Here is a 108,451-nt window from a genome sequence, read left to right as displayed (position 1 = left end):
GGAATAACCCGGCCTGCTTGGAGGAGAGGGGAAGGGCGGGCACACGGGACCTGCTATGGGGCTTCGATTTGGGGGAGAGGGGCCATTTTTCTAATTTAACTCCAGGGGACATGAAGCGGTGGTGGGTGCTGAGGTGGCGTCACGGGGCAGCTGTCGCCTTTCACGGTGTGGCAGCAGCATTGCCCCGGCCCCTCCGCGGGAGTGTGCTGCCGGGGAACTCGCTCCCCACCTGCTTGCGGTTGAGCAGGAAGTGAAGCCGAGCAGGGCACGGTACGGCCACAGCCCCTGCCCAGCAGCCTACGGCCGGCCCGCTCCCGCCGGCCCTCAGGCAGCGGTGCCCGGCCCGCTGCAGGGGGGAGGGGGTTGGGAGGTGAACGGGCGGGTGAGAATGGGCGCGAGCCGCCATCTTAACTGTGGGCATTCCTCAGCGCGGCTGGGGGGCGCCATGTCTGCTGAGGGCGGCTGCCGCAGCCGCGCCGCCGGGGAAAGGGCTGCCCGTCCGCCCGCCACCGCGGCCGGCAGGGCCCGCCCGGCGCTGCGCCCGGCTGCCGCGGGTTGCTGCGGGGACGCGGCGCTGCAGGTGGGCTCCGAGGCCGCGCTCTCGCTCTCCGCGAGGGCGGGTGAGGCTGAGTGGGGGCGACGGGAGCCGGCGGGCGGGTAGCGCGGCGGGGCGCGATCCGCGGCTGAGGGGAGCCGCTGCTGAGTGCTTCCTCTATGAGCCGCCTCTCCTAACCCTCGCGGAGGGGAGAGCGTAGCTGCCGTTTGAAATAACAACGTGAAAGGCCTCGCTTACGGGATCCTCGGTAGTAATCGAGACGTTTCTGACCCACCTCGGGCTGAAACGCCCAAGCGGCACGGGCTGAGTCTTCATCTGGTGCGTTCCCGCTGCCACCCTGGCAAGCGGGCCCCGAGAGCAAGAGCCGCTCCTGAGGCTGCGGGAATGCGAGGGACCGGGCTGTCAGCAGTGCAGGACGATGGAGACTGGCTAAAGGGTTTGCGTGTAGGATGGGGGGAAGGCTGTTGGATTTTGTTCTTCACAGCCTCCAAAAATAGCTGGCCCTGAGAAACTGTTTTCACGTGGAGAGTTTCCTCTGCGAGGTGCCCTAGATTTCGGTGGGAGATGAGGCTGCTTCTCCTTTGCCTTTTTCTGGAAGCAAAAATGTGTTTGCCATCACCAAAGATGTGTAGCAGCAGTCCTCTTGCTCACAGGAGGCTGTGAGCAGTAACAACAAACTGTTGACTGCCAGGTTTGAATGCCTTGTTCTCCTGTATAAAGTACAGAGTTTTGCAAGAGGTCAGAGGTTTGAAATCCAGGCAGTAGGGCTGGTTAAGCTGTTAGGTCAGGTCAGTCACTTTTCTTCATTGCTCATTATATTACTGCACACAACACAGCTACCCATCCAGTTAGCAGGATCAAGGGTTACCCAGGTGCTTATTTCTGTGTAACTTGTAACATCACCAGAGAGAGTTCATGCTAAATACTAACGTGGGCTGGAAGGGGCCTTCAGAGGCCACCTGGCCCAGCCCCCTGCTTAAAGCAGGGCTGACTTCAAAGTTGCACCAAGTTGCCTGGGGCCTCCTCCAGTTCAGACTTGTATTAGGAGCGCCTTCCCCTGAGTACTCAGCTTCCTGAAAGATAAAATGGTTGCAGTCGAACCGACTGTATCTGTTAAGTAACTTGCAGGTCTCTCTCCATGTAGAAGGGAGCACGTGCTAAAGACTCATCTTTGAAAAACAGGCTAATTACAAGAAACCTGCGTGTACGGCTGAAAGCCTTGGGAGGAATTTGACAGGATGAAGCCTGTCATTGTAGTACATGGTGGAGCTGGCCGGATCTTCAAAGAACGAGAAGAGGGAAGTCGTACTGGTGTTGTCAGAGCTGCGCTGCGAGGTTATGGTATCCTGAAGCAGGGAGGCAGTGCCTTAGATGCAGTTGAGGAGGCAGTACGATCAATGGAAGATGATCCTCATTTTAATGCAGGTAATTTTTCAAGAATTAAGTCGATTTAGAATCATCACATATATCAGGTGTTTTGCCCTGATGCTTCTGAAAATGCTGGCTTGCATTTTCTTTGAATTAGGCACATTGCAGTGGAGTAAATACTGGTATCACCAAACAGTTTATTTCTCTGTATAATAAAATAGCATGATATGTGCCATAGTTTCTTGTGAGCGCACTTAAGCAGATGAATTACTCTTTTCTCATTTTTCAGTGTTTTATACCTGCCATTTCATTCTTGTGGTGCCATATTACTTTTCTGTAAATCTTTTTCTGTTACTGTGCTGTGTATTCAGTTTTAAGACATGGACTCCTTAATGGAGTGTATGTTAATGTTTATGTTTAAGGCACTTGAATATGGCTTTCATCAATGTTTAAGCCTTAATGCTTGACCTTTACCTATTGCCAGAGGAATACTGTTTTAGGTGTTTTTATCTTAATGCTGGGAATTAGTGCTTTTGTAAACAATATTACACAAGTAATGCAGTAATGGTATAAGAGTCATGAATTTATACAGTAAGGGTCCATAACCATTAACAATTAATGTTAATTAATGTTAATATCAATAGTGGGATATTTTTCTCCCCTTGGTATGACCTCAGATTTATTATTTTGATGATTTTCAGTGAAAACATTTCCCCACCCTCATCAAGGTATGTCAGGAATGAACATGGAAAGAAAGACCTGTGTTCAGTGTTTTAGATAACAGAGCTATTAGTTATGTGCACACTTAGTTTGCAGAGATTTCTCTTGTTCCTTCTCACCTTGTAATTGAGAGCAGGGGAGAGTTTTTTTACTTTGTGTGAAAGTTGCAGTGTTTTGCTACTGACTTGGGTTGAACATTCTGATTTTTAGAGGAATCAAGCTGAACTCATGAAGCAGACTTAAGAGGTGTGGTGTGGACTATTATATAATTAACATCAGGGTGGCATCTCTCATTTTACTTTTACTTAACTGGACTTGAACCTTAAGCCCTTGTTCAGGTTTGACTGTGCTGATCTAAATGGCAGGTAGTCTGGTAATCACTTATAGATACATCTAATTGTGTTAGCACTCATTAGATACAGCTGCTCTCAGTAGCTGGCGAAAATGAGCTGAAAGTGATGTGAAGAGGGCCCTGATTGGAGTGGCTGTTTAAAACTCACTGTGTGGTATTTACATTTGTAAAAGAAAAATCAGTTTTACTGTAATATTTTCTAGAAAAACACAGACATTGCTAAGAGACAACAATAAAGGTTGGGAAGAATGGGCATAATGATGAAGTTGTGTCCTTTTTTGAATGATAGGGTTTAGCCATGCTGTGTAGATGCATCTTGATGTAGGCTTGGTGGAGGGGCTCAGAAGCTATATTGTTGTCTAAAACTACCATTTTAGTGCAGCACAATGAAGTCGTCAAGTTCTGCTTATGATGAGGAAGTGGCCTTGGTTATATTTCCTTCATGTGATCTCTTTGACTAGCAGTATTAACCAGCTTGGTGTGAATATTCCAGGTATAAGAACTGTCATTATAGTGATCTTTGCACACTCTTTCCTCCTCAGCCTTTGCAGGACAGAGGACAGATCTCAGTACCCCTCCTGTGATTTGGCTAATGTCAGACACATTTGTTATTTGTGTCCCCTTAGATTTCCTGTCTTCTGTTGTGTCTCTGTTTTTTTTCCCTGCCCTTTGCTTCACAAGTGAGCCAGACCTTTTTCCTTTTCTTTTTTTTTTTTTTTCTTTTTTTTCCTCAGTGCTGCTGCCAATGGATACCATGGCAGGTAGTCCCTACCCATCGTGCTGGAAGGCAGGTGAAAAGGCAGTCTGTAACCACAGAAGGAAGGATTCATCCAACCTCAGATAACCTGACGTTTAGTATCTAGCCTTGCCATGGTGTTCAGACTTTCAGAGTGGTCAGTGGGATGAGAAAGGGTACATACAGCTCTCTTAGGCAAGTAGGATGAATTGCTCTTAGAGGGCACCTGTCTCTCTTCACCAACTGTAAAAGGAGGCTTTTATAGGAAGCTGCCTTTGATTAGAGGAACTGTCCGCAACTGTTTTCTGCTCAGGAAATTTTAGGAAATCCTAAAATGTATCCCATGAGAGGAGTCCAGTAGACATAGGATATTATTAATGCAGTGATGAAGAGGGCTGATAGAGCTTTCCCTGGAACCATGGTTCTGGTCACTGATACCTGAGAAGGGGGTACCCTAGTTCTAGTGGGAATTTTGTGATCATGGTTAGAGAGTCTGCCTTGTCAAGGGAAGCTAAAAGAGTATGGCAGGGTTTATCTAAGAAAACAAAAAAAGACTTACTCCTTGCACCAGCATAAAGGAGAAGCTGGAAGAATGATGTTAACACGGGTGGCACAAGTTACCTGTAAGCTCTTTACAAATTAACATGTTGTGAATGATGCAGCACTGAACTCTGGAACAGTTTATGCAGTGGGAGAGGGGCAAGAAATAACTTTTTGGGGGCGAGTTTGTGTGTGATGGGGAGTTTTGGAGATTACAGGAGAGGGAGGATTACAGCATTTTGTTGCCTCCAGTAACAGGGGATTTAACTTCATATATTCAGGTCTGAAGTATATTGGTATAAAGGTCTTATGTCAACAATTGTTAACAGTAGCTTCTGACTTGCTTTTAATGTTGGTTTAAGAGAAATAAAAAAACTGTTTTAGCTCTGTACAATGTTCAAGTCTTTCCACCTGAACTACTGTGTAAGTCTGCCATGTTCTGGTTTTTTTTTACCTTTAGGTTTAGTCTTCATCCTTATTAGCAAGGCTTGTACACTTGATGACTTACAATTGATTATTCCCCTGTGATACCAAATGAGACAATGCCAATAGGCTTTTTTAAAAAATGCCAATAACTGTATCTCATTAATTTTCAATTGGGTTAGTGGTAGCACCAATAATTATAGAAGAAAGTAACTACTTGGCGTTTCATTACTTCTATTTTTTTTAAATTCCTTCATCTACTGTTTTTATTTGGTAATGAAGAACTTGTTTTTTCAAGCTTTTGTTACAATAGTGAGCGGGCATTTAGTCTGCTCCACCAGTTTTGGCAGTTTCTTGGAATGCTGTGTGATGTTAATCTGTTGATAGGATTGAACACTATACTGTTTTGTTGGGTTATGTTGTAAATTCCTTTGGATGAACTGTAAAGGTAAAATAGTTTTATGTGCACTTGAAGTGCTCTGGGGGATAAAGAATTCTGTTCATGACTGTTTGTTGTTTTAACTTTCATACCTAGTATGTCATTGTGGATGGGATTGGAAGTGTGTTTTTCATCTTGTAAAAATAAAAATTTTAAAGTAGATGTTGTACCCTGTGAGACTTCTGGTAATGTTTGGATTTTGTGGTTATATTCACCTGTGTTTCTGCTGTTTTGTTTGTATTCAGGAGACACTTTCTATAACTCAAACTGGGAAGGAGAAAGTTTGCTTGATGAGATCTAATAATTGAATCACGTGATGGTTAGCTCTTAATGACCCCCCTTCCTCCCTGATTTTTTTTTTTTTTTTTTTTTTTTTTGTCTTTAGGCTGTGGATCTGTTCTAAATGAAAAAGGTGAAGTAGAAATGGATGCCATTATTATGGATGGAAAAAATTTAGACTCTGGAGCAGTATCTGCAGTTAAATGTATAGCAAACCCAATAAAACTTGCTCGACTTGTCATGGAAAAGGTATGCTCAGTATGTACTTGAGTATAAAGCTTTTTTTCCCTTGGAACTTCATCCAGTATATTGATACACCTCAATAATGATGTTTGTGTAATATTTTAAAGCAGGAAAGAAGGGAGAAATGGATGGTAGTGTTTGGTAACTGTGGTCATGACCATGAAGAACTTTTGTTTTAAGTCTTTTTTGAGAGATATTTATTAAAAATAGCAATCTAAGGAAGCATAAGTTCTACCATGCAATTGGAAGCTCAAGGAGCAATCTACCTGTACGTGTTGATTTCCTGTAGCTCTACAGCCGGTGTTCAAGATTTTAGGGTTTTTTTTTCTTCACTTGTTTTTTAAAGAGCTTTTATGCTGTCACTGAGGCTTCTGCTTGATCTTGCAAGATTGAAGATGGATAATATACTGTTGCCTTTGCGATGACACGGAACTGAATTAAATGACCCAATAACGTTATTTGGCCATGTAACACAGTCTTACATTGTTCTAGGTGGCCTCCTCTGTTGTGACCTAATGAGATGGTAGCCTTAGTGCGAAGTTGTGGTCTTCCAGCAGTGGAAGGTAACATTAGCACTATGTGATGGTTACAGATTTTCCAAGAGAATCAAACTTGCCAGGGCAGCAAAATGGTTATTACTTGACCTTCTATGTCAAATCGATCCCATGTTCCTCCACGAGGAAGTCCCTCTAATATCTGCCACAGCAAAATTCTCTTGTTTTTCAGAAATGGTGCAACTGGTATGGTTCAGGATGGAGTAAATCACTTGTGATGTGTGTATCAATTTTACCATTACTAGACTGTGACGGTGATCAAAAAGTTCGTACTGTCTTTGGAGTTTACATTTTTCATCCTGGTAGTACAGCTGCCCCATTGTTGAAAAGGGTTCATATTTGCAAAAACACTTACTAAGAGGATTTATGTTTCTTTAACCTCTCAAAATGACTTTTAAGGAAACAAAATCTCTTTTGGCTCTCTATAAAGATGATTGAAATGTAATTTGTCCTCAGTAGCCTCCAAAGAAGACAGGAATTAGTTTTGGCCTTAATTGGAGTTACAGTTCTGCTTTTAAAATAAGAACTCTTCACGAAAGTCTTCAGTGTATATCTCCTAGCAAACAATGTTAAAACATGACAAATAAGCTTTTTGTTCCTTCATGTGGGTTTTCTTCTGTCATTTGTCTAGAACAAATATATAACTATAGCTGGTAGACAGCTTCACAAGACCAAATTCTTCAAAATCTGAGAATGTAGGTGGAGGGTTGGGGGAGAGATGTCTTCTAGCATGTTGGGGGAAAATGTTGTATTTTATTTTATTTATTTCCATAGATAACTTCTTTTTAATGCCTATTGCTCAGTTCATATTTTCTTTTGTTGTTGTCTTCTCTATGACAAAATCCTACTTAAGTCAACAAGAATATAGTCAAAACAACACTTGTTTTTTGAGAACATAACTTTCCAAAGTGTTTTTTAAAAAAACCCAAACAAAAAACTGTCGTCTTTGTCTGTCTTGTCTGTTACAAGATCTTTCTCATCTGTTACAAGGTCTTATCATTCTGTGGTGCTTCTGGTGCTCAAAAATATTGAGGCTAAATTTGAAAGGAAATTGTAAAATTCAATCGTACAGGACCAAGTATAATGGTGTAGTCCTAAAAACATGAACTTTTGTGGTAAAGTGTATTACTCTTTGCTCAGATGCAAAAAAAAAATTCTGTGTAGATGACAAAGTTGAACTGTAAGTCTTGGCCTGGATTGTTTGATATATCTTGAGGTGAGTTTCTACTGCTTCTCCATCCAGGTATTATAAATGGGAATACCAACTGGTGTTCCTCTTCTGTTCGTCTTAGACAGGAATTTTGGGACACCAACCCAGGCTGTGTCTCAGTACATTTCAGAATGTATTTTGTTTTGGTTTACTGTGCATAATTAAAAAAAATTTTAACTCAGTGACCCATGGGTAATAAGAATGTAGTTTTCCTGGGCTTCTAAGCATGTTAGGATGCTTATTGCCCAGTGCTTTTGAGATGCCTCACTGCCTTAAGGAATTTTGTAATATGCAGCTCCCAAAACCAAGCAAACAAACCAAAAATACCCTCCCCAACCGCTTGTAACTTTCTGTATTTCCAGTACTGTTATGGAACAATATGGGCTCCATCTGGTGGCCAGAGTAGCTCTTCTAGATTGTTGCTGCGCACATTTGTCCTGTGTGCTGTCACATTCTTACTGAGTTCAAACATGTCCAGATTCATGAAGAAAGGAGGGCACCAGAATAATTTCCATTCATGATTTACTATGCTATTGAACACGATAGCCTCTAGAGATAGAAGGCTTTTAATGCGTTAACTAATTCAACAAATCCTTGAGAAAGCAGTTAAATTCCTGTTGAATTATTCCTGTTTGTAGTGAACAAAAATAGACTAATACATTGAAATGGCGTGGTTTGTTTTTTTTTTTTTTTTTTCCAAATGGGGCATGTACATCCCCCTCAGCTCTAGCACTTCATTAGATGGGCGTCTCGTGAATATCAGAGCACTGATTCATTGGCATACGTCAACTATGTGTGTGTTTTCCCCTACTGTATCATTCAGCCCTTCACATTACGCAAAGGAAAATTTAGCTTAGGACATAGACTTCTCAAGGCAAAGGTGCAACTTCTTGCTGTGCTCTGCGCACTGCCGGGATTGTAAAATAAAGCACAGTGATGGTCTGAATTTCAGGCCAGCTGCAGAAATTCGGAGGATATTCTCTTCCCAGTTTCCCATGAAATTAACTAAACTTGCCAACATTTGTTGTTTGTTAATAAGATCTCTGGAACCCTTTTTTTCTTTTTTTTTTTTTTTTGGTCCTTTGGATTACTTTGTATAAATGTGTCCCAGAAAAATTAGGCACTTAAAGTTAGCAAACATATTCATGAAACTGTAGAAGAAGAATGAGACAGAAAAATATGCTTTTGGGTTGTTTGGCAGTGTTCTACCAGCTCTTTTGATCAGCAAGTTATATTAAAGAGAAAACCAAATTAAATTCTCCTTAAGGTACCTTCTTTTCAGTGAGGACTACAAAAAAAAAACCCCAACCCAAACAAACAAAAAAAACCCCTATCATAGAAGCTTATTTTAATATATGCAAGTATTTCTTGTGTGTGCAGCTCAGGAAGGTGGGTATGTTATCAGAATCTGCATATGGGAGGGAACCATTTGGAAAAGTTTTAAGAAATAACTTCCATTTTTAACAATAAAACTTTGATTTTTTTTTTTTAAACTTATTTAAATGATGATATAGAGTCTTCTTCTGAAACAGATAAATCAAAATAGAAGTTCAATGTATTTCCTAAAAAAAAATCCAAAACAAACACCCCCCACCCCCTCAAAAAACAAACCCAAAACCAAACCCATCCCAAAAACCAAACCCAATTTGAATTATTGGATCGTGTGCTTCTGGTGGCTTAGTGGCAGAGGGGGGCAGTATTGCACAAAGAAGTTGGCTTTCAAGTTGAAGAACAGCAGCTTTGTTAGCAATGGGTAGGTCTTTTATTGTCTGGTAACATCACTCAGCATGTAAGCCTATTCTCTAATCTTTGACATATACAGAGTACTTCTTCCTTGTAACCTTTATTCTTGCTTCCTAAAGCAATACTTTCAGGAATTAAGGACTTAATTTGTCAATAAAAAGGCATTTAAATTTTCAAAAATGTTTGAAGCCACAACATCAGGAATGTTTCTAAAGTGTGGTCACATTTCCCACTTCTGTAATGATTTGAAGGGGTTAGTGCAGAGGCTCTAATAGGCTTAAGCAGAGATCAGTGTCCGTGGTTTGGGAAGAGGTTCGTCTGGAATCCTTTAAAACAATGCAGTGCTATGGGTTGGTCATGGTAGTGATTGCTTGTCATTGCTTTAGAAATCAACAGAAGTTGATGGTCTGCAGCATCTTAAACGTCTGAAGTTTTGACACTGTAAATGTCCTGTGGAATGCAGCATGACACAGAAATACCCAACCTCTGGTGTCCTCGCTTCAGGCTGAGAGCTGAGTGTGTGCCACTTCAGGGCCCTGCAAAGGCTCTGCAGGTCTGCTGCCTCCAGCATCACCTGGTTCTGCTTTCTGGACCTCAGCTGTACCCATATGCTGTGCTGCTGCATGGACGTAAAAGCTTGCTTGAAGTTAGGTACTGTGTTCTGAAATGACTCCATACTGTATAGTCAGACCACGGCTCCTCCAAAAACTTCCTGTGCTCTGATGAGCAATTAACAGCTGTGTAGTGGTCCAAGAAGTTGATGCCTATTTTTGGACACAGATTTTAGAAAAAAAAAAAATTATTTTAGAACTCCTACTAAGGTATAAGGATTAATGAAACAAATTTACCTGGCAAGTTTCTCTAAAATATGAATTAACCAAGCTGTACAGACTTTGAAGCATGGATTTAACTAAGGTTCTTGACTTAAAATCTGGTAAAATCTGGTTAAAGTGCTGTACTAAATAGAGGAATCAAAGTAGAGCTGGAAATGTTGTTAGAAGAGAACAAATGTTTTTTTGTCAAACCTGTTAGGTCAGTATTATGTTCTTAAATTTGGAATTCTGGGTCTGTAAGTGTAGCAGCTAGTTGAACGAAATACTTAAAATGGTTCAGCTGATGTTAAGAAACATTTTAGTGTATGATATTTACATTTTTTGGTTATTTTACTCTTATGAGGTGTAATACATTCAAAGAGAACAGGAATTTATTTATTCTTTCTGAGTAAAATCTTTCTAGATCTCTTAGTGAACTGGACAAAACAGTTCAGTGATGATTTGGTGATTGACTAGAAACCGTACGAAGAAGTTGCATGCAAATTAGCAAAAGAGCAAATTTACCAATTTTTCTTCTCCCATTATAATAAGTATTAAATACGCAAATGCAGTTGTTTTCTGCTACTGATGAAGGTTTCGTAGATTCATAGAATACCGGCTTGGAAAGGACCTCAAGAATCATCTGATCCAACCTTTCTTGGCAAAAGTTTGTGTTTTGGAGAGCTGAAAATTGTTTCAGCTAGTGAAAGAGAGGGATATAGGCATAGAAATCTAGAAAGTCTAAAAATAAAATTTGAAATTTTCTTTGTGAGGATACTTCTAAAAATAGTGATTATACAAAACTACTCAGTACAAGGCAAAACAAGAATTGTCAATGAATCTCTTGTCTGTCTTCTGCAGACGAAGCACATGCTGCTGACTGACCGTGGTGCACACCTGTTTGCTCAGGCCATGGGTATTCCTGAGACTCCAGGGGAGAAACTCATAACCGAGAGATCCCGGGAGAGATGGAAGAACAACCTTGAGCCAGATTCCAACCCTCAAGAGTTTCAGAAGTAGGGTTTTTGTAAAATATTTTTTCTTTTTAAATTCAGGTAATTTAATTTGTGCTATCAGTTCAAACAAAAAAACCCTGAAACCACAAAGCTTGAAGACCTGTATTCAGACTTGAGAATACTTCAGTTCTGGGTGTTGCATGGTTTGATACAGTCTTCACAGTATGCCCTTAGTGAAGGTAATGAAAAAAATCAAGCTTTTGATTTTTCAAAATCAAGTAAGTGACTAGAACAAATTTGGGCAAATTTGATGCTTAAGAAGATTGTCGGTCGCTTTGACATAGCATAGATTTTGTGACATTAATGGAGGGCAAAGTTAGAACTTGTTATTGCTCTTAAAATCACCAGTTATAGAAGTGCATAGAGCAGCTTTAACAAACAGCAGGCATCACTTTGTAGAGTTCTCTTTTGTGGAGAACTGTGATCTCCAGTCCACATTTTAAAACAAGTCTGTGGAAAAAAAGTAAAATTAATAAAGCTGATCTTGGTTAAGTAGATGATTGGATTTGTCCTTAAACTGGATTAGGTAATTAAATCAGATTTTGACCAGTAACTCCTTCTGAGTGCTGATTGTGACTGTTGGTTATTGTAGACAGGAATGAAAAAAAGAAGTTCAGTGTAGTGGTAGGTGTGAAAAGAGATGCTGCTGAACGGTGTTGCACAACAGCAAAACAAAAGTCACTTGAAAAATAAGGAAGTCTCATACAAAGTAGAGAGGGTGGTGGGGTGGACAGGAAAGGAAGGAAAATCCTCAGGTGTCAAAAATGGGTTTTATGCCTGTGAGGCATAAATACTAAATTGTTTTGAGCTTCCATTTGTACATCAGTGGTTGTGGCATAGGAAAACACTGTATTTATTATGTTACATAAATGCTGTATTACATGTTGTTCATCTGTTCTGTGAAATGGTAGTAATGAGAGAAGCAGAGCTTAAGAATTTGTAGGTCAGAAGAAGGAAATTTCTTCTGTGGACATGTTAATTAAAGTCCATGAGGCTATAAACTACAAGCTATATGTTACTTTCAGTAAATTGCTAGAAGGAAAAATAAATTCATGAGGCAAGTGTAAATATGGTCTTGTAAACAAAGTGAAGTTGTTTCTTGACCATAAGGTCTGAGCTGTAGTTCATCTTGTATCCATAGAAGCTTTCTTTTGATCCATGGTCTATCCAAGAACTGTGTGGTATTATAATTCATTATGAAGAATTTTGAGGATGTCATAGCCCCTACTGCCAATTGTCTCCTGAATATGTAAGTTGGAATGGCGTGGCATCTGAATCTCCATTCATTCTTTATAACTGCTTAATTATTTTTTTTTTCTTATAACGGTGTTAAGCATCTTCAATTTCAGCATTGTCTTGTTCTGGAATATCTGATAATAGAAGGCTTGTGTATTTCTGAAGGGCTCAAAACTTTTTCTTGTCTTGGCCACACTGTTCTTTTTCTGACAACCAGTGCCCAAAACGTCAGCACAAATTCACAAAGTTGAAAACAGGTCTTTTTTTATGCAAGCTCATTTGTTCCTGTATCACATGTGGAATGTTCTTTTTCCCTGTTATGTCCACAGTGATTATGCAGAAACTTGCCTGAGGCGAGCAGACAGAAGGTGAAGTAGCATTAGTCAGAGGCAACGTAATACCAGATCATACTGGGAATTTGAAGGTTGGCGTGTACTTTACTTCCAGTCCTCTGGTCCTAGCAATGTTGGAAACCTTGGGGGTTCACAGCTTTCCAAGGAAAGTTTGGTGTCTCCAGAAGAGAGATGGTTCTCTTCTGCCAGTTAGAAGCCTGCATTCGTTTGTGCTAAAAGCTTATGATTCCGTTGCACGTACATGACATCTTGTACAGCTTTTGCTGAGAATAATGTGTGGTTTGTTTTCAGTCTCTCACTCCAAAGATTCTGACCATACCTTTGCCAAGAATTGCTAGAGATTACCTGAGAACCCCACTGAAAGGGAGTTGAGTCTGGCCATAAGGTAGCAGACAGGCTACTAGCCCCTCTGAATCATGGTGCAAGAGTAACTCGAGGAGGTATTAATTAACAAGGACCCTGACAGCAGTCGACAGAAAACCCTACTACTGATGAAGGCCTAAGAGATGAAATAGCAGATGTCTTATTAATTGAATGGGGATAGAATAAGTACATGTAACTTCACAGGTACTGAATAATGGAAGATTTAAACAAAAGGGAATGGACAGATCTAAGTGATCTGTGCTGTATCACAGTATATGCAGTACATAAGAATAATTATTGATTGTATAAAATCATTACTACCAATAGCATCCTCTGGTATACTGCAGGTACTTGTTGAGGTTCTTGCTACTGTCACTAACTAACAATAGAGGGATGATTATAATATGATGTCTCTACTTAGACAGTTTTGCCTGCCTTGGTAATGTTTCTGAGTCAACTAGCTATGCGACAGATTGTTTATATCTTCTTTGATTTTGTTCTGAAGATGAACAAAGAAAACATGTGACACTGAAGCAATAAAAAAGTTTAAAGGGACAGTAAGAAATAAGAGTGTAGTTGTCTATTTGCTCCACTGCAGATAAGGTATGTTGGACACATTCACTTTGTTATTTACCGCCGCTTGAGCTCTTGTACCAAAACAGATAGCTGCTGCATATGTGATCTGTGTACTTTCATTATTCTCGCAGTTGTTTACGGTAAATACGTACCTAGGAAAATGTCCATCTGGATACACCTTTCTTAATTTCTCAGGAGTATCTAACTTTAGTTTTGAAGGGTGCCACATGAGTGTGCAATTTATTAATATTCTTTTCAGCAAATCATTTGTAACAGATGGATGGGTGGGAAGCCCATCTGCACCATCATATCAGTTTGAGATGAGGTCCGTCTCCACATAAATGTCAGAGCAGTTTGTAAGGCCTGTGATTCATCAGTCAACTTTGAATTACTGTGAATGAAGTGCAGGGACTGACAGTATGATATTTTATATAAGCAGGAGGGAACAGGAAGTTGGTTCTCTGAGAAACTGACTGTGGGTTTCATGGTACGCTAGGACTTTGTCTGACTTCATTAGGTCAGATTTTGTGGGACTATAGAGAGACCCTCACCAGTGCCCAGGCAACTTCCAAAGGTGTTCCCGTTCCAGTCACCTGTTAGGCAGTGAATCCCTGAAGGATTGTTACAAGTTCTCTTCTTGTATGGAGGGATTTAGATTTTTTTGGTACACCTCTCCTGGCCAGATACTGTTTTATGTTCCTACATGAATTGCCAAGATTGGTATATGTGGACCCTCAGACTGTTGCTTCTCAGTGCAGCAACTCTTACAGTAAGTTACAATAGACTTTTTTTCCTCTTAGATGAATACTCATGTTTATTTTAAGCAGCCTATTATATATGACTTTTCTGTGCTGAAGAAGTAAAGCAGTACTTGAGACTTCTATTTTCTTCAGTGCATGAAGATTTTTAAGCTGATGTGTGGTTTCAACAGATGCTACTGGCCAAGTGATTTAAACCTCAAGATTGCATAGCTACAGAGTACAAAGGCGAAATATGTATTAATAATGCGTTATGACAATACTAGTTGAAAGGCATAAAATAACTTTTTTTTTTGTGGCACTCAAACATTTAGAGGAATAAGAAGAGGAAAGAGGAGGAACAGGAAGGAAATGATTCAGTGCATGCATAACATTACCGTCCTTTTCTGTATTCACTCATTTACGTGCATTGCCATTAATTCCAGTTAACCTCCTGTTGAGACAATGGAGACAATTCTTGCATCTTTGAGTTGCTGTTTAGGGGATAGTTGTTGTGTCAGGTATGTCACACCCAAAAATCCACGCCAGAATTATGATGGCTAGAAATATTTCCGCCCTGTGTTCTTTTGTTTTGTGGGGTTTTTTTCTTCTCCAAGTCAAAGCTTCCATGCTATGGAAGTAAACAGGTCGGGGGGGAGATAAAAAAAAAATATTGCATGTTTTCTACGCTAAAGCTGTGAGAATTGTTGTCTGTTGCTTGTTATCTTTGTAATGAGAAGCATGGTGAAAAATAGCTTTATGATGAGCAGTAATTTTTTTTTTTTATTTTGTAGTAATCTTTTTTTAAAGCTACCTGGAAAATAAATGCAACATGCTTTGGCAGGTATGCTTTAATTCAAGCTAATTTTGTGAACTGTTTTTCTTGGCAGAGACCTTGGAACAGTCGGTGCTGTTGCTATAGACAGTGAAGGAAATGTAGCTTGTGCAACATCCACTGGAGGACTCTCTAATAAACTGACAGGCCGTGTTGGTGACACAGCATGCATAGGTATGGGGTGTGGGGTCTTGCCTCATTTTTTGAAGGTGTCTCATTTAAAGAAAGAAAAAAAAAAAAAGTATTACACATTCTTCTTTTCATTACTGAAATGAAACATGAATTCTGGTACATCTGAAATGGAGGTCTAACATTCAAATGTGCAAAAGTTCAAGCTCCTTAACACAACATGGAGATTGCAGGTAAGGATTGATAGAACAGGTGTAGTGCTGTGATTATTATCATCATCCAACACTTTCCTGTCTGGAGAATGGGGATGGAAAATTCTTTTTTCTGTCCTTTCCTGAATGCTAACATTTTTTTTTTTGTTTCCATTCTGTTCATTCCAGTAAAGCTCTCCTTTTGTACATCTATGCATACAGCTGTGTCAAAAAATGTAGCCTGTTCCATATGAAGGTGCTGCTGTCTTGATACTTAAGGAAGAAAGTGTAATTGTAATTACTGTTCGTTATATCAGTGAGCCAGAGTTGTAAAATGACTGGCAACTTTGAGTAAATTCCTGTTCTTAGAGAGTCCTGATAAGACTGCTCAGAGCCTAATAGATGCGGTGTGGAATAAAGGAAATATTTTAAGAGATCTCTTATCCAAGTATAAAGAGACACTTGAAATCCTTTTCCCAGACCTCTTAATCTTGTGGGACAGACTTGCCATTTGATTGCTTCAGGGTTCTACCATACAGTTGGGATTTGGAAAATAATTATTTTTAGTAAAACATGTTCCAAACTCAAATAGCACTGCTGTTGGCAGTACACAATTATTATAAAACTAATATGAACTTTTTCTCACACCCTAAATTGCTAATATTTTGGTACCCTCTGCATTTTGACTGATTTTCAGCTTCGTTTCTGACTGCAGCCTTCTGACTGCAAATGCCCTTCTCTTATGTAGGTCATGTTCAGGTTTCCTATAGTATGGGACATAGGTCTGTGAAGGACAAGTGAAACTGGGCACTGCTGAGCCTATTCACTTGCAACTGTTGCTCTTACTAGACACCTCTGGGCTTGGATACAGAAATGCTAGCTGTCCTTTTAAATATTAGAGCCTTTTGAAAAGGGGCTTTGACAGACTGATTATGGCAGTGTTTTTCCACATGTAAATTGGGGTCCATTGAAAGGGTCTGATTTGACCAAGAAAGTACAGCAGGGAATAAACTTTCATTGCTCTTCTATGCCTCCTTACCCTCCCCTAGTACCTTGTTTATAATGCTGTGGTACGTTCCTCCCCAGCTCCTGGGAAATATTTTTCTTAGGAGATGTGCTAGAAACATGGGTGTTGAGCAAGCAGAAGCTTGGTGGAGAACAGGGTGTGGAATGTGCCAACAAAACAAGGACGGGAAGGAAAAAAAAAAGGGGGGGGGGGATGGGAAGTTCAACAGAAGAAACACTCTGCTTGTGGTGAAGACTTGAAAGATTGTTCAGGGGTGCTTCGTGATGCTTCACTAGAGCCCAGGCTCTTCACGTCTCTTACCCGCTTTTGCTCTTGCGGATAACTTCCCCTCAGACTTTGGTCAATTTACCAATGTCTTCACAAGATCTTCTTTCGTATCTTCTCAATTGGTAATGTGTGACCTGGCATTCTGCATCCCATTGCTGTCTTGCTGATTCTCAATATACTGTCTCCTGCTGTTCTGGAAAATATTTTTGCCCATTCCTGTGAAGTGTTGGCCTACTTCTGCTTCTTGTACCACAAGCAGATCACTAGTCTTCTAGCTCTCTCAGCGTGGCGACTGACTTCATCCAGCTGTTGTTGATCTCTTCCATATATTTTACTTTTCAAACTGAGGCAGACATGAGAAAGAAGTTTGTTACTAACACTTTGCTTCTAGAAGTGCATGGAACTGCTGGACCTCTAGGAAGAAATGTTCAGTACCTATTTTAAACAATGCAGATCTTGTAAATTGTTTTATAGAGTATTGCCCTTTTTTCCCCCCCCCCCGCCCCCTCTGGAAAGGAAGCGGAGGTTATGCTGATAACCATTCTGGTGCCACTTCAACCACAGGACATGGGGAGAGCATTATGAAGGTGGTCTTAGCCCGACTGATCCTCTACCACATGGAGCAAGGTATATTCCAAACTTCTGTAAACTGGAATAATGAGGATAGGAAATGTTGCTTAATGACAGGTTTCAATTTATGTACTGTCATCCTAGAACAGTAGTCAGAAGAGTTGCTACCAGGGGTATGTGGATGGGTCACTTCTCTTTAAAAACAAAACAAAGTACTGAAGTATTAATAAAGCTAAAATAGCCTTAAGTGGACAGAAATATTTGCGCTGCTTGATGTTTAATCATGCTTTAGATCAATATACATTGAAAGACATTATTGTCTACTTTGTTTAACTGAAGTTCTCTTTAATAGTTTTTTCCCAATCTGAAACTAAAATTCTGTGAACAAAGACATAGAAAAGAAGTAAAAGCAAGATATATTTAAGGAAGCAGTAGGGGAGGACTAGAGATGGATAATCAGAGCTGTAATGAGAAAGCATGGGATATCACTTTTCCGATAAACTGTAAAGGTCTTTATTTTAACAACTCTGATTATAGCAACAGAAATACTTTTAAGATATTTTAACTATGATTTACATTTTCATTTTGTTTTGGAAAATACACTAAACTGACTGGGTGGCTATGTGGTAAACAGCTGGCAATATGTCTTATGTGACTGTAATATAATCTGACTGTGGGATGACCCTTTGGAGCTTTACCTTCATGAGTTACTGTCATCTAAACCCTTGATGATATTACAGCCTGTAAACATAGCCAGACAACATACTTGTATTGCATGAGTTGAAGAACCATTAATATAGATATCACCATTATTTTTAGAAAGCTGTAGCTTTTGGGCAGTACAGTGTAACTTGTTCAGTTGATCTCAAAACTGGAAATAGTTGGAAAACTTTCAATTTACATTTTTCATTGGAGAAGCAGCAAGTAGAGAAACAAGTAACAGCTGAGAATATTTTTGTTATGCTTTATAGAGCTGTTTGCATGTAATGGATGTATTTCTCTGTAAATCTCTTGGCTAATGTCATAGTTTCAGCATAAAATACAACCTACAGATTATTTCCCAAAGATCTAACACATTATGATCTCCCCTTACTCTCTATATTATGTCCCTAGCTATTCAATTTGTGAATGGCCTTCTAAGCTCTATTTAGTTTAAACTGCAAACCAGTTTGTCCTCTGTCTTGAAGTTAACTGCATTGCAAAACCTATGCATTGATAGCAGTTATCTGGCTTGTGATAAATCAGTATGAAAGGCAAATGAGGCTCAAATTATAAAGTTTTTTAAAAAAAAAAGGAAAAAAGAAAATGAACCCACATGTGTGCCCGTTTAATTGGTTTGCACTTGTTCACCCTGCCCATGCTTGCTCTACCTTCATTCATCCTGCCCAGAAGTATAATTCATCTGCCAGGAAAATACGTCAGCAATAGACTTTTTTTCCCTGCTATGTTTCCATGAAGGTGCTGAAAACAAACCCTCAAGTTATTGTAACTTTCTGAGTCCTTGAACAGTCAGTTGAAGTTGGTCTTTCATAATTCTGTTCAGCTATTCAGTAATTCATATAGTAAATATCTTTTGGACCAATGCTGCAAAATTTACTTTTGTATTTCAGGAGTGAATTGCTTTGCCAGTCTTAACAGCTGTTAGAATCTCTGTCTTATGGTGGCAGCTGTTGTCTTGATGAAAAATCAAACAGTGAAATACTGACCCTTTGAAGTCAATGCCACTGACTTGAATAGTCACAGTGTCACCCGTAACGTCAGAGAAAGGAACTTTATCCTGTCAGTCACCAGTGCTGTGAATAATTCTGACTCTGTTGGTTTTGTTTGGTTTTAACTCAAAATTTGCAGTGAAGGCATGAAGGTCAGTTTTTGTTCTGCAGCCTAAGCTGCATAACATTACTGGTGGTATATATCTTGGAACAATTAGGCTGAGCCAACTGCATTCCTGAATATATATTCAAACTTGTAGTGAATGAATATTCTGTGGCTATTAACAGGCCTGCGTGTATGATGTACAAATGAACATTGATTTATTTAGAAAATATTCCTGTTAGTATGAAGTGGAAAGAAATGATAAAGTTGCTTTGCTGGTCCTTTCTCTGATGTCTAGTACATTGAGTCCTCATCTTGCCTGATACTTTCAGAAGTTTCAGGAAGAGTAATGCTGATGTCTGCTTTTGATAAATTATGACAATGGGAAGTATGTGCTTTGAGCTCCATTGCAGCCCATGGACTTGGAACGTAGGTGATGACTGAAATTTTTTATTGTTTTGATGTGTGGTGGGGTTTTTTTTTCAAATTGTAAGTGCTTCAGACCTAGCTTGTGACAAACCTTTGATGGAAAGCTTGCAGGCTGGCATTTTTCCCTTCAAACTGTGGCATAAGAAATGTTGTGTCTTGAACATAGAGTTGATGAGTTAGTCTGTATCAAATACTGAAAATTAATTACAATCTGAAGCTATTTAAATCCTGTCTTTGTAGTAGCACCATACCATAGCAGCTATTAGCAACTGTCCAGAGCCTTCCTATAAACGGTTCGTTTGCCACACTGGAAATTTCTTGTCAATTTAATTGAGGGAGGAATTAGATTTGGCTGGCTCCATGAGGAGGGGTGAAACTTGAAGGGAATTTTAAGACTTATTTTAAGACAGATACCATGAAGTTGTCATGTTCTTCTTTTCAGGAATGTCACCAGAGATGGCTGCTGACACTTCATTAGACTACATGAAGACACGAGTTGGGGGCTTGGGGGGTGTCATTGTTGTTGACAATTCAGGAGAGTGGGCAGCAAGGTTCTCCACCAAGCAGATGTCCTGGGCTACTGTAAAGGATGACCAGGTGCATTATGGGATTTATGCTGGGGAAAGGCATACAAAATCTGTTGATGAAGCACTTGCATCTGAAGGTGAGGGATTCTGAGAATGAAGAAACATCGACAGAGGAAGGATGAAGATCAGATCTTGCTGGAGGACAGTTGATTCATCTTTCTGAAAGATCTGTACTTTTGATTGGTTCACAGGCATTACCTCTAAATGAGTCAAAAAAATCTGGACATAGTTCTTCAGTGGTCATGGATATATGTATAGTGTTTATTAATATCTTTGGAAAGTTGGGAGATCCTCCTTTTCTAGATAAGAAGGAGAATGGTTAGTAGGCTTCTTGGTTAGCATGCCTTAATTCTCCATTAAAGGGAGCCTGAGTTTCAGTGTTAGAGGAACTAGTTTCCATGCCCATTCTCAGAGGTTGCTGCCAGGGTGATTTGAGAGATTAATACCTATTAATTAAAAACTGAATTTTTAATATTGCTTTGCTCTCCAGAGTCTTTTGAGCAGTCACCCCATGATAATAAAGTGCTAACTGTCAGTGAAATACCACCAAACAGCAGTGAAGAGTTAAGACTACATTGTCACAGGCTTGAGGTAACTGTCAGGGGAAATAATAATGAAGTAAAGAAATTAGCTTTTCTCCAGAGAACGGGAAATGTGATGCTTGCTAAGGAGTCCTATTTTATTCTATTCTCTGGCATCAGACCTACTATTAAAAAACAGACCCCACAACAAAGTAGGCTACAATATTTCGAAGTATATGTGGATAGTTAACAGGAAAGATACTACTGTATCTGGGATGGTAATAAAGAAGGTCATGATTTCAATAAATAAGACCAGCAATCTTTACTACTCAAATACGAAAGTGATAGGCACCTTTTAAGTCTAAACATGAGACAGATGATGATTAACTGGAAAAATAATTATCTAAAATCCAAGTGATAAAAGCAAGCTGTACTATGATAAGCTTCTTGTGTGAAGTCTGAAATGTTTTCTGGAGAGGCTTTCCTTTTAAAAAAGAATTGATGTTTTGCATTACCTCTTAATACAGTATCTTCGTTAAGATTTAGTATTTTTAAAAGAAAGAGCAAAATTTCTTTTTCCTGTTTTCTGACTTCACTACCCGTTGGGTTTTTTTTGTGTGTGTGTTAAAACTGTGTAATAATTTTCTGGATTTTAGCTGGTGACTAGGTTTTCTCCGCGGACAGATTTGTACAGTATAATTGCATGTCATCATACTGTGGAATGTTCACTTTACAAGATAACCCAAATAAACATAGCAAAAATCTTAAATCATAGTTTGAAGCTACTCATGCCTGTGTCCCAACTACAATAAGCCATGTTATTTAGTTGGCTCATACAGAATGGTAAGGTTGCCAAGGCTGTCTAACCAGCTCTCTACTTTGAGCCATGGTTATTAGATGTTGCAGGTGACTGGACATGGACAGTGATGGTTCAGGAGTAGATGTCTCATGTAAAACATAACCATCGAGTACTTGTGAACTTTGTTCCACAGATGGTCATGTAGAAAATGGCTACTATCTGTTCATGAAACAATAATAGTATTTAAGATGTACTCATCTGTAGAGAGAAGTGGTCACCTTCCAAGTAAAAACTAATTCATTTCCCCTTCTGTGCATGAGATAGCAATCTTACAGGGCTAGACTGTTGTCTGGGAAAAAAAAGCAGTATTGTCTTGGCTTCAGTTCCAGAATATCAAGGCATTCAGATTTTTGTGGTCAAGGATCTGCTTTGTTTACCTCACCTGTACCCTAGTGCAAGATCAAATTCAGGACAAGCAATAGAAAATACAGCCTCCACGAGTTTTACCAAATTTTGCTTTGCAGCATTGTTTTCATGAAATTGCTCAATTTTTTTAAAAAATGAAAATCAAACTTGAAGGATGTTTTTTTAGGACTAAGTGGTGATACATAGGCATGGATGTAGGCTGTACACAAGAGAAGAAGAATACAAGTATCTTGTCTTACTCCTGCTTTATCAGATTAAAGGCTCTGTAGAGGGCATGTTGCTAGTAACCATTCCTTTGCTTGAAGTAGCTGTAGGGAGGAGCATTTAATCCACTGTTACAGCAACACCTGGTGTATCATCTTTGTCAACCTCTGGTTTTGTTAAATTTTCTGAGTAGATGCAAGCCTGTTCTGGTCACAGTACAAGTTGACCAAAACCCAAGTGATGGTTAGTGTAGCATCACACATAAGCTCATATACCCTCTGGGTGGTTTATTGGCTAGGGTTTGGCACGACGCTAACCTGGACAGTTGGCTTTTGGTTAGCTTCAAACAGGTCCACATCTGCCCAGAAGGTATCAGCAGCCACAGCAGCAGCAGCACAGATATGATCTCAGGGCTGTCAGAAGGAATAATAAATTGTTACTGTGGTTAATTCACTTCAGCTGTTCTCAGGAATATGATGTAATAAATTGCTGGCACTTAACAAAGAACATTATCCTATGTAGGTTTTCCTGTCGCTCATCACTAGACTAGCTGGGCACCTTGCATTAAGCAGTGTGACTGCCATCTGGTCTGTATGATTGGTTCTCTCACCTGCTCTTTGGTAGAGTGCTCTATATTCCTTTCTTGTGAAAATATATCTGGTTTTCAAAAATGTGCATGTGCTGTTACACCTTTTCAGTTCACATGGGGCTGGGAATGAGGAACTGTGCCTTGCATGTGGATTGGTAATGTTTGATAACCCTTAGGCTGGAATCTGCTCCACAGTTGAAATGATGGCAGCTCAGGCAAAGCACTGGTACCAGTGCTCAGGCCTATGTGCTTTTCTTCCAGCCAGCCAGCTCCTTGGAAACGTATGTGATTTCCCCACCTAAGCTGGACAGCAGGTAGACCTCTTCTAGGACAGTGTTCCCCTTTATCATAGCAAGGGGGATGATAGCAGATGGTCAGGGATAGGGTAGACCTAACTTAGAGCTGGGGATGAAACCGTTGTTTTCCTTTCTCTTTTTACACTTTCAGTCATGTTCTTCACCTGGTACAGGATGAGACTGATTCTGGCAATGTAAGAAGTTGCTGGTTTTGCACAGGGCTTCCTAATTTTTTAATATGCTTACATGTCCCCTGACCTTTGTGAACATTGAGAAACTACCCTTTATAAGGGCTTTAACATTTAACAGCTTTTATAAATGTAGTTGAAAGATGCTAAACTTAAAGGGGATTCCAACAGCAGGATGGGAAGTTGTGTGCCACCGCCATGCACTTGCAGCTGGATATGAGCCTCTAATCCAAATGGTTGTGACCTGGATATCAAAGAAGGAAAATTAGAGGCCTGCTGCCAAGAAACTGAGTGTCCTTGGCATGTAGCAAAGCAGCTACAGAGTTTTAATTACCTAATTAAAGTGTGGCATCCCATTATTTTATATGATTTAGAAAGGCAGTTGTGGATGTTGTCCTGTTTCTTTCTCACTACTCTGTAGAAAGGGTCCCTGACCCAAGCAGGTAGCCACAATGGGCATACATATCAAAGCCAAGATGCTAACAAAAACAGCAGAGTAGTGATCGTTGACTTTGCTCATGTATTGTTAGTTCTGTGCGGGTTTTCTTTCTTAATCTTTGCAAGTTATAAGTAATTAAAAATTATTGTGTAGGACATCAGTGTTTGGAAATTTGGGTTTATTTTTGTCAGTGTTTTACTTTGTCCTGCATTTTAGCTCCATGTCTCTGGGGTGGTTTTCATTGACTTTCAAATCTACCTTGGCAAAGTTTAATGACACTCACTGTTTTGCTTGTTTCTCTTCTGGTCTGCTTTTTCTTTGATATGCTCTGATAAATATTTGTTGTGGAATAGATTTCAATCTTGGTTACATCAGTATAAATGAAAAGTACTGTCACTGAAGTCTGTGATTACACTAGAGGAAGTGAAATCAGACGTGGGCTCACCTGTCCAAAGCCGGTAGCTCAGTGAGTATTGGAACAGCCTTTGCTAATGAGGGAGAGAATAGAGAGGACGGAGAGCCTGCTGCAGAGAGTCACTGTGTGAGACAGGACTCTGGTCTCCAGCAGTGTCAGGGTGAAGATGATGCCCAGGGAAATATGCACACTGGGAAATAAGTGTCAAATGATTCACATGAAAGAATCTTTAAGATCACATGCATAGGGTGAGCAAAAAGTCATTTTTAGGCATGTAAACCACAAAAAAGGAGAATCTCGTTTTCCTTTCGACTGCACTCCTTACACTCAGTTTATTGGGGGCACATAGATACCCCACAACCTTTGTGTAAATGAGCTTTGCCAGACCTGGTCACATGTGCTTTAACTTCAATTATTATTAACATTCTTGCCTTTTGACCTTTAAAATTCTCCTTGGTTGGAGTGAGACTCATTTTCTCGCGGTTCCTCCCTAAGTCCTTTTCCGCTGAGGACAGGATGGGTTACCGTGCGGTCTGCGTGGGCTTTAGCTCTGCAGCCCTGCACTTTTGACCCTTTACTGCTAGGGCTTTACTACAACTTAAGCTATGTAAATGCATGGTAGCGTGCAGCTTATTAAATACTGAGCTGCTTCCAGACTTAATGACTCTGCCTAGTCCTGCCTGCTTAGTGACATAGCAGGCTGCATGCTTAGCAACCCAGGCTGCAGTGAGTGCATCACCCTGGTGCACCACTTTCCTTACTGCCTCCCCACTGAAAATAGTGAATATTTCCAGCTTTTTCCAATGGTATGCAAAACGTCATCTGGGTTTGGGTGTAGCTACCACCTGCTAGCCACAGCCTGTGCTAACAACTGTATTAGAACAGCACCACGAAGGCAGACTAATGCAGGAGATAAAACCTAGGGCTGTTAGAGGTGCTGGACTCATTTCTACAAGTACTAATGATTGTAAAATATACATACCGGTTAATGTAGATCCTATTGTTTTAGCAGTTGCTTTTTCTTATCAATTACTAAATGTCCACTCATAAGTAGTTTCTAGAATAATTAACAAACTGCTTCTCTTTTGGGCTGGAAAAGTGCACAATCTGATGGGACATGAGTACTCTCATCCTTTGTACTTGAAACTCATTGGCTCAATGGAAGAGGGATGCAGCTAGTATTTCTCTCATATATTCTAGAAGATAATGTGTGGTGGTGTTGGTTGATTTTTTTTGCTTGTTTGTTTGTTTTGCTAGTTTTGTTTTTTAAAAGCTGAAAAGGGTTATTGTGGCTTCACTAAGGAGTTTTTACCTATCATTGTCTCCCCTCAGGTAACCATTCTAAGATCCTTGGGAATGACTGCAGCTCAGCTAAGCCTCTACTAAGATAATCACTCAGAAATTATGATACTGGGGAGAATGAGTGGAACATGAAACCTGGCATATTTTTGAGTATTTTAAGCCAGAAGGAATCACAATTATTTAGTCTTACTTCCTAAATAAACAGGCCATGGGTCCTTCTCTCTGTTATTTCTGCATTAAGCAAATAACTTCTGCTGAAATATGGTCTATTCCTGCCATAGACAGAATGAAAATGACACTATCTGTGAGAAAACACCCAAACCATGTGTTCTGTTTTAACACATTTAAGAAAAAAAAAAAAGATGAAAAAAAAAGACAATATCATGGCAGATACCCTGGTGGCTTCTGTGCTGGCACCAGACTGTGCTTGAAGTCTCCATGGGTTGAGGGCATCTGCTAGAAAATAGACCTGAAATTTCAGATCTATAGATACATGGTATGTATTTTCCTGGAGACAAACCTCCAGAAGTCCTGCATATAATGGTAATATTTATATAACAATTCAGGTCTTCAGAGAAGTATACAGAAGCTGTGAACTGATCTGCGCAGCTCTTCAATGGAGTTTATTATGTTTGAACTGTTTTATCTCTGGCGAGCATGCAGGGAGATTAAACAACTACTCTGGAGCCACTAAATGCATCTGAGGCAGGGCCAAGATTAGAATATTGATTTCTGTGTGCTGCAGTCCCAGGCTCAGTTCACTATGTTATGTTGTTTCTACAGATAACGTTTAGACAAATAGATCTTGACATATCAAAAGCTCAGTAGCCTCTCAGTAAATTGAGCAGGGCTTTAGCTGTTCAATTCCTGTGATTCGTGCGTGCCTCATGCTTGGTCTTGGTAATCTCCGTAGCTATTGTATACTTAGTGAAACTCACTTGTATCCTGAAGCATACTAGACTTTTTTTTTTTTTTCTCTTAGAGTAGGAATAAGCCTAATTATGATACATTTTCTTCTTGTCAGTTTGAGATCTGCAAATACGTTACTTCAAAGAAATTCTGCTTCAATCCTCTTTAAGGATCTTTCTGGTGGAGATTCTTAGTCCTAACCAATGGCAGCTTGTTGCTCTTCCTAATTTCTTGTTTGAGTAAGAGGTCAGAAAAAATGGGAAAAGTCCCACAGACCCGAGGTTCAAATGCAAGTGTTTTTAATGAAATCACCATATATCACCTGAGGATACTCGGTCTCTGATATCCAAATCCCAAAGAAAAGGCAAGTAGGTACTTGAAAGATGAAGTAAAATCTACACAGAGAATAATTCAGGTATATTAGTATTAGAAAACTTGTCTCCCAATATTTACGGTGGTGTAAGAATATCGCCATTGCTACAACCCAGGAAGCCTCTGAACCACCTGAGCTTGCTGAGATGTAGACCAGAACCTTTTCTCCACATTTCTGAACTCCAGGTATCTCATCTGCAGCTAACAAAGGACCCTGCTTACGGAGCCTACTTGAAGTTTGGCAGTCCTACAAAAGCTGTACTGGTGTTTCGAACACATCAAGTTATCTAACAGCCTTCTCCACCCTTCTTTGTTACTTGATGCAGTAGCACGATGTCATTTGTCAGACCGCCAAAACTAGAGACATGCTGAATATGTGAATACCAAGGAAGTGGTTTCCTTAGCAATAACAGGCATGTGAAAGTCAAAACTTCCTTTCCTCCTCATGTGACCTTTTTCAAAGCAATTCAGCCTGGGGACAATAGGAGTGAATTCCAAGCACCCGCAGTGTTCCTGTGCCGCCGGGCAAGGATCTGCCAAACGGCCAACTTATCTTACTTTTTTATTAATGTAAAATTGTATTTCTCTCTAGGTGTTCTCCACTAGGGATTTGGTGAGTTTATGTGTACAGCATAGTGTTTCCTGAAAGCAAAATTGCCTAACACAGTAGAAACAAATACACAGAAGATAAATAATTTTCTTGCTAAGTAATTTTCTTGCCATTGTGGACCAAAATTTTTGTTATGCATAAAATCCAAAGTCCTTTCTGTCAAGAGGAAATAAGGACATGAAAACTCTTTCAGCTTGTTTTAATAGCTGGACCTCCCTGATGACATTTTGCCCGTTTCATATAAGGTGAAAATGCCTAAAAAAGTTCATCTCACCCATCCTGCGCACAAGCGCGGTATCAGTCCTCTGTTGCTATTCTAACCCTGAATATTTGGTACAGCCTTTCCTCATTCCTAAGGAGACAGCAGTGATAGCCAGAAGTATTTACACAAAGCTGCATGTCCAAGAATCTTAAAGTATTTTCTAAAAGCAGCTACTAAATTTAAACCTGAGCTTCCTATGTAGTTAGTGAACTATTCTCCCCCTTCTCCTCACTGGGGAGGTGATACAGCAGGTAATTGCCAAAAGGGCAGAGAAAATTCCTGTTGGAGCTGGAAATGGTCGTTCAGCATCCTTTCTATATTGCAATGTGAGAGAGACAGGCTTGGATTTCAGAAACTCAAGGAAAGTTCTGGTGTTGCAGTTCTCCCTGGCTTCCGTGTTTCTGGGCCACCTGTACACAGTCCCTTGCTAGCTGCCTTGCTGCCCACCAGTGGGGCCTGCATTCAGGTCTCTGGTAATTAACAGAGAAGGGATTCTCCAGTTCTCAGGGGCCATAGATCATCATCTTGCTTTTAGTTACACATGCTGTGGTTTGCTTGGGTTTTTCCCCCCAGTTTCAGCATTTAGTTTTAAATTCTAAAGGACCAGAAGTTTTCAGAAATGAACAATGTAATGTGGACAGCTGAGTCTGGAGCTGGTCCCGCCAGACAGGAGAAGAAATTTGACAGGAGACAGTTCCTCTGCAGCTTTCTGTGAATCTGGGTAAGGGATGTGGCATGGATTTGGAGCCTTAATGTCTGGAGGAAAATAGGCAAGCCATCTGCTCCCGCAGGCACTGGTGCATCGGTGCTTTGTGCCAGTTACACCAAGGCAAAACTTATTATCTAGCCAAGCATTCATGTCCAACAGAGTGTGCAAGTACCTGCGGTGAGTTGTATGAAATCCCAGTCCACTCTTGGCAAAATGTCATACCAAACACACTCATGTTTAATGCGAAGAGCTGTGCAGTTGCTGTGCAATATTCCTGTGGTTTCTGAAGGTGGACTATCATGAAGATGCTCAAGGAAGGATGCGGATGGGCTGTTCTTGGAGTGGAAAGCTTGGTACGTGGCAGGAGTCTGCCACTGATTCAGTGCCCCAAGGGGGTGACATTCAAACCAATTTCTCATTGCACCCTCAAAGCCAAAAGGTAGATGTGACCAGAAATAAGGACAGCTGAAGTAAAACAGGCACAACTGTAGTGAACAATTGCAATGAGTCTTTCCAGATATGAGACATCTGCCCCACACAGGGAATGAGGAGCGGGAGAACCAGGACCATGCTTCCTGTGTGAGAGTGAGAGAGCAGCAGCTGCGTCACGTCTGCAGCGGCACCACCGCAGCGTGGAGGTCAACTTTCTGCTGTCAGGATGCTTAGCAAGTGATGCCATAAGCCCGAAGTACCACATTACATAATCTGTGTGAAGTAGTTACAGACTTGGAACAGCAGCAGAGCTGAAACCAAAGACAACCAAGAGCTCCTAGACAGTGCCTTGGCGTAAGAAATAAGGACTCAGAAAAAGTTCTCTGCATTTTTTCTAGTGTGGTGGCAGAAAAGGATCACAAAAAGATGTAGGAGCAGCCCAGAAAATGCTCTCTAGCAGAGGAAAGGTGGCAGTGGGCTGCCCGCAGTAACTATGAAGGCTGAGTCAAAGACAAGCTAGGCACTACCCTGGCACTGCATTAATACCCAGTAAACTACTGCAGTACCAAACAGTGCTGATTTTATTTTATTATATGTCAGTGCCTGAATGAGTAATTCAGGATATATTCAACTATCTCCATGATGCTGCTCTGTGTGCAGCACTTTCCAATCCCCGTCACACATGGGACTTATGGGAGACTGGAAAGGCACTGGGAGATGCTGAGATGGAGGTGGGCAAGGTGAGGGTGTGTTGGTGACAGGGTTCCCAGGAGCCGTAGGAGGACATGGGGCGTGGGGAGGGTGCTCCCCTTCCAGCAAGGTCAGAGCAGTGTAGAGGTCCCTCTAGCACCCAGCCTGCTCAACACTGGAGGACGTCTCTGTGGCTAGGCTGGGGATTTAGGGAGGTACAGCGAGGGGAAAAAGCAGCTCTGACCAACACTCTGGCTCCCTCAGAGGCTGCCAACCCACCACCATCCATGTGTCTTGATGTCAGCACATGAAGCATTCAAGTGCATTTCAGAGGCTAGGGGTCTGCAGTGCACTGGCCATTAGGACCAACTCCCAGTGCGGAGGCAGCGCTGCGCACTAACAACCCCAGATTCCAGGAGAAAGCACGGACTGGTGCAAAACACAACAGCAGCAAAAAAAAAAAAAGTGAAAGACAAGAGGGGTGTGCCTGGGGCTTGGAGTCTTGGAGAAGCAGAGGTGGCAAGGGAGACTGGCACCAAGCTGCCTACCTGTGGCTACAGTGTTAACTGCTGTGGCACAGGGAATTATTTGCCTGTCAAGGACTAATTTGAACATACAGGTTCAGTGCATTGTAATTATCCAAGACAGAGCAGACTGCAAGATGTGTGTTACATGTTGTGGGACTAGGCACTATTTCCAACGATCCCATAGAAGTGTCATAGGATGATACTATCAGCTACATGTTACTAATTAAAATTCCGTTTTCCTTAGTTCATATTAAGACAGGCTTTATTTCTCTTTATGTGTCATTTAGCTGAATAAGCCTATTTGAAAAATTACTTGACAAATGTTTAAGCAAAGATTCTAAGTATATGTTCTTTTTGGAGAAAATCTGGCCAAGTATCTTTTGATCTGTTACTTCATAGGAGAGAGAATACAGTCAGGATATGCCAGCTCCTACTCCACAGTACTGTTATTTTTTTCCCTTAGTTCTTGCATGTTTCAGTTTTACAATTGCTCCCATGGGTCATAATAAACCAAGATATAAAGAAAATATATTCAGTGTATTTTGAAAAATAACAAGCTGTATCCTTTACAGGAAATGTGGGTTGAGGCGTACTACACAAACTCTTGTCATGTCCTTTAATCTCATTTAACAGGGACTAGTTCAGCCATGCTGGTTTCTTCAGAGCACGTGCTGATAGAATTTCATTAATAAATCAGATTTCAGATTCTGTGACTGCTAGAAAATGTTCAACAGGAAAGTCACTTTGACAGAGCTTCTTTCCAACATATTATCCATCTGCTGAAAGATCCCCCAATGAATCCAATATTTGTCTCAAGCACTGAGGAGAGCAATGACCTAATATAAACAGCACTGCCTGGCAGTCAGAGCTTGTCATTGTTAAGTTACTGTCACAGCAGCTCATTCCCAACCTTGCTGAATAAACACAGGTATTAAACCATTCAGCTGATGGAAAAAATGCAGATTCCATTCAAATCTATGTACTATGATGTTTCTAGACTTTACTTTTTGAATAGTGTGTTTTAAAAAACTCTGGCTTCTGGAAGATGGGAGTGCAAGCTATACGCCTTAGAACAGAAATTTTTCAGCTATTCCAGCACAACAATGCTGTCAGTTTAGTGCATTTTTGAAACCTGCTATGAAATGACTATGAAAGTAATGCAAATCAAGCAAATTGTTCTGGATCTGGAAGAGCTGCTCCAGGTGAGACACCCAGCAAAAGGAAATGTTCAGTGACTGAGAACGACGGCAAGATGCAGAGATGAAGGTAGGATGCAGAGACAAGGGTGGGATGTGAAGACGAGGGTGGGATGCAAAGATGAGGGTGGGATAAGAGCCTGAGCAGATACGTGGCTCAGGTGAAAGAGGTCTTTCACCAAACACCGGTTGCGTCCTTCCTCTGAGCACAGACACACAACCTTGCATCTTCACAATGGGTCTCTAGGGCCTTTAGTGTCTGAGACCCATCAGATACTTACCACATTGACTAAATAAAAAAGCATCTCTACAGGAAAGCAACAGTGTGCTCCAGAACTTTCCTGATGACTAACTCGAAAACATGCAATTGCCCATAAAGTGGATTTTCTGTTGTGGACAGCTGAAGGACACAAAGAAATTCAGCATCTCTGTTATTGCAACTACTGAGACCTGAAAAACAGGTTCATCACCAGTTCTACAGGTGTAAAGGGAGGATATGGATCTCGTATCTTTGGTTTCACTTGTTCTTGGTGCTCATCACTTGATAGGCAGATTTGTTCTCGTTTCTGGTTCATTCTTCCTTTGTTCTGATCTGTCTCACAGGCAGTGTTTGGCAAGATCACCTGCCTCTCCAGCACCATTTTGCATTGGTAGATCTCCAAGAACTTTACAAAATGAAAAGAAATGGAAGGAATGAGGCAGATTAAGGGCAGTTAGCAGGGGCGGGTGGGTAGAGAAGCGCTGTGGATCAATGGGTCATCCTCGAAAGGAGCAGGTGGAAGAGCTGTCATGTGAAAACACAGTGTGGCAATTCCTGGAGTGATGCCCAAGCTCCCTGAATCCTCTGTGGCTGCCACTACCACTGAAAACCGCCGAGCAGACCTGTTCCTGTGCTGGTCCACTGACAGAGAATAAGCTACTGCTACAAACAAACACACACTGCTTCAAGTAGCTGTGATTTCTATGGGGAATCTCAACATTTCAACCTCAATGTGCCAAGATCATACAGATATCATGATGATGCTTTGGGGTTTTCCTCTTCCAATTTTAAAAGAAAATTACTTGTAAAAGCTACATTAAAAGAAAGCCATAAAATCAAGCACTCACATGTTATTAAATGTAAGAATTACAGTTATGCTCTTTAATTCAACTCTGTTTTGTCCCTGCATAATACAATCTTTAATTACACTCCATCAGCTAAAATTGTAAGAAAAATGCTACTGCTTACTTTTACTGGTAATTTACTATAGAAAGCAATACGCTAAACATGAACGACATGCTCAGTGATTTAATATTACCAGAGTAATAATGTGATAAAATATTGTTACTTGTTTACTCCTCATACTATACTTACTATACAAATGTTTTAGTGACAGCATGGAAAGCCTGGAGCTTGAAAGTATCTTTTGGCAAAAAAAAAATACTTTTAGTTGATGAGAAAAGTTATCTCAGAAAAAAGCAAAGGATGTGGACTAATTACTTTGCTTTCTTGTCCCAGATAGCCAGGTAGAGGAGCTCTACAAAATTCATGTGATAAACGTGAACTGAGCAGCTTGTCTTGAAAAACAGAATTGTCAGTTTGTTCTGTTTGATGGCACCTCCAAAACATACACAGGGCCCTGATCCTTAAGAGCTCATGCACAGCGCGTCTGTTAACGTTACACACATTTACCATCACAAGACTCCAAAAATGAGGAAATTCCACTTACTGCAATACAGTATTTCATGCTCTCCCCTCTTTTGTTTCTGTATTCACCTCTACTCCAAATCTTAATTTGTTAGGAAATTATACATTTAATATTTTCAGGTCTATTCCTGGTAGAAGGTGCAGAGAGCTACAGACATCTACTGTTCTCTTACAATATTACAAATATAACTTTTTTTAAATTTAAATAAATATGTAAGATCTTGTCCCAGGAGAACTGCTGTCTGTGTCTTCAAAGACGTTTACTAGAAATATTTCTAGTTATAACCTAATTGTTTGCCTCTGAACATTAGATTTTTTTGCTTTTTACTAATATCAAGTGGTACAAACTAAATTGTCCTGTTGCCTTTAGCAAGACAAGGAGAAAATTCCTCTGATACCAGAATGGCAAAACCGTGCCCTTCGTTCTTTAAACAATGATTCAAAGTCACATTGCCCTTATTGTTGGCCTTCAGTACTAAAGATTTTCCTCATGCCTGGCTTCACTTTGACTTCATGGCTAAGGTTTCAGCTAATGATGCTATCAGACAATAGCAGAATGTAATTCAAAACAACTACTGGAAAAATCTCTATCCTCTTCCAAAGCTGCCAGGTTAGGAGAAAAGAAGAGCTGTAATAACTACCATGAAGCAAACACAAGTATCGAAGCTATCAGGCCTATATCTGTACATCGATTTGCTCACTACGCATTTAGGGTTTTGTTGTTTCAAATATAAGTTGGAAATGGTTTGATAACATGGCCTGAAAACAGACAGAGCTCCTGCATATTTTGAGAATTGGCTGTGGTCTTTTTTTTTTTTTTTTTAATTTTTTCAACCACAGCATTTCTCTGGAATTAACTGTTGCACTGTCCAGTGAAGCTCAGCAGAGATAGCAAGTATGTGCCGTCACGGTCAATACATCGTATGTAGTAATTTTGTTAGGGAGCTCAGATCTTTTTTGTTAGCATATACTTCTTTTGCTATGCTGTACAAAGTTAAATTATAGTATTAATAATTACGGAGAGAGAAGAGGGTAACTAGTAATACTGGGCATATTATGGGCATCCCTGGGAGGCACTAAATTGAACCATATCAGTCAAGAAGAATATTTTGTTATAGTTGATATCTGAAGCCTAAAAGTCACTTTTGATTAAATTGTAAAATAGCATTTTCTAAGATGTGTTAATTTTACTTTGAAGTCCAGAGTAGCAAAAATGCAAGACAATATTCCGGTTACTCTGATCATCTGTTTTGAAGGTTAAACGCTACATACCACTCTCTAACTGCAACTCACTGTGTGTATGGTAGAAGTACCAAATCAGACATCTGCTGCCGTCCTCTTTACCAGTGAGACCACTTTAAAAAGCTGTCTGCTGTGCTTTCAAAGAAACCCATCACTGTGTTCCAGCACTGAGGACAATAGTAGAGGGCAAAGATGTAACCTCTCTTGCCCAAATATTATATATTCACGTTACATCTCCTGCAGATCAGAAACCATCATTACAATGAAGAAGAAAACAAATTTTGGAACAGTGCATTTTTCTGAATTATTGTTTCAATCAGAAAAGAAGTGGCAGAACTGCCCAATCTTAGTATTATTCATTAAACAGGTTCATTATGGTTGTATCTATCAGCCAACCCACATCAGATCCTCTTGTGCTAGACATTATAAAACCAACAGCTGTTCTGAAAGTTGGACTATGCAGAAAATCATTTTGTACTGCTGAAATGTGTCGCTTGGAGGAGTGCCTAACTTTGTAACTTTTTTAGTACAAACATTTTTGGAGTAAGGAAAATGGCGTAATATTAATTTCACCCTAAAGCTCAGACTATATAGGCTATGCTACTCAGAAACAGAACATCAGCCAGAACATGTTGCTTGTTCGTGACTGGAAAGAGCCAGAGAAGAGGCAGAGACAAGCAGTCACAGCTGCAAGGGAAGGGTGGAAAATGCTGCCTGAGAGAAACACAAGGAATCTTTCTTTCTGGCAGAAAACAGACTAGAAGAAAACTACGAGTACTGAATAAATATCAAAGAAGGTATGTTCTTCCACAAGGAAGCAGAACTTTGTCAGTGCCACTCCCAACTCTACCCTTGACTTGGTTTTCTGGCAGAAATAATCTGTGAGGCCATGAGTATTGGCTCAGAAGGGATTTGAGCCACATTTCTTAAGTTTAGATCAGAAGAGGCAAGAAGATATCACTGCTTTTGCCCTTAATGTTGCAGTGTGTTTGTCCTTCATTAAAAACTAAAAATGACTGTGCTTTTTCTTCCCTCCAGCCTCCCACACAGCAGCTCTGCTGCAAATCAGATGCCATGCAGGGTAGGTACCTCTTCTTTCCAAATGTCTTGTTTAATCTTCTCCTTCCCTTCTGTTCAGCTTGTCTTATGGTACAACAAACCCTGGGCTTTGTCCACCAGTCTGTGTGTATACACTAAGTCCACAACCTTGTTTGTAGTTCTGATGACCTCTGGGGAGAATATATCAACACTTTTTCATCTCACTACAGCAGTGAAAGTGAGTTCAACACAGTTGTTTTGTCTCTGAGCAATGGATCTGATGATGAAGTTATCTTGGTAATTAAAAGAACCCATACAACCCCCCCCCCCCCCCCCCCCCAAGGACTCTTGAATGGGTTCTCTATTAATCACTACAAGGACACCATTGACCTACTGTGTTTGTAAGAAACATGCCCTTAACAAAGTAGATACAATTTTTTTCTAACTCAGAGAACATTTCATTTGGCAGAGTCTATTAGCTTTCTGTCACAGATATTACAGTAATAAACTGTGACTGAAAAAAGTTAGTAAATATAACCCCACACATCTTAAATATATGATTGATCTTTCTATCATAGAATCTTAAAATGGTTTGGGTTGGAAGGGACCTTAAAGATCATCTAGTTCCCATGGGCAGGGACACCTTCCCCTAGACCAGGTTGCTCAAAGTCCCGTCCAACCTGGCCTTGAACGGTTCCAGGGAGGGGGCAGCCACAGCTTCTCTGGGAAACCTGTGCCAGTGTCTCACCACCCTCACAGTGATGAATTTCTTCCTTATATCTAATCTAAATCTACACTCCCTGATAAAGAGTCCCTCCTCATTTTTCCTGTAGGCCCCCTTTAAGTACTGGAAGGACACCATAAGGTCTCCCCGGAGCCTTCTCTTCTCCAGGCTGAACAACCCCAACTCTCTCAGCCTGTTCTCATACGGGAGGTGCTCCAGCCCCCTGATCGTCTTCATGGCCTCCTCTGGACCTGCTTGAGCACCACATGCTTACCAAGCTATTTTAAGTGTAAACCAGTAATGTTCAGCTCTTCCAGCAAGACTGGGCTAACACAGTCTTCGGATGGATCCATCTGGGTGTTAAAGACTGCTGAGAGCTCACCAGAGCTAACGCCAGTTACCACACGTCAGCTGAGCAGCAGTGCCCATCCCTGCTCTTAGCCCACAGCAAAGGTGAGATGCAATGCTAACATAAACCTCTTCCCCTGTGAAAACAGCTTAGGAAATGTTTTCCTCACATTTGAAACAGATTATGAGCAGGAACATGGTTGATTACTATGGCTCAATCAGAGGCAACTCATAAAGGCTTTGCAAATCACCTATGTATCTGCTGTGATCAACGGACATCTTATTTTACTCATGCATGGGGAAGCTGGACATGGCTATTGCAGGAGGGATTTCTCGAGTATGGATCTGAGTGACTCCAACATTTTTGCTCTGCTCTAATGCTGAGATTTGGTTGAATTCTTAGATAACTATTCCATGTATAAATACTAGATGTCATTGTTCCTTCAGCATCTCTTACACCTTGTCCAATTTGAGCTGTAGGTTGTTGGGGGCACGACTGTCTTTGGGAAGATGTTTGTACCACAATGGCATGCCCGGGTCCTGTCCCTGGACTTGTGCCAGCTGTGACAGAAATACAAGTCTTACAGACAGTAATAATGCCTGAACTTCTGGGCTAAAACCCCCAGACACCAGAAAGGTACCAAGTCAGCTCAGTAGGTCAGATCTTAATTGAGAAACAGAAATACAGCAAAAAAATGCAAACTAAGGCTACATTTTGAGATACACAGGAGAGGATGCTGGCACCAATGTGCTTATGCACTGATACTCAGCTCTCAAGAAAAAAGGCTGAGAAAGAAGGACCTCCATGCCACATATGGGAAAAAATCCAAGTTCAGCCAAATCTGCTTTTGTTAATTGTAATATTGATGACTCCCCAATAGCCAGAAGATGCAGTGTATGGCATTCAAGCTGGAATGAGCCTCTATTATTCTTATATTTATGGCATGGGACTCATACTATGATAATCCTCATCAAAGGGCAAGACTCTCAGATGTTCTCCCCAGACAGGAGGAAGCCCACATGGGGTAGCTACCAGCGCACTCCTACTGCCAGTGTTCAAACTCAGAGCAAGCAACTGCAGACTACTTGTCTGCCACCATTAGTCACTAAGGATTGAGAGCAAATGTATAAGGACAATTTAATGAAACAGGTGGAATTAAGTGGAGAGGATAAAACGCAATAGGCTTTGCCAAACATAAATTTTGCAAGGCAAACCCAGTGCCCTCTGTGAGAAGTGAGGTTCCTGAATAAGGAGAAGGCAGAAGAAGATCCAGCATCACTAGACCTCGGTCAGCATTTGGTACACGGAAAGCTGTTACAGGGGTTGGTGAGGTGCTGCAGGGCAGGTAAGAAACGAGCTCAAGGGAGATGCCATGGCGGGAACGCTTCCCCACAGAAGGAAGCTCCAGAAGGATCAGGCATTACACCTATCTAAAGTCTAACAGGTTCATCCACAATCTTGGCGCTAAATTATGGGGCGTACTGGTGAAATTTCCTGATGGCAGGGCTGGGAGGGACAGCTAGGAGAAAGAAGGATCAGGATAGCCTGAAAAAAGATTTGCCTGAACTTGAGGACTGGAGTAACACAATGCAAGTTCAAGCAGCAAGCAACAGGGTTATGTATTTTGAGATTAAACAATAAATACACCTGGTTTTGGGGTGTGTAACTGTGACTTACTGGGTAGGACTGGAGTATACTTGTGGGTCACTGAATGCGCATCACATAGCCATGGGAAAGGCAATGAGACCCCAAGATGGTGGCTTCCATCTCTGAATTTTTTCTTCAGCTCATTCCTTGTGTAAAGGACCTCGTGTTTCTTACACTCCAAAACTGACGGAAGGACTAATCAGCCGATGCTTTTGTCCACGTCAGAGACAACAATCAGAGACAACGCTTCTCAGGCTGCTCGGGTCTCTACCATCTGCTCGGGTGTCTCTGGACCCCAGGCAGGATATCACTCTGATTTTTCGCAAGTCCTTTTCACCTTCTACCTCTTTCACCTCACCAAAAAGTACCTGGGGAGGCAAGCGAGGTAGGGCTGCCGTGCCAGGGTGCTGACGGGGGCCAGCAGGCCCCGCGGGCCTGGCCGCTCACCGCCCGGCCATGCCGCCGAGGGGACACCGGCCACGGCGCGGCGCGGGCCGGCAGGGCCTGGCAGGGACGTGCCGCTGCGGTGCCCGGCTCCTTCTCGCTCCGCACGCCGGAACTCTGCGAGCCGGCGCCGCCTCTCCCAGCGCCGGAGCCCCGCGCCGGCCCCGCAGCAGCGTCGCTGACCCCGCGGGCGCTACCGGCCGGCGGCCGCCCCGGCCGTGCGCGCCGCACGGGGGGAGGCGGGCCTGCCCGCCGCTCCCCGCCCCATTGGCTCACCCTGGGGGACTCTCCGAGCTCCCCGGCGCCTCATTGGCCGGGGCTGCCCCTTTCCCCCTGAGCTAATTGGCGGAGCGGGACGGGATCCCCTCCGGCGGGGGGGGCGCTGCTCGGGCGCCGGGCGGGGGCGACCGGTCGGTCACCTGCGGCCGGGGCGGCCCCGCTGCTCCGGCCCCGCCGCGGCGGGGCGGGGCGGGGGGGGGCGCTGGCGGGGGGGGGGGCGGTGCCGCGGGGCCCGCGGTCGTCAGGGGGAACGGCTGGGGAAAGCCGGAGAAACAAAGAACATGGCGAGGGGAGGAGGAGCCTGCGCCCCCTCCCCCGCCGGGAAGGGCGCTCCGGGGGCGGACAATGCCCAGCCCGGCCCGCCCCGGCCCCGGCGGCGCCTGGGGGCGGCTCGCCTCCCCCCGCCCCCTTTCCCCGCCCCCGTAGCAGGACCCGGCGGGGGACTGGGCCCGGCCCCCGCCCCGCGGGACGGGACGGGACGGGCTGGAGGCGGCGGCCGGGAGCGGGCCCGTTGCTGCCGCAAGTTTCGCCCGGAGTGGGAAAGTTGGGCGCGGCGCCGCGGCCCAGCGGGACCCGGCCAGGTAAGGAGCGGGCGCGGCGGCCGGCGGGCCCTGGGGCAGGGCCCCCGTCTGTGGCCGGGGGGGCGCGGGCGGGCCGGGGCACCTGCGGGAGCCGGGCCGGGCTGCCCGCTCCGCCCGCCGCTGCCAGGCGGCTCCCGTGGGCCGGCCGGGCGCCGGCCGGGGCCGCAGGTGCGGCGGCACGGGCGGGACGGAGTCGTGGCAGTGGCTGAGCGGGCGGCCGTGCCCGGCGGGCCGCGGGGAGCCGGGTGGGGGTCAGGCAGCCCCCGCGCCTGGGAACTTCGCAGAAACTTTGAGCGTCGCCCGCCCTGGCCTCTGCCTGTGGGGGAGCTGCCGCCGTGCCGCTGCCCGGGGGCACCTGGCTCGAAACCCGGCGGGGACTGTCGTCCGGCTGCCGGTGCCGGTACGGGCACCTCCTGAAACACCCTTCCTCACATCACCTGGAGTTACACACCTACCTGTGGAGGGGTGCTGGGGGCGCTGCCCTTGCGGAAGGAAAACTCTCCAGCCCGTTTTCTTCTTGCAGCTGCAAGAGTGCGAGTCTCAGCTGGTTCTTCTCAACTCTCAAATTATTCTTTAGTTCTGCTCATGTCAAAATGATTATAGTAGTGTTGTGAGGCCTTGGTCAGGATTTTGATCCTTTCACTTAGTACCGAGATGAAGAGTTGTTTGGTTGTTTTTTGTTGGGTTTTTTTTTTTTGAACTAACGATTTCAGCATCCAGTTTGAGAGGTGATTTAAATGGATCTGTACTGAGTGTTCAGCTTTTCAGCGTTAGTTTTGAGATGTCTTGAGCTAGTTACCTGAAATTCGGATTTCCAGAAATGTTTAGAAGTGAAAAGATATATTGCTGGGCTGGCTAAAATCATGATTAATGTGTTCATAATTAATTCTGTTACAGTCCCCCCTCCCCTTCCCTCCTCCAGATTTACATCCAGGCAGCTCAGCTGCATTTCAAAAGCCTGTTCTCATTTTCATGTAGTAAATTATTAGACTTTCAAACTGTTCTTTCCTCTTTTCTTCTCCCTTCACTCTCACCCTGATCAGTTGAAATGAAATTTTGGGGAGAAAGAGAGGAGTGTCTGCATGTACTTCGTTAGACACAAGTAATAAAGACAGCTTAGTGATAGGAAAGCCAGGAGCATAAATAGCCATTATTTTCCATCAAAGGTTAATTAGTTATCATCTTTATATCTGCACATGTAAGTATAGGATGGGTAGAATTTTAAGGTGAAAGTGGCACAGCAGCTTTGGAAGGTACTGTTACACATTGCCCCAACTTAAGAAGAATATCTCTTTAAAATGTGTTGACATTTAATTGACCTTTGAAAGTTCATTCTGTTAATCATACTCAAAGCGCTAAAGCTATGGTTGACTGATCTGGTGTTCGTACATTCAGCCGTGCTCAGCATATAAATTCTGCAGCATAATTGCTACTTATTGAGCAAGAGTTTCTTTTCTTCTCTGAAAATGAGAAAGTTTTGCTTCGCCTCCGGCTGGGTGCTACAAGTAGAGTTGTGAATCCAAATGCTTTCCTGCCATCAGTTGTTGTGGCGGGTGTGGCCTCCAGCCAGGCAAGAAATTCCTTTGCTGAAACTGTGTTTTTCTCCTTCCTGAGGCCGCACATAGGGCAAGGTAACCTTGAAGGTTACTTCTGTGTCTACTGCGAGTCAAAACACAATGGCTCACTTTTGTTTTTTCTTTTAAGCTCTTCTAAACTCCAGCTGTTTGGATGGAGAAGGATGAATTTAAATAGGTTGATTGAAGAAAAATAACAACGTCCCCCCAGAAAAACTTGGCTCTTAAAGTCAAACCTAATAACACCTGTGTTAAAACACATACTACCTGCTTTATGGCTGTTGTCCATAGCTTTGTTGTAACCAAAACTCTGAGAATGGAAACGTTATGTATGAGGTTGCTATCGAAAGATCTGGGTAAAGATTAATTTCTACTATGTTCACTTTCTGAAGGATAGATTTCCTGGTGAGGTTAATATCGCCAGCAGTATTTTTCATGTGTTGAGACCTTGTGTCATAGGTTGAATTTGTAAGTATGTCTGTTTCCTTGTGAGAAGTGAAGGAAATACTAAATGTTAAATGCAGTGTCTGTGATTCCTAATAGATCATTAGCTCTTTGCCGTTACCATTGAAAACTAATTAATAGCTCTTACTCTTAATTAAAAATTTACTTATAAACTTAGAGCCCTGGCAGTGCTGCTGTACATTCCGAAGCTATTTTCTCAGTGCTGCTTTTGTAGCTAAAATCCCCTTCCCTAACTGTGAAGTCAGATGTGGTGCTCAAGCTGCGTTTGCAGACAAGTAACTGTCCTGCCACTCTATAGGGTTAGGAGCTATTAAACCCTGGGGGGGTGTTATCCGAGGGGGTGTTTTCATCAGGGCTGTGTCCACCAACGTGCAAGTGCTTTGAATGCTAAAAAGAGATCCTGTGGTTGAGTTTTGTTTATTTTAGTACAATAGATACAAGTGCTGCATGTGATTTGTTTCACTGAGTCTTTAGAAAGCTGAGTGAAGAAGTGTCTGTACTTTCTGTACAGTTGACAGAAGGATGAGGCAAAAAATCCAAAGTAACTTTAAGGGTTGGAGCATGCAAATGCCTGACCTGTGGCTGCTCTGATGCCCAGTAGCCCAGAATTGGCACCTGCTCCATCAGTATGACCTGCAGGGAAAGGCCATGCAAGGTGCCCTCCAGCCACCTCGGAGGACAATGAGCAGAGTGCCTCAGTGACCAGCGGGACATGTAGAGAGAGATCTGCCATGCAGGTCAGCTTTTATAGATGCTTAGGTCTTGGGGCTAGCTGGGTGAAGGTGTTGATCCATTTGTGTTATTTGCAGTTGCAAACACTGTCCTGGAATCAGATGTCTGAGCAGGGCCCACTTTTCCAAAGGGGTCATCTTGCTGATTTATTTGGAGGAGTGATATGAACGTGTTGCTCTCCTGGGTGGCAGGAGCTCCTGGGCTGAGCCTGTCCTGTTGAAATTGCTGGACAAAGCATGATGGTATGACCACAAGGACACAGGCATTCAGCTGGGGTAACAAAAGCTAAGTTTTGGTTTGTGGCTGAGACAGACCTAGAGGGGATTGAAACATGAACGCTTCTTGTCCTAGTGTCTGTATTGTACAAAATGGTTTCTGGTGGGGCTGGTCCATTCCCAAACTCCTGATTTTATTGTTGGGATAAAGGACAGATCTGGAAGTTGCACTTTTTGGAAAGCACCTTCCTGAGTTTTGGCATTTGAGGTGTGACAGGGCGAGCAGGCGATCTGAGAACTGTGAGGAGGTTTGGATGTGCGGTACTAGTTCAAGCAATGTTACGAAGGCTTCCATATTGGTACACGTACAAACTGGCAGTAAGTTGTGTGCTTGAAGGGTAGCAGCAGCTGAGCATGGATGTTTAAAGTTTTATTCGTATCTAAAACTCCATCAGGCACCTAAACCCTTGAGGGTTAAGAGGGAAAGCCTTATGAAGGTGATGGTTGATGTTCTTTGTATCTGCATTCCTAGATTACTCTGAGGAGGATAATGCGAAGCCATTCACTGGAGATTATGGCATTGCATGAAAGGAATGTAGCATTGAGCCATAAATTAACAGAAACAGGAAAAACTCATTCTCTACTCCCGTTTGTTAATCCAGCTGTTTGCATATAGAACCCTTTGCACCAAGAACTTGTGCTGCATAAATGTACCTTTTGTAGTAACAGAACTTAGTGCAGCAAGTACATTTTGCAAAGAAAAGTTTCCCCTTTTCTTTTGAATTCAGGTGTGTAGAAAAGAAGTTATGCATTATTCTCTAAGACTATTTTTGCCTGTAACACTTCATGTTGAATAAAACAGGACGATAGTGTGGTCTTGATCAGCATTAGTCCAACAGATGCCTTTCCTCTGTAACCATTTGAAATTTAAAAGAAGCATAAGTTGGAGTGCAAATGTAGATGGGTTTAGTTGCATTTTAACATACTCACCGGTCAAGGTGAGCCCAAGCCATCCTAATGTGACATGCTTGACATAATCCAAAGGGGATTAGTTATTAATACATCTAAAAAATAAAGTCCTTGCTTCAGTGTTTTTCTTCAATGACACATGTTCAAAATTAAAGCTTTTGTAGCAGGTTGATTATAAACTTTCTATGTGTCTAAGCAACTGAGAGCTGTTCTTGGAGCTGTCGAGATATGTTCTAATAGCTCTAATTTGTAGGTGACTACGAAAGCTATATTTATCCACTGGGGATTTTTCTCTGGTAATAAATATCAAGAAAGTTTTTTGGATAGGAAACCATTTCGCTGGTGTCCTGTCCCCTTTTCTGTTCTTTATCTGTAACTTCTGGGCAATTATTCCTGCCCATCGGGAGCAATATTCAGTTACATCACTTGTTTGCATCTGTAGAAGGTTGTGTGGGAGTAGCACTTAGGGTAGCTCTTTGATTTATACTGGAAATTTTGGGGTGAAAGTGGGGAAGGAGTATAATTTTGAGATCCCAATGCCTGAAGCTAGCAGTAGAGTTTCTTCTGTCCTTGTGCCCTCTTCTTACGTGCCCCCCATCCCTGGTCCCTCACATGCAGCTCTGGTCAGTCTAATGTTTTCTCCTCTCTTCTTAGGACTGAATAGTTTATCTTTTTAACTTGATGGATGTTTGTTCCATGTGCATATTAGTCTCTTGTAGCTTCTGCTTCTGGAAAGCTGGGAGGAAAGACCTTTTCACGCTGATGAGAATACAGGTTAAGAGAAATTTGAAAGTATAACATTAACAGGATTCAGGTTCGTGGCCCTGTCAGTATGATGTCAGCATTTTATCCGATAGGTCAGAGTATTTAATTACAAACTGTGGGAACAAGCAAGTGTTTAACTACCTTGAAGCTGATGTTCAGCCTCCTTCTGTTCCCTCAGGCTATAAGCCTGGTTTGATTATACCCAGGGAAAGGGAAGGCTGTTGGAAATAAATGAAGAATGGGACTTGAGTAGGTGTATTGCTCCAGTCTGTATGTGTGCAAAGGTTAATGCATTTGCTGCACAAGAAACTCTAAGTTTTGTTCCTTAAATGTTGCTTTTATATTTTACTTGCGTAGTGCTATGATAAACAAGCATTTTCTGAATTACTTTAGCATGCGATGTTGTTAAAGTTGCTTTCTGCACACTTACTGGATGTGTTGCTTAACACAGTATCCCAGAAGTTCTCTCGCACCTAGCACTGATTTCTGGTAATGTTCAGGTACCTTCGGGACAAGAGTAATAAATGCATTGCACAACCTCATAGGTAAAATGTGTAAGCTGAAGCCTTGCAGACTCTTCTGCAGTGTCTGGAGCCATTGCAGTTCACTATGGAACACATTAAGAAGAAATAGTCTTGTGGTCAGAGACTGTAATTGTTTTGATCTACTGGAGATGAAGGACAAACATTATGATTGTGCTAATTATTCTGAGAGTCTTTATGTCCAGTTGTGTGTTTGAGTTCTGTACAAGGGAAGGGGTAACAGGGAGAGGAAAAAGCCCTTCCCTGTATTTGCAAGGAAGTTGGGATGGGTGCTGTGTCCTGCCTATGTGCAACCAGAGCTGATTCCTGCATTAATTTCCTGACCCTGAAATCGGAAATATGAGGGTAAACTTGCAGCATGTGAGGTGTGGGTCACTGGACCAACACAAGGATCAGAGTTCAAGTCCCTGCTTTTCTTCAAGAGTACAGGAGGGTATAAAATACATTCCCCAGAGATGTGACTTCAGAGCAAATTACATGTCCTGTATAAAGGACATAAGAAACCTAAGTTAGAAGACAGTTTGCAAAATACAGGACAAGAGTCTAGAAATTCTTGGAGGATGTTGGGGCAGAGTTTTGTGTTTGAAGATAGTTCTGGTCAGCCCAAACATACATTCCTTTCTGTGTGCAGGGATCTCAGATATGGATCACCCACTGCCTGTAGTGTGTCCCCTGTGCCAGAGGCTTGTTCTCACTGCAGCTGTATTTTGCTTCCCTTTGAATATGGACAATGAGGTTGTGTAAGTTGTGTACTATAGGCAGTTTGTTCACCCTGTTAAATCTGAGTAAATGTTCTTTGCTAAGCTTGGGTAATGCTTCTCCCAAATAACCATGAGAAGAAGTTATTGCCATTGGGGGCTGTTTCCTTGTTCACTCTTTATTCTTGTGCTGACCTAGTCAATGGTCTTTGTATTTCTCTGAAATAGAAAACCAGTGACTTAAGCATTCTGCATTGGGAAGTGACACAGCGATACATGCTTATGAACAGCTTCAGGCCAGTCACCTACTGCGTTCCATGGTGGAACAGCAACCGGCATGGCACTCAGCTCTGCCAACAAGTAGAGTAATGCTCTGAACCACCTGGGCGTCAGCTGATACAAAAGGACAGTTGAGCCTATTGCACCTTTCTTTCTGTCCAGTGCTTAAGGTTTGTGGGCTTCATAGTGATGCCCTTGTGACACTGAACTGTAGAGTAGTAAACCACACTGTACTGATCACTGATTCTATAGCAAAGCACTGATATCCCTCTTTAGCCTTCACTTGTTGCTGGAGCTAGTTGATAGACAGAGAAGATGTGTTTATCAAAGGCATCCTCATTTCACGTGGTCACATACAGAACTGGTTCAAGTACCTTCAAAAGGTGTCAGGAGTGCAAATCAATAAATAATCTATTCTGAGTATATACATTTCAGTTAATAAGCCCTGCATTTCTTTTGCTTTTGTCATGTGCTCATAACTATCGTGTGTATTCTTCTCCTTCTGCAGATTGGTTTACTTTAGTTCCCCTTATTGTGTTGTTTCCACGCCCTTTTCTTCTCAATCTCTATTTCTTTGGTTTTCTCCTAATAATCTAGTTCTCTCTTGGGTGTCTGTCCATCTGTCTATTTGCATGGAGGTTCTGTATGTCCCTTTTCCTCCAGAGTGATTGCATGAATAAATTCCTTCTCTGTCTTAAAGGCTCAACTAGGAGGACTCTGAGGATTTTGCTTTTCTGAAGTGATGCTCAACCTCAGATTTATTGTATCATTGGTTTTGGTTGTGTAATTTGTATATTTCTTAAGATAATAAATAAAAGAAGTCATTATGCCTATTTCTGGTGGGAAATTTAACTGTTTCAGTATAGGTTCTTATGCTGCCTTAACAGTTAACCTTTATCTCGTCTAATTGAGACAGCTGCATTCAGGAGTAACCTGTGACTTTAAACACATTCAAAGTTTTAAACGACTATACCAGAAAAGAACACAGTTTTAATAATGGTTGTTAAAAGCTATCTGACTTCTTGAAGACAGTCCTAATAATGAGACCTGTGTGATCTGAACTACTGAACTTGTGGAATTACAATAACTTCTGTTCATGTGTGTGATACAGATTCCTGGAAATCTGAGGAGCAGTCTTCAGCGGCCGAAGAATGCAATTCTCCCCGGACGTGTGTGTATGTCTCATGAAGGGGACTGAAGTAGGATCAGCTGGTATCCAGGAAGTAAGTTCTTGGATTTTTTTCTCCAGATACATTTCTACTGAGGTGCACCATAGTATTCATTCACCTGGATGGATTAAAAACTGATTAAAATCCCCAATGATTAGACACTGGGGAGAGACTTTTGGGAAGAGGCTCAAGAAAATGCAGTATATGTTGTTCATACTTTTATCAGTAGTTTTGACATCTTGTTCCCAGACGTTTGGATGTTCTGTCTCTTATTTGGTGCATAATTTCAACTGTTTGTCTGCAACTGCCTGCTCAGCGCAGGGGGAGCCTGCTTCTTCAGGCATTTTAGAGTGAGTTCAAGTGCAGTTGGGAGAATTGGGTTCATTGGCAACAGTTGGAGATACTCATGCTGTATCATAACAGCTGTGAACTTGAGTTCATATAAGTAATGTGTGCTTAACCTTCCTGTGCTGTCAGTGACAGGAAGAGGAGGAATAATGTTTTCCCATATTTAATGATGATCTTAAGTTTTTTGACAAGCACATTTGAAAATGTATATTACAAAGCAACTTAGGAAACAGTTGTCACAAGTTAAGTTTTTCAAGTTCTGTGCAGTCTTGAATTTCCATTTTTATCTGTTGATATTGCAGTGTTATTGTAATATGATTAAAAACTAATTTACTTGTTTGAGGTTGCATATCATCTCATCTGTATGGAAGGTGATGGGAAATGTAGAGGCCCAGTTTTCAAATTTTGATTTAGTTGCTTTTTTTGTGTGGTGTTTTTTTGTTTTCTCTATCACCAATAATGCAGTCATCTGGCTTGGAAATTTCAGGAGAGTAAGAGAAAAACATTTTAGTTTTTTAATTTTTGTTTTTAACTGAACAGCGCTTAAGCGTCATCAGTTTGCACCTTTCTCCTTCTGTGACATGAACTGTAAATTCATGAAGACATTGAAAAGTTAGAACATGGTTCCTTTTTCCTTACCTGTATTTGTTCAAAACCTTATCAAGATCAGCATGTATCAAGCCCTGTTGATTAATATTCACGTCTTGGACACTTTGTGCCTAAACACCTCCATAAGAATACTGTACAAATTAAAAACCAGAGCAGTAAAAATAACTGATGGCATTCTTTTGCCTAGCAGTCCACAGTGTGTGATAAAATGCCTCACAGTTTTAGATTGACCTTGCCTTGACTTTTGTACAGATATAATCTGTTTGATGTCTTTTAAAAGCGGAAGGGAAGACATACATGGAGTAGAATTGCACATTGTTGCTGACATAATGTCCTTCATCTAATTAATTCAAAGTAGTAGGATTTTATAGTTTCCCTACTTTTTCCCCCTTTAATTTGCAGATATTAGGCTGGTACATTTACAAATGAAAGGCTAAGCTCTGCTTCATGACTAGCTGTAATTAAGCTGAAATCTTATATTTCTGCAATCGGTGAATGGCATCCAAGGATTTTTTTTTTGGTAACTTTTTTTTATTGCCTTGCAAGGTGACTATTTGTGTTTTTCTCAGCTGACTTGTGATAAGCAAGGTGGAACTTGTCAGAAGAGGAACTCTCTTTTTCAACAGTATTGTTATAGGAAATCTGTTTTCTTACGCTCCTGTCCTTTGGTAGACCTCATGTAGGGATGTCAGTACCTCCTTGTGTTGGCAGCTTTGTGAAGTTGGGGACCTTACTGAGAGTTTCATAGCTTGTCATGGTAGCTCTCTTAAGGAGAGTGCGAGTAGATCCCGTGGCTGTGGCATGGTATATAGATGCCAAGTGCTAGGAATTTCGGGAATGTAGAGTTGTGCAGCACTGATAAAGTTTGCTTTGTCTCCTTAGTGACTTGACCCATTGAGAAAATGTGGTTCCCTAGGAAGCTTTAATAGCTCAAAGTTGGTATTGAATAAAGGGAAAGGCCCCAGCATAATTCTGCTTGTTTTCACCTGCTGCCTGAAAGATTAATTTTCTTAACCTTAGTACAGAAAATATAACCCTGAGTTTTGAAAGTGATTTATAGAGATCCTTCACACTTATCAGTTTGAGTAAATACGCCGCAGGCTTCTGCGTTCCAGCTATGGTCTTTTCATAACCTACTCTGTTTACAGTGTGGCAATTTCATTTGGGGGCAAAAAAGTTTCAAGGAAAAAACACCTTCTAATTAGAGTGATAGAATTGCTCTGCTTGCCTGCTGCGGTTTCATATGACTTCAGAAAAATAGTTGAGTGATTAATCTTTAATTTTCCCCATCATTAACTTAATAAGGAAACAGGAGATAGAATGAAAAACAAACAGCAGAACTGTACAACCAGGACGTTATTATGCCAAATCTTTTTGGCTTTTTCATTTGGTGAGAAATGCCATTCTGCCAACTACATGAAGTGTAGCAGCAACTGGTTAGCTCAGATAACTTGTAGAAATCTTCTAACGGGTTTGAACTTTATCAAAGACTTTGCAGAGCTTGCTACACGACTTCCTCCCTCTTACCCCCCCAGACCCCTGTGGCACCCACTTTTCTGTGGGGAAGGAAGCCATCCCAGACACTGTAGTGACATACCCTTAGAAAGGGTTTGGTTCTGTTTTCATGCCAGTTGCTATCTTTAGTCACTGCTGATGATAAGCAAACTTAGTTGTGGAGTAATGCAGTTTTTGTAATAAACGTGACAGGATTGCTCTGGTCTCTTGGAGAACAAAACAAATGCAACAGTGGCAGCAGGCTGCTCCTTTCATACATCTTTATTTTAATACTTACCAGATGTAAAATAGGCAGTATAATTCTAGAACTGTAATGCTTGAACAGAAAATATGCCTGGCTGTTTGCAAATATTCTTCTGGAAGTCGCACTTTATTTCATTTGTAAATGCTTAGGCAAATAGTCCCGTGTACATCTGCGGGTAGCAATGCAGCAACAAAAGTTGTAGTGATTGTAACTAACCTGCTCCGAGGCCTCTGCATGTTAATAATATAAACAGCTGAGGAATGTGTATTGCTGTTGACAGTGAGCGACTGTAAACATCCTCGACTGGAAGCTGTGAAGCAGCAGATGGGGCTTTCAGTCGGATGTTTGCAGCTGCCAACTGCCACAGACGTCAAGAAATGTTTGACACCTAAAGCATAGCTGTCTGTTTAAAACTTCTATTCCATTTGGTTTATCACAGACATACGAATTTAGGCCAAACTTTTCTATGTACTGCTTAATCTTTCTTGTGTTGTCTGTGTCTGAATATCTAGACTAGTCATCCAGTCTCTGGTAGCTAAAAGAGCAAAAAATGGAATCAATTAGGTTATATTTATAACTGCAAACTCAATTCTGAGTTTGCAGAGGTGAGTTTCTTTACAGCTTTTTTGGCTGTACAGGTTTCTTGGCTTCATTTCTAGACTCCACTACAAAGTTTTTACAAGATTATTTTGCGTGTTTAGCATCTCTGCAATGGTTCATTTAGAATTAGAAATCCTAAGCCTTGTAGGAAGCAATCACTTACAGGAGTTCTGGAAACTAGAAATGCACCAATTAGAGCAACTGTGGAAAAAAAGTATATTTAAAAAAAAAAATTTTCCTGGAAGAGGCCCAACCCTGCAAAATGATGGGGAGGTCAGGGAGACCTCATGTGACCGGGTTCACATCTGAGGAATCATGGCATCTCAGCTGTTTGAGGTTCAGTGATCCTCCCCCTTCTCCCTTTCCTTTCATTCTCCTTCCCTCCTCCCTTTCAAAAAAAAAAAAAAAAAAAAAAAAAGAGGAGGAAGTGCTGAAAGCTGATTCATCCTTTTCTAGAAGTCAGTTGAGACAATTTCAAGACTCTAGTCCTGCCAACTAGTTTTATGTGTGGGTGGACCCCTGTGCTTAAATATGACCCCAGGACATAGAGAACAGTTTATGCGATTGGGACAGTATTTAACGATTGCTATCATACCAGAAAAAGAGCAGCAAGGTTGTAGCACATAACTGATTTAAGTTGATACTGAAAGCACTAGTGTATTCACTCTTGAGAGAAGATATGCATCTTGTTGGTATGTATGTTAAATATCTATGTCTTGGGTAAAGAGAGTTTTGTTGTTAACTTCTTTTTTCTTGTCAGTATCCTTGTTTCTCAAATATATATGCATGTTCCTATAAAAGTGTGAGGGGGCATAATCTAAATATTAATCTGTCTCTTTATATTTCACATAAAATACAGATAACCTAAGAGTCTCTGGAGCTTCTGACTTTTTTTTTTTTTAAAGGAGCTAATGTCCTGGTCAGAGTTCTTATAAAACATTATTGACATGTAGGTAGCTAAAGCGATGTCTGCAATGTCAGGAAAGCATGCTCTGTATTTGATGAAACTTCACTAATCCATGCTTTACAAATAGCTTTCGATGTAGATTTGTACACTTGCCATAGATTCAGATTATTGTATTTCAGCAGCGCTTGAAGGCTTCTGTTAGGATTAGCACTATACATCATCTCGCACGCTTCACCGTCTGTAGTAAGGTACAAGTTCTCCCAACAAGGGATTACAGTCTAATTCAAGACCAATGGTATTAAAGTGGAATCCAGATGATGTGGGCAGGGGACAAATGGGAAGAGTGAGAGGAAAACCAGGGGGACAGAGGGATGAGTTTAGGAGTAGTTATCTCTGTGTGTGTTAGGTGGCTTTGAGTTGTTTGCTTAATTAAAATGGAGGAAGATGGAAAACATATCTGCTTAACCAGTTAGTCTGGCTAAAAATATCTTGAAAGATGATGGTTTGGTTGGATGGTGTGTGGATTTGAAGTTAAAGCAGACACTGACAAAGCTGTGTTTTTAGGTTGATCTTTTTTTATTAAGTACAGCAGAGGGAGCAGGTGAAATGGGCAGAGGTTTCCAAAAGCCTTTTCTTGCAAATCTAAGAAACTCTGAAAAGGTTGTAGTGAACTCAGAAGAAGAGGCAATAGGAATACAACATTTGACTTAAAAGTATTGCAAACTTAGTGATGTACAGACCCATGTTCAGGGCCAAAGTAGATGTCAGAGGTAGGGCTTACATTCATTGTAGAAGTAGCTGAATTTTCTGTGAGTATCTATGGCAAAAGAGAGATGGGCAATACTGACAACAGTCAGGTTATATTTGTGAATGATAGAGGTGGGTGTTACTGTTGACAAAGTAGGGCAGTAATGGAGAGCTGTGGCTCAACAAATAACAAGTTTTTGGGTGAGTCCTTCTGCAACCTTTCTGGGCTTAAAACTGGCTTTATTGACAACCCAGAGAACTTCCTAAGTGACCTTGTAATTAAATTCATGAAACTTGGACACACTTGAGAAACACTATCTAGACAGAGGATTCTTGACATAATCTCCTCATCTGGAAAGCTTCGCTATATATTTGAAGAAGAGGGTTGAGCAATAGGAAGGAACTTGCTTAGGCAGAGTATTTAATATCAAAAGCATTAAGTACCTCCTGTGAAGATTTACATATTGATAATATTTGTGCTTTGGCAGGAAATTCTTTCAATACCCATTCTATTACTCTTCTTCCTGAATTACGTACTGTCTCAAAGTTCAGTGTGTTTCCTCTTGGAAAATGTAGTATGTTGGGACTATTTTCTTCAGCCTCTAATCTCACTACATGCACACAAGTTTTCTTCCAGAAAAACAGCTTCAGACATGTAACCCGTTCTTCTGCCAGCTACCTCTTAAAACCTGCTAGGACTAAACTTCAGAAGAACAGTGGTCCTTAATTTCTGTCTGTGGTCGAAGCTGGCTGCTAGCTTTGTGTTACCCTAAATGCTGGTCTTACCTGGGACTTGTTGAAGTCACTGTCTCACTTGGGAGGCAGGGTCTCGCTTTCAGGCCCTGGCTTCCAGATTTGGGTAGGTCAAGTCAAGCCCTCTTCACCCCTCTACTGAATTAATGGATGTATTCTTTAAAAAGATGCTTCCCTCCCTGGCCCTGTTTGAAAGGGAAGAGCAGCTCTTGTCTGAGGGGTCCTGGTTTTCCCTCTGCAGAAGTTCTGTCTGTCGGCCAGGAAGGAAGGAAGGAAAAGGGCAGGCAACCAGTGCTACTTGCCCATGCATGCTGTTTATGGAAATCATCTTTAAAATGACGGAGCAGCTGTTGGAAAAGGCACAATCCATCTGCCTACATATGCACTTGTTATGAAGAGAATACAGTTGATGATGTGAATGGAAAGCTTTCAGTACTGAGCTGCTGTTCCTACTCAAGTCACACTCAAAACCGTAAATTGTTCAGATATATGCTTTAACTCTTTGTTTGAAAAGTGACAGTGTTTAATAGCCACGCTTCTTGGGGAGTTTTCTTTGTTAATGATATGTGAAATAGGCGTTATACAGTGTGCTTGTTTTGTTTAAAAACACAGTGAAAGAAGATGAACTAATCCTGTACTTCTACAACAAATCTGAATTGGAAAGGATGATTCTTTTGAGTTGAATTGGGCATATAACTTTTTTCCTTTAAGCAGTAATTTATAGACCAAGATGCATGAAATCACTCCTTTTTTTTTGTACTGATATATACAGACTGTTCTGTTTTTTCCTAAAGCTTCAAACAGTTATTATGAAACAAATAAACGAACAAAGGATATGAGAAGGAAGCCACGTGCCGTGCAGTGACATAGTATTTTTCCAGATGATGGCTTGAGGCATCTTTTTAGCTGTGAATGTAAACATAGCTGCTTTTCTTTAACAATACTTCTCTTGATTTAATATGGATAGGCAGAATTTTGCTTCGATTCAGACTTCCTGTCATTGGCACTTGATTTTTCTTGTGCGAAAATTGGAGATGTTTCCTGTAACTTTCTGATTGTGTTGCTGAAGGTTTTTTTTTCCTCCTCCCTTGTATGCCTTTTGATTAAATACATACCTCCTTTGATAATGCAGAGCATAGAAAACTATCTCCAGAGCTTCTGCCTATAGCAAGGTGAGAATATCAGTGGAAGAGCGGGCTATTGCTCAGAGATTTTTTTTTTTGCAGCCTTCTTGGCATCTAGGTGTATTTCAGTCAATAGTTGGTCTTTCAGCATCTGCCTGGAGGAGCTCTGAGCCATTCTGTCCTCTTCATTGCACTTTTAAAAAAAAATTTATTCTTGTTTTGTGTAAGGGCAGAGGATTTACTTTTAGCTCTCCAGGGTACAGAGATCTCTTGTCTCTTTGCTTTCACCAGATCACTCATCTCTTTGCCTTCCCCTGACTCACCTTTATTCATTAGATGCAACTTAAACTGCTTGCTTTTGTCTTCAAGGCTGTCACAGCCTATACGTGTATTGACTCTCACATCCAATTGTCCTGTAATGCTATTCTCCATTATTGGCTTGAACTTTTTATATCTTTTTCAGACTTTTAAAAGTTTTTTTGCTCAACTGCAGAAATAAAAGGCTAATCAGTCAACAACCTTTCTAACTACTTCATTGTAGTAAAGCTTTGGGAAGAGTTTGTGCACTCTTCTGAAGGCCATAGGCTGTTAAGAGATCTTCTTACAATAATGTTTATACTTTTTTTTTTCCCTTGCCCTCATCACCTTCTGTATACTTTGAGAGTAGGATTAATATTTTCTTATTGCAGTGTTGACTTTGTAGAGTTGATAGCTGCATTTCTGATCTGTGCTGCCATTTGTGGGGAAACAGTCTGCTTTATCCTATGCAGAATGGTGAAAACATTTTACTTCCTCCAGAAAGGTTTTCACCGTTCTGCACAGCAACATGTGTATCCTTTATGTTCCTTTATATGTATTTTTATGTATTTGTATGTATATATGCTTGAAACTAATTGTATTAAGAAATTCTACTACACAAGGCTGATATACTCTGCCTTGTATTTTTATTTGTGTACAAATGTGAATACACACACATACATGTGTATGTGTATCAGGGAAGAAGGAGAAGAAAGAGGCAAAGAGTAAACCAGCCTGGTGTTCTAAAATTTCTTAGTACAATTAGTTTCAAGCATTCTAACTGTGTTTTATTTGTGACATTATTCCATGGAATATGTGCTCATCTGAAGCTCTTGCTTGAAAATTATTAGGTTACAAAAAAAGTAAAGTAACTGAATATTTAGTCTGTTTACATTAAGAACAAATGCTGCTGTTCCTTTGGAGCAAGGATCTTATTAGTGAGATCTGATATATGGAGGCTAGAATGATCTGTGAAGTTCCTCTATTTTGATTGTCAAAAGCTATGTAACCTTGAAGCCATTCCACACATCTGATGCAATTCTGGGATTCATAGCAGTGATTAGTCCTATAGCTATAAATGCTCATCATCAACATCCTGAAATGTTTTCAAAACATACGGAGGGGATTTTAACACCTTAAACTAAACGGTGGTAAAATAAAGAAAGCCTACATGAGACACATTTACAACAGTACTTACTATCTCATAGAATCACGGAATGGTTTTGATTTGGAAGGCACCTTAAAGATCATCTAGTCCCAGCCCTCCTGCCATGGGCAGGGACACCTTCCACTAGACCAGGTTGTTCAAAGCTCCATCCAACCTGACCTTGAACACTTCCAGGGAGGGAGCAGCCACAGCTTCTCTGGGCAACCTGTTCCAGTGTCTCACCACCCTCACTGTAAAGAATTTCTTTCTTACATCTAATCTAAATCTACCCTCCTTCAGTTTAAAACCATTACCCTTTGTCCTATCACTACACTCCCTGGTAAAGAGTCCCTCCTCATCCTTCCTGTAGGCCCCCTTTAAGCACTGGGAGGCTGCTATAAGGTCTCCCTAGAGCCTTCTCTTCTCCAGGCTGAACAACCCCAACTCTCTCAGCCTGTCCTCACAGGGGAGGTGCTCCAGCCTCCTGATCATCTTTGTGTCCTCCTCTGGATCTGCTTGAGCAAGTCCATGTCCTTCTTATGTTGGGGGCCCTGGAGCTGAATGCAGTATTCCTTGAAACTGTACCTGCTATGAGTGTCTTTCATATGAATAGTGATGTCCCTTGAGACACTCCAGCCAGTAACTGGAGCTTCTATATAATGCATGGAAAGCAGTGAAAGGAAGGAAACCAGCTTAGGACCTAGACTTACAGGGCAAGACCCAGCTAGGAGCAGTGGGGAAAAGAGTATAAACCAACACTTGAACAGCTCTGCAGGGTTCACTCAATGTCCTGTCTGCTAAACCATGATAAACCTTTTCCAGCTCTTTTCTAAGAAGTTTGCATGTACGGCAGCATCTTCATAAATATTTCGAAGATACAGGTCAGACCCATTTCAAATGGCTGTATATATTCTGCAGAGCTTGTTAGATGAGGCCCAGGACTGTGACCTTGCAAATGTACAGCTCTGACCAAAGGTGGCCCTGGAAAAGGTATAGCAGCCATTTGACAGGTCACATAAATACAGGTATTTGGGAATCAGCTAAGTACCTCAAAAATTATTAATAGCTTATTTTCTGAGCAATTAAGCTTCTTCACAAAGAAACAAATAGGAATTAACATTCTGAAAGTAATTATGGTGTTGTCTTAAGGTGGATAAAACACTAGAGATGTGATTTCTGTCCCACAGTGGGTTTGTGTGGTTATCATTACCTTTGAATACTTTGTGAGGATCTAATTGTTCATGAAAGTAGGAAATACCTCTCATATTGCTGAACTTACCTACAGCTATGCTGTAGTTAAATATGTCTGAGCTAGACTTACGTTAGGCTTACTTTAGGTTTACGTTAATGATGGAGAGGCCCTTTTACAGGACAATTTATATTATTTATTTTAGATATATATTTAGGAATTGGATGACTTGTCCCCAGTTGGCCCTGCTTATTTCTCTCCTTTTATCTTCAAAGTCAGTCTAGGATAACTAGCTCAGGTGTGGGTATCTTGGCTTATAGAAGTCCGTATGTGGTCAGACGAATACAATATTTTTCTCTCGGAAGAGGAAATTCAAAAGGTAGAAAGCTTTTGAACAACATAAGGTGAAAGATAAAATATGAACAGAAAAAGCGGGGCACTTTGGAATGGCTTACAAAAATCTTACTAGTTGTGGAAGAATCCACAATCAAGGGAGATAGCAAAGATAAAATGTCTGAGAATAGACGTGGAAATGGCTCTCAAAAATACTCTTTCCCTTCCTGCTGCCACCAGAAATCCCTAAATAGATGGCTGTCAGCTTTTATTCCATGAATATAAATTAGCAGCTAATGAAGTAATGTATAAAATTAGTAAGAAAATGAAAGGGAGGGAGGGAGGTCAGCTGGACAGTCAGAGAAAGAACGATTTCTTTTTTTTTTTTTATTAGAAACAAAAGTAACTTTAATGTTGGTGCTCTGTGACCAGGTAAAAGTCAGAGTCACAGAGTAGTGCCTAAAGACAGCAATACTAGATAGATTTGTCATTCTTATGGAGGCTGTCAAATAACCAACCACCAAAAATTAAAAATTTATTATTAACACAATTAACTAGCTTTCCACAAATTACAGATTCGAATTTCTGTGAGAGAAAAACAGAACAACTTCCTAGGGTTTAACAACAACCCAAAACGCTTTATCACTCACCTGACAAGTGAGGGCTCTCAACCTCGAGGACCTGCTCAGGGCAGCATCCTGACCCAAGGCACCTTGAGGAGCTTCCTTGGGCATCATCCCGACCCAAAGGGAGAGTCCTCGATCACAGCGTACTGCCCCAGGTGACTCCATTTATACCCAGGCCGAATCTGACCTGTAGTCAATAGCAGCTCCCATTGGCCAAAGGCCCCAACTACCGTGAAGCCCCAAGAACAAAAGCAATCAGGAGTTGCTACACTTCAGCAGCCAAGAAGCCTTATTTTCATTGGGCGGGTACACCTGTCACAGTCAGGTATGTGGTTAAAAAGCTAGATTTTAGTCACATACAAATGTTGATGGCATTCTTTCCACTTTAGCAAGCCAGGAGGATGTTTAACAGAAGCTATTAAAATATGCCATAATTTATAAGATGCCAATAACTTGTATGATGAAGTTAGGGAGGAGTAATGTGAGAAGCTCTGTGGACTGCTAATCTAAACTCCAGATTACAGATAGAAACTAAATTGTGCTGGAGTTTATAACTGGGTGAGTAGAGTGTATGACTGCTTATAGGCTGTCAGCTTGACGTGGTTACTGAAACAGGACTTGGGCCAAAGTAGGTAAGTGGAGTAGGTCATACTGGAAAATGGAAGTCATCTACTGTATCTTTTTTTTTATTTCATGTTAAATCAGACAGATTAGTAGCCTCATATAAACACCAGCCTTTATGATGTATTTCAGGATATTGGATTTGGCAAGCTAAACATCCTGATGGAAAAAACTGATATAGGAAAAAGTATAGATAAGATGTATCAGACGGATTAAAAATTGGTGAACAGATTTAAAACTATAATTACCAATGAAGAATCATCATGAAGTAGTATGTTTCCTTGTGGTGTAGAGAGGTAGGCATTGATTTTTTATCTTCTCTTGTTTTGTTTTTTTGCTCTTGATTTATCTAGAGCAAACCAGAAGTATTCCTGTTAGCTTACAAATGAATTAAATATTGGAAAGGTACAAGATGGGAACACGTCATATAGCAGTTTACTTGTATCACTTAGGAAGCAAATTGGTACTGTTTATCTTGGATGCAACTGAAAGATATATAGATACAGATATGCATTTAGAAATCAGAAATTTAGGGTATGTTTATACTTGATTTTTCTGTTTGTGAAAAATCCACTGTAGGTGCATACTGGATAATGGGTTGAAGGAGTTGTAAGAATATGTGCTTTTAAAAGGCAAAACAAAGAATTATATGAAATACTGTGCCTCCAGGATGAATTTATCTTATAAAAGTGAGGAGTTAAAAAAATTGCACTGTGTAAGCCTGAGTGGTATTTTGTACTTTTCTCTAGCAGTATGTGCTTTGAGGATAGTCGGGCCGTGGCTATGACCTAGTACATAGCTTCTGTGTTGGAAAAGTGAAGGCAGGGTTGCTGGCCTATTCCAAGTTAGTGGTCAGTGTTAGAAGGGGGGGGGGGGGGGGGGGCGGGCAACATGAAGAATGAATGTCTTGCTTGGAGAAAAAAAGGAAAATGAGAGAAAAAAAGCTGAAAATGTGGAATGGGCAAACCTGGGAGGAAACAGTACTAAAACCTTGAAAACAAGCACTGCAGATAATGCTTTTGAAATACTTAGATTTTTTTCACTCCGGGTTTTGAGTCGAGCATTGTAGCATGACTATCAGGAAAATATGTCACCAATGTACCTCTGACACATCTGATCAAAGGCATTCCTGTGTGCCCCAGTGACAGGGTGGAAGCAGAGCGCAGACCAGCCCTGTGGGGAGTGAGGGTGGGGACAACAGCGTGGGAGGGATCAGCCTTTAACTAAAGGTGTCCTTAAGGGCTGTAGTTTTGCTGTTGAGAGAGAGACTGGATGCTTAATGTCTTCTGAAAATCAGGCCTTTAGGATTTATCTCCACGCAGTCAGCGAAGAATGCTAGTTTTGTCATAAAATGTAGTAGTGCTGTTTTGACTCCTAAAGAGGATCTTCAGGGTCACCTTATGGCTTGTGTTGGATGGTATTTTTGAAAGGAGTAGATCTTGGCTATATAAAAACAACATGTTAAAACTGTTGTTTGAGAGTTCAGAGAGTTGTCTGGTCTCAGACCTGAAGTAGCTGAGCTATGGATTACTTCTAACACTTCAGGATACACCACAACTACGTGTTGAGGTTAACAGATCAAATTCCTAAATCAGTCAGTCTCTGATTCATCTTTTAACTGTTGTTCCAGGTCTTCAAAGTAAGCCAAACCCTCTACAGCAACAAATGTTTCTACTTCTTCGAACATATTGAACAAGTAAATAAGTCCAGCAAAATCCAAATGCAGTTTGGCAAGCCAGGATACTTCTGTGGAAATACTTGCCAAAATTGCCTTGGCAAAAGCTCTTCTCTGTTTTCAGTAGATTTGGAATGAAATCAGACAAGATCTCAGCTCTCTCTCCATGGGAACCTTGTGACTCTCTTAAATATTCCTACTACTGGGTGGATTGTGTGTAATGAGTATAGCTATAGAAGCACTGGGTGCAGGGTGGTTTCCTTGCACAGCATCCCTTGTCTCTTGAGCTGTGAGAACTGGGTTATAGCTACATTAGCGGAATCATTCAGATGCTTGTTAAATAAATGGGAAAGGAGAACCATGTGTACTTGTAAATGGTACATTGAAGGGACAATACTTTCTCCAGTGTTTAAAAGTTAGTAGTTGTTCTGTCCAAGTCTGGCCTTGGTGAAGGTCTGATTTCTGTATACAGAATGCAGTCAGGAGGACTTCTGGGTTAACAACCAGGAGGTGAACAGTCTTCTCTTGGAAACAAATCCCAGAAGATGGAAGAACCAAAGAATAATGGAAAGAAGTCTATGCTAATACTCTCCAGTGTATTTTTTTTTCTTCAAATTTCTTGTGGTGCTGTTAGTAGCATAAATACAAATTAGGTGCTACTGTTTCAGTTTAGGCTGTTTGCTGGCAGTAGGGAGCAAACGGTTTGGGGCATTTGTTAAGTTTTCCAGGTACAGGTGACAATATGGGAAATAGTATTTTTACACTTTGTTGAAATAGTAAGCAGGTAAAGAAAGAGAAATAGATGATGGCAAACAATAGCATTGGGGGTGAGGTATGAATAAACTGCAGTGTAAAGAGAGTGAGAAAGCTGCCATGGAATTTGAAAGCTGTCACAGATCTTGTTTCCTCTCATGCTTATTTTTTAATTTTCTGTTCCTGACCTGACAGAGAGTAGCATATTCAGGCTGTAGCAAGATGCTGGTGTGGCCAGTAATGACTCCTAAAATGGATGTTAGAAGAAATTTAGATGCCAAAAATTAGACAGCATCTCCCTCTGGAGGTCTTTAAAGGCATCTCTGTCTGTGCAGAGAACTTTGTGCTTATTTTAGGAAGACTGCGTCATTAAGTTCCCAAACCTTGGAATTATCCTGGATACTCTAGCTGCTTCTACCCTACCCTGCATGTTCAGTAAAAACACAATATATGGCAGAACCAGACTGGTCACTGACTGAATTGAGGAACTAACCTGTTCTGTATGAGTAGGTTTTATGCACCATACTAAAAAAAAGTTAAGGCAGTTCATGCAGGCAGGTTATATAGAAGACTTTGGCAAAAAGGTTCTTGTCTAATCTTCTTTTCTAATCTGAATAAAGGATCTAGGGAAGAAATTACATTTGGCTGCTTCTTTAGAAGATGGGACCCTAAAGAAGTGACTGCAAAGGCCAAATCTCTTACTGAGCATCAACCCCCCAGTAATGAATAGCCTGAGACTATTCTACAAGTGATAGCTGCTATCTTGTCAATTGGCAAAAGAATAAAGGATGCTTTCTGTTCATGACTGATGAAAAACATTTAAGTTTTATACTTCTGCGCCAAGTGTCTATGTGCGCTCTCTCTTCGTAGTCAGTAAAAAATTAGTTGGTAGAGTCAGTGGGGCCTGGATAGCGGCCCTCTGGTTATCTGCCTAAACCTAGTACCAATTAGGATCTCTAAAGCATTGGTAAAAATTCCATAATGCTGATGGATACAACCTGGGACCTGCAGGGTTTACAACAGAGGCAACTGGAAGTGAGGTGGAATTCCCGGGATGTTTAAACTGACAGAAGATACCTGTGTCTAGATTACCTGAATTATACCCAAAGTGTCTGCTGTAGGATAAACTATCTTTTTATAGGCTCTTTTGACTTTAGGGGAGTTACATGGTTTAGACGTCTTATGAAGAGTGAATCCTACCCTAAATGTCTTTGTTTTATTCTTCTTGAATCTGTAAATAGCCAGATGTACCTGTTTGGATAAAACCTGTGTAAGAATTTCTTGGAAGAATCAGGATTTCATCTGAGAATGTTGAAACAGCATAGTTCTTTTTATAGGAGCAGGCAGTGTTACATTGTGGTGAAGCATCGACAGTGTTCAAAGATAATCTGGCATTTTATTCCCGGAGTAAGTCTCTTTTCCCTTGAGTAAGTGTCTCAGGATTTAGTATGGCTTTTATTCTTTTTTAAGCTATGTTGTCTCTTCTGTCTGTTATCTAATCCACGTGAATGTTTTTCTCTAGATCTATGCAGAACACGTGGGAGCTTTGTAAAGTTGCTAACACTGTTTGTCTTCTACCATCTGACAGCCTAAAGACAGGAAGCTAAAGGGTTTCAATTTCAAGATGGATCAAGCGGAGCGCATTGGAAACCTGTAAACAAGAAGTCTGATCTCCCCTCTTTCTCCCCTTAAGTCTGCACCATAGCAACTATCTATGCAGAAGGATTTAATGTCTTGTATGAGGAAATCTGTAGAGAAGGCTTGTTGTTCTTTTGTTCATTTCTATCACAAAGATATGTTATACGAACATATCTGGTGCTGTCTTGGAAAGTTGGGTGTTTCATTCCTGGAAGGAACTGACTGCAGATATCAGCTTTGTTAAAAGATCTTATTTTTCTGTTACACTTCCTTCCATGTCAGCACGCTGAGTTGAGAATCTGATTGTAAAGGAGCTGTGAGCTCATACTGAAAAATAACTTGCAAGTTTTCTAATCTGAGCATTTCTTCTCCTCAACAGGAAGATCTGCAGGTTTTCCACGTTAGTTAAATGGAATGAAATTGGTGGCTTTAGGAAAAGGAGTATGTGAGTGTTTCAGTACAGAGTTTGAATAATTAAAATTGGGAATGGAACACGTTTTCACCTTGGGCATTTTGCAGTTGCTGCTAATGAGGACAGTGTTATTTTGGAATTATTTGGATTTTTTTTTTTCAGTATCACTGATTTAAGACTGGTTTAGCCCTTATACTGCTGAGTAGATGTATGTTAAGGGGAAGAAGGGGCAACTGTTTCTCATTAGGACACAGACAAAAAGCTGCAAGCATACAATAAAGGTATGGAAACATCTTCCTTGCAGTAGTGTCAGCTGGACAGCTGGACCCAGTTGTAAGCCTGCTACTCTTCTGTGGTTACACATGTTTATTTTTTCCACTGCCAACTGACTGTTTGATGTTTGTGAGGGTGCTTGCACAGCAGGGCTGAAGCTTCCATATTCCTACCTGGGCGCTTCTCTTGCGGTGCACGTGATCTGCCTTGCATTCGGAAGCGCTTATTGTCTACAACTTCTCTTGACTATCTAGGTGTACTCATTAATTGTAGCTAAAATGGATTTAAAATGTTTCTAGGAAGGGTATTGGTGCTTTAAGTCCCTCAAACTTCTGGCACTTGCTGTCTCATGTCTCGGGACATGAGTGACTAGACTTGGTTGTATCATTGTCAGTGCTTGTCTTGCAGAGAAGTTTTCTCAACTGGTGGCAGTCTATACTTGGTAGGTGTATTGAGTTACAAGATACGCATTCTCTTCCATGAAAGCTGTAGAAAAAGCAAATGCTTCTAACAGCATCTGTAGAGTGTCTGCTCTCTGTTTTAGATACTGGTGAAGTATCTTTGTTCCTAGGGATTCAGTAGCTCCTAATAAAACTTGTACAGTTCAACCTCTAATGTACGGATACAGCATTTTTGCTTTAAAAGTAAGTAGTTTTTAACTTTTTAAAGATGTTTCCACGGCTGCAGCAAATCTGTTATGTCATGTGAAGTATGAGAGTGGAAACAGCATGTGCTAAAAATTGCATCATGAACTAAATCAGGGTTGTGACATCACATATTGAGAAATAGTTTGCATTGAGTTTCAGTTGCTTACTGAAGAGGACATCTAAAAGTATAAGTCCTCTAGTTTTCATTATAAGCAATAAATCATCTCTCTGATTTGATTGCATTTTGCCTTATGTTCTTAATATTCTGCTTTAATTTGCTGGAATTGATTTGCTGGAACCAGTTTTCTCCTCTTAGGAGAGAACTATCAGCTGGTGGGATGAAAGTCTCTTTGAGCTGACCAAAAAGGTAACTAATGTACCTTGAATGCAGTAATTCTTGTAGGTTAGTATAGATTATGTTTTTCTACTATGATTTGTGTCAGATCTCATTTTAAGTTTCCAGTCAGTTTGAATTTAGTAAGAGTAAAATATTTACATTTTAGAAAACAAGGTGTATGCTTTCAAATGTGTTCAGAGAAATTAGTATTGTTGCAGTAAATTCTGCTGCAGAAGATTTCTTTTATAAAGAATCTGAAGACACGTGATGTAAAACTGAAGATCATTCAATCTTCACTTCTACATTTATCATTTCAGAATGGAGAATTTTATTGTTTTAAAAATTAAAATCTGAACCTAACTTAACTTTCAACTTCCTCTTTGGTTCCCGTTTTAGCATCTCTTGACATTACTGTTGTGTTGGTGAGAGGTGTCATGTTGCTGGGCTCTTGAGAACAGAGTTTCCTGGCACTGGTATGAACAGCACCAGGACAGATACTCTGTTATGAAGGGGGTGTATATGTTACCATGCTTCTTAAATTCAGTTTTTGACCTCTGCTGAAGTGGCTAACAGTGATGACAGAGTGGTTTCAGTGCAGCTTGTGCAGCCTGCCAGGGTGGTGAGCGTGCAAATGTCAGTCACTGCAACTCTGAAGAGAGAGTAGGGTATTTCTAGCTAGAAATGTAAGTCAGGACAGGAGAGAAGGTAGACATCATGGCTTTTTCATCTCCTCGCAAGGCACTCCGATTATTTTGCGTAGCCTCTTAACAAACAACCTCTGTGGCACTTGCCATCTGCCCTCTCTTTCAGTTTGTGCTTAGCATAGAAGGTAAAATCAGGATGTTGCTGAACTCTGCCTAACGTGTCAGTTCTTCAGATAAGACCCGTAGAATTGCAGCGCTGGTCAAAAATATCTCCAGAAAGGAAGTACCCGAGCTGCTTACATCCCTTTCTTCTCCCTTTAATACTTGGCAGGCTTTCACTTAGCTTGGTCAGGAAGTTAATATGGGGTGGTGGTTGGAGAGGTCACTTGCATCAAGCAATCTGAAATACTAGCTGCCGGCTCTCATCTTTAGCCAGGAAGGGCACAGGCAGAACTGTAGGCGGTTGCTTGATTTTTTTATTTTTTAAATATTTTTCTCCCCCCCCCTCCACCCCCCCCCCTGCTGCTTCTGAGATTTCCTAGTGTTGTAAGACTTGGGAAAGAAAATAAAGCCTCTGTCCACTGTTTGATGGTTGGGTCTAGAAGGGGTTTCTTTTTGTGAGTAGCTGTCTGCTACTTTTGTAGCAGAGAGAAGCTCTGGAGGTGAGTGGCACTATTCCAGGTTAACACAATGATTCACAGCCCTGAGCGGGGCAACAGGATGCGATTTAGCAGCCTCTATGCGGGAGGAGGCATGGAAACTTTTCAAAACATTATTTCCATTGCCAGGCCATTTACTTACAAAAATTCTTATGCTGGAGTCTGTCTCTGTCCTTATCTTCTGCTGCTGACCCTTGAGTTTCTTCCTTCCTGCTTCTCGGGTGGAGCCTGGATACCCGCATTGCTTCTGACTGACGCTTCTTTGCCTCCTGCTTCCTATCAGCCATTTCTGTTGTAGCCATCAGGTGGGTTGTAGGGCTGGAAGTGAGATAGAAACAAAAAAAGGCATGCATTTTTGTCTTATGCCTACTTGCCTTGTATTATTCATTGACTATAAGATGTTACAAGTTTGATTCATAGGCAAAATGCATGTCAAGAGCAGCTTTCTGCCTCATTTCTGCGTTAGTGACTGAGAAATCGAAACCACTTCAATTACCAGATGGACTGGGTTTTCCAAAAGTTTTAATTCTCATGAACTTTGTGAAGCTTAGAGTTAATATTTATATATCATACTCTTGGATTATAGTTGTCTGTGTTTATTTGTTTAAGTATAGGGTACAGCGTGTACTATTTTGATGTACTATTTTTGATGATCACTGTATTGTTCTACTTCCTTAAAATAAATAAAATAAAAATAGACTAATACTTAGCACTATGCTAAGTGGTGAAAGGTTGATGCTAATTAAATAGGGTTGTCAAAGTGCATATATGAAGAATTACAGATGGTACAGAACGTTTATAAGTACTTCAGCTACCCTTGCCTTTAGACTGCCCAAACTTTGTGAAAATAGAAAGTTTTTCAGTGCACTTAAAAATAATTTAAAAACCACAACAAAAAGGTGTTCCCTTATTTTATATCGGCACTACTTGAGCCCGTCATTTGTACATGTATGTTAGGCACCAAGAGGAGAGGTGGGGATGGAAATACAGAACTGCTGCTAAATTGGTACCTTTCAGTTCCTTTGTTCAGCGTAAGATTTACTTCAACCACAGTAAAATAGATGTGGTTTTTAAAGAAGCCTCCTTATGAAATAACTAAAAACATGTACCAACATTTGACTAATGCTTAATTTACCACTTTTTCATTAAAAAAACCCACAACTGCTGCCTTTTTTTGTGTTTTTCCATTCTTCTTTCGAACTATTTTTATTCCAAAGTATCTGAAACTTTCCTATTGGTGGCATTGCTGTTTCTGTAAACACTGTCCATGGGCTGGCTCCGGGACTCGTGTTTGTTCAGAGCATGAGTTGGGAGACTCCCTTCCAATGGAGGAAATGGGCTGATGTGTTAAGCTCTCGCTGGAGATTGTTCACATCCACAGAAGCTGTATCCTCTGTTCACATCCACAGAAGCTGTATCCTCTGTTCACATCCACAGAAGCTGTATCCTCTGTTCACATCCACAGAAGCTGTATCCTCTGTTCACATCCACAGAAGCTGTATCCTCTGTTCACATCCACAGAAGCTGTATCCTCTGTTCACATCCACAGAAGCTGTATCCTCTGTTCACATCCACAGAAGCTGTATCCTCTGTTCACATCCACAGAAGCTGTATCCTCTGTTCACATCCACAGAAGCTGTATCCTCTGTTCACATCCACAGAAGCTGTATCCTCTGTTCACATCCACAGAAGCTGTATCCTCTGTTCACATCCACAGAAGCTGTATCCTCTGTTCACATCCACAGAAGCTGTATCCTCTGTTCACATCCACAGAAGCTGTATCCTCTGTTCACATCCACAGAAGCTGTATCCTCTGTTCACATCCACAGAAGCTGTATCCTCTGTTCACATCCACAGAAGCTGTATCCTCTGTTCACATCCACAGAAGCTGTATCCTCTGTTCACATCCACAGAAGCTGTATCCTCTGTTCACATCCACAGAAGCTGTATCCTCTGTTCACATCCACAGAAGCTGTATCCTCTGTTCACATCCACAGAAGCTGTATCCTCTGTTCACATCCACAGAAGCTGTATCCTCTGTTCACATCCACAGAAGCTGTATCCTCTGTTCACATCCACAGAAGCTGTATCCTCTGTTCACATCCACAGAAGCTGTATCCTCTGCAGTAAAACAGAGCTTGGATATGTGCCACTGTGTGTCTGTGATGTTAACGAGTGGGAGAAGCCATGTGTTTGTTGCCTGCTTCGGCAGTAATCTGCTAATTCAGGGAAGGGGCAAGAAAACAAAGTGGAGTTTGATGAAATTTAAATGTGACACTTAATCCTGTTAGCGCACAGAGGGAAAAGCTTTGTGTTGCATGGAGGGGAGGGAGAGGAGCTATTGAATTTACCTGAAATCTATGCATCAGGAAGAACCAGATCAAATGGGATCTGGATCCATGCCTTGTTTCAAATACATAGTCTTTGCCAAACAGAAACCTCAGCTGAGTTTCTGTAAAACTGAAGCCCTGCTTGTTTTCATCCCGCAGCAACTGTTGTTTAATACAGATGAGCAATTTGATCTTGGGTTGCTCACATACCATAGTGATGAGCCTCACTGAAATACTAATAAAGTTTTAAGTTTACTGCCTATTTAGGAGAAAATAAAGTATGTTCAGGTGGGTTTTGTTACTATCTTTATGTTCAAGTGGTGAGTTTAAATCCTTTTTTTAAGTTTCAGTTTAAATCCTTTTTTTTTAGTTTTTACTGCTCTCAAATTTTTTCTTTGGTGTTGCTGATTTGACATTCTGACCCTAAAATGAGTTAAATGACTTTATAAGCTGTCGTCAGATGTTCAGTGTACTGCAGCATGTGGTGGTGCTCAGCACCGTGGTTTCTGTGAGATCCTTGACGTAGTTTTGGATCACAGTGGGTAGATGCACTGAGGAGAGCATTGGGCAAGGCAGCACTGGTGGGGCTGGCAAACCAGTAACACCAGTTCGTTGCTTAAATCTTTTTTTTGTAGGCAAGGTGAAGAGGCAAGGAGGAAGGACTGAGGGGGAGGCTATGGAGTTGGAAATTGCATTTCTTCTAAGACACAACGTAGAGGAAAGCACAAATGAGGCTTCATAGAAACTGTAACCTGGGGGGCAGAGGCTGACATCATGTGATAACTGGAGGTAGAGAAGATGGCTTAATAGGGGGGAAGGATGATTGTAGACCTTCATAGGCCTAGACGATGACTAGCTGCCATTTGATTCAATGGAGAAGGAGTAGCCGTAAGAGGATGTAAAAGCATGACTACTTAAACTATTCTTTCTGATAGTAGTTTTCTGAATGTGTTACAGTCACAGCAAGATTTTTGCCTTTCCTTCATTGGAGAATATTGTGTAAAAGTGAATCTGGAAGAAGAAGAGTCACTGGATGGGTCAGAAATGTAAGGATCTGCAATTTAGATTTTATGCATAAAGAATCTGCAAGACTGGGTGTTTGGCTGGGTCTGTGGAGTTGCAAGTATTAATGACGTGTTTGAGTTGGCAGGCGTATTTTTCTTGAAGTGATGGAGAGATGAAGAAAGATTTCATATGTACCATTGGACACAGATTTGGAGTAGAGGCAGTTTTCCGGACCGTGTTTACAAAGGTGGCAATTTTTTTAAAACTGCAAAGTAGGTCACCCCGAGACTGGATGTCCAGAAGAGCTTTTCAGGATCTCCACTTTAAAAACACATGGAGGATCTTCTGATAGAGAAGGAAAGAAAAAATAAAGTAGCTGAATAAGAGAGCTGAGCTAGGTCTAGACTGTCACAGAAAAGATGATGGACAACTCAAAATGCAGGGGGATGGAATAGTGCAAATATATTTGGACTTTGGCAAGAACACTGTTAGCTAAGTTAACCTGAAGAGGGTCTAGGATGAAAATAGAAGAGTGAAACTTGAGGCAACTACTGTGCTTGGAGACTAAAAGAAAATCTGGGTAGTGAATGAAGAAGTGAGGAGATTGAAGGATCTAAGATGGGGAAAATAGCTGAAGGATGGAGATTCCCTAATAATGCATACTTTTCTGTAAAACTTACATGTAAATCCTTAAAAAGGGGTATCGTTATAAACAAATGAACCAACAAAACTACTTTAACATGGTTGTAGTAACCTTAAGCATTAGCAATAGGAAATGCTTCCTGCATTTCTTAATTCTTGCTCAGTGAATTTAATAGCACTCTTAAACCAACAGCAGCAAGAAAAATTGACTCTAAAGTCTTTCAGGTATTGTGCCAAACCTCATTCCTACTTGTCTACGTAAAAATGACAACGTTTCAGGTTGGCAATTTCCCTTTCTTAAAGCCATCTTTATCTAGAACTTTTTTCGGTAGAGGAAAAAGGATTCATCCACCATACTCCATCTGCTCAGTCATGCAAACACTGCCTTGTAACTATTGAAATGCCAGCCTCTATCAAAGTCTCACAGCTTGAATGCCATTTGCTACAGTTCATTCAGCAGCAGAGCTAGCTGCCTGGTGTGTGTAGAGGAAGTGTTAGAGGCTAGCTGAACATAGTTTAGGTAATTTAGAGAAGGACGCAAAAAGCCCTTTGGCGTTCAAGGGTGAACTTTTAATTTAAAGATTTTAGGAAATGAAGTTGTGCTAAATAGGTGCTAAATAATAACTGACTGTAAGCTTCTTTCTACTCAAATTTTGCTGCTGATGTGAAATCTTAAGTACGTTTAAGTGCTGCTTTGCAGTTTTGTTCCGGTAGAAGCTGAAATTCTTATTTACCTTCCCAAAACCTTTAAAGAGGTTAGATTTCCTGGGGAAAAGGGGCTGGTTATTCTGTTATTCTGGCATAGGGTGCAAGCTGCTGTTGTCATGTACTCTTGATGCCAGTAATGTTCTTGATTTCCTGAAGAGAGAGTGACTGGAATATAGTACTTGTCACCTGGGCATATCAAACTCACACTGAGCAAGTGGCACATATAAAACTGAGGCACTTGGGATTGGTTTTTGCATGTTTTATACATGCAAAAAATGGGGAAAAAATGACTTGCAGAAGGGCGGTTGTAGAAACAAGTGTTTACGTGTAGAGAATTTGAGGGAGAGAAGTTAACAGAGAGAAACTATGAGCCTCAAGGGTCTTTGTTACAATTAGAGCCAAGACTCATGAATTAAAAATTCCAGTTTAGAGAGTGCACATAAATTACCTCTTGTTTTAACCTGACAAAGACTTGCAGTTGTATGGAACAAAATAGGAATTGTGCAAAGGTTTCCTGATGAAACTCAAAAGCAAGGTGAAACATGCTTGTAGGTTTTATGTTTAATTAAGCACTTAGTCAGGTTTCCAACAAAACTTGCCTTTCCTCCTGAGTCCATGATCAGACTGCTCCAAGAGAAACTTCTGAGACTATGTAGCTCGCCTGAATTGGAGGGAGGTTCCAGGGCTTAATTTAGGTACGAAATTAGAGGTGTTCTTCATTTGGATGTACCTTTGATACCATGTTAAGTGGTTTGGGGGTTTCCTGTGAAGTTATTTACTTCAGATTCATTTTTTGTGGTTGCTGCCTCTCAACTACTAGGTAGTTTGTACTCCATCTCCCCTTCAGAATTACGTAAGGTAAATTTTCTGGGATGCTGTCTGCCTCTCTGCATTTTATTTCTCCTTTCCATATTAATATCCAAGTTGTCCAGCATCAATATTAAGAAAACATAAATGCTCCAAAAAAGCCTCTGTGTATCTGTGGTTTTGCTGCTCTTCTGATTTTACTCAACTTGAGATATGAAACCATGCAAAAGAAATCTAAGAGTGCGGTAGGCTTAAAACTTAAGTTGAAACCTCAGAGCTGTGCTAAAAACACCCTATAAGGCATGACAGAGATGTTTCAGTAAATTAACTTCCTAGCCATCAGCCTAAAAAGTTCCATTTCTGTTCATGGTTTTTAACTTAACATAAAGTTTCTTTTAATTAAATGATTTTTGAAGTTCTTTATGTGGACTGTAAGAATATATGTGCACTGAGTTGACTGCATTTGCTAAGAAAATTTAAGATGGTTTTTGTAAGGTCATGCAACAAACCAGTGTTAAAACCATAAGCCTGGTTTCTTAGATTACCCTGTACCTAAGAAATGAATTAAAACCAAAGTTATCCTAATTTAAAATTCCACAGGTCAATGTATGTTTCTTGTTTTGCTTACCTGCATATTTCTCACAAAATAGTAATTGGGGTATCATCAACATTCAGTGGTTCTATGCCAAGCAAAAATGACATTAGTTAGATTTCTTAATCACTTGACAATTCTTTTCTTGGTTTCTACAAATAAGACTTGTTGGTAGTGGTAAGGACAGAAAACCTGATCTATAAACTAGCAAAGCTGATAATTCTTGCTAAGACTAAATAATGTAGGTTATGTTGGGGGGGGGGAGTGGTTTCATTCCTTTTATGATTGTTTTTAATCTATGCACTGATACAGTAAGTCCTGCACATTATTTAAGTAACCTATGAAACTTCTCTAGTTAATAGCTTTAGTAGCAAAGTATGTAACTGAATTTGGACAGAATGTTTTTGTGCAACATCTGTATTGCTGAAACAATTTTTTACCACTGAGAAACTGTAAATTTTTATGTTTATTTGCATGAAGAAAAGAGATGAATGTTGCTGTTAGAATTTTCTAAGTAAAATCACCTCAGCTGGAGATGCTTCGGAGACACTTTTCTTACAACTCTTGTAAAAAATCAAAGAGACAGGGAGAAAGTGGAGGGAACCTCTGCTGTAGCACAAGGACAATCGTGCTAATGCTTGTTTTGCAGAAAAGCTTTATTTAGCTTAGCAACCTCGTTGCTAAATATTCCCCAACACCTTGCAGCATAATCTAAGGAGACTAAAGCTATTTAGGAACAGAGGGAATGCAAATGTGTGGGGCAAAGACGCATGCCATAGCTAGAGAGTCTGACAAGTGTGACAAAGGAGGGCATTGAATCTTAATTAGAGATTATTTAGTATCAAGCCTGGTTCTTGATGTCCTGCGGCAGTAGAAACTGATGCCTGTTCTTACAGCTTTGTATTTAATTTTTTTGCACGTTGATAACATGCAAATGAGATCATATGGCAGGCCCCAGGGGCTGCTCCTCCGTATGGAAATGAGACTTTCTATTTTGTGTGACTCTTTCCATTCAGGACTGATGGCAGGGCTGGATTTGTGTACCCGGACAGTTGTGAGGGGGTGTTAAATAAATCAGCCTGGAGTGGAGGGTTGAACTAGCAATTCTCTAGGCTGTACTGACATCTGGTGGCAGTTTATGTATTTATATAGTATTGGAAATGTTTCTCATTCAAAGATGGGGCAATTGCCAATCTACAGTCTGCTTGCTTTTATATTTTCCACTGTATTTTGTGGCTTCTATGTGGTGGCCATTCTTCTCACACTATGTTGCTTCTGACTCCCAGGGCAAAAAAAAAAAAAAACCTAATGTTTCTTTTAGCTAGTTTAAAAACATACTAAGGACTTTTAATTTCAGATTTTCTTTATTTATTCTGTGTGTGTCTTAGAGCAGTTACATGGAAAAGGAAACTTTTTTTTCACCTCCCTTCAAAGAGCTGCAAGGCTTATGAAGGAAATGAATGAGAGAATTTCCTTTCTTCAAAGCTGAAGGCACATGCAGTTGCTAGAGGAGAGCCCTGAGATCCACCTCCATTTTTAGGTCTTTCTCACCAGACAGAGACCCTGGGCTTCCTCCTTACATACCCAGATATATAAGTGCACATAACCAAAACGTAACACAGAATGATCAGGACAGGAAAAAACATAAATTCATTGGTGGCATGGGCTTGAAGTAATCTTATAACCATGCCGGGGTTTTTTGAAGAAAGTCAATAACAAATCATTGTTACCAGGACCAGAAGATGTTCACTGAAGCTGTGTGCCCTTCCAGGAGCAGGCGGGTGAGAAGAAAAACTTGGCAATTTTGATGGAAATGATGCTTTATGTAGTAGGAGGACAGCAGAAACGAGCAGTTTGTGGTCTTCACAGCTACCATGTAAGGATGAAGACATATGAAGGGGGATCCACCAGACTCTAGCAAAGCTCTGAGGATGCTTGCCACTTTGCCTGCTCCTTCCCAAATTGGCACGACTGTTGTACTTTAGATGTTGCTAGTTGCTTTTTGAGGTTGGCAGGTCAGTGAAAGAGGTAATTTGGGATGTATCTCCAAGTGCAAAGACCACACAGTCTTTACTCCAGGACTCCACCAGGCAAGGAAGGAAGAGTTTTAAATACCTTAAAGTATTCCCTGGTCCTGCTGTTTTTTAAGCTCTCTGTTCAGTAGGGGGATACAGCACAAGTATTTTACCCCTCAAGTGGGTCACTGCAGGTGGATCAGGTAGCCTCTTTGTAGGCAGATTAACCTTCCCTGTGTGCATTATAGAATAATTTTGAGGAAGGTTTTGGAACTTTTTCCATTTGTAAGAGGCAGTGTAAGAGGGCTTGCCATGTAAATAGTGCCTCCCTAGGTTTACTAATGCCATAATATTCATAATGTTCAGTGATAGTTTGTCCCATTTTAATGGTGTCTGATGCAGAGGTAGCAGGAAGGTAAGCTTTTTTCAGAGGGCCACAAGTACATGGAAAGCAACAGGATGTCAGCTCATCTGGCAAGGCTGTAAAGGTGTTATACCTCACACTATATATCATTTTCTCCCTGTTTACAAACTCTGGGTCATTTTTCTTTATTTTCCAATCATCTGCTGTTGGGTGATATAATTGAGTGGTTCTTGACTATAACATATTCTGTAAAGTGAGCAGTGAGTAATTTGTGTATGTTGGCACCCAACTTCTTGTCATCACAAGAAATTAAATATTTAACTTGCTAAAAAGGGAAGAGAATAGATTTTCTTTTCAGTTCTTTCCTTTCATGCTTTGTTGTGAAATGAAAGTGAATGACTGACTACAGTCTCTTATAGTGTAGCCTGTATTGTGCAATTCAGGATCTCTTCCTTCCAGGTGACGCCAGCGCAGTACTTCAGTTGGGTTTTGGGGTTGTTGGTTTTTGTTGTTGCACTATATTCTTTCAGCAGCTGCTTCTTTCGTAACTCTCTGTATTATCTTTTACAGTCATATCCCTCAAGTGTAGGATAGCGAAGCCAAGGGAGGGAGAAGAGATTCTAGGATCAGCTAAATAACTGTTTCACTAATACCTTGTCTCTTGAAGAGCTGGGGGAGAAGGCTTTTTTGCAGCAGTTTATCCTTACTGTTGTGATGGCTTTGCTGAGACCATGATCACCTGTGTGGCTATCTGTGCAGGTAGTGCTTTCCCTTAACTCCCTCAGCTGCAGAATTTTAGCCTAGCCTTGTGCAGGACTTGCCGGCAAATCACCAGCTTTATTTCTTCCCAGACACCTATAGAAGGACATGCTTTGCAATGAAAGCTGGTGGGTTTGGGTTGGGTTTTTTTGCTACTATCTGGGTACCTAGACGTAGATGAGGAACTGTACCTAGCAATGGCAGGCATCTATTTTGGCAAAGGGATGTAATGTATGTAACTTCCTACCCCTCTCCAAGTATCTCACCTTAGAAGCATCATTCAGAGTTCATAAATACTGGTAAAAATAAAATACAATCTGAAATGATTTGGAAGTCAAAGGCGGTCAATAGAGAAGCAGAAGAAATATAGCAGATCTGTGCTTAATGTAATCATTTCATTGCTGTCATGTTCTCCTGTCGCTTGTTTTGAATGTAGACCCTTCAGGATATGAATTACTGTGTTGAGGATAAATGCAGTTCTTACCAGAAGATTTCCTTAAATTGTTTGAAGTTGTTATAACTATCTGGTGGGAAGAATATCTGAAATATATATGCAACACTGACTTTTAAAGTCCTAAGTCAGTTGTGTCATTCATTTAAATACCAAAGATGAAGAATATGTAGTAAGTAAGTCTCAAAAGAGTTTGGGATTCCATAATAGTATGAGACAATAATATTTTGGTAGTTTTTATTCTGATTTTTCTTGTTCTGAGTTTCTGGACTGTTTTTCCTTCATCTCTTTGAGTATTTCCGTGTCACTGCATCATTTCCCTTGTTGACAATTTTTCTTCCTTTGTGTGCTGACAGTATGTTGCCTATTATTGCACTGGCTCTCAAATTTTCTTAGATATGAGACCAACAGTTCCAATAGTTCATAGGCTTATTTTGAAAGCAGAATTCTTTCTTGCTATAGAAAAAAGCCAAAGCAGGCATTTTGGTTTTTTCCTGCTACTTACTTTTTAGCAAATATAATATCCATGCTCTCTAAATTTACATAGTTAGAGGTTTTTTTTGCCCTAGGGACATACTGCGTTATTGGGGAGAGGATGTAACTTTTTTGTTTCCACTTATTTTCCATGTATTAAACTTCGGAAAACTGTTTTAATGTTAGAGGGTCTAACATAGGTTAAAGTTTTCAGAGTCAACTCTCTGATTTTAAGCTTTGAAGTTTGAATTGTACAAGGAAAATAAAATATTAGTAAATAAATATTCTAACCAACAGTAATAAAAGATGCAAATCAAGATGATGTCATGACTGATCACTTGACTATAAAAAAAAATTCATCATAGCCCTGAGAGGACCAAAATAGGATCTATTGACAGTAGAAATATCAGATGTCTGTCTGCCAGAGGTTGAAAGTACTGTGGTAAAGTCAGAGACTACCAAATGTTATTTTCCTACTCTCTTGTAAAGGGTTGAAGTGCCTTCTGCAAATTGTACTTAATCTGGAAAACCTTGAATGAGAAATACAAGGTCTCTAGCAGCTGTTCATGTGGGACTTTGAAGCTGGCCCTGCCTCCAGCAGGGGCTGGGACTAGATGACCTCCTGAGGTGTGTTCGCACCTGGATTATTCCGAGATTTACTCCTTTTTCTTGCTCTGTGGGTGCAGCTCTGTGATTTTCTTTCTGCACTTTTTGTTTCTACTGCTGGATTCACTGTTGAGCCAACACCAGGCCATTCTGTTTCTTGCAGGGTTACCTGTCACTCTGACTTGGCTGCTTGATTAAAGGGCAGGGATTTCCCTCTTTGCTATGTGTCTTAGATCCAATCCACGGCCCCAGTCAACGTGTAAAACTGGTGGAGTGTTTTCAGGAAAAATGCATCTTCTGAGCGCAGAACTAGTGTAGATTGTTTGGCTGCTGACCAGAGAGCTGATTTATTCGGACAGTTTGAGAAGGAAATATTCTATTTTTTGCAAATTTTGTCTCCTTTGCCCTTGCAGTTCATATTTTGTAGCAGACTGAAAGGTGAAGGTTATCTGTGCCTTCAGTTTTATTTCAACTTTTCAGGCTCCTGCGAATATCTAGGCCTTCTTACGAATGGTAGAGTGAGGCGTGCAATTACATAGTCTCCCTCTTTCCCCCTCCTGCTGCTGTAGTTCTTTATCTTGACCCAGTGGGATCCCCAGCGGGGATTTTTGTGACTGCACAAACTGGGCTTTTAGATATGTGACCTGATTTTCAGAAGTACTGGAATGAGATGCAGGTAATGGTGGAGGAGAAAATTATGCAATTACTTTAGTCCAGCTGAAACATACTTTATGCCCAAAGGAAAGCTGTTTCTTCAGAAAGCTGCCCAATATACCATGCTATAAATGGTGCTCATATAATGGTGAGAACAGTAGTAGTATTGGGGCAACCTTTCTATGCATTAAGCTCTCAGATAAATCTCCTCTGCCTTTTCAACAGCAAATTAACTTTTCTTAAAGCAAGTTGCTGTGATTTTTGTAAGATGATTCAGGACCCCAGTTACTTGCACTTTTTTTTTTCATGTGCATTGTTTTTTAAAGAAGAAACTATTAATAATCTTGTCCCAAAATGTTTCTTATGTTGTACTAAAACCTGTTTAAGTGGAAATTTTTCTCTTCTGAGGATTTTGGCTTTTGTTCTACATGAGAAAAACTTTTTGTTACTTACAATTAGATTCTCATTTTTTTTATTTTGTTTTTTCCTCTTCCCTTAGAGGTGTTATATTTAAGGAAACTGAATACTTAACCTGTTTCTCAGAGGAAAATATAATTTCAAACACACCTAGACTGCGTTAAGTCATCAGTTGTTGTATAACTGAACTCTTAAATTTGCCAAGCAGTGTCTTTCAAAGTATCCTTTTCCTTACAGTATTCCAAGGTGTCCCAGAACCATCATTCCTCTGGTAATTGAAAATAAGCCATATATTGTAGGCATTCCTCTAAGCCAGCACTCCAGGATATTGCTTTTAAATTGCGTTAAAAAGCTTCCAGTCCTTTGGAAGAATTACATGATGGCTCTTACTCGTGAAATGCAAATACAGTTTTTCTGCTTGATTTTGTATTTGTTTGCTAGTGGATTTATGCGCACTCATTAAAATGGTGAATTCTCTCTTTTCTGCAGACACATCTTCAGGTCATCCAGGAGTACTTTGGACTGAACTGGCAGGAAGCCTTGCAATACCACGGTGGCAATAACAGTGGCTGTCCTCTGGAGATGCTGAAGCTCAGCTTGATTTTGAACTTTTCTTACACCTCCCAACTTGTGCACAAAGGACTTAACATTGATTTGGATTCATATGGTATAAAATGAATGGATATGGGATTTTTTTTCCCTCCCTTTACTTGACATATGCATGTTTCTGGCAATCAGTGATGAAGTCTCTACTAGGTCTGCTGACATTTGGTCTGTTTTCGAGAGCCCTGAGTGACAGGTACTGTAAACATCCTACACTCTCAGCTGTGGAAACTAAGAAAGCTGGGAGAAGGCTGTTTACTCTCCCTGCCTTGGAAGTCATCCGGAGGACAAGGATGGAATATTGTGAGCTCTGTGTTGATTGTATTTCTGACAACCTGTATTTCACATTTTGCGTTATGGTGACAGTAAACAAATAATAGCGTTATATCATGTCATCAGTATTTCATGTTCTGACCAAGGTCAGAAAGGCCTTACAATATATTTTAGCTGCACTGCTGGCTTGAGGGAAACTTAAATAGTAGCCATACCACATTACAATAATTTCATCCTTAAGCGGTGATTAAAACAGACCTGTTGCACTGTTTGTTTATAAGTGGTGGTACATATGAATTACAGTGTAGACATCCTCAGGTTGACACATCAGTAGTGTATTTAATCAAATGCATCCTTAAACGTTTGGTTCTTGTTTTCTGATTCACTCTATTCTTGTTTCCTACTCAGAAGAGCTAGAAATAGAGGTCAGAAGGCAAAAAGATTCTAGGGGACTTCAAATTTCAGTTTCTTTTGGAAGAAATTCAAAGGTGTCAGCACTGATTAACTCTATTTCTAAACTAATAGAATTAAAGATACAAAGGTATTTACCTTATTTTTTCCACTTGCTGTTCCCTGCCACTTGCACCCAAGACTATATTATTCTTTGTACTTTCTCCTGGCAGTCTTCCTCTTTCTCCTTGTGTTTCTTTCATTCTATTTGCTGTTAGCCAAGTAGAGCTTCTCATTTTACATATAGAATAAGCTGGAAAAACAAAAATCTTCCTTTTAAATCCAATATCCTGCTGGCATGGTCTAAGTCCTCATGAATTGTAGTTTTGTAGCTCTTCTTAAGCAGTAACTTTGACAGAAAGAATGTTGTTCTTTTTTTTTTTCTTCTTATTTATGGGAGGAGACCCCTTTTGTGCTTTCTAAGAAATTTTTCATAATACAGTTGAATTCAAAGATCACCTTCTCCTTTTGCAATAGCATTCTTATGTCTTCAGATCGTGCTGCTTCAGCTTTTTAGCAAAGGCGTTTAAATATAAAATCTTTGAAATAAGGGCTGTTCTAAGAGTAAGTCTCTGGGTTTGGAAAGTGATGTGAGTGGGAATACAACAGGAGAATGGTAAAAGATCGTTTAATGATTTGAAGTAGTAGATGGACAAAAAAGCTAAAAAAAAAAAAAAATCAGTTATTTGAAGCAATAATTATTTTTCAGGCTTTGGCTTGCCTTCCTTTTGGAAAAAATAATTGGAGGGGAAGCCAGAGTCACAGGGCCCTTCAGTGCTGTAGCCAAGGAGTAAGTTGATGAGTGAAAAGAAGGTTGAGATCTGGCTGTGCATTAACAAACACCAGCACTTCAGGTTTGTGGGGTTTTAACTCATGATTTGTGTAGTAATTTCTAAGAAAAGCAGAGTTAGCCTCCTAAAATGATCATTTTAAGGAGACATTAGCTGTTCAGACTAGTCAAACGATAGAGGGTAGTGTTTCCTAATACACATGGTTCCTTTGGCAGAGAGATATTTCCAAGGGTAATGAAGCACACAGTTATGTCCTCTACTGCATGACAATACTGATTGTAGTCTATGCTGTCGAGCCTTTAAAGACAACCTCCTGAAGGGAGGTAACATTTTTATATTCTTATTTAGATTTGCTTTAGGTTTGGAATCATTATTTTGTGTCAGTTGGAAAAACTTCTCTATATTTAGCATTACTTATTTGTGCATTTAATAGCGAAATTCCATCTCCAGTTTCATCAGTGTAAGTTGGAACTGTTGGAGTCTTTCTTGTACATTCTTCCTTGACCACGCTTTCCTGCCCTTTTACTTGTGCTGACATTAATGTTTGTTTAAACTACAAACTAATTCAGTGGCTTGACCCTGATGAAAACTAAATAAGCAAAACAGCTTTTATGTGGATCAGCTGAGTAATGGCTTACTCCACTACTGTGCTGTTGCCTAAAATGCTACTGAAAATGCCAATTCCTTCAAATACGGCCACTTTTCTGAAGAGCTTGAACAGAGTTTATTCTAAATAGATTATGAAATCCTAAAACAATAAAATGGTAAAATTACAGGATTTTGTATACGTTTGTATTTTATTTCATATTAAATTTTTCTGTTAATGCTGTTTGAATGCAACTGCAAGCATGTTGCTAAAATAAATTCAGATTAAAGTGTTTTAATTAAAATTTTTCATTTTTTGAATGCTGTTCATGCTTCTCTTTGAAAGATTTGTTGGTAAAGTCAAATAGCTAAATTGTGTTGGTAATAGGGAGCAACAAGTAATTTTGCTACTTCCAGACCTTTAATTGTAAAGGTATCATCAGATGTACTTGCACCATACTGAGCAATGTATAAATTGCATTATTTCTAGATCACAGAGTTATTTTCCCTTAGGTATCACTTGCCAAGCCAAAGACAAATGTTATGTCCTTTTCTCTTGTTAGTCTCAGACTTCAAAGAGTTTAAGATTCTTTCCAGTCTATCAATTAAACATAGAGCTTTCCCATTGTGAAAAAGCATACAGGGCTGTTTCAAAAACCTGTTGCCAGTAATGAGTTTTGGATTGGGTCCATGGAGAGGTAATCTGGATAGCTACCAAAGCAAGTCGTCTGTGGGAAGTTGCTGATTGTGGGCATGGGTTGTTTTTTTTTCTTGAAGGGTGGTTCTGCAAAGATGCAAAAGAGACTTACTCCAAGTGATTCTTCGCACCACCCCAGGGCAATATCATTCTTGCATGTTAAGCTCAACAAGCTGTATTGATTATGGGGGGGTTTTTTGTTGTGGGGTTGTTTGTTTTTTTTTTTAATGAGGAAGAGGACACTTCTTACTATCATGTGTCCTTATTTCTAAACTTAAGTTTAGGTATTGTAATTTTCTCCCTCTAAACTCTTAACACAGAGGTTGAAGCAGAACTTTTTTCCTTTTTTTTAACTACATTTTTGATTACATAGTCCCTCTAGGTAATTGCCTAACATCCAGTTTTGGTAATATAGGGAGTGACTGTGGGAAGAAAGAATGTGTGGTAGTCCTTGGGCAGAGCTGTTCCTTGTTTGGAGATTGCAACCTGACCATGAGGTTTAGAAGTGAAATATTAGAAAAACACTGTATTAAAAGTTTCAAAGAGCTTCTAGTGAGGGAAAGGAGAGGTGAAGAGGGAAGAGAGGTGACTGACTTGTCATCTAAAAGGGGAAAAATAATATACTGTTGATTTTAGGTGTAAACACTTCCTTGATGATACAGTGAAAGAGAGCAGCAATTGTCCTTGATGCTTATACAAAAGTAGAGCTCTTATTTATGCAGTAAATCTCACTGTCACTGATTCTAATTTAGTGCAGGAGAATTTAAAGGTCTATGACAAGTTATTCTACTTTGAAGACCTATATCTAAACTGAAGAAGGAAACAAAAGGTTGCTTTGAATGAAGGAGGAGGAAAAAAACACCACATTGTGTGGACTTCACTCATAACGGCCCCTGAAATGAGAGAGGGGATTCTAGATTTGAATTTTCTCTGTGCTATGGTTGAAATAAAAACAGGTAAAAGCAACTGTTCTTCTGCAAAATGCAAACAGGTGTGGAACATCTGCAATACAAATATGTACTTGTGCAAACAAAGATTTTTAAAGCTTAAAAATACATTAACTTAAAATCTGAACAAACACTTTTTTTTGTTTGATTCAGGCTTCAAAATTAGGTTCTGTTTTTTAAAAATCTTTTTTTGTGAACTGATTCTCGTAAAAAGCACATTTAGTTAAAAAGAATGCAAAAGCTGAAGCTTCTTTTATTCTTGTGTGAAACTTTAGGTTCTCGCCATCTCTGGGCTCCATCCAAGACCTACTTAGCTATGGTTAGGCTTTTGTTTCCTTATTTTTGACCTTTGGTTTTAAGGATGTTAATGTGAATTCAATGGAAATATGCTTTTGTTGCAACCACTTTTATATAAAGCAAACTTTAACTAACCATTGTAGTCTATAACTATAAAATACCTCATAAGAGAAGCTGAGGGCATGCTTTTTTTAAATAGTGTAAATGTTAGCTAAATTACACCTTATTTAACTCCAAAAGTGGGAGTAGAGTGAGGCTGTGTTGCGTAAGCCTTAAATTTGCAACACTGACTCCGCAACAGGATTCACTTTTGTTCCTGCTACAGTTAATAGGGGATTTTTGTTGCTGCCTTGGTCCTGTTATTAAACTGTTAAAATAATACTGCAGAAAGATGGGCCCTAATCCTGGCTTTGGACAGGCTCTCTGTGCTTCATTTTCTCCTTTGTGAAAGAAGATGACGCTTCCTCTGTAAACACAGAACCCCATGGTTTTTAGGAGTCTCTCTCTTTGCAGTGAAGCATGTTTCCCAGAATCATACCATCACAAGCTAGTTTGTCTCATTGTGTTCCAGCCCTTCACTGTGATTTAGATAGATCACACTGCTCGTTGTACTGCTGGGGAAGTGGAGAGGATGTGTTTGTTGCAAGACCTAATGCAGGGTTATCATAAAGGTTGCTAAGAGCTGCTGCTTGTGCTTCTGTTGTGATGCTGTCTTCTCATGGGTGCCAGGTGGGCATACAGCACCTCTGTTAGTGGTGGTTTAAGTGTGTGCTTACAGGGCAGCCCACAGTTTGTAGAGTCATACCTAGGCAGCTGGGGTATTGAGAGCTGCCCAGCTATGGCAGTGTGGAAGTCAGCTCCAGGCCAGCCTCACCCCACTTTCTGAGACCTGGGTATATTCTTAGGCTATGGGCAGGTCCAGCTGACCCTGCTTCATTATTAGTTCAGGAGAAATACACTGAGCATCGCCACCAACTGAGGACTTCTGGGCTTTGCATCATTTGAAGGCTGCATTTTTCCAGTTGTTTCTGTACAGCCTAAAGCACCTGCTGGCTCAGGTGTTCTGAAAAATCACTGCTAAAATAACTCAGCTCTGACGGGCAAAGGATCGGCTGATGTTGACAAAGGGAATAACTCCAGGATCCATGAAATGCATGTTCTGTTCCTTGGGTAGAAATAGATGGCTCTGTATAGCTATGAACTTTGTAAATAGTTGAACTTTGTGCAACTTGCTTAGCTTGCAGGCAGTTTTGGTAAGGATATTGAGATGCCACTAGATTATTTTAGTTCACAAAGTACAGATGAAATGTGCACAGTGGTAGATGTACTCTTTTTTTCTTAGCAGCATACTCACTGCATTGATATTAATGGAGCTGCTAATTAAGATCTTGCAGCTTGACTGTGCAATTTAATGTGAGGTATTTAAAAGACGTGTAGAGTGGCACTTAAGGATACAGCTTAGTGGTGGACTTGACAGTGTTAGGTTTACAGTAGGACTCAATGATCTTAAAGGTCTCTTCCAAGCTAAACGATTCAATGAGTCTATGATGCTAATTGGTGAAATGCTACAGTATGCTTTGTGCTGCCTGCATGGAAGAGCAGATCAAATCTAAATTGAAATAGATCATGTTTTATTGCCTTGGGGCAATTGTGCATAGCATACAGCCTTTGTAATTAGAAGTGACAAACCCAGTTGTCTCTCTTGCCACTCAGAGTAGGTGTGTATCAGAGCATATAGGTTTGCAAAAACAGGAGTGATCAAACTTGTCTGCTCTTTGGTGAAAAGTCCTGACACTCATGAATGCCCCACAGCCACTCCTGTTCGCGGCTAGAAGTCTGTCATGTTGACTTCTGGGGACCCTGGCCCTTCTGATGACCATTGCAGTACCTCCCCTCTGATCCCTTTCCTGGGATCTCTGCTCAGGGTGTTTATCACCTACTTTCTCTGTTGAAAGTGAAAAGTATCTTTTGTTACCAGCCTTGCTGAAGTTTGCATGCTCTAAAAGTCTCAGCAAGTACCCAAACTGAGTGTTGTTTGGTGACACTACACCTTGGGAGACAAGCTCTACTGCTAATAAAGATCTATTTTCTGACACTTCCAGCGGCAAACATTATTCTGACAGTGTGTTTTCACTTATACTTAATGTTTTTCTCTCCCGCAGAAATGTGTGTGTGTTAGCCCAAATGGTCATCAGTGGGGCTTTGCTTCTCTTCAGCTTGGAGATTTGGTTAGAGCTATGTGAACTCACCGTGTAGTATGGCTTGGTTAGGATAGGAAAGGAGCAGGACTGAAAATTGGAGGGCAAAAAAAGTTGAATGGAAAATATCTGGTAAGAGTTTTCTGTGAACTGCTGAGCTCTTCCAAGTGGGGGAGAAAAAGGATTAAAAATGAAAGGTATTAAACTGATGTCTGAACTGTCAGTTCAGGAAACTCCAGAGACAAACCAAATGGAAAGTTTTCCCCTGAAGTCCCCATTGAATTTTTAAAGACAAATCTAAATGGGTAACAGCATGGATTTACACCTTTGTCTACAGGAATGGAATAATTATTGGGAGCCAGAAAAGGAACTTCAGATTCTTGGCAGAAAAAGAAAGAGGTCCAGCTCAAAGACTTGAACTGAGTTGATTTAAGGTCTTTTCAGGGGCAAATGTAAGATTTTTATATGTACCGTAGAACAAATCTGTGGAAATGCGGAGGTGGGAAATCAAAGATGTTGGTTAGGGCTTGAAAATATGTATACTTGTATTTGGTTTCTTTGAGTATTTTTGCAGAGTGGAATGATGTCTGAACATAAGCCAGATGCATTGTTTACAGCAAGTAAGGTAATTACCTGTAAAGGAATATAGAAGTTCCCGCTTCAGATTGTGGTCTGTCACTTAATTTTAAAAGCAAGATTTATTTTGAGTATGTTAACAAAAATGCAATTTCAATTTCACATTTTAATCTGAAATGAGAGGAAGGGTAGTTGATGCTGTCATCATCTCCCAGTTTGAACAGTCTGAAAAATGTATGTGGATTTTAGGTCCATAAAAGTTCATAATGATTTCTTGATTGCTGGGGGGGGGGTGTTGTTTGGGGTTTTTTTACTAGATCATGCTGTTCTTGTGATCTGTTTGATGTTGCTGAAATTGTCTAAGGCAGCATTAGGCTGGTTTTACTCCCCTCCCTTCGTCTCTCTAACCTGTATTCATGCCTAGTGAAGAGGCGGAAGTGAGGATTTTGCTTCAGTCGATTTGAGTCAAGATTCCTATGCTATGCAAAGGTTTTTGGTGAGGCCTTCACAGGCTTTTTAATATTGCTGGTTTAGTGCCATCTGCTAGTTCTGTGGGGATATTAGAGAGGCTTGTACAGAGCGAGATCCTAGCAGGGCAGGGGCAGTAGGCTGGGCCTCTGTGTCCTTGAAGCCTTCTCCTCCAACTTCATAGGTCTGTCCAATTTAATTTCTCTTCAGATTAAACTGAAAGATGGGACAGATGCATATGGCTGTCACCAGTAGGGCTAGTTCACATGGTTTAGCAATCTAAGGTGTTTTTTAATGTCAGATCTTCTGAAGAGAGTTTGAACTGAAACACCAAAAGATATAGGCAGGGGGAGAGAGCTTCAGTTTTTCAAGCAGGAACATTGGTGTTTTTCTTACCTGGCTCTGGGGACTTGCCTATATCTGGACTTGTTCTGAACAGCTCTCCCCGATGCTTCTGTGAATAGAACAGGAGCTTCCAAAAATAATTTGATTTTTGAATCATCCATTGCATTTGAAACGCACACTCTGCTTTAATAGTAACAAAACAGTTTGAAATATAGACAAGTTCTTGACAATTTGTTGAAAATGAAACCCTTTTGTGGCAATGTTTTCTACTTTGAATGAATTTTTGAGAATTATGTTTGGATCCAGATTGTGGTTTGTGTGTGAACAGTGAGGGCAAACCTGCAGCACAGGCACTGGGATTCAAGTGGGATGTGGGAGACTGAAATGCATCTCTTCTACCCAACCAAAAAAATGAAAGCAAGTGTTGAAATCTTGACAACTCTTAGAAAAAGAAAAAAACACCCCAACCTGCATATGTCCCCCCCAACTTCCCACGTTCTCATCTTCTGACCAAATTTACTCTACTGTTTGTTCATGGAAAATACAGTTGTTTTATACTCTGAAGACCTTGACATGAACCCTTTTGAGAGTATATTTTCCAAATTCAGTCATCTTAATTTCTCATTTCTTAAATATAGAAGCATCCAGTTACATCTGGGATACAATTTTCTTGTGGGGAAGGGAGGTGAAGGAAAAAGAGTCAATCAAGAGCTGATCATGCACAGAGAAGAAAGTAGAGAAGCATTTTTCAAAGGGCCAAAAGGTCTGACTTAATCCTTGGTGATGCTGACAGTCCTGTGGAGATCAACATTCAGCAGACGGAGCTATGCCCTTCTGAGATTGTGCCTTGCCTTTCACCAGCAGCTCCTGCTCTGCATCCCTCTCGCTCACCTGTCTGCTCCATGGAGCTTGCCTGACCCCACTAAAGGGGGATTGAGGACCAACTCTCAGCTGATCTGTCTCCCACATCTTGCATTTCATAGCTAAGGGACTGAGAGAAATCAGGCTGAGAAGAGGTAGCTGCCCAGAAAAGTTCAAGAGGGGCTAAAGTTGGTATGGTTGCCAGCAGAAGGAGACCTAGAAACAGGACTGCAGAAAGGCTTAGCAGGAGCAACCTGAGGATGGCTTGAGTAGAGAGAAGTCTTGGGAAACAAGGAGAACAACAAACCCAGGGAAGGACAGAGCTTGCTACTTAATATAGAGCCTCAGCAGCTGATTTCATAGATGACGAGATGGCATGAAATCCTGCACAAGAGGGCATAAAATGCAATCGGTGGGCAATGTGTGTGTATATGTATCAAAAGGCAGCAAAATGTGAGACTGCCTGAGTGAGCTCGTGAGAGAGAAACTGGAAGTACTGTACCAGGAGAGCACAATGAACCTTTTTTGAAGGTGGGACTTGATAGATCTCTAGTTTGAAATAGGCTTGTGTCCAGGTGATGCAGGGAAAACTTGTAATTGTTTGGAAAAGATCATCTATACCTATTGTAAGCCCAACTGTGTGGGCCTCTCCTTTGGTGAAGGAAGGACTTTCCACATCAGTCCAGTGACAACCAGCTATTGCTCAGCCTTGAAAGGGCAAGGTCGTCTGCCAAGAGCCTGGTCTGTGGTGTCACGTTCCTCTGGAAGGAGGTGGCTTTTGCTCCAGTCACCAGTAGTCAAAGCCCCTGCACCATCACCGGAAGATGCCGGTGACAGCAGGGAACACAGTCTGATTCTGAGAGGGAGAGTTAATTCATCACAAAATTATCTTCTTGGCCATCCTGAACAAAAAGCAACATATAAAGCAGCCAAGGATTCAAATATGTAACTGAAACCACCTCCATCAAATCAAGCTATTCTAAGAACTTGTCTTCTATCAACAGGTGATTTTGGAAGGCTTCCTTTAAACATCCTCCTCCAGAGCTGCATTTTGGAGGTAGCTCTGCAGTGTCTATAAGGTTCATCAAGTGCTGCGGTACACAATGGGAGCTTTTCATACTCCTGCTGGTCCCTGTGGTCGCTGGTGCAAGGGGACCAGAGACAGGGCTGTGAGAACGGAGTAGAAAATAAGTTTGATAATGTGGATTTATGTTTGGGGATTTTTTTGTTGCTGGAGGCTGCAGGGCTGATAGAGGCAGGGGGCTGCCCCTGCTGCCTCCAAAACGTTAAAAAATAATAAACCAGTCTTCAGCACTGCTGCTTGTTTGGTACAACACACATTCGCTGTTCTCCCTCAGCACTCTGCTCTCCATCCAGCTGAAAAACAATCTAAAATCCCTACCCGCAGAATTAAAAGAAATAAAATTATTTCCTCAGTCGTCTGTGTGTCCTGTCAGCTGGACTAACGCCAGTATGAGGCCGCTGAGCCTGCCTGCCTCCCCTGCCATTGCCTGGCCACACGGCCTTGCTTTGCCCAGGGACACATCCTCTGGCCCAAATACTGTCTTGAATACATCTGAGATGACTGTCTTACACTGCCTTAAGGAGAAACTGGGAATAATTTGATGTAATGATCTAGTAATAAAGGTTGGGTCATAATGAGTGAGGACAAACTCCTGTTTTCTGACTGCTGTTTTCTATTTCGGGACAGGAAAAGTGATTTTTCTGCTTTAATTCAAGGTGAATGCTGTACTCTGCTTTGTCTCACTGCTCATTTAGGATTTAGGCAATAGATAGTTAAGGCAGTCTGAAATATTTTTGTAGCTAGCTAGTTCATGAATTATAGTAGATTTAGCCTATTTTTGGAGAGTTTTGGGGCAGAGATGTTTACAACAGCTTGCAGAAAGGACAGAACTTGTTCTTGTAAAATTCTCCTTAATGTGCCTCAGTACCTCCATGTCACTGCTAATCAGTCTGTAGGTTTCAGAAACATCTTTTTTTTGCTTGTCATGTCCCCTGTTTCAGGATATGGAAAGAGGTAAGACCTTCAAACCTAGCGGAAGCACAAGACTCCTCTTTGCCTGTTCAGAGGAAGTTCCAGGTCCAAGCTACACAGTTGACAGAGGCCAGCTATGATTGCATCTTGCTAGCTCTTTTCAATTTATTTTTGTCACCCCACGATAGTTTTCATTTTGCTGAAACTTAAACTTTTCTATCAAAATTTCTGTATGTAATTGAACAATAAAGTCAATACACTGGGGAGCTGTGGATGGCTTCACTTTCTATGGTTCTTACAAGAAAATATCAGGAACAGGCAAGGCTTGTTAATTTGCATTACAAGAAAGCCCAGTGTACTGGCTTGTCTGTCACTGCAGTATTTCATCCATCTGCCCGGGCTTTCTCTCTGCATCCAACTGAGTTGAGCAATGTGGCTGCATTGATTTCTGTCTGCAACACAGGCGGTTTCAGTGGATAGATACTACACTATTCAAGGTCTAATCATCTTTATGATGTGGATGGGCGGGGTCAGGAAAATGCAATTCTGACTGTGTGCCTGATGGCTGCTGACACACAACCAGTGAGAAAGCATGCTTGATTCAGGCTTAGCCTCCCCAGTCTTAACTGTATCTTACAGCACAAGTACTGATTTTTTTTTTATTTCTTTTTTTTTAAATTGTAACTTGTAATTGTGCAAAGATGTTAGTTTGACTTTTTTTAATTGCTCTTTCAGGAGCTCAAAACTTTTGCTCAGGATAAACAAACAAACTGTTCTGGTGAGCAACTGTACTTTAAGCCTTCACACTTGAGTATGGTCATATTGAGGAAGTGACCAGCTCTGCTGACAAAATCTGTGAGCTTGAGACACTTGTAAGTAACTGGGTGGTTAGAAAGTCAGTTAATCTTGCACTATAAGGCAACTGTAGGACCAAGGAAATCTGCAATTTTAAAATGTCTACTGTATCAACCCAGGCATGACTTGGCAGTAATTGCTGTAGGATATCTAAATTAAGCAATGAGGTTTCTATTGTGGCAACTGTTAGGAAAGACTGCAGTCATAGAATCATTCAGGTTGGAAAAAACCCTTGGGATCATCGAGTCCAACCATCAGCCCTACTCTACAAAGTTCTCCCCTACACCATATCCCCCAACATCTCATCTAAACGACCCTTGAACACATCCAGGGATGGTGACTCCACCACCTCCCTGAGCAGCCTATTCCACTGTCTGACCACTCTTTCTGTGAAAAATTTTTTCCTAATGTCCAGTCTAAACCTCACCTGTTGCAGTTTAAAGCCATTCCCTCTTGTTCTATCACTAATGACCTGTGAGAAGAGACCAGCACCAACCTCTCTACAATGTCCTTTCAGGTAGTTGTAGAGAGTGATGAGGTCTCCCCTCAGCCTTCTCTTCTTCAAACTAAACAGTCCCAGCTCCTTCAATCGCTCCTCATAGGATTTGTTCTCCAGGCCCTTCACCACCTTCGTTGCCCTCCTCTGCACTCGCTCCAGCACCTCGATATCTCTCTCGTATTGAGGTGCCCAAAACTGGTGTGGCCTCGCCAGTGCAGAGTACAGGGGGACTATCACCTCCCTACTTCTGCTGGTCACGCTATTTCTAATACAAGCCAGGATGCCATTGGCTTTCTTGGCCACCTGGGCACACTGCTGGCTCATGTTCAGCTGCTTGTCAATTAGAACCCCCAGATCCTTCTCTTCCAGACAGCAATGCACATCAATTCCTCCAGGATCCAAATGCACTTTTCCTTTCAAGGCAGAGTTGTGGGCATTCAGATCCTTGCAGAGAAGTTACTGAAGCCCTAAATCAGCAAAACACTTTTAAGCATGTCCTTAAGCACTTTGTTGTTGATGAAGGGGAGACATAAGCTCTTAATTATCTGTGCTGAACAGGGAGTTGCTAGGCTCCTTGAGTATGTTTTAAAACACTTACACTCTAGCTGTGCCCTGAAATGCAGAGCCCAAGAAGCCGCTGCCTTACTCTCTAGCTGCACTTGTCTTCTGTGAATATGCTCACTAACCTTCAAGTAAATGGTGCCTTACAACTGACTCTTTGTGGGAATTTTGCCTATCTCGAGTGCTTAATAGTTTAGAAGAATAGGCATAATGCTGTATTCAGCTTTAACTGGAGCACTTTTGATAACTGTCCATCTTATCCAAATACTGCTGAGCATAGGATTATTAAATAATCTGAAAGACAAGTGGAGGATGAAGCCAGGAGGGGAACTGACTTTGTTGTTTATATATTTGCATCTGTATCATAACCAGGCGTTGGTAGATACTTCAGCCCTATCAGCACAGCTAGCACTTTGGAGTTCTCTGCTGGAGGCAGAAAAAGAAAGAAAAGAAACCCCGCCATCCCCTCCCCAAAGCAGCAGGCAATCGCAGCTGTTCTCAAGGAGAAGGTTTGTGTCAGCAGATCTTACACAGCTATGCTCAGAAAGTTTGTGTCAGCAGCCATAAAAGCTGGCCCGTCAGCATTTCTGTTTTATTCCATACACAAAATGCATATTACTGAACAATTATGCCAAAGGCAGGGAATATTTCTTGATAACACAACTTGGAAGTAGTGTCTTCCTGTGAGAGCAATTCACGTCACGTGACTCAGAAATCTGTGTAGGTTTGGATGCAAGTCCTTGTTGCTGGTACTTACTGTAAGATTGCATTGGGAGCCAAGTAATTTGGTGTTACATCTTGGACAAGGTAGCCTTGGTCTGATCCAAAGTCTGTGGAAATTAGTGAATTCCTGGTGATTCTAATGAGCTTCCAGGTGTGCCCCCAAAAAGCATATTCATTATGAAGGAAGCTCGGTGATGTTTAGATTTTTGGCCTCCAAAGTCTTTACTGCTTTAATATGTTTATTGCTCTATCTCAACTACCATTTAACTGTGTTTTGGCTGTCTCCATGAAGAAAGATGTGTTTATTCCTCCTTTGTCAGATGTCACAGTTCAGAACAAATACTTTATTAAATAACTTTGGAGAAAAGGAGTTGAGTTTTAATTTCACTTTTTATTGAATGAGCCCTGCTTTTTTCTCCCGTGAATAGGCAACAACTTGCTGCCCAGTCCTCATCTCTGCTTACTGGAAAGGACAAGTTATTTAAGAAACAAACAACCCAAGCAAAACGTCATGCTCATAGTAGTTAAGGAGGCAGGAGAAGAGGAGCATAAAATCTCCACACATTCATTGTGGATTTGATCTCTGTCCGTGTGCAGGAGCTTGACTAATTAATTGCTTGAGGTCCAAGTCTGCTTTCTGAAACTAGTACAGACATCTCTTTGGACATGGGGACTCTGGTGATCCAAATCAGTGTGGAAATTGCTGTGATGCTGAGATCCACCTTGCCTACTTGTTCATTGTTACCAGTCTGCTGCTGGAGGTTACCCCTGCCAGCCACTCAGCTGGTACAGCAGATTTTATATGGCACACTATTCTTTTAAGCAGCCTTCGGTGGTATTTACAGTAGATCTGGATGCCAGTGCAAGGCAGTAAAGGGAGTGCAAGGATAAGGCATGCTCAGAAGTGTGCTGCCAGGCCACTGGTGCCAGGTGCTAACCTCCAGCCAGGGTGGGGGAGTGGGTGTGGTGTCACCATAATTTTAAAAAAAAAAAAACCAACCAACTACCCAAACACTGCCAACAGCAAAAACAAAGTCTGTGCCAGCTGCTCTGCAGCGGGCATCTGACCAGAGCTGAAGCTAGACTTAAAGGAAGACAGTGTTGACCTAAGAGCTAACACTGATTTTATCAAAAGGTGCCGAAGGATGCAAGTTAGAAGAAATATTTTCATGGAGTTGCAGTTTCTCTTTTCCTCTCCTTTCTCCTTTCTCCTTTCTCCTTTCTCCTTTTTCTCCTTTATCCTCTCTCCTTTCCTTCTCAACCTGAAATCAGGAGACTCTCAGAAAAGAGAGAAAAAAATCAAACAATTATGTATATGGTGTTTTCTGTTTTTTCCATGAACCTTCTATTAATATGGTATTCAGTCAAAACAAATACATGAATTTTATCCATGTCAGAAACAGTCTGGCAAACTTTAAAGCCTGGTGACGATTATCTAGCTTAATGTATTTTTACCTTGGGTTTTTTTTTTTCTATATAGGTTTTATTTCTTTCCAACAAACATGAACTATTTTTTTTCTGTTCATGAGTCTGAGAACTTTTCCGTTCATTTCAATGGGAAGTGTACAGGACCTCTCACTTTCTCTTTTACAGAGCAGCATTGATCTCTTCATGTGGTTTTTGGAAGGAGGTATATGGATGTTAGAGCTTTGTCTAACCAGAGAAGCCAATCCTTTGTGCTTGCAGTTCATTCCAGGACATCTTTTGCAATGTTACTTATCCGCTGGGGCAGTAGAGGGGGGCACTATACTCTTGTGGCAGTTGTTTTGGGGAAGGGAATGGCATTGCTTTTTCTGAGGATAATAACAGAACAACAGGTTTGGTGTGTTTGTTTTTATGAGGGAATGACCCAATTAATTTTTAGCTATATATGCAGGTACAATGTTCATCTCACAAGATGAAAACAAATGCCCTGAGGACTAACTGCAGATGTTTCTGTATAAGCTAAAGCATAATTCTTTAGGATATCATGCCATCTTGAATACCTCCCCACCACCTAGGGACTGAATTGATAGGCATGTCCAGTGTTTATCAGTTTTCTCAAAACCTTCTCTACGGTAGTACCTTAATACCTCTGATGTGCAGGATACCTTCATGAGAGAAGGTTCAAGAGTCCTGCACTGCCCAGGTACGTTGGTAGGTACCTCAGTGTTTTCATTACCTTCCTCATCTGTCTGCACACCTTCCTGCAAGTCATCCAGAAGTTAAGGTGTCCTCTCCATTGGTTAATGGTATCCATGAAGTGGGTGAAACTGGAGGAGAGAAGCTCCTGAGAGTTTGTAACCCTATAATCTTTCAACAGTTCGAATAATTTTAGTGACTCATGAAAAGGTAACAAGTGTCACCTGTTTCTCTTTGAGAATCTGATGGCAAAACCCAACAAATTAGGCCTGAAAGAGCTGAAGAACTCGTCTAGTTGCCTAGGAGGGAGGAAAGGAAGGGAATCAGTTGATTCCTTGAAAAGAAGTCACAGTTTCCTCTCTGTCCAGCCAACCTTAGTGTCTTCAAAAACACCTTTTCCTGATACAGAACTTAAACTGAAATTTGTTTTCAGCTTTAGCCCTTTACACTATTACAACTAATCCTAGTGGAAATATTTCTCTTCCTTTCATTATTTTTTTCTGTGAATACTTATACAGTTATCTAGTTGTTTCCTTTAATTCTTCTCCCTTCAGGCCAAATAAATTTAGTTCTTGTCATCTTACTTTCAAAGTTGTATTTTTAAATAATAAAGCAGTGCTAAATATAGTTGAAAGCAGACAACATAATGTGTCTGAGATTTCACAATCATTTAGGCTTTTGGAGACAATAGTGTCCATTTTACTAACACCAGTAATTCAATATCATGAATTAGTCCCTTGCCAGAAGTTTTTGAATGTTTGAAATAGTAACTGGCTTTTAAAAATAATTTACTGTGTGTTACTGGCATGTAAAAACCTATTGCCAGATTTTACATAAATTCTCCATCCTGTTTTAATACTAATTACAATGAGAACTTGAATGTTTAATTTTTAGACACTGGATTAATTTTTCCTTGTGCTTGTTAAAACATTGAAATAGCTTGGAAACTCTTGTGATATCTGACATGGGACTTCATGGTACCTGATGGAAAGTGTTGCGTATTTCCTCACATCCTGCTCTGGCAATGTTAATGTTATTCATTCTTTAGCAAGTGGGACTGGGAAGAAGTCCAGGTTTATCTGTCTTTTCCTGGGGGAACTGGAAGATCCAGGAGTTTATGGGATTCAGAGATTCTTAACTTCTAAAACATTTGCTTGAATTGCTAGTAACTGAAAAGTTTAATATACTAAATGTATTTGCAAAGCCTCTTACTTACAATTTGTATACCAAATTATATCCTGCAGTAAGCTGTTTAGTGGGCCCTCCCTCCTGGAAAAGTCATGTAGAAGTTAACAAAGATGTAATGACTAGAATTTGACAGAAATTGGCTGTTGGATCAATAATATATCACTGCCTATTTGATTTTTTCACTATAATTTTTGCACACAATATTGCTGAGTCATTACCTGGTAGTATATCTAGATCTTCTGTTTAGCTCAGATTTGTAGATAGTCTGTGGAAATGTGGAGGATTGCAGGTTTATCACTGCTTCCTCTCTAAGATCTTGACTACCACTGGTTAAAGCTTCTGAGTACACTTCGAGGCAGAGTTACTGAGATGACTGCATCAAGAATAAAAAATACTCTGAAGATGGATCTTCTTAATGGTTTGACCAATAATTTGAGCTTTGCAAACTTACGCCTTTGGCTCCAAGCACTGGATATTTTAAAGCAAGCTCATAATGACTGATGGAAATTTACCTTTTCCAGGTGACACCCTAGACACATTGCCAATATACCTAGTTTAAATTTACTAAGCAAGTAAGCAATAAAATAAAGTCTACAGAGGTATATAAAACTAGGGTTGCTTGGATTTACTGCCAATAGATACATGATGAGTATGATTAAGAGGCACTTTATGCTGACTTTCTAATAACTCTGTGCTAAAATATGTATTTCAGGCAGTTCTGTCAGCTTTATTGTTAAGTTTTAATTTTGGTCTAAAGATTTTTATCAGATGTGATTGTTCCCTTTGGGCATTATAGGATGCATAAATTTCTCAATATGAGAGAATTTCTGTGATTCATTTTTTTTGGGCTCTTTTGGTTAAGATGAAACTCCTTACCAGTGTCTGTAGTGTTGTTTTTTACTCTGAATTCTTTTCTTAAATCTTCAGTTTGATTTAATATTACTTATAGCATAGAAAAAAGTTTCCTTTCTGTAGGAGTGCAGGAAGTCTGTATACTGGTTTGAATAAAGGAAGCCTTATTCTTTTCATTGTTTGAAAGAAATTGGGTTTAGAATTCCCATAACTTTGTTTGTATTACAACTGAGTTCAGCCTGTGATCATGCTGAAAGAAGCTAGACACTGAAGCCCTCCTGCCTAAACTGAAAACCTACTGCCCTAAAACTAAATGTATATTGCTTTATCTTCATTTTCAAGATGAATATTTTCTTTTAAAAAAATATTAAAACTATATGCATCTTGCCTGTGACATAAATGTGACTTGCTTGTCCAGCATAGTCAACTGCTGCCCTAGGCCTGTCTGGCTTCTTGCTTCTGGTCCAAAAGGGCACTGCTATCTCATGACTCCAGTGTCTCACTGGCCAGCCCTGTGTACATGTAACTACACTGAAGACTGCCTCTACTGTCTAGAAAGGCTTTATAGAAGAAAAAAATAGAAGACTAAATTTTGCCTTTTCTTGGAAACAAGTAGATGAAAGCTGATACAGGTTTTAGTTTAATTTCTTGTAAAATGTTTTGACTTCCAGTCACAGCTCATGGAAGCAACAAGAATCTATGGGCTCCAATCGGATCCCCAAGCACAGGTGTCCAGTTATTTACTATACATCCTGCCTGGCCTCCAGCTGCTGCTCCAGCAGTCTGTGAGTTTTTGTTAAATCCTGTGTCCTATCTATCAACCTTGTGTGGGTGTTCTGGTTGCAATGGTGTCATTTGTTGGTGAAGCTGAACTGATTTCCAGGGTCTTTTGACTGTGTCTGCCTTGGCTTTACAGGTAGGTCACACACACAGCTCTCAGGTAGACATGATTAGGTGTCCAATGCTAGCCAAGATGCCCTTGTGCTGTCTTCCTGGTTCCCAGCTACTGCTCCAAAAGTACACCAGTCTCACAAAAGTCTCGTGTCATATCGGCTGGTGCTGCCTGGACATCTCAGATACTCCAGATACTCCAGCGTGTCTCAGAGAATCACAGAATGGTTTGGGTTGGAAGGGACCTTAAAGATCATCTAGTTCCAACCCCCCTGCCATGGGCAGGGACACCTTCCACTAGACCAGGTTGCTCAAAGCCCCGTCCAACCTGGCCTTGAACACTTCCAGGGAGGGGGATCCACCACTTCTCCAGGCAACTGGTCCCAGTGCCTCACCACCCTCACTGTAAAGAATTTCTTTCTTACACCTAACCTAAATCTACCCTCTTTCAGCTTAAAGCCATTATCCCTCATTCTATCACTACACTCCCTGGTAAAGAGTCCCTCCCCATCTTTCCTGTAGGCCCCTTTTAAGTACTGAAAGGCTGCTGTAAGGTCTCCCCAGAGCCTTCTCTTCTCCAGGCTGAACAACCCCAACTCTCTCAGCCTGTTCTCATAGGGGAGATGCTCCAGCCCCCTGATCGGCTTTGTGGCCTCCTCTGGACCCACTTGAGCAGCTCTAATACTCAGTGGAATTAGACACTGTTTCATCTAGAAGTTGGTGCCAAAGTAGATGACTCTGCTACCACTGCTGTCCTATTGTCCTTTTGGAGAAGATGCATAGGGACAAACTGGCAGCAGCCCATTCCACCTTCAGCAAAACATATCTAGTAAGGGTTGGGATTGATTTTACCTAACTTCAGAGACCAAACTCTTAGCTAGTCTACAGAGGTTGTCTAAGTAACTAGCTTAGTGATATAAATACCTTGAAAGAGTTTTGTGCTGAGGAGGTGCCTGCTTCTTCCTTGTGACTGAAGAGGAAATCTAGATGACTAATTTGAACTGTGGCCTCAGAGTGTATGTCTACATGGTATGCTAAAGAAACCATGATTAGACTGTAAGTGTGCACTAAGGCATAGCCAGGCATACAGTCCAGATAGCCCAGGAGCTCAAGCATCTAGGATGCTTTGTCCAATGGTGTGTCAGGCACTGTGCTGCAGCAAGCTTCTGGGGACTGTCTGTGAGACAGCAGCGTGGGAAGGACTTGGAACAGGCCATGCTCATGGCCACTTAGGAGAGGACTCCTATCGGGAAGCATAAGTATGGCTTTAAGACATTGCCATCAAAGATGTGAAGGTAGCTATGCAGGCATGCCCAGGTCCGAATCCATGACTGGGGAATCCACCATATGGGCAGGGCTACAGCCCACTAAACTATCCCCACCCTGTTTCAAAAACACCGGTTAATGAGCTTGATGACTATGTGAAGCCGTTTTATGTGAAATTCAACGTGGAATAATTGCTTAAATACTTACCCAGTTTCTTAGGGGGGGTTATGGCACATGCCAAGTTCCACATTGCTGCTGCCACACTACATTAGTACTTAAGACTTGTGCTCATTAATTGGAGCTTTTCTAGAAGGGTTGCACTGAGCCTGCAATATAGACATAGTTCTTTTACAGGGAACTGCTTGTACCTCTTGAGAAATCCTCAGGGGAAAATGAAGACGCCCATTTCCTCTTTGTGGCAGCAGAAGTTCCCTGGGGAAAGTCCCATGGTGCTGGCCCCGGGCTGTCTAACCAGGCATACAAGATTGTTGCCTATGAGTACATGACAGCCTTCTTAGTTGTATGACGGTGTAAAAGCTGACTACTTTTCTTGTTCTCCTTGTCATCCCCTCATCCTACTATAGATATATGTATATATACACATGCATAGACACACAGACATATATATATATATATACACACACACATACTGTAATGGGGAACGTGGGTGGCTGTTCTCATAGTTGTATTTTGGAAAGCTCAAACAAGGCTTTTGGTGTTAAAAATGGTGTGCAGTGCCCAGAGTGATGGTTCAGCTTTGCCTCCTCTCTCTGTTTGCTTGGTAACCATAGCTACTGCACTTTCCTTAGCAGGAGCAGATTTCTCAGAGATTCCTTCATGTAGAATTACTGATGTAAGTAAGTACTTTACAAACACCAGCAGAAAGCTTCTACAGTGGAAGTCCAGCCTCTTTTACTGGCTTCAGCCTGTTTCCTGGCCTAACTGCTCAGCCTGTGAACAAAACCTGCCCCTGGTTTGCTCCACATTCATCTCTCTTTTTGCATACCTGTCACTCCTTTACTGGGTTTGGTTGACAAGAGCACCTGACACCACCTGTTGCTAATCTAAAGAAAATAACCAGTAGTCCTGGCTTCTGCTGAGTATGTTGATGCTCCACAGTAGATCTTAATTGATTGATTATACTGAATTGTTTTCACCAGCTATTGGAAGTGAAGTGCTAAAAAAGTACATGCATCTTCATGCAAGGATTTCAGGTCTCCTGCAGAAGAGGCAAGCCAGCAGGGGAGAATAAATTATCACAGGCACTGTGGTACTCATGATTTGTATTCTTGTAGCACCTATTCCTTAGTCCTGAGCAGCCACAAAATAAAAGGCATTCCCCTGCCCCAAATGAGGGATAATCTTGGCATAACAGAAGGAAAACAGCAGATGGATATAGATGCATGGGGGAATACGGTCAGCCTGGGTCAGGATGATGCCAGTCTTAGCTTAGTAACTGTCTAACTTCAGATGAATTTTTGAGGCTTTATGACTTTGGGTCATTTCAATGGAGAGATAAGACATAAACATGACTGTCATTGTGCTGTCATAAAAGAAAAGGAGGAACATTTTGTAACATTTCAATAAGCAAGGAAAGGCGCTTTTTGGGGGAGGGGGGAGGTGTGTGATACCTATTTGCTCTGTGGTTCTTGTGTGAATGACTCACTGCCGTAGTTGCCACAACCCACCACCAAACCACTGTATTGCCATGAAAGTAAAAACTAGGCAACAATGTTTTTTGCTTTTTTGTCTTATAGAACATAGTTGTCAAAAATGCTCTGGCTAGGTGAGAAGGATCCCGCTTGGGACTGATGCCTTAGTGTAGGTGTCTACAGCCTTGCTACTGCTGTATACTCTCATTTCAGTGAGAGTAGAGAGCCTCAGCTAACTAGCCATCATGTGTGTACTCTGCAATGAGGCAAATCAGTTTTAGGCTTCCTGAGTTGTGTTGGTTTGGTTGTCATTGACTACAATGGGCCTTGTTGGTTAGATTTCCCACTGACTGTTGAGGAGCTTGGAGACACAGCACAGAAGTAAACGCTTGAACACTAACGTCTAAATTTCCAACCACAGTCCCATCCTGTGCTGTCTCTTAAATTGCCCATGCAAACATGTCTGCCAACTGAGATGTCCTCAGATGCTGCTTTTAGGGTGTAAGTCTACCAGAAGCTCTGTATCGTATCTTGCTATACTGAATATTTCTGATTCCCCTGACATCTCAGATGTTACCAGACACCTGAGTTTGGGGAACTGAATTACACACATCCTGCTCCCTCCGTCTAACACTGAAGAAGTCTGCTCAGAGCCCTTGAACATGTACATCTTCATTTGGGTAACCTCAAGCGTTGGTGTAAGAGCACTAGCTGAAAGAATGGTGTAAACTAACTTGTGCCTAGTGTTGGAGGAATGCTCAGCCTAGATATATGCAGAGTTAACATCACCCTAGGGACAAAGAATTCCATATGGGAATGGAAGAAAGCTGATTTTCACTAGCTGGGCCAAGTAGGCAGAGATCCTACACAGCATGTTCTCAGTTAAATTCTTTAGGTTACCATGGCATTTACCACAATACCTTGTCAATGCTGTATTCTTGTTTTGAATGCCTTGTCATGCATGTCACATCAACTGAACACTGTCTTTGCACTTTGTACCTGGTGACTCAGCTTTGCAGGGAATATGTACAGCAGGAGCTACCCATCAGGGGACAGTGGTGTGGGCATTTCTGTAGCTTGTGTTGGTGTCAGCCTGAGTGCAAACCTTCTACTTTGGCAAACCCCCCTGCCGCTGGATAAGCAGGGGTCAGCTCTGCTGCCAGACTCTGTGGTCTGTGCCCTCAGGGCAGGGCTCTGGTGCTGATGTGCGCTTCACATGTTGTAAGGGAATAGCGTTGCACCGGCCATGGCATCTCACAGACCTTTGCTGATGCCTGACAGGAACCTGAGGTAAACCCTGGGGCCAAGAAACCAAGTGATCCATCCCCAAATCCTGTGCTTTCTGCTTGCAGCTCACCAAAGTGAAGACACACCACTTTCTCAGAGTTACCCATCTCACCCAACCTCCCACGCTCTCTGTGTTCAATTTTCACACCACTTGGTTGCATTTTGTCTTAATTTAGAGCTAGTTTTCCAGCTGAACAGTGCTGCTGTACTGTCATTCGCTATATGACTTTTGCAGCAGTGCTTACATGAGCTGAGATCCCAAGTAAGTTACTCAAGGTCAGGGAAGTAGCTTGCTATGGCTTTGTACAGGGGCATGGCATAGTAAGTCCTTGGCTGGGACCAGTGAATGTTAAATACAAGCAATAAGAGGTTCATTTACAAGGAGAACGGGAGTGATGCTGCTGTTATGAAAGGTATGCATAAGGAAGGATGTAACTTTTTGTTCACAGCTGAAGCTGTATGATTTTCTCTAAATTGTTGTATCACTTAGCTTTGCTAGCTGTCTCCATTCCTGGAGGAAGTAAATGCTTTGAATAGAAGAATTCTTGGTTATTTTAATGTACACCTCCTTTGCAAATGAATGGGAAGGGTTAGAGAATGAAGCAGCAGCACTACATCAGTGTGTGAAACCGTGTTATAGGCAGAGATACGCACAGAGGACCAGAATTGTCTGTGTTGTTTTGCAACAGACAAAGAGAAGCTGCAATTGTATTAATGTCTGATTTTGTTTGAATGAAAGTAAGAATACTTTTGAACAAAGATCACAGGGATTGATTTTTAATTTCCATTTTAAAGAACACTAGCTATTAAGAGATGTATTGAATTGTGTCCCTTTAGTTTTGTATATAGTATGAAAAAATTAAAATATTGTGGTTCCTTGTAGAACATTACATTTAGTCTTTCTGGTGGTTTTATGCAATCTCAGAAAATCAGTGCAACAAAGTTTGAATTTTATAGGTGTAGAGTTAAAGTTGTTCTACAGATATTTTTTCCTTAATACACCTATTTTGCACCCGGTGACTCAGCTTTGCAGGGAATATGTATAGCAGGAGCTACCCATCAGGGGACAGTGGTGTAGGCATTTCTGTAGCTTGTGCTGGTGTCAGCGCAGGTGACTGAGCAAACACAGAGCAAACAACTAATGAGATAGCCTTGTTCCAATATACTTCAAAAAGGTTGTTTTGTTAGGTTTTTTTAAAGTAAAAGATATTTTGATCCTTTGGTAAAATTTAACTCAGAGTAGCCTTCTCAGGAAAACTCAGTTTTAACCACATACTCAGATTAAACTTGAAGGGTTGAAACAGTTTACTAGTCTAAAAAAAAAAAAAAAAAGTAACTATGGAAACATGCCCAATCTATTTTTTCAATCAGAATTATTAAAGAACAAAGTATGAAAAGTATGCCATTTTTGCTTCCTGAGTATCAAAGTGTCCATTTGTTTACAGGAAGAAGAAAGGGTTTTGTAACTTCCCTGAAAGTATGCAAATACATTGCATGAGGAAGACCTTAAAGCTTGTGAAGCAATGAAGGTGCTCATAGATAATGTCACATGAAGCAATTCTTGTAATGATCACTTGAAGCAGTAGCTCCAAGGTGTAGTGGTCTGGCTGGGATGGAGTTAACTTAATTCATTGCAGCCCACATGGTGCTGTGTTTTGGATTTGTGGCTAAAGCAGTGTTGTTAACACACCAATGGACCGTTGATGAGCAGTGCTTGCACAGCATCAAGGATTCCTCTTTTTCGAACTCTGTCCCCCAGAGAGTAAGATGGGGGCACACAAGCGGTTGGGAGGGAATACAGCCGGGACAGCTGACACTAATTGGCCAGAGGGATGTTCCACACCATATAGCATCATGCTCAGCAATAAAAACTGAGGTAGAGGAAGAAGAAGGGACGGGGAGTGGCTTCCTATGTGGTCAGTGTTCAGAGACTGGCTTGACATTGATCTGCCTATGGCAGGTGATGAGACACTTCCTTGGTTCAGTTGCTTTTTTCTTTTTCCTTTACCTATTAAACTGTCTTTATCTCAACCCACAAGTTGTGTCAGTTTTCTTCTCCCTATTTTCTCCCTCTGTCCCACTGGAGTGGGGGAGTGAGTGAGCAGCTATGTGGGTGCTTGGCTGCTGGCCATGGTCAACCCACCACAGCCCTTTTTAACACCTGCAGTGGGGCTTGAGGGGTTCAAGATAAAGATTTGACTGGAGTGTGCTAGACTGAGTTTACAGCTGTTACAGATACCCAGCTGTTACTTGGAAGCCTGATACTTGCTGTTGCTGGTCCTGATGATGGCATATTTGCTCCCTTACCTCCCTTATCTGCTCCCTTACTTGCACCCTTTCTTGCTGTACATTGAATTCCAGGACTTGTTAATGGGTCCTTTCAGCTTTTGCTGTTTTCTGTGTTGTTTATCACTTTGCTTTGGCTTGCCTGGGAAACCTATGATAAAAGCAGTGGCCTTGAGCCCAGTCTTGTATTTGGCCCTTGCATCACTGCCCTCCCAATCTCTGGAGAACTGTTTTATGGAGACAGCAGCAGTTACACCTTCCCCCTCTCTTCTGGGGTAGATGTTTCTTCACTCACTTTGTGGGGTGAGTGAAGAATGGCACCTCCCCCTTCTCCTCTGGGGTAGATGTTTCCAGCCTTATTGCAATGACCACTCAGTTTCTTGAACATCCCTACACAATCAGAGCTCTCATACAGATGTGGGCTGTGAACCTGATTTTATCTTCTCATAAGGGTAACCAGCTGGTAGGGGATGTGACACAAGAGTCTTCCCTGAGGCAACCAATTCCTGGGTGGCCAGGTGTGTGGGAGAATTTGGTCAGTGTATTGGTCAGGCTGAGATGGATTTAAGTTTCTTCATAGTGGTGCTGTGTTTTGGGTCTGTGGCTAAACCAGTGTTGGTTACTCACCAAAAACCTACAGCACCAGGTGTTCCCAGGCAATCTCCCATCTGAGTACCACTTCAGGTCTGCCTTTTCCGAAGGGTTGATCCAAAATCAATAGAAATTCAGGACTGTCTTTAAGCTGATTTCAGTATGTTTCAGGCCATCTTGATAGAGCCCTGATTAGTGGTGTTTCTCATCAGCTTCCTGTACCAACTCATAATTAAAAGATTTAACCTAAAGTATTTTATTTTGTATTTGGACTCTGGTAGAGACAGTACTACTTTATTATCAGGTGTGCAGTACTACTTCTCACTGGGGTAACTGGTACACTCAGCTAGGTCGGTAGTGCTGAAAATGGTCTTTGTGCTTTGCAGTTTATACTGTTCTTTTGCAGCCATGTTAACTGGAGGTAATAATGTCATGGTTAGTTTACTACAATTTATGCCTGGATGAAGTCCTGAAGCTGTACTACTATAAACAAAATCCCAGGGGTAGCTGTATTTTGAATTTACTAGCCATCTCAGCCAGATATACCAACTCTGTAGACCCAGAAAAGTAATTGGTAATCAGCAGGTATTTTGCATCCTCAGTTAATTTGCTACTTCATGCCTTGTGCAGGACTTGTTTCTGCCTTTGTTTAGTGGATGTTTCCTTTGTTTGAATAGCAGATTTTGGAAAACTACCATTTGGTGGTTATTCGTTTCATTCACTTTTGAGTATGCTAACTTAGCTATCTCATCTTCCTAAAATCCTCCAATGGTTAATGGAGAAAGGGACACTTCCAGGCCCTATTCACTTTATGTTACATTAGCAGTAGTGCAAACCAATGGCAGACCTGAAGAGCAAAACAGTCAGTGCTGAGGACATGACACCCACACTATAAAAATGTTAGGGATTTTTTTTTCTTTGGAATAGTCCTGATCTGGTCCCATGGACTGAATGCCCATTGCATCCTGGACTCCTCCTTCCCAATTACTTGATACAAAAAAAAATAAAGTTCGTGTTCTCTGAGGCTGCATGAATGAATACTGTGAACAAAATCCCAGTAGATGGAAGGACTGGGAATTTAGGTTTTAAGCTCTCTTCTGATCCAGACTAAAACACTAATACAGAAGCAGCTTCAAACCACCAAAGTCAGATGACACTTCTGAATCTCTTGCTGTGGCAGTCTCCCTCTTTCTTCATTTGCCATAGAGCAAGTCTGTAGAGACTCGCCAGCTACTTAATTGCAGTGAAGTTGGGTGCTGAGAGTTGCACTGTGACTTCTATGTGACACCACTGCAGTACAGAGCTGCTCTCCCAGCAGGACCAAGCTTTGCAAGAGTCAGTTAAAACCAGCAGAGTTTGACAGTCACTCATCAGATGGCCAAGCAGAACAAGCTCAACTTGGTAAATTAAAATGTGTCTAGGTACTGAGGATGGATCTCCTAGTGGGTAACTTTAGGTATCTTCAGTGTAGATGTCTACATGTAGGTAAGTCAGTTGCTCTCCCTTCATAAAGAAGACAAAGAAAGAGGCACTTCATCAGGCCTTGTTTAAATGTCTATGTTAGGATTAAATGATTAATAACCTAAAAGTTTGTTTTTCTCCACTGACTGTAAGAGGACTCTGAGCAACCATTCAGAGACACCCATGCTGTGGATGACCAGAGCTGCATGAGAAGCCCACTTCTCCTTTCTGTATCTGAGCCAGAGTTCAGAGATGTACTTGAAGATTTCTCCTGAGGGTTGGGATTTTTTTTGTCAGATTGAATCACTTGTCTCATTTCTGTCATTTTCATCCTCAGTGTGCTAATGATGACTTCTTTCACAAGTTTTATTCAGTTTCTGGTGTTTTCTGCCTGGCCCAAGACGTCTCACAAACTTATCAACCATCACTAGTTTTCACGCCATGATCTGAGCTCCAATCCCATTAAATCCCAGGACAGCATACAGATATACTGATGCTGGATCAAGGTTTAATTTATATCTTGGTGGATGGCTGACAGCATCAATAGCCTTCAGCGTATTAACATACTGAATTATCAAACCCCTTAAAGGAATAATGAATGCTGCTTACACCAACTTTCTGCAAAAAAACATTTCTTTGTAATGTAAATGAAAGAACACACCAAAGCTCTTAGATACATGTCCCACCGCTGTGTCTGCTCAAACTGACAGTGCTGAAAAGGGCTGTTCCTATTCTATCTTTTTAGCCCTTAACATGATGCTTACACTACCACGGATGCTTTATTTTTCCCTCTGGCATGCCCTCAGACCTGTCAAGTATTTCCCTGCTAAGGACAGTGTTAGAGGATGAAAATTTTGTAGAAATGTAATGCAAAAATTAATCATTGTTTACATCTGGAGCAGAACAGGGAGATGATCATTGCATTCCAGAAACTGCAGACACCTTCATGAGGGTGAACTGCATGTGTCAGAGTTTCAGCCAGCTCCCTTAAAAAACATCCAGAACACTCAATATTGCTACTCATACATGGCTGGCAATCTTTGTTCTGTTTTCATCCTGATTCCTTTGAAGAATTCATTTAATGAGCATAAACATGCATCATGTTTTTTTTCTCCGGTATTCCTTGCAGTGTTAACATTATCTCCTGATCTTAACTTGTAGCCTCCCACTACAAAGAAACACCACCACAAAGCACCAAAAGCCAGGAAATGCCATTGCTTTAATGCTCTTAAGAAAAAACAATTGGATTTTGTTCTTTTTAACATCAGTTTCAAGAATAAAAATTGCCTCTGGTTTGTTAGCCATACATTTCTGTTGTAAGATAAATATGGGGATTTTTTTAGGTCATGACCATGATGAAGCAAGTATATTGTTTAGATGGCCTTATCCTCTGGGTAAGGATCCTCCTGTCATCTGAATAAACCATTTTTACCCAGCAAGGAAGCTGTTCCTTGCTTCAGGTCCCTGGCCTGGATCAGTCCTTTTCATTTCTGGCTGTCCTCAGCTCTGCCTGCTGAGTCTGGATTTGGCTGTGCTCTTTTGCCTGTGTCCTGGTTTGTGTTTTGCTTTGTAATGACCTTTGTTTGACCATGTATTTTAACAGCTTTATCCACTGTTAACTGATTTTACCTGTAATTATGTTGACAACATGGGGTTTTTTTTAGTTTTGCTTGTTCATCCCCAGATCCTGGAATTTCCTGGCTCACCTAGGGGTTTTTTTTTGACAAATTGACTCTTCCCAAATCTGGCTGCAAGCAAACTCCTGGCTGTGATGTACTGAAGGAGGACAAAGCACTTGTTGTATTTTAGCACATTACCACCAATATTTTGCTGGCCCACTTTGCCACATGCAAAAGGACAATGATGTGCTTATTCACTCATCTCTTTATTCAACACAGAAGTGAGCCCATTTGGATGCCACTGGTTCATTCAGCCTGGTCAAACACCGATGTGAAAGAATAGCCATCTCTTTCCTGAGCATATCAAAGGCTGCCTGCACTCCAGCTGCCAGGTGGCTTCATGCTGTAACATGGCATGTTACAAAATGCAATGGGCTAATTCTGGAATACTGCACATGCTCACTGTGTTCAGATAATTTTGGTCATTGCACCAGATTCCTAAAGTGAACATTTGTTACCATTATTTGTTAACACATAACTCAGATTCTCCATATCAAGAAAAGATCTTCCTTATACCTTGTTAGCTCTCCAGCATCACTACTAGTAGAATTTCATCTCTTTAAACTTACCATCTTGCATGCTCTATTGAGAAGGCAAGTACACTTAATGTATTGGTGGCACTGAAGACACAAAGAGGGAGGGGCTTTTACAGGGTCTACTAATATGTTTTGTTCAGAATAGAACACAACAGCGTTATGATTAGTCTGTCCTGTGGTGATCTAAGCAAGTCTGTGATAGGGAGTATAACAGGGGCAACAAGTAAGATAAAAAAAAATCACTCATTTCAGAATCTGTGTGCACCAACTGCTTGGAGAGTTTTCTCTGAAGCTCACATTATGTGAAGTATAACATGCTTCAGTTCTATCTCAAATCAGGTTCGTGTCAAAAACTGTGGGCCTTTTCTTGCTCCTCATCACTCCAAAGTAGTTGATTTTTTCAGCTGTGCAGCCTTCCCCCTCCAGCCTTTCCACCCTGAAGTCACCCAGAGATTGGCAGGGATGGGGAAGGGTCACTCTGAGGTGCCACCAAAGGGTAACAGGCAGTGTTAATGCAGAAGACAACTCTGCCCCAGTGCAGCTGAGGGGCTGGACCTGTGTTTTAATCCTGTGCTGAATAGCTTAACTAAGTGAACTAGCCCACATGTAAAAATCGCTGGGCCTGTGATAAGTAAATGAAAGCCAGTATTGTTGGTGGTTTCTGTTTCTGGCTGTGTTTGTTTGCTTGCTTTTATATCTCAGAGTATGCGTGTTTGCCTTAATCACAAGCTAAAAGCACTGTGGAGCATCAGTGATCTCATTAAAAATGGCTTCCCTCATGAACTTCTTCCCCACTTTATGTATTTATATGGGTTTTCTACAGATGACAAACAAAGCATGACATGGAAAAGGATGAAAAGCAGGTGGTGGCAGATTCACTGCCTGCAGTTGTCCCACTTGTGTTTTTTGGCCTTGTGCCAGCCTGTGACTGGAGCTAACTCCTGAGGAGTTTGTCAGAGATCAATGATTTTAGGCATTTTCAAATTATCCTTGATGAACTGTATGAAATCCACAATCGTTCACCCAAAAGCAAACTATAGAACTGCACAAATGCATATCATTTAACATGGACTTCTTTTACTTGTAGGGATCCTGTGAGTCCCATTAGTCACATCAATCTTGACATCAAGTAGATCTTTGAAATAGCTATGCTGCACCATCCCAACTACATAAATTCACACAGTCACATACAAAAACTCGGTTAAGAAAGAGCAAGCAGTCTGTGGTCTTGAAATAATGATTTACCAGCAGTATCTTTTACAGGGACAGCACGAGCTCCTAGTCTAGTCAAACTGACCAGTGTTACTGCTAGTAACACTGAAGTATTACTGCTTGTGCATGCCTCTCTTTCAGCTGGCAGAGGCGGGCCAAATTTGTGATGGCTGTATGTTGGTACTGCTGGGCTGCACTCCCAGGGGATGCCCCGGCTTTATGTCACCTTAAAGTCAGGCCCTTTAACCCAAGCAGAGCAGAACAGGATTCATTATTGCCTCCTTGTTATGGATGGCAAAGTGGCTCTGCACAACTTCTGCTGTGTTTAGGTGAGGAAATAAAGCACAGTATAATGACATATCAGGGTTGTATGATGCTGTGATCTCCTTATATCCTTTCATACCTCTCTGTTGGTCATAGAGCTGAAGACTGGCTATTCATTCAAAAACCAAGGAGGAGGCGATTTTCTTGTTAGTCTCTTTATCTTTGTGATCTTATGCATAAGAAATTCAATAGGTTGTGGCAGGAAGGTTAAAGCCCTGTCTCTTCCTAAAGAGATTTGAACTGCATACCTGGCGACAGATACTCTGAAACAAGGGTCCTCTCAGTCTCTCACTGGAAGTGTATTACGTGATATGACCTGATTACAGATATTCCTGATGCCAGGGAAAGGGATGCTCACCACCTGTTCCATTGGGTTCCCTCTTCTGTTCCTATGGGAAGTTGGGTATTCAATTAAAAATTCAACAGCTTCAGAAAACCTCAAGACTGTGGGACTGGGTCATGTCATGTAATTTTTGCAATTTGAAAGTCTGATGCCTAAACCTGAGTTTGGCTAGACCTTGGCTTCCTTTATAATCAGTAGACACAAACAACTCTTTAGTGACTTCAGCTTACATATTTAAAATGCCTGTTTTAGGATGATATGGATCATCTTCTGGAGGTGCCTGTTTTTCTCCATTGACTATACAAGGAGTGTTGTGTGATTAGCTCAGGCCTAGGCATCTACATGTTAGAGGCCTCAGGGCATATAAATCCCCCAAATGAGAAGCCTGTTCAGGCTCAAGAAGGATGTCCAGTCTGTGTCTCTGGTTAATCTCCCAGAGAAGACAGTCACACAGGTTTTGGAGGTACTAGTCTGAGTACACTGGTAAGTCAGGTTCTACGTCTGGCACAGGTAGGAAGTGCCTGGTTTAGGAATTCTGGAAGTTCAAGACAGGAGATACTGTGTGCTGTCAGATCAGAAATATGCATTTACATGTCCAATGGCAAAGACAGTCTGTAGTACACCTTCCCAACAGAAATATGGGTGCTCAGGGAGATTACGGGCAGGATTGAGTTTGTAATAAAACACCTAAACACCTTTGGCTGTTTACACACAGATGTATGCCTGC

General features: G+C 41.1%; 1 protein-coding gene and 1 long non-coding RNA gene across 6 annotated transcripts; both read left to right on the top strand.

Moving 5' to 3' along the window:
- The first annotated feature begins 465 nt into the window (after positions 1–465).
- ASRGL1 (asparaginase and isoaspartyl peptidase 1) lies at positions 466–21,393 on the top strand. 5 transcript variants are annotated; one of them, XM_074861843.1, is made up of 7 exons: positions 466–580; positions 1,739–1,981; positions 5,520–5,662; positions 10,837–10,991; positions 15,147–15,265; positions 17,222–17,332; positions 19,959–21,393. In XM_074861843.1, exons 2-7 carry the CDS (start codon positions 1,795–1,797, stop codon positions 20,192–20,194), a joined length of 951 nt encoding a protein of 316 aa, XP_074717944.1. In that variant the 5' UTR covers positions 466–580; positions 1,739–1,794; the 3' UTR covers positions 20,195–21,393. The 5 variants fall into 5 exon arrangements, with proteins under 5 accessions (XP_074717944.1, XP_074717941.1, XP_074717945.1 ...); XM_074861840.1 differs by having other exon boundaries at positions 17,180–17,332; XM_074861841.1 differs by having other exon boundaries at positions 500–620; positions 17,180–17,332.
- A 17,470-nt stretch (positions 21,394–38,863) lies between these two features.
- LOC141940639 (uncharacterized) lies at positions 38,864–79,333 on the top strand. Its single transcript, XR_012628047.1, has 3 exons — positions 38,864–38,980; positions 46,331–46,442; positions 76,800–79,333. It is a non-coding gene; the product is annotated as an uncharacterized LOC141940639 (long non-coding RNA).
- The last annotated feature ends 29,118 nt before the right edge of the window (positions 79,334–108,451 follow it).

The sequence above is a fragment of the Strix uralensis genome, chromosome 3 (assembly GCF_047716275.1).
Source record: "Strix uralensis isolate ZFMK-TIS-50842 chromosome 3, bStrUra1, whole genome shotgun sequence".
In the NCBI taxonomy this organism is placed as follows: Eukaryota; Metazoa; Chordata; class Aves; order Strigiformes; family Strigidae; genus Strix; species Strix uralensis.
Note: the sequence above shows the minus strand (reverse complement) of the source record. Positions and strands in the feature narration are given on the sequence as shown.

What these genes read in the sequence shown, in the direction of transcription:
- ASRGL1 (XM_074861840.1), top strand. Translation starts at nt 1,795, where the DNA reads ATGAAGCCTGTCATTGTAGTACATGGTGGAGCTGGCCGGATCTTCAAA. An exon ending in CTCGACTTGTCATGGAAAAG is followed by an intron (nt 5,663 to 10,836) that starts GTATGCTCAGTA and finishes TGTCTTCTGCAG; the next exon opens with ACGAAGCACATGCTGCTGAC. An exon ending in TGGTGACACAGCATGCATAG is followed by an intron (nt 15,266 to 17,179) that starts GTATGGGGTGTG and finishes ATTGTTTTATAG; the next exon opens with AGTATTGCCCTTTTTTCCCC.